Genomic DNA, 144,179 nt, shown 5'->3' with positions numbered 1-144,179 from the left:
AAGTGTCGCCAGTGATTGATGCCCGTGGCCTCTCCCGGACCCCACTCTGCCCTTGCACACCCTGGGATCCCACCCACCCAGTACCTCCGAGGCCCTGCAGGATCCGGGCAGCCATGGCACCCTCTGGTACAGTCCTTGTGTGACACACAAACACACACACACACACGCAGACATGCACAGACATGCAGACACAAAGACATGTGGACACATGCACACAGACATGCAGATACAGAATTACAGATATAGACACAGACAGACACACTGAGACAGGAACAACCACAAACACAGTCTTACAAAGACACAGGTGACTGTGCAGGCATACAGCATTCATGCAGACACACATAGGCATGCATGGGTACTCATGCAGACACAGATATGCATGCATGCAGACACACAGACACACATGCAGACATGCAGACACAGACAGACACACACACACACAGACATACAGTTATGCCAACATTACAGACACATACAAACACATGCAGACACACAGGCAGACATGCAGACATGCAGATGTGAGCTGAGCTCAGCTCCATGCTCCGAGCCGCATGGCTGCCGGGTCACTGTGGAGCCAGTACCTGAGGAGATCCTTCCTCCACCTGCCTGGACGGGCCCTTCTCTGGGGTGGATTTTGTCCTCTCCTTCCCAAGTGCTATATTCAAATATGCTCATGCTCTGCTTAACTGGAGAAGAGAAAGGGAAAGGGTAAGGGTCACTGTCAACATTGGCTGAGCCCAGTGTCCATCCAACTGGGTGTGGTCTGGTCTGGGGTGACAGGGCACCCCGCAGTGTCCTCTCCAGGGGCATCACCATTATGTCCTGAGGTGGCACCAGGACGTGCATGGCAGTGAGGCATGGCCTCCAGCCCCTCCTGGTGTCCGCTTCTGTGCTGCCCCCCCGGGACAGAGGACGCCCCCCGTGCAACTGGGGCACAAAGGTGAGGTGTCCCCTCCCACCACTCTAGCTCCTGCCCCACTTACCCATGGTGATGAAACTGTCCCGCTATGAGCTGTCCCACAGAGGCCCAGAGGGCAAGGGACAGTGGTCAGTTGGAAGGGGCAGTTGGCAGTTGGCAGTTAAACTGCTGCAGGCTGACGGAACTTTGCCTGCTCAGAAATCTAAAGAGCAGGCAGCAGTGCAGTCAGCAGAGCCCGTGGATGCAGAGAGGAGAGGAGGCAGCCAGAGGTCCAGGGGGCCCGGGAAGGACTCCACCCAAGGTCTGACCTCAGAGTGGGGGGCCACGTGGAAAGCAGAAGATGACTTCGGTCAGCCCTGCACGAGCTCAGGGGCGAATCAGCCTCTATCAGCAGCCTCGGGAAGGGATGCGGCCATGAGGACAGCACCATTTCTGCCTGGTGAGACCCTGCCCGGAAGCCCTGCTGAGCCAGCCGAGACCCTGACCCACAGAAACTGGGGGTGACAGGCAGGTGCTGTTCAAAGCCACTTTTCAACTCCAGAAGTTATACTTGGCTGTTTATTATAGTTGCTCTTCTGTACTGAAGTTACCCACCTGTTAAGCTATTATTATCAGACTTTCCTTTAATTCTTTGAGTGTAGTTTCTTTTATTCTTTATACATATTTACAGTGGCTGTTATTATCTAAATCCAATTTCTTTTTAACTGAGTATCGGTTAGAGTTTACTCCTTCTTTGCATCTTATAATTGGTTGGAAATTGGAAATTTTAGATAATGTATTGAATCAACTCTGGAATCTGACTTCTTTTTCTGAGAACTTCTGTTGTTGTTGTCATTTAGTAACTTGCCTGATTCTGTCTTCCCCACAACCTGTGACCATAGCTCAGCTCAGTTTTTTAAATCTTATTTTTAATTTCAGTCTGCCCAGAGGCTGCCCCTGTGTCTGCAGAGCATAGCAGTCAGCCAGTAGTTTGGGCAGAGGATGTGCTCAAACACATTCAGCACGTGTGAAGCATGGGAGCGGCCCAGTCCAAGGATGCTCGGTTTTCAAGTCTGCCTCCGCTTTCAGTGCTTAAACACTTGTTTGTTGTCAGCTTTTAGTTGAGTCCCAAAGCCCTGAAATGGTTGTTTTTCTTAGGTGAGTCCAGGTTCACATGTGTTTAAAAGGATCAGATTCAGCAATCTCATCATGCCACCATGATCAAAAGGCCTTCCCAGAAAATATAGTTTTAATACATAGATTAAAAATGTATGGCAAGGAGAATTCTGGTTAAGCTCCTCATTGGAAATTCAAAGTGTCAGGAAGGGTTAATGATGCCTTCTCAAACAGCCAGTGATCAACCTTCTTGTTTCTAATCAATTACTTCCTAATGCAACTAAAATGTTGACATAATGTACTAAACCCCCAAATTTTAGAAGTGATTATTTACATTATGCAAGGATGCGCATTCCTAAGGGAGTTATGGATGACTGTGCCTTGTCTGTTCACCAGCTCTGTGGTCTTGGGGCACTCACTTCTCATGCAAACACATGTATGACAGCTCCTTAGTATAGCTTACTTTAATGTGTCATTAAACCATTGTAGGTCACACGGTTCTGAAATGCTCCTCTTCTTCAGGGCTTTGGAGACTGAGCTGAATGTGACCAGGACTGGAAGGTCTGCTCCTTTGATGACATTAGGTCCGTCAGCCAGCAGATGCCCACAGCCTCCAGGACAACCGGGCCACTGGGCAGGTACTTTCTTCATAACCAAGCAGAATGAACTTGGGCACTTATCTGTACATACTTGAGGGGGACACCCCAAGAGCAGTAGGAACTGCAGGGAAATTCCTGAACCCTCTTCAGCAGTTCATTGCTTAATCTGGTGTTATGCACCCCGGCTTCTGCAGCTTGCATCCCTCATTTATCCTATGAAGGATCGAGATTTACAGTATAAGAGAATAGACGGTATCATTATAGAGTAAAAGTTGAGCTAAATAGGAATATTGCAGTGTTAAAATGAACTGCACACAGCAACGTGAAATCACAGCTTTCAAAGAAAAATTAAACCCCATGTATCTTCTCTCTCTGTCTATCAAGTGTTCTGGGAAACGCTGCACAGTGAACAATGCAGTGTAGCGAGCAGCCCACAGTCTCTACTTCCATTTTCCATTAAAAGGAACAAGGACCCCAGGGAGAGAAGGCTTGTCGCATGTCACAGGCAGGAGGGAATCATCTGTTACATCAGAAAGTGAGGTTTTCACAGATAACCGGGCTGCATCGGCAGCACCAACCACCAAACAGAGAGGCTGCGGGTGCCCTGTGGGTCTGAGGGGTTGACTGCAGTTGGCCCCAGTACCCTGACTCCAGCACAAGGCCCAGATCCATGAGAGGAGCAGGAAGGGATCCCCCCTTAGGTGCCACACTGGATATTTTACTTAATTCTTGCATTGAAGAACAAGGAAAAGATGAATATACGATGGATCTAATTAAGAGACATTTTCTACCTCAAGGTGGGAGGGGAGCAGTTGAACGCACAGCTCCACACATTGTGACCGCCAAGTCAGGCAGCACCATATGAGATGCAAATTAAATTAGTTCTCATTTTCAGTGTCTGCAGAGCCCTGAGAGTGGGAGGGATGGAAGGTTCCCTCTGACAGGGCCACCCTTAGTACTACATCAGGATCGAAGGCCTTGGTGGTGGGAGGAGGAAGGCATTTATGTATTGTAAGAAACCAAGTCCAATCACGATTTCTAGCTGAGTGGCAGCTTCAGCTTCTCTGCGCACATGAAAAGTGGGTGAATCATCTCCTTGGATCCCTGGGAGTTGGGCCCAGGCCTGCCATCTGTCTGGGAGCTTTGGGCCATGGGCAGCAGCTGTGAGCAGGGCTGACAGTGGAGACTCAGCTCCCATCAGACTCAATCTTTGGAAGAAAGAGAATTATAATCAATTAACAGGAAACCTAACACCTTCCTTTAGTGATGAAGCACATTTCAAGCTTGGAAGATTTCAAATTCAATACAGAAACGCTGAGAGCCAATTGTGTAACATTCCCATGTTTGCATTAGGAAGTCGTCTGTGTCTCTTTGGTATTTTATGTTCTTGAATGCAGAAGAGAGGGGTGGGGACCGCATGTGGCCCTGGGGGTCCCACAGCCCTGACGGTACTGCGGAGATGAGCCTGGCTTCCTGACCTGACCTCGGGGCACAGGACAGCCAGGTCGGGGGAACCCTGAGCAGGGAGACACGTGATCCTCCATGACCAGGGGCTGGTGGGGGCTGTCACTTGCTTAGGGCTGACTGGTCATGTTAGGGCAGGATGGTGATGAGGGCCATACAACTGCTCTGTAATACACTCTGCAGGTGGGCTCCACAGGTGGGCTCCACAGGTGTGCTCCACAGGTGTGCTCTGCAGCTGCTGAATGCTCCACAGGTGTGCCTGGGTGATGTGCTGGTTTGCTCCACAAGTGTGCAGGTGGGCTCTGCAGGGGTGACCTGCAGGTGGGCTCTGCAGGGATGCAGGTGTGATCCACAGGAATGCTCTGTAGCCACACATCATGAAGAGGATCTGAGCATGGTTCACTTGGACATAATTTTGCAAGAAAGCAGAGCTCATGGTCAACATTTTGCCACATTTGTTGTTTGCACCTAGAAGCTTTAGGTGATGCTTTGACAGGGACAAGTGTCTGGGGTGGAGACCCCAGTGGTTCCTGCCAGGAGCCAGCTCTGGAGGGTGAGGTGGGTGCCAGGATGCGGCGGCTGAGTGTTTACACTTGGGCTCAGCCCACCAAACCAGCCTCTGCAGTTTGCATCTCAGCCAGGCTAACTCTGGGTGACTCAGGGAAATCTTGTACCCCCTTCCAACCTGGGAACTCTCCCAGGAGCTTGTCCACTGTGGATATAAGGAGGTTGCTGAGAACATGTGGGAAAAGTCCGCCTGCCCAGATCCCGGTTTGGAGCACATTGAGGTGCAAGCACGAGTGTGCACCCTGTACATGAAAGACTTGCCGTGCTCATGGCTCACCATGGCCGATGTGAGGTCATGGCCCTTCCTGATTGTACCATGATTCCCTTAGGAATGCCAAGCCAAGCACTCTCCTGAGAAAGAGGGGTGTCTGCAGACACCTGCCCCCTTCTCTGCAGATGGTGTTAACAACTCAGGACTAGAAAAACCCACTAGTCACGTTTGCAAACCTTCCTTTCCTATTTGGGAGGCCCCATGGGAACCAGTGAGCAGCTGTCCGCAGGAAGAGGAGTCTTGCGAGCAGAGGTGGGGGTTCCGGGGTTCGTGGGTTACGTACCATCTCTGACATGAGAGGCTTTGATCGCTGATGTAAGTCATTTTCAGCCACAATTCCTTTCAAAGTTGAGCAGAATGGAACTGAAGGTGTCCTTTCCATGGCCTGGCCTGGAGCCCACGCAGTTTGGGGTAGGAATTCCATATGATGAGACCCTTGTTTTCTTCTGACTCAGACCAGGAAAATCAGGGAGGTTTTGGTTTCATACTTTATCACCCAAACCAAGGCACCTGAAGAATAAAGCGGCACTTGGTGCGGCCAGGACAGAAGGTCTCGACTGGGCCTGTCCCGGAAAATTGGAACACGGGTCACCAGCTTCAAAAGCCAGTGGGGAAAACCCATGGCTGCCTGCTCAGGGCTTGGGGTGAAGGGGAGGCGTTTGGTGGCTGAGGCTGGGGGCATGTGATGGAGACCGTGCACTCGGAGGGTCTGGAATGTTGAATAGACATGCGACTGGGGAGAGAGCCTGTGCTTTCAGTGTCCCAGGCACTAAAGTGGGGCCCTTCCCTGATGCCCACATGACGTGCAGCTCTCTCTCTCTCTGGGGCCCACAGGGACTGCGGGAGATGATGCCCCCACCCCAGAGGAAATGTGGTCACCTCCCACCTTCAGAAGTCGGCCCTGTCACAAACCCTGCTTAAAAAGAGCCAACCAGAAACCCACTGGCAGCTGCCCCCAGATGGCTGCAGATGTGGGGGTGCCTTGGAAGAGGAGTTCCTCCTAGCTCAGACCAATGCAGGACGGCACAGGATCACACCTGCTCCACACAGACACACACACAGACACCCGTGCAGACACACAGACACACAGGCAGACACAGACACAGGCACACATGAAGACAGACATGCAGACATACAGACACAACAGACACAAATGCAGACATGCAGACACAGACACGCAGACACACAGGCAGACACGCAGACATGCAGACACGCAGACACACACAGACATGCAGACACACAGGCAGACACGCAGACATGCAGATGTGAGCTGAGCTCAGCTCCATGCTCCGAGCCGCATGGCTGCTGGGTCACTGTGGAGCCAGTACCTGAGGAGATCCTTCCTCCACCTGCCTGGATGGGCCCTTCTCTTGGGTGGATTTTGTCCTCTCCTTCCCCCGAGTCATGTATTCATATGTGCTCATGCTCTGCTTAACTGGAGAAGAGAAAGAAGGGAAAGGGTCAGGGTCACTGTCGACGTTGGCTGAGCCCAGTGTCCATCCAACTGGGTGTGGTCCGGTCTGGGGTGACAGGGCACCCTGCAGTGTCCTCTCTGGGGCATCACCATTATGTCCTGAGGTGGCATCAGGAGGTGCCTGGCAGCGAGGCATGGCCTCCAGCCCCTCCTGGTGTGTAGGGTCTGGAGCAAGGGAGGTGGGGGCCTCACAGGCACCCCCTGGGCCAGGGGAGGTGGCCAGGGCCCAGCCTCATCCCCACAGCTGCTGTGTGCCCAGGAGGTGGGCTGGGGCCGGGTGCTGGCCAGGGCAGCTGGGAAGGCGGCAAAACCTCAGTGGTGCCTTGAGGAGATGCACGGTCCCTGTTTCCCTGGCTCACTGTTCGAGAAGCATCCACAGGGCTTCGTAATCGCCGGCTTCCTAAGGGGCACAGAGCACCTCGTGGCCATATGTGGATGGGCCAGAGTTCCTCAGGAAGCCCCTGGCAGGAGGGGCTGAGGGTGGCTCCAGCCCTGCATCCCAGCCCAGTCCCTGCTCGCTGCACGCAGCCCCAGACACCCTCCGGCCGGCCAGGACCCCGAGCTCCAACCTCAGGGCCGGTAGGTGGCTGGACGCTCACACGTCCTCACCCTTTTCTCCTGCTGCCTGGAGGTGAGGGCTGCGGACAGAGCCCTCGGAGGGAGGGTCATTCTGAGGACAGCAGTCGACAGGGAGCAGATGTGCCGGAATGCACTGCTGGGTTATTTTGTTATTGCTGCAAAAATACCATCCCCAAACCTGGCCACTTGAGAGCACCCTCCCGGAGGCTTCTTGGGCAGCAAGCAGCATGGGGCAGCCCTGGGTCCTGGCTACTGCCAGGCCCCTTCGGGGCTCTTGAGGCCCCAGCGCTGGCTGCCAGCTCAGACCACCATCCCTTGCCCTCTGGGCTTTCATGGGACAGCTCATAGCCGGACAGTTTCATCACTGTGGGTAAATGGGGTGGGAGCTGGAGTGGTGGGGGGGATGCCTCACCTTGGTGCCCCAATCACCCGTGGGGCGTCCTTCTCTGTCCCGGGGGGCAGCGCAGAGTGCACACCAGGAGGGGCTGGAGGCCATGCCTCGCTGCCATGCACGTCCTGGTGCCACCTCAGGAGATAATGGTGATGCCCCTGGAGAGGACACTGCGGGGTGCCCTGTCACCCCAGATTGGACCACACCCAGTTAGATGGACACCGGGCTCAGCCAACGTCGACAGTGACCCTGACCTTTTCCCTTCTTTCTCTTCTCCAGTTATTCACAGCACGAGCACATACGAGTATATGACTCGGGGGAAGGAGAGGACAAAATCCACCCAAGAGAAGGGCCCGTCCAGGCAGGTGGAGGAAGGATCTCCTCAGGTACTGGCTCCACAGTGACCCAGCAGCCATGCGGCTCAGAGCATGGAGCTGAGCTCAGCTCACATCTGCATGTCTGCGTGTCTGCCTGTGCGTCTCTAAGCCTATGAGTGGCCCCAAGCAGAAGCACCCACGGGAGCAGTGGGAGGCCCACCTTCAAAGTGAGGGGTCCGTGCGGAGCAGCTGCTTGTCAAGAATGTATTGGCCCACGATGTACAGGGCAACCACTGTCAGGCAGAAGAGCCCGGCCACAGCCGATGCCACAGAGGTGAAGAAGCACACGTGGGGAGCCCTGGGTCTGCATGCGCAGCTTGGGACCTCCGAGTCCTGCCATCCAAGAGGACTCTGAAGCACCTTCTTCTCTCCTCGCAGACTGCGCCACAGTCGCTCCCTGTGCTCCCCGACAGGGGCCTTCCAAGGGGCCTCTGGCAGGACAAGGACCTCCTTGGGCTGAGGGTCACTCTGGTTTCAGGGACGCCACCAGGTGAGGCAAGCCAGAAAGAGGCCCAGGGGATCAGGGAGCATCGGGCAGCAGTGTGCAGTCCCCTGAAAATGCACCCACACCTACCCGCACCCTCAGAGCCAGGGCACGCAGCGGACCCGGGAATATTGGGTCATAATGCAGACAGCACGGAGGTGGCGGTTCCCCAGCCTGACTCAGCGTGTCCGGGGGCCTCTGTCCGGATTGGCCCCAGACCCCAACCAAGGAGACCAAGGATGGGAGCACCCAGCTCCACTTGCTGGGAAGGGGCCCAACCCCTCAGGGGCTTTTTTCCCCCCAGACCCAACCCTGCCTGCAGCACCCGCCCCGCTGGACTCACTAGTAGTTCCTGCTGCCCACGCAGTTGTTGAGCCACTTGCAGTGGTGGTCAAATCCCGACACACATGTGTTGCAGGCCCTGCAGTGCTTGGCCTTCGGGCTCCTGGCAGAGGATTTGGGAGGCCCGGCCGTGAGCCAGGCATGTCTGGGGAGAGCGGCTCAAGTCCCGGGGCCCAAGAGCACAGGACTGTGCACGATGGAGACACAACCCCCGGTCCCATTCTGTTCCCCCACTGCCATGTGCCCCCTTCCCCTCATTCCCTACATTCCGTACTATTTCCCCCACTCCCATCCCACTTCCCCATCTATCCTTTTCCCCACCACCCCAGACCCCCATTCCTGTAGCTTGACCCGGTAGTCCCTGAGCCACTGAGCCCTGATAGTCCAGGGGAGGAAGGGACAGGATGGGAGACTCAGGGATGCCGGGCAGCCGGCCCTGACCCCAGAAGGGGAGTCCAGGGAGGAGGGGTCCAAGGCCTCCAGCAGGCCCAGGGAGGGCAGCGGGAAAGACCCTGTGCCTCAGTGGGTGGGTCCTTCCTTGGTCCCCTGAGAAGGAGGCAAAGCAACAGGGGTTCCAGGGACTGAGGTTGCATACTCCTCGGGACCCCCACAGCCTGAAGTCCCCGCCAAGCCCCTGAGGCTTCCCACCAACCCCCAGGGCATCTTCAGATCCGGGGACACTGACTGGGCCTGTGGGGACAGAGGCTTCTTTCCTGAACCCGCAAAGAAGAGGGCGTGTCCCTGGTTTTGAGCTCTAGGTTAGAGGAGGGGAGTTCCCTGCACCAGACCCATCAGGACAGAAGGACAACACCCAAGGGCCAGCTCTTCTCATCCCAAGGGAAAACGGCTCTCGGAACCACATGGAAAAGAGCCACAGACCCATGCCCAGTGCAGCCGCCCAGCTCCCCCCGACCCCCAGCTGCGCCCCTCTAACATGGGGAAGCAGCCGTCCCTGTGGGGTCTGAAGGCACTGAAGGTGCCGGCCACTGTAGCTGGGCCCACGGGCATCCCGTCGGCAGCACCCTGAGCCCCCATGGGGACTGCTGGGGACTCACACGGTGACCTTGCACAGAACGCAGTAGTTGTTGCTGATGACATGTCTGTGCTTGGAGCGGTCGAAGGCCGGCACTGGCTTATGGTACTTCCTGCAGCGGACGTTGTCGTCAGCTGGGTCAGTGGAGGTGGTGGTGATGGTAACAACCGAGTGGAGGAGGAACAGCCCACCAGCCACCTGTGGGACGTCAAGGAAGCACGAGGGGACCTGGCCCGCGAGAGGGGAGGCAGTGCCGGAAGCCCGGGGGTGCGGGGCAGGCTGACGGGGCAGGTGCAGGCTGAGGGTGAGCGGGCACGCGTGCAGGGCAGGGGGCTTATGAGTGCCAGGCTCACGGCGGGGTGTTGGTTGCAGCTGGGCCTTTAAAAACAAATACAACAAAATAGGGCTTCCCAGGTCAAGAGATTTAAAACAGAGCCAGGAGTCGTTCTGCAGGTTTCCCTCAAGCAGGTCTCACCAGAGCTCACAACCTGCCCCCATGGGCAAAACCTCTAGTGACACATTCCTCAAACCCCAAGACCATAAAGCAAACCCCGAGATAAAGAGCTCGGTTAGCCATCTAACCCGAAGGGCATTGGAGCGCCCCAAGTATCCGCCAAACACACTCAGCTTGTCTCATTGTCTTCTTTTCCTCTACAAGTCCTCCCCCGGAAATGCCAAGACAGGACACAATTTGGTGTGCGAGTTCAACCCGTGCTCCCCAGTTACGTTTTAAGGCCCTGAATAAATGCCCTTACTGCCTGGCAGCTCAGTGTGTTATTATTTGACAGAGGCAAATCTCCTTTGTGCCCAGGAGCAGCTCCTTGCTCCCCTCTCCCTCCCTCTCTATGTGGGGGACACTGGAGACAGCACCCATACACCCCGTCACCCCCACCTGAGGCCTGCCCTGTCCCCACACTGTTGTTGAACTGACAGGCTCTGTGGCTCCAGGACATGGTTTGGGGCCATTGTGGCCTCAGGGAGAGGAGGCCGTGGCCCCAGGTTTCCAAGCCCAGACTGCTGTCCGCCCTGGGGCCAGACCTGCAGGGACACCCCGGAAGCCTGGTGCGGCCCGGCCTGGGGCTGTGGTGCTCCTTTCAGGGCCAGCACGAGGGTCATCTTCTCTCCAGGGCCTGTCCCCGGGCTCTCCCTGGCCGGCTGCCCTGGGCCGTGGGAGCCAGCGCAGACCCTGCCACCTCCTGCTCACTTGGTCGCAGCTCGTGGCGTTGGGGGGACCCGGGACCGTCCTGGCGCACTGACCCCGGCAGGCTGCGGCGGGTGCAGACATGAGGGGCTGCAGGCTCACACCGTCTGCGCGGTGACCGGGACAGCGAGACAGCCCGGGGGGCCAGGACTCGGTGACGGCGGGGACAGTGAGACAGGTGGCCTCCACCGCGCGCAGGAAGACGCCTTGGGGCCCGGCTGGTAGGAGCCACATGCCACGGCGTCCCTGCACAGCCTCCCGCAGCCTCGCCCGGCTCTCGCTTCTGGCGCCAAGCGCCCGGCCGCACCGGCCGGACGTGATACATTCATTACTGTCCTCATCACCTTCTTGTAAACTGACTGACTTTCCCGTATACTACCCATTGCCTGGAATTACCACGTTTGTCTTTCCATATCCAGAAAAAATATCCTGCAAGATGAAAGGCTAAGTCATTTTCATGAAAAGAAAATTTGCTGCCAAAAGATCTGCACAACAAAATTGCTCAATGAAGTCCTTTAGGCTACAGGAAGGAACAAAGAAGATCAAGTGATAAATAAACCAGAACATTCTTTCACGGGGAAATGGGTCAAAAAAAGAGGACCCTGTGGACCGCCCGAGATGGACTGAAGTCCCGGGCCCGGTGGCCTCAGGACATCGATCTTGACGAGCCCCGGGTGACCCTGGACGTGGAGGGAAAGATCACTAACTATAATTGACACGGAGCCACCGGTTGTGCCTTAACCACTCCCTCCAGCCCTCTCTCCTGGAAAACTCGCCCCTGTGGGAGAGACGGGGGTGTCGGGCTGGAGCTTCACCCCCTCCCCTGCCGAACGGCTAATGCTCTGTGGAGCCGCCAGTCTTCAGAAATACCAGAGCGTCCAGCCCACTTCTAGGAAGAGGTCTGCTGCGAGCATCAGGGGCTCACACCCAACTGTGAGGTTGTCTGCCAGAGCAGGAACCTGAGCGCCCCAAGGAATAGTGTAGCCTTGAGTCTGGTGCTTGAGAGAGCTCTAGAATCTCTCCCCTCAGAAACGTCAAATCAAGTGGACCCCAAAGTCTGGGAAACAGACCTGCTGGGGAAAGCAGTTCACGTCCCTCCTACTGTAATACGGCACAGGAGAGACCTGACTTTCCCAAGGAGGACACGGTACCCCCTAGGCAGGAGGACCTTAAAGTTATTCAACCTCTTGTCCAAAAATTTCCAAAAGCAGGAATCCTTACTTCCTGCCACTCCCCTTGTAAGACCCCATCCTGCCTGTTAGAAAGTCAAATGCGACTGACCGGCTAGTGCAGGATCTTAGGGCCATAATCCAGTTTTCATTCCCCTCCACCCCACAGTCCCCAACCCTCACACCCTCTTCAATAACACCCCGAGCTCCATCAGGCGGTGCTCAGTTCTGGATCTAAAGGATGCCTTCCTCTGCAGACGTCTACACCCAGATTCCCAGTGTCTATTTGCCCTTGAGGGCAAGGGCCGGGTATGCAGCGCCCACCCAGCTCACCTGGACAGTCCCGCCTCCAGGGCTCAGGGAGGGTTCTCATCTATTTGGGATGCACTAGCCCGAGGTCTGGCCCTCCTGCATCTGGAGCCCGGCTCTCTCCTTCAGTATGTGAATGATTTGCTAATTTGCAGTCCTACTGGGGAAGCCTCCCTTAGGGACACGCTTACCACTCTACATTGCCTACCTGACCATGGGTATCCAGTCACCTTCAAAGGCTCAAATTACCTTGCAGAATGTTCTTTATCTTGGGTTTATTCTTACCCCGGGGAAGAATTCGAGCTATCGAGCTATGCTCTCCCTCCTGACCCCTGAGACCAGGAAACAATGAAGAGCCTTCCTAAGAGCCTTCCTAGGGGTGGCAGGCAATGGAATCTAGATTTTGTGTTCCAGGAGATTTCCTGGCCTTTAGAGGAAGCAGTGGGGGGCGGGTGAGGGGAAGCTGGATATTGACCCCTTAGAGTGCGGAGCAGAGCAGGCTTCTGCCTTCACTATCCTCAAAGGCGCTCTCACCAGCCTGCCTGCCCTAGGCCTGCCAAACTTAGATAAGCCCTTTTCCTGTATGGGACTGAAAAGAAAGGAGTAGCCCTGGCAGTCTTGGTGCAAGAGCTTGGCAGCATTCCTCAACCTGTGGCTTAGATGCCACAGCTCAGGGCTGGCCACACTCTCAGAGCAGCAGGAGCCACTGTGTCACTTATAGCACAAGCCACCAAGTTCAGGTGGGACAAACTCTAACAGTATACACACCCCACCAAGTCAGGAACATTCTAGGAGCAAAAGGACATCAGTGGCTTTCAAAAAGAAGGTTCCTGAAGTACCAGTTCCAGCTCTTAGACACACTGGAGGTCCAAATCCAAGTCTGTTCCACCCTGAACCCGGCCACTCTGCTGCCAGTAAGCCCGCACCAAGAGAGGCACCCCCTTGAGCCCTCATGCACAGAGACTCTGGCTCTGGAATATTCTACAGGCCAGACCCAGAAGACCAACCCTTAGGGACCCCTGAGCTAGAGTGGTTCACAGATGGGAGCAGCTTAGTAAAAGAGGGAGTCAGAAGAGCAGGATATGCTATTGTCTCCCTGCAGGAAGTCATAGAAACAAAGCCTTTTCCCCCCTGGGACTTCAGCCCAAAAGGCAGAACTCACAGCCCTCACTAGGGGGTTCCTGCTAGCAGCTGGGAAAAGGATTGACCTCTACTGGACCCTAACTAGGCTTTCGTCGTCATCGTGCTGCATGCTCGCTCTGCTATCTGGAGGGAAAGAGGGTTGCTCGCTAATGATGTCTGTCAAACATAGAGAAGAAATTCTTCACCTGTTAGAAGCTGTGCTGCTTGCCGAGGAAGCTGCAGTGAGCAACTGCCCAAGGCCCCAGAACGCTGACTCTCTGGCAGCCAAAGAGAATAACAGAGCAGAGAAAGCTGATAACGCAGCTGCCCAAGACCCAATCTCTGTGCTAGCGTGAGTCCCTGACCCCTCTCTTCCCCTGGCCACTCCTGTTTACACCCAGGAAGAAGAAAAACTAGCTAAGGAAACAGGGCATATGAATGAAACAAATGGATGTCTTGTCAAAGAAAGGAAAATTTTCCTGCCCAGTGAGGGGCAGTGAAAGGTGATTCAAGGCCTCCCCCAGCCACCCACCTGGGCAGGGATGTTCTTACCACTTTAGCATGGAAAATAACTGAAGGAAAGAATTTAGCCAAAACCATTAAGAAAGTTACCTGGAGTTGCACTATGCGTGCCATTAACAACCCAAATTCCAGCACCTCGCCCAGCCACCAGCCCTCACACCCCCAGTGCAGAGACGGAAAACTCACCCAGGAGAGGCCTAGCAGGTCGGCTTCACCCGTGTGTCACCTCGCCAAGGACTGAAGTACCCACTAGTCTTTGTAGATACTTTTACACGGTGGATGGAATTTCCCACTTGAACAGAAACTGCTCATACTGTCTCTAACCTCCTCCTTTTAGAAATTATTGCTAGATTTGGGTCACCTGTTTCCATCCAAAGTGCTAGTGGGCCAGCCTTCGTTAGCCAGATCACCCAAGGGGGGCTGCAGCCCTTGGCACAGAATATCACCTGCACTGTGCTCAGAGGCCTCAATCCCAAGAAAGTAGAAAGAGCCAACAAAACCTTAAAAGAAACATTGGCAGGGCTAAGCCAGGAAACCCATCCACCCACCGTGGGGACCCTTAGCCACGAAAAGTGCTAAGGAAAGAGCAGTCTCAACAGCAGCCACAGGAAAGGCAAATGCCCAGGACGGAGAAAGCAGTTCACCACGTCACGGAACAGGAAGAGTAGGGCAGAGTGGGTGGGTTGGGCAAGACAAAATTTTAGATTTTATTCACAGAATCTCTATATGGAAAGTGAGCAGGGGAATAATATAATGGGGTGGGAGCAGGGCAGAGCCAGCAGGATGGGCCTGGCTGGAAAGGGCAGCTGTGGCAGGAATAGCAGATGGCTTTTCTTTCCTTTTGGGGCCCTTGCAGTTCCCATACATGTGTGTACACAGCCTCAGGATCAGCTAGGAGCTTGTGATGACCTGGGCCCTCCCTGACCCCCACTGCCCTTGCATGCATCCTCAGGGGGGCGTGTGCTTGCCCCACAACACATCCCAAAGCTAGCAGAGTCCTTCCCTCCTCAGCTTCCTATCTCTGAGACAGTCACTTCCACTGATATGCTGTTAGGAATTGATATGCATACCACTCCGTATTTAATGAGCTTTCTTCCACTGTGGGTGAGGTGCTGGTGGTCATATTGGCCTGCCCTGCCCTGGCAGAAACTCCCCATTGACCAAGCTGGGGTGGGAAGGAGAATGCGAGCAAACCCAGATCAGATGCCACAGACTCCCACTCTTCTGAGGGACATAAACATGATGACGATTGTTGTAAGCCTTTGATCTCTTCTCAGAGTGCTGAAATGGTTGCTTTGGTATATATTGTCCAGTTCATGGTCATATTTCACAGACAGATTTCCTGATCTTACTTGACCACAGCCTCAAGTCCTTGATGGTAGACCTTTTAGTTAACAATGAGTAAGTCCATTAAAGAAGAGTGCATGAGGTGGTTCAGGAAATAAGGGGTAAAAACCTGAATAGCGGCACAAGGTCAGAAGCTGGGGGGCTGGAGAAAAGTTACTCACAGCCCATCCTGGCTTGTCAGCCACTTCTGACTGCTTATGTCATGGAATTTCAATAGATTCCTAAATCAGCAGAAGGTATGATTTGGACCAGAATGAATATCACTGGAACTTTTCCTGAAATGAGAAGAACCAAAAACGACAGGGAGAAAAAGCTGAGGGTAAGACACCACTTAGGACCTTTCATTTAAAGAGAGTAATTTCTCCTTTTTTACCCATTCTTTCTTTTGTTCTTTCATTTTCTGTTTTGTCATCCTTGAGGTTGCTGATTCACTATTTGATGTCCTCTAGTCTTTTACTATGAGTATCCAGAATCTTTTTAATTTGGTCAACAGTTTCTTCTATATCCATAAGATCATCCGTTTTTTTAATTTACTCTTGCAATTTCTTCTTTATGCTCTTCTAGGGTCTTCTTCATGTCCCTTATATCCTGTGCCATGCTCTCAGTGTTTCTCTTTAGTTCTTTGATTAACTGCTGCAAGTTCTGTGTCTCCTCTGATCTTTGCATCTGGGTGTTTGGGTGTGGGTTATATATATCATCTGTTTTTTTTTTCATATGCTTTAAAATTATCTGTTGCTTTTGGCCTCTTGGCATTTGCTTAACTTGATAGGATTTTTTAGGATATACAGACTGATTCAAACACTTATCTCTAATTTCTCAGATCTACAGCTTGATGGAGTACACTTTCTCTAACCAGCAGTTGGCATCCACAATACACCTATTCCCCCCAAGCCAGTTCTCCACAACTTTCTCTCTGTGGTGAGTGGGGGTCTGAGTCTTGTGGGGGTCCAATTGGTGCACCACTTCCACATGTAGTTGGTGCTGCCCACTCTGAATGTGGGGCATGTGTCTGTATGGTTAGGGAGGGATGGCGGCTTTAATAATCAAATCTTCCAGGTGTTCCTGGAGATTTAAAGCTGTTGCAAGAGTCTAAACCTTCAGTTCACTCTCACCACAGTTTATCCCTGCCACTGACCCACAAGTCCTTGATATTGTCATATGGTCCCTGGGACTTCCCAGTGAGTCCCTCTTCCAAGCCGTGCCCTCTTAGGGCCTCTGCTGAGGGAATGCTGCTATGTCACAAGTTAGTGCCATCCCCCAAGGGAAGCTCTGGGCTGCAGGGCTGTGTAGGGGCATTCCCAGCCTACTGAAAGGATGGCTTTATTGGGCATCCTAATTTCCCCCTTTTCACACAGCTCTGCCTTCCCAGCTCCAGGACAATTAGCTGCAGGTGCACGAAAGGGTATTGTTCATGCCAGATATTGTGGCATGGATGTGTGTTTCTGGAAGCACTTCTGGTTGCACTCGGTTGCTTGGCACAGCTCTGGGTCCACCATATGATCTATTCTGGAGAAATTTCCATGAGCACTAGAGGAGGATGTGTGTCCTGGTGATTTGGGGTATAATGTTCTATGTATGTCTGTTAAGTCAGATTCTTTTATGACATTTTATTTAGGTTTTCAATTTCATTACTGGTGCTCCATCTGGTTGATTTATCTACAGGAGAGAGTGATGTATTGAAGTCTCCCACAATTATTGTGAAACATCTATTGCTTCCTTCAGTTGTGCCAATGTTTTCCTCATGTACTTTGTGGCGCCCTGACTGGGTGCACACATATTTATGATGCTAATTTCTTCTTGTTGAATTGTCCCTTTTATTAGTATATAGTGTTATTCTCTCTCTCTTATGACATCCTTGAATTTCAAGTCTATTTTATCTGAGATTAATATTGCAACCACTGCTTTCTTTTGGCTGTAGCTTGCATGGAATATATTTTTTCATCTTTTCACTTTCAACTTCTTCATGTGTCTGGGTCTAAGATGAGTCTCTTGTAAGCAACATATTGATGGTTCATATTTTTTAATCCATTCTGCCAATCTGTATCTTTTAATTGTGGAGTTTAACCATTCACATTCAATGTTGTTATTGTGAAGGCAGTTCTTGAATCAGCCATCCTGTCATTTGGTTTTTATTTGTCAGATGTATTTTTTCCTCTCTCTCTATTTCCTTTAACATACCCTTACTAAAACTCCTTAGTTCTGTGCCCTTCTCCAGACCTCTTTCCTTTTTTTCCTCAGCAAGTAGGATGCCCTTTAGCATGAACAAATGACCATCCAAATAAATGCTGAAAAAGAGTTTGACAGATTCCAGCATCCTTTTTTAATAAAAACACTTTAAAAGGTAGGAACTGAAGGAAACTTCCTCAGTATAGGAAAGGACATAGATGACAAACACAGAGCCAGCATAGTACTCAATGGCAAGACACCGAAAGCCTTCCCTTTAAGATCAAGAACAAGACAAGGATGCCCACTGTCACCACTGTTATTCAACATTGCTCTAGAAGTGCTACCCAAAGCAATCCAGCAAGAAAAAGAAATAAAAGGCATAGAAATTGGAAAGGAAGAAATAAAGCTGTTATTATTCACAGATGATGTGATCTTATATTCGGAACACCCTGAGAAATCAACAACACAGCTACTTGAGCTAATAGGCAAATTTAGCAAAAGTAGCAGGATATAGAGTTCCTTCTGTTTCTCAGGTCATTTATATGGCTCCACTGATCCAGGCCCACCCTGAATGGGTGGGGTCATGCCTCCATGGAAATATCTCAACAGAGTTATCACCTACAGTTGGGTGGAGTGCATTTCCATGCAAATCTAATCAGCACCAAAACATCTGCCACACAAGACTGCATCAAAGAATATGGCTTTTTCTGGGGGACATAATACATTCAAACCAGCACACTGGCCTAGAAAGGCAACACCACTGTCCACCTCTCCCAGGCCATTTCAAAGAGAGGTAACCTCACAGAATATTGGATTTGTCACCATAAACTCTGACCCATGCACAAAGCAGGGAACTCCATTAAGCTACAAATAAAAAATTTATTTCTGGTGCCAAATGGTTCAGTCTCTCTGGATCAAAATGCACCATATTTTTCATATCAAACTCAAATAGCAGACCCAAGGTCCTCTTTACCCCATTTTAATCTTTCTTGGACCTATAACTTCACTATAGACACAAGCACTCTATGAAATTGTAGAGATATCATAGAAGAGCTTGGAGACCTTAGTGATTGTGCACATACCTCCACAAACTACAAGTTTCATTAAAAACGCGTGTCCACTTTCAGGTTTAAGACCCTTGCTATGCCAAAGAGTCACAAGACAAATTTTCACCAACTCCTTACTTGCACTGCCAATATGATAGACCCTTGGTTAATAAGGACAAATGATAATATTCATAGTAATGGTCCTATAAAAAGCATCACCTTGGTCAGAGTTACACTGTTCTCTTGGGCTATCTCACTATTTGAGGAGGCTTTGATAAGGTATTTGCCTGCGCATTAAATTACATTAATAGCTGGTAAATGTCTGGGCAATGTGCACTTGGTATCCTCACTGCCCCCTTAGGAGTCTACATTCAATCTACATTCTACTCACCAAATGTGGATTTCCCAGGGAGTTCAGGATTGTGGGTTTGCCTCTCTTGGAAAACTGTTACTACCTCGGCTTGGATAATCATGAAAACACGCTTAGAAATCCATCACTCACAACAGGGGAACTTGCTGAGTATGCTGCCAGAGCCACAGCTACAGGGCAACAATCCTTAGATTCATTAGGTAAACTTCTTTTACACAGCAGCACTGCTGTCCTTCATTACTTACTATCTGAATAAAGAGGCATTTTTACCATTCCAAAACACATGTTCTACTTGAATAAACACCTCTGGGGAAGTTGAGACACAACTCCATGAAATAACTGAACAAGTCACATGGCTTAAACAGGTAAGGTCTTCCTCAGGGACATTTTTTTCATCACTTTTATTTCAACTGGTTTAAATCATGGGACCTGAGCTTAGAAGTGTACTAAGTGATGGGCACTGGGCATTTTATTATGCATAGAACTCATTATTGTCTCCCTGGTGCACTCTTTACTCTCAAGAGTATTAAATGGGAGTACCCAGCTGCTTGTGAACCAGGAAGTGCTTTCTTTATGCCTAGAATGACAAAAAGTGATGAACAAGCCAAAATTGACAACATCATGACCACCTATGAGCCCAACATCAATACAACCTGCAATTACTACACCAAGACCTTGGGCAGTAACTGAAATTGGTTCTCAACACCAAACATCTAGATCACATGTCGCAATGGCTGAGACAGATCAAAATGGGAGGAAATTCTTACATTAATAAAGTGAGTATGAGATGGTGTCCCTCATGCTAAGCCCTATGTCACCAAACTGGAACTTAACTGACTTCCTTTCTCTTGTTATTGCTTGATCGCCAAGAAGCTGAAATATGAGAACAACCTATCGTAAGTACCAGCTCGCTTTCTCTCTGTAGCTTAGTTCACCTAACTGAAGCCTAAGTCAAGGAGAATGTTCCTCTATCAACCAGTAAGATTATGTTCTTTAAGATTTCCCTTTTTCTGCCTGTTTAACCTTAATCTTGCTCTTCAGACCTCCTGTCCATTTATGACTGGATGATACCCAATTGATGAATCAATTAATAAAGCTCTGAGAGCCAAACAATTTCCTGTGGATTTTCTTTCTTTTATTTTTTTTGGACCGTTTACACAGAAAGCAGAAATTAGTTACTTGTTTGGATCATTCCGGACTCCCAGATCTCTCTATGGAAAGGTCAGCTTCTTATGTAGACAAGATAACATCCAAAACATAAAACAGAAGGAATTGGAGATGGGTTTCAAGACAACGACTGAACATGTTCACAGTGAGGTGAAAGAAAACAGTTTCCCTCTTTCCTTTCAGAGTAAGTTACATATGTTTATAAAGGCATGAGGCTCATTTAGGGGAAAAATGTTTCTGTATATCAAAATCTTAATTTCCAAAGATTGCAAAGTGGTGAGGTGTGGAATTTAATTACTCCTCCATGGCTGCTAGAAAATAGCCAGGGACTACATGGAACAGCGGGTTCAGGGACTTGTGTGATGAGTCACGCATCACACACCAATGTGGAATGGGTAGAACAGCTGAGATCACAGCAAAAAACTGTAATTTTCCACAGCCAGGGGAGTGGTGCCCCACCCCCACCCCAGGCAAGGTAGACTGTCTTGGCACTGGTTCCCCTAGGAGCAAAGAAACAATCAGTGCTGGGAGCAAGGAGGGGGGCTCAACCTGGCACTAACTGGGGAACTAATTAACAAATTTGGACTGCTGAATAAAAGCTCCAGGCACAGATAAACCAGCAGAAGGCACCAAAGGAGCTAGGAGGAATCTATCAACAAAAAGGAGGCAGAGCTGAAAACAACAACAAAAAACAGAGACTTTTGGAGTCTGAGGTGTTACAAATACTGGAAAAAGGCTGGGATCCAAGCAAAAGGGACCCATAGGGACAGTTTGCAAATGGGGCTTTCCCTCTAAGATCAGGAACAAGACAGGGATGCCCACTGTCACCACTGTTATTCAACATCGTGCTGGAAGTTCTAGCTAGACCAATTAGCAAGAAAAAGAAATAAAAGGCATCCAAATTGGTGAGGAAGAAGTAAAACTTTCACTGTTTGCAGATGAGATGATGCTATATGTAGAAAATCCAGAAAAATCTGGAGCTAATCAATGAATTCCACAAAGTGGCAGGCTATAAGATCAACACACAAAAATCTGTAGTGTGCTTATACACAAGTAATGTGCAAAAAGGAGTAAAAAAATTCCAATTACAATAGCAACCAAATAATCAATTATTTAGGAATAAACCTAACAAGGACCACAAAAGACTTATACAAAGAAAACTACAAGAAACTGCTAGAAGAAATCGAACAGGACCTAATAAAATGGAAAAACATACTGTATTCATGGATTGGAAGACTAAATATAATTAAGATGTCAACTCTACCTAAACTGATTTATAGATTCATTGCAATACAAATTAAAATCCCAAGAACTTACTTTACAGACACAGAAAAACCAATAATCAAATTTATTTGCAGGGCAACGTGCTCCGAATAGCCAAAAACATCTTGAGAAAGAAGAACTAAGTGGGAGGTCTCACATAACCTGAGTTTGAAGCATATTACTAAGCAACAGTTCTCAAAACCGCATGGTACTGGCCTAAGGACAGAGATACCGACCAATGGAATTGAATTGGGTGTTCATATATAGACTCTGGCATCTACAGACCGTTGATCTTTGCTAAGGCAGTCAAGCCAAAGCAACTGGGACAGAGCAGCCTCTTCAATAAATGGTGCTTGGAGAACTGGATACCCATTTCCAAAAGAATGAAAGAGGACTCCTACCTCACACCTTAAACAAAAATTAACACCAAGTGGATCAAAGACCTAAACATAAGCACTAAGACCATAAGACTCTACGAAGAAAACATAGGGCAACATCTTAAAGATCTTGTGAAAGGAGGGGGTTTCCTAGACCTTACACCCAAAGCGTGAGCAAGCAAAGAACATATAGACAAATAGGATCTCAAAATCAAACCCTTTTGTACATCAAAGGACTTTGTTAAAAAAGGAAAAAGCCTACACAATGGGAGACAATATTTGGAAACCACATATCAGATAAGGGTTTAATATCCCAAATATATAAAGCAATCCTACAACTCAACAACAGAAAGACAAACAGTCCAGTTAAAAAATGGACAAAAGACATGGACAGACACTTTTCTGAAGAGGAAATAACCCTTCTGCCCGCGGGGGTTGCTCTGAGGCATCTCTCAAATAAAACTTGTCTTTAATACCTGCCCATCTGGCTTCGTTGCCCATCTTTTGAACCAAACTACCTTACAGGTGTATCAGTGCTCATGGTAAAATTCTTTCAGTATTTCTGTATGGTTGAAATTTTTAATAATAATATGCTGGGGAAGGAAAGGCTTATGACTATCTAGAATCAAGCCTAAGGAACTAGTCAAGAGATATGATAAAGAAAATTTATATTCCAGGATGTCTGTGGGGGTTACCAACGGCCTCCACTTTCTCTGGACAGTGTCCTCCTACGGTCACAAGGGTTGGTCCCTGCGACGTGACCCCATCCCACTGGGCCAATGTGATGCAACTGGGCATATAACTTAAACCAATCAGAATTATTTCCCCAGAAATTTGGAATTTGACTTAAAGATTTGCATTCATTCTGGCTGGTCCTTAAATGAGAAGAGTGTAAAAACTTAAGAGCCATGCTATACAATTGATTGTACACTTTGGATGACTGTATGGTATGTGACTATATCTCAATAAAATTGCAAGGAAAAAACATCATTTGAAATCTTAAAAAAAAAAAGAGCAGTGCTACGGCCATCTTCCACCACGTGGACTAAATAGAAAAATGATGCACCAAGAGATGGTGAGCTAGCATCACAATGCTGATGACTTTTCACATCCTGGTTTCAATCCCTCCCGGAAAATGGCTTTTTCCCTGCCCTTGGGCTCTGTGAGAAAGCTCCTATTCTTAAAACACAGTCCCCTTATTCTATTAAAGCTTGAGTTTGAAGTTGCTTAGAACCAAACAGTAATAATGAGCACCACAGTCATTATTATAAGGCCTTATAATTGCGACATAAAACTGGAAATAAACAAGACGTTCAACAATAGATGGGTAGTTAAATTATGGTTCATTCATAAGAAAGACCACTAAGCAGGCCATCAAAAATGACATTATTGAAATATATTTAATGATGGCCAAAAAAACCCACAATATTATGTTATGTTATAACAAACACACAGGACCATATACGAAACGTGGTGCCAATTAAAGCACGTCTGCCATTGTCGGTCACGCGGGGCCGAGCGGAAGAGTTTTGCTTTTTCGCGCGCGCCTTCGAAAGCTGCGCCCGCAGCTGGCTGAGGCCCGCCCGGGAGCCTCCCCTTCCTCCGCCCGCGGCCCCGCGCAGAGCTCCCCGGCCCGAGCCAGCGTGGCCAGGTGGGAAGCGCGCTCGACCTGCGCCCCGCGTCCGGAGCCGCCTCCCGAGTGCCCATGGCCACGCGGGTGCTGACCATGCGCGCCCGCCTGGGACCCGCACCCCAGCCGCCGGCACCTCAGGGCGAGCCGGTGTTCGCGCAGCTCAGGCCGGTGCTGGGCGCCGCGAACCCGGCCCGCCACGCGGCGCTCTTCCCCAGGGAGGAACCGAAGCCCCCGCACCACCGCCCGCAGGCGCAGCCCGCGACCCGCAGCCCCCGGAGGAGCTGGTCCAGACAAGATGTGCAATGGACAAGTATCTGGCACCTCAGCTTCCTCCAGTTCCTGCAATCCCGGAGCATAAAAACTGTAGACGAGACAGTGCCTCAGTCATAGACCAGTTGTTCACTGACAGGCTTACAGCAGCAGGTCAGGAACGTCTTCCTCCCTGACGTCACTCACCTGAGAACCGGCCTCTGCGAATCCCAGAGGCCCCGCGTAACGCACATCCAGACAGAACCTGTTTCCGTTCTCAGGCACCAGAGTGACCCGCTGCCCCTCCTCCGGCCCAGACCCAGGCCCTTCCCGAGTTCACCAGCACATTCGGCCGGCACCAGCCCGCAGCTCCACAGGTGAACAATATTTTCGTCAAACAAAAACTTCCTACACCAGATCGTCATCTTTCTGTCCCTTCCCAGCAGGGCCACTTGTACCAGCTACTGAATACAGCGGATCTAGATATGCCCAGTTCTGCAAACCAGACAACAGTAATGGACACTCTCAATGTTTCCACGTCAGCCGCCATGGCAGGCCTTACCACACGCACCTCTGCTGTACCGCAGACTGCAATGAAACCATTTCAGGGCATGCCCCCCTGCACACACACAATGCCAACCAGTTTCTTCCACAGCAGGCCACTTCCTTTCCCCCATTACCACCAAGCTCAGAGCCTGGAAGTCCAGATAGACGAGCAGAGATACTCCAGAATGTAACCCCACCTCCATCCTATGATCGCTTCTAAACTGGCAATGCGCAATCCACATTTACCTGCCACCCAGCCAGTTAACTCGCAGAACATCCAAACTGTTAGGTACAATAGAAGGAGTAACCCTGATTTGGAGAAGAGACGCATCCACTACTGCGCTTACCCTGGCTGCACAAAAGTTTATACAAAGTCTTCTCATTTAAAAGCTCACCTGAGGACTCATACTGGTGAGAAGCCGTACAAGCACACCTGGGAAGGCTGCGACTGGAGGAGGATCGCGCGCTCGGACGAGCTGACCCGCCACTACCGGAAGCACACGGGCACCGAGCCTTTCCGGTGTGCCGGGTGCAGCCACAGCTTTTCCCGCTCCGGGCCCCTGGCCCTGCACGTGACGAGGCACCAGAACTGAGATCCGCTGCCCGCGGGGCTTTCTGTGCCTATGCAATTCAAACTGACGTTTATGCAGTTTATGCAGTTAATTAGGCAAAATTTTAACTACAAACCTGACTATATATATATTAAAAAAACAGAAAGAAAATGAAAAACTGGAAATGTATATTTTGTATATTTGAGAAAACAGGGAATACATTATATTAATACCAAAGTGTTAGGTCATTTTAAGAATCTGGAATGCTTGCTGTAATGTACATGGCTTTCCTCAAGCAGATTTCACCTCATGACAGGCAGCCACATCTCACAGTGGGTGGGGGCGGGTGGGTGGAGAGGGTGTTTGCAGTGTTTTTACCTAAGCACCATCTTTTAATGTGACAGTGTTTAGTAAACAAATCAATTGGCAGGCACAGGAAGAAGGATGAATTGTACGTCGAGATTTTGCTTGACATCCAGTGGTTTTTTACAATGTTATCAGATAATTCTTTGGGAGAGATCTACGGTGTATGTGGCAATTCACAAACAGCCATTGAACAAAGGTGTTTTTTTTTTTATATGAGTTGAGTACATTTGCTCTTCGAAATTTTGTAAATATGCAAATCAGCTTTATAGGTTATTACAATTTTTCTAGGATTCTCTTGGGGAAAGTAATAAATAATTCATTTGAAAATAACCATGAAGACACTTACACTTAGAATTTATGGTAAGATACCTCTCAAAGTGTTACCAAATTAATTTCTGTAGGGGGAAGAATCATTCAAATGAATGTCAGCAAATTTCATGCACTGATTAAAATACATTGTTTATTTTAAATACAATACACCTTTTATATGAATTGTGAACTCAAGAGCTTAAGAAAGGTAGTTACAAGATGCAAAAGTTAAATCTTATGATAAGCTACACACTCACAGTACCAATTTTAAAAACAAGGACTTATGATGTAGTGGGAATGTTGAATTTATGATGCAGTTTTCATATACGGAAATGTTGAATTTATGATGCAGTTTTCATATACTGAGGTGTTTGCTTGTGCAGTACTATTTGTTAAAAGCCAGTTTCTGTGGATTTTGCATGTAATATACAGTGAGACAGTAATTTTACCTAAATTACAGTGTAGTTTAATCTACTGTTAATACTGACTCAGTGTCTGCCTTTAAGTATAAATGACATGTTGAACACATAAGGAAGCAAGTGCTACATTTATGCAATATAAAATAGTAATGTGATGCTGATGCTGTTAACCAAAGGGCAGAATAAATAAGCAAAATGCCAAAAGCGGTCCTAATTCAAAATGAAAATGAAAATTTTGTTTTTAAAATATTGTTTATCTTTATTTATTTTGTGGTAATATAGCAAGATTTTTTAGAAAACAATTTTCATAACTTGATAAATTATAGTTTTGTTTGTTAGAAAAGTTGCTTTTAAAACATGTAAATAGTTGACAAATGATGTAAATAATTTTGTAAGAGGCTTCAAATGTTAATACGTGGAAACACACAAAAAAGCATAAATCGGTTGGTTTTGCTTCTTTTTCCCTATTATTTTTCTATTGTGATCATTTCCTATGCAAATAATGGAGCAAACAGCTGTATAGTTGTAGAATTTTTTGACAGAATGAGATGTTTATATATTAATGGCAGTTTTTTTTGGAAAATAAAAAGTGCCTAAAAGATTAAAAAAAAGCACGTCCGCACACACATGAAAGAAGGACGTGCTTCAAAAACAGTTGTCTCTAGGAGGTGAGCTTATGGGTGATGTTTATTTATTTTCTTTTTTATATGTTCCTCCCATGACAATAATAACTTCTGGAATCAGGATGAAAAAGAGATTTTATAGGATTAAAGAAGATAGGGGCTAAAATTTGCGACATACCAAACATTGTTCTAAGATTCAGGGACAGAAGGGAAAGGAGAATGAGGCCCTCACCTCCAGCACAAAACTTACAGGGGCACCAAAAAACTCAATAACCAAGGTAAATAATACTTAAATGCAATGCTTTTTAAAAATAGAAATTAACAACAAAATCCACAATAAACAAAATATCAAAAATTTAAATAAAGATAGGATCAGTATTACTGATTTTTTCCTTTTGCTTGCAAAAATTCTTGCCCTGCTAAGAGTTTTATATGCATTAATTCCTTAAAGCTTTTCAACAACATTGTGAGATAGGTACTATTATTATGTCCATTTGACAGATCTGGAAACTGAGGCCCAGAGAGGCTAGTTGTCCAAGGTCAAACAGACAATAAGTGACTGAATCAGGATTTGAACCCAGATAATCTAGCGTCCCAGACACTTAGCTATTTCCCTCTGCTACCTCAGGTTAGAACTTAATCATTTCCAAAAAGATTGGATGAAGCACCCATCAGTTTCTCCTGGTTCCTGGGCCCGGAAGGCAGGTCCTTATTACCCGCAAAGGGTTGACTGTCGGCTCTGGAATCCAGGGCCCAGTAAGAGTGAAGAAATCCAGGGCCAGTCAACTCCCTACTGTCCCCAGAGCCAGAATGGAAGGAAACCATGGGCACATAGAAAAGAAGACTCCCAGGGAAGTCTGATGCACCTGCACCCCCTTCCGGGGGCATCCCTTGTGGTGCAGGGTTGTTGTTTGTCCTTGCAGACTCAGCAAGGGGGAGGGAAGTCCCCAGAGAGGACTAGCCTCAGAGACCTGATAAGGTCCCCCGAAGTCACAGAGCAACCAGTAAACCCCATGCCAGTTCTCTGATTTCAACAGAGAGGATGCTTTTCCCGAGACAGGAATTCTCAGCTCTGATACCCCAGAAGCTATCGCCTATTACATTACAGAAATTACAGTGCGAGTTTTTTAAAAATTTCCCTTTGGTCCTAAAAGTCATTCTTTTCCTCTCCTTCTGTATAAATTGAATTGCTCTCACCCTGGGAGGGCCACCTCATTTCCCTCCTCTCCAGGTTGGAGGTCAGTGTCTTACTTCACCCCCATGGGCCACCTACAGGCATCACAGCCTCCACAGTGCACCCCCGATGGAGTTTATAAGAATTCAAGGGACAGAATGCAAGCTGACTCCAGGCTGTCCAGGCCTGATGTGGTAGGTCCACGATCCTGCCCAGCATGGTCCCCTCAAAGCAAAGGGGGCCAAAACTTCTCAGGGTTTCCATGACCTGTGTGTCTCTCGAAGAAAAAAGAAAAATCCTGACTCCCTGCTAAATACAGCAGAGCAATGCTGAACTCCTGAGTTGCTGAACAAACCTGCAGCAGCTCCCCACAAAGGGTGCACACCCTCGTGAAGCACACTCTACACGCACAGGCTTCCGAAAAGCACATCGGGACATGTGTCCTTCATTCATTTCTTTTGTCATTAAACCAAAATGCATATTAATAACCTAATTATGCCAGGTAAGCACAGCCACCAGCCTCAGGACGTTCCCAGCCAGCAGAGAGGACAGAGAAGAAAAGAGCCAATTACCCTGCAGTACACTTGGTAATCTGATCAAGGGAATCCCTCAGTACAATAGGAACCCAGAAAAATAACTTCTGAGCTGCATTTGGAAGAATATGTAGAACTAGCCAAGGAGAAAATGGGGAGAGAAAGATGGCCCCTGGAGAGCCAGCAGCTTATCAAAGACAGGAAGGTGTAGGAGAGGGTGGCTGGATCTGGGAACTGGGAGAAGAGCGGAGAGGCAGAGAGAAAGTTAGGGTGCAAGGAAGAAACCAGATAGGGGGAGCCTGGAGGCCACACTGGGTGGTTAAACCTTTCCTGAAAGCAGCAGGGAGCCCCAGGAGCTTAGCATGGAGGCCCAGGGGCAGACAGGCTTGGGGAGGTATCCCCTACTCCCCTTATTGGCTGTGTGTATTTCAGCAAGCTACTCAACCTCTCTAAGCTTTAGTCTCCTGGCTTATCAACAGGAAGACTATTGCTCCTTCACCATAGGATCGCTGCCAAGTTTTCAGGAATCAATTCATGTAAAACACTGCACACAGCAGCTAACCCAGAGTGCAGGCCCCCAGAATGTTAGCCCTTATTATCCAGGGGTATTAACCAGGGAGTGGGTGTGAAGGTACGGTGTACACCATGGGAAGCTCCTTGGCTGTGGTGTGTAGGATGGAGTGAAGTGGAGCAAGAACGGAAGCAAGGAGACCAGTTTGGAGGTTGGTCTTTATGATCCAGCCAAGAGAGATGGAGATGTGACCCAGGGCAGAGGTGGACTGAACAGGAAGAGGAGATGGATTCTAGAGGCATTCTGGGGACAGAATAATCGATCAGCCTGGTGACTGGCTGACTGTGGGAATGGGGAGCAGGGGCACCTTGCTGGTGGTTGTCACCCCTCCCTCCCTCACCCCTGGGCCTCGTAATGAAATACTGAGGGGTTCCTTTTGTGAGCGCAAGTTCCAAAGGAGGGAGGGGGTGGTCAAGCACCTCAAATCTGAAAAAGGGAAGAGAGGAGCAACTCCTTTGCCACAGAGTGAAGAAAGAGGCCCCCAGAGAAGCAGAGGAAGCAAGGGGGGCTTGAGCCTTGCTCCGAAAGTGTGGTCCCAGGATCAGCAGCATCACCATCTCCCTGCAGAACCTCAGGCCCCAAACAGAGCTACAGAGTCAGAATCTGCATTTTCACAAGCTCCCCAGGTGATTCATGCAAGCACTAAAGTTTGAGACGCACTGACATAGAGGGCCATTTTAGTTCCCTGGGCTGCTCCAAGCAAATACCATGAAATGAGTTGACTAAACTCATTTATTAGCTTACAGTTTTGAAGCCATGAGAATGTCCGCATCAGGGCATCATCCAGGCAATGGTTTCCTCCCAAAGACCAGCTGCTGATGATCCTGGGCTCCTCTGCCACATGGCAAGGCACATGGCGGTGTCTGCTGGTCTCTCCCTTCTCTTCTGGGTTTTGTTAATTTCAGCTTCTTGCCTCTGTGGCTTTTTCTCTCTTTCTCTGTATTCATTCTGTTTATAAAGGATTCCATTAATAGGATTAAGACCCATCCTGAGTGAGGTGGGTCATACCTTAACTGAAGTAACCTCATCAAAAGTTCCTATTTACAATGGGTTTACACTCACTGGAATGGATTAACTTTAAGAATGTACTTTTCTGGTGTACATACAGCTCCAAACCACCACAGGGACAGTCTTGCCACATTCCCTCACCTAGAATGAGCTTAGGCTAGAACATCGGGGCACTGAACAGGGCTCCTTGTCTCAGCAAAGAAATTGATTTTTAGAGTCCAGCAATTATCTTTCTATTGCTAACAAGATTATGTAAAAGCTGATGTGGAATAAAGGAGGAAAAAAATAAAAACACCACCAAAGGTATCACAAGAAAGAAAGAAAAATAAAAAGGGAGTTCAGAGTGTCTTGCAGTGACACTGACTGTGTCATTTATAGATTTGTCTGGACCTTAGCCACTTTGGGGCTGGGGGAAGAGGTGGCTTTGGGTGTTCTAACAGGAAGGCATTATTTTCTTACACTCCCTAATTATAATAAAAAAAAAAAGGACAATACAAGCCCTCGATCTTGGGACTTGCCCTTATGAAGTTTGTTATTGCAAAGGAGAGGGTAAGACTACTTATAATTGTGCCTAAGGGTCAACCCAAGAGAACCTCTTTTGTTGCTCATGTGGCCTCTTTCTTTCAGCCAATGCTTCAAATAACTTATTACTCTCCCCACTATGTAGGATATGACTCCAGGAGTGTAATTCTCCCTAGCAACAAGGGACAGAACTCCCGGGGATGATCAAAAGGGGGAAAAGAAATGAAATAAAATAAAGTTTCAATGGCTAAGAGACTTCAAATAAAGTTGAGAGGTCATTTTGGAGGTTATACTTATGCATTATGTAGTTATTCCTTTTTAGTTTCTAATGTATTAGAATAACTAGAAGGAAATGCCTGAATTGGTTGAAAGGTAATCCAGTAGATTTGATTCTTGATGACAATTGTATAACTGTAGCTTTTATCGCGTGACCATGTAATAGTGAAAACCTGGTGACTGATACTTCCTTTAACATGTATGGGCAGATGAATAATAAAACTATGACAAAATATATATATATATATATAAATAATAGGGGGTGTTTCACTTTGCTAATGCTGCCCTTTAGCAAAATACCAGAAATGGATTGGCTTTTGTAAAGGGGATTTATTTGGTTACAAAGTTACCATCTGAAGGCCATAAAATGTCCAAGGTAAGGCATCAACAATTGGGTACCTTCACTGAAGGATGGCCAATGGTGTCCAGAAAACCTCTGTTAGCTTGGAAGGCATGTGGCTGGTGTCTGCTTGCTCCCAGGTGGTGTTTCAAAATGGTGTTCTCCAAAATGTTGCTCTTGGGGTGTTTTGTCCTCTCTTAGCAGCAGCTGCTCCTCAAAATGTCACTCTCAGTTGCTCTGCAAAATGTCACTCACAGCTGCTCTGAGGTCCTTCTGTTTGTGAATTCCTTTACACTAATCCAGTGATCCAATTAACACCCACCCTGAATGGGCAGGGTAAAACCTCCATGGAAATTATCCAATCAAATGTTTCACTCACAGTTGATGGAGTCATGTCTCCATGGAAATACTCAAAGAATTCCAATCTAATCAATGCCAATAACATCTGCCCGCACAAGATTGCATCAAAGAACATGTCATTTGGGGGGACATAATACATCCAAACCAGCACAGGAGGGATAAAGGGTATAGGATGGTTTGGGTGTTTTTTAATCTCATTTTAATTTTTTTAATTTTTTCATATTTTTTTCTTTATTCTGGAGTAATGAAAATGCTCAAAAATTGATTGTGGAGATGAATGCACAATTATATGATGATACTGTGTGTCATTGATTGTATAATTGGGATGAATTATATGGTGTGTGAGTATATCTCAATAAAATTTCATTTAAACTTAAAAAAAAAAAGAAAAGAAAGGACAATAGAAAAATTATTTTCCTGTTAATGACCCTCAGGTCACAAAAAGATCATCAGGATTCAGCTTGTGGTGACCATTTTAAAGAACTCTTAGGAGAAAGCCATGTATTACTGTGCCTGCCAGTTTTTCTATTTTGTTTATCACAGATATCTAGGCATCTCTGTTTTCCTCCTTTTACCATAACTCGAGCCTCAGGGGGTCAGGTGCTTGCATAATAGCTGAGCAGTTGTCTTCATTCTTTCCCTTGACTTATGAGAGGGATATTATCATAATAATAAAATAACAATTGCACATTCATTTGAAGAAGACTTACTGAGCAGAACAATGTGTCAGCCACTATGCCAGTTTGAATATATTGTGTCCCCCAAACACCATTATCTTTGATGCAGTCTTGTGGAGCAGACGTTTTGGTGCTGATTAGATTTGCTTGGAATGTGCCCCACCCAGCTGTGGGTGGTGACTCTGGTGGGATACTCCCATGGAGGCATGACCCCACCCATTCAGGGTGGGCCTTGATCAGTGGAGCCATATAAATGAGCTGACTAGGGGGGAGGAAAGAGAGTGCAGCTGGGAGTGATGTTTTGAAGAGGAGCAAGCTTGCTAGAGAGGAACGTCCTGGGAGAAAGCCATTCTGAAACCAGAACTTTGGAGCAGACGCCAGCCACGTGCCTTCCCAGCTAACAGAGGTTTTCCAGATGCCATTTGCCATCCTCCAGTGAAGGTACCCGATTACTGATGTGTTACCTTGGACACTTTACGGCCTTAAGACTGTAACTGTGTAACCAAATAAACCCCCTTTTTATAAAAGCCAATCCATCTCTGGTGTTTTGCATTCCGCAGCATTAGCAAACTAGAACAGCCACTGTTTAGGAAATATGGAGGATACAGAGATGAACACACCCAGGCTTTTTCTCAGTGAGTTCACAACCCATTGCAGGAGATCCCTGAGCAAGGAAGCAGACCCTGCATTGGACTTTGGAGTCAGAGAAGTTGAGTTAGAATCACTGGTAGATTATTTTGTGTCAAATATCTCTTCCCACAATGTATACCACTATGGGAGAATGATAAATTCTCACTAGGTGAATTCATGTGTCTTCTCTGGTTCAATAAATGCATAGAAGTGAGGGGTGTCCCTTCCAAGCAGAGGATGTAAGAGCCTGTGCATGGTTGTGCTATGGGCTCCCTTCCCCTCTGCCATGAAAGCAGCAAATTCCCTGACAGAGGCTGTTCCATTACCTGCATCTGTGCCAGTATGAATGTATTATGTCCCCGAAAACACCATTATCTTTGAGGCAGTCTTGTGTGGGCAGACGTATTAGTGTTGATTAGATTGGAATTCTTTGAGTGTTTCCATGGAGATGTGACCCACCCAACTGTAGGTGATACTCTGATTAGATAATTTCCATGGAGGTGTGGCCCCATCCATTCAGCGTGGGCCTTGATTAGTTCACCAGAGCCCTATAAAAGCTCAGACAGAAGGAGCGAGCTTGCTACAGCCAAGAGGGACACTTTGAAGAACACACAGGAGCTGAGAGAGGAGCTGTAGATCAGAGACAGTTTGAAGATGGCCGTTGGAAGCAGACTCTTGCTCTGGAGAAGCTAAGAGAGGATAAATGCCCCAAGAACAACTGAGAGTGACATTTTGAAGAGGAGGTTCGGCCTAGAGTGGAATGTGCTGAGAGAAAGCCATTTTGAAACCAAAACTTGGAGCAGACACTAGCCATGTGCCTTCCCAGCTAACAGAGGTTTCCCGGACGCCATTGGCCATCCTCAGTGAAGGTACCCGATTGTTGATGACTTACCTTGGACCTTTATGGCTGTAAGACTGTAACTTTGTGACCAAATAAACTCCCTTTATAAAATCCAATCCATTTCTGGTGTTCTGCATTCCAGTAGCATTAGCAAACCGGAACACCATCCCAGAGGGAAGATGATGTACAGACAAGCCGTAGCCATCCATGAGAAACACAGAGCAGGAGTGGAAAATAAACCTTTAGTGTAAGCCACTGAGATGTCAGAGTCATTTGTTACCACAGTAAAACCTAGTCCATCCTGATTGTTATAGAATCTAGGATGCATGGCTCTATGATTTGGGGTAAGTTTTTTTCACCTCTCTGAGCCTCAGTTTTCTTATATGTAAAATGAATGTGACAGTAACTAGTAAACTAACCTCACACCTGGAGGCACTAGAAAAAGAAGAGTAAATTAAACCCAAAGTGAGCAAAAGGAAGAAAATAGTACAGATTAGAGTGGCTATAAATGAAATAGCAAATAGAAAAACAATAAACAGAATCAACAAACCAAAAGTTGATTCCTTGAAAAATATCAAGAAAATAGACAAAGATTTAGCTAAACTGACCCACAGTGAGAGAGAGAGAGAAAGAGAGAGAGAGGGCACAAATAAAATCAGATATGAATGGGAGCCATGACTACTGTCCTTACAGATATAAAAAGAATGGTAAGAAGATACTATGAAAGCACCAACAAGTTAGATAACCGAGATGAAATGGACAGATTCCTAGAAGCATACAAACTACTTACACCGACTAAGGAAGAAATAGGTGTTCTCAACAGACCAATAATAAGTAAAGAGATTGAACTGATAATCAAAAACCTGCCAACAAAGTAAAGTCCAAGAGAAAATGACTTCACTGGTCAAACATTCTAAGAAGAAATAGCACCAATCCTACCAAAAAACTGAAGCGGTGGGAACATTTACTAACTCATTCTATGAAGCCAGCGTCACCCTACTACCAAAGCCAGAAAGAAAAAAAAATCACAAGATAAGAAAATTACAGACCAACATCCCTTATGAATATACAGGCACAAATCCTTTAAAAATACTAGCAAACTGAATTCAATAGTTCATTAAAATCCAAGTGGGATTTATCCCAGAAATGCAAGGGTCATCCTAACCTAGGGAGCAAAGGGATTTGACAAAATCCAGCACCCTTTTTTATAAAAACACCTTTGTAAAAACACTTAGAAAACTAGGGATAGAAGGGAATTTCTTCAGCATGATAAAGAGCATCTATGAAAAGCCCACAGCTAACATCTTACTCAATGGAGAAAGACTGAAAGCTTTCCCTGTGAGATCAGGAACAAGACAAGGATGCCCACTGTCACCCCTATTACCTAATATTACACTGGAAGTTCTAGCCAGAGCAATTAGGCAAGAAGAAGAAATAAAAGGCATCCAAATTGGAAAGGAAGAAATAAAATTTTCCTTATTCACAAGTGACATGATCCTACTTATAGAAATCCCAAAGAACCTACAAGAAAGCTACTGGAGCCAATAAATGAATGCAGCAAAGGAGCAGGTACAAGATCAAAATGCAAAAAACAGTGGTGTTTCTGTACACCACAAATGAACAATCTGAAAAGGAGATCAAGAAAACTCCATCTACAATAGATAGCAACTAAAAGAACAAAACATTTAGAAAAAATTTAGCCAAGGACATAAAGAACTTGTACATGAATAACTACAAAATATTGCTGAAAGAAACTGAAGATCTAAATAAAAGGAAAGAAATCCTGTGTTCATAGATTGGAAGACTTAATGCTGTTAAGATGCTAATATTATCTAAAGCAATTTACAGATTCAACACAATCCCAATCAAAATTCCAGCAGCTTCTGTGCAGACATGGAAATGCCAATTATCAAATTCATATGGAAGGGTAAGAAGCTCCAAGGAGCCAAAATCATCTTGAAAAAGAAAAACAATATTGGAAGACTCACATTTCTTGATTTCAAAACTTATTACTTATTACAAAACTGAGTAATCAAAAAGTGTGGTAATGGCACAAAGACAGACATACAAATAAATGGAATAGAATTGAGATTTCAGAAATAAACTCACACATGTATGGTCAATTGACTTTTTTTCAATCCAGTTTTATTGAGATATATTCACGTACCCTAAAATCATCCACAGGGTACAATCAATTGTTCATAGTACCATCATATAGCTGTGCATTCATCACCAAAATCACTTTTTGAACATTTTCATTACTTCAAAAAATAAATAAAAACAAGAATAAAAATACAAGAACACCCAAAACATCCCATCCCCCCCATTATTCATTTAATTTTTGTTCCCATTTTGAATATTTTCATTACTCCAAAAAAATTAAATTAAAAAAATAAAAATATGTGACTTACATCATATTTCTATTGGACAGCACTATTCTAGAACATGTTTCTCAGTCTTTTTTTCATTATCGCTCCCCTAAGGAGCCTTTTTAGACATTTCTTTTCCTAATTGCCCTCCCATTCCTGAAACTTTAACACCACAGTTTATCAACTGTTTATCTCTTTATGTACTGCGGCCCTGTAATATCTACGATTTTTTTTCATCCTCCTCCACCCAAGAACCAATTTTTCCCCCTTTGGAGGCAATACCTCCTGTGTTGAAAGTGCACGTTTTAGAACATGTGGCTGTTACATACCCCAGAAAAGAATCATGTTCTTTTAATGCATTCCCATGGGTGCAGACCTATTGTGTTCAGGATCTTTTGATTAGGTTGTTTCAGCTGAGATGTGACCCAGTCCATTCAAGGTGGGTCTTAATCCTTTTACTTGGAGACCATTATAAGACGATAAAGGACACACAGAAAAAGCACAGAGAGCTTAGAGAAACCCCGAGAAGCTGAGAGAAAAGGACATACCCATAGAAGCTGAGAGAGGAAGCCATTGAAGCCAGAAGCTAAAAGCAATGAAACCCAGGAGAGAAGGACCAGCAGACGCCGGCCATGTGCCTTCCCATGTGTCAGAGGTGTCTCAGGTGCCAGCAGTCTTCAGAAAAGCTGTAGCAAACCAAACAGTGGCACTACAAGATAAGAGGAGCCAGAGTCCCTGAATCACCACATGGAAGGCTGCTACCCAATGTAAGTAAGCAACAAACCTTTATTGTATAAACCAGTGAGATCTCAGGGTTGTCTGACTACCCAGCATTGATTACCGTGACAAACCAAAGTCTAGATCTTACAATAGCATCATTATACCCAAAGAGATCTTATAGAATAAAAATTAGGGATCCACATCGCCCAGCCTACATTTGATGTGTCTCTCACTACGCCACACATCTGCTGTCAGCTTCATCTCCCCATGTCTTGCCTCACACCTATGTTCCAGTCATGGCAAATTTACCATTTCACCCGCTGTACCTTCATCCCTTCCTTTGCTCCCTGCAGCTGGAAGAACTGGAATGACCTTGATGGTGGTTTGAACCTGTTATGTACCCCAGAAAAGGCCACGTGCTTTTAATCCATTCCTGTGGGTGGGACCTTTTGGTTAGGTTGTTTCGATTGAGATGTGACCCATCAAGATAGGTCTTAATCCTTTTACTGGAGTCCTCTTTGAAGAGAAAAAAGGACAGAAATAAGCCAAGGGAGCTCAGAGAGAAACACCCAGAAAGTTCAGAGAGAAGCACCCAGAGAGCTTGGACAGAAATAAGTCCCTGGGGGAGCTGAGAAAGCCACCGAAGCCAGGAGCTGAAAACAACAGAATCCAGAACCCGGAGTGAAGGACCAGCAGACGCCGGCCATGTGCCTTGCTATCCGACAGAGGAACCCTGGATGCCAGCAGCCTTTCTTCAGAGGTTATTATCCTGCCAATGCCTTGATTTGGACATTTTCACACCCTAAGAACTGTAAATTGTAATTTAATAAACTCCCATTGTAAAAGCATTTCCGGTATATTGCATTCTGGCAGCTTTAGCAAACTGAAACAACCTTCCCCTTTTCATTTGCTTAACAAATCTTTCACGCTCAGTTTTAGTGCCACTTCCTCAGGAAGACCTACCATCCACCACCACTCTTGGACTGCACGGTACCCCATAAATGCTTTGGCCATTAATGCATTAATGCTTTGATGCATTAAGCACTACAGAGTATGTACTAATACAACAACAAAACACCTAGGTCCACACCAAACATAGGAGGAAACTTCAAAGTGGAAAGATAAAATGTTCTTGACCTGTTGTGCTTAAAATACTTTACTTTTGCATATTTTACAAAACCTGTGACCACGTGAAAACAACGCTAGGGCCCCTCCCAGGGAGAAAAAAGGAGCCCTAAAGTTTTCAGCTTATGCCCCATGGGGTCCAACAGAGAATGAAGTCTTATTTGTAAAAGGCTTTGCAGACTGAATGAGCCCTGGACGCAGGAACTCGTACAGGAATTCAACAAATTTTAAATTACTTGTTGAATTATGTTGCAGATAGTATGTGCTTAGCAACGGTTTTTTGACTGCATACCTGTCCCGGCACAAGAGAAATTAACATGCCATTCAATAAGGTCGTAAATATACACTGAGGACCCAAGCAAAGTTATTCTCCCTCAGAGGATTTGGAAGGCAGGGGCAAGGGGGCGGGGCGGGGAGAGACCAGGGAAGAATTAAAATTAGGCAGGGCTTGAACGGAGCACGCAAGATAAAAAGAATGAAGCACTTAAAGACAGGGGAACCAGTTACTGGACTTTAAAGTGGGGCAGGGGGGGTATAAACCCAGCACGAAAAGCCCAGCAGAAATTGTAGGACCTGGACAGGGTCCCGGGAACGGGAGGATGGCCAGTCCCGCCCCCAGCCAGGTCCCTACTTCCGCCGCACCCACCGCCCCCACGAAGGAAAAAAAAAAAAAAAAAATCCCAAACCGGTAACCTCTACCCGGCCACCTCCCATTGGCTACGCCAACGAGCGAAGCTTACCTGGACCAATGGGCTGCGGCCACGGCTTGGCGAGCTCCTTCCGGCCCGCCCCCGGCCGCGGGCCCGCTCCGCTGCCTCCCAGGCCGGGCCGGGGGCGGGGCCTCGGGGTCGCGGCGCGCAGCAAAGCTGAGGCGGCGGCGGCAGGACGAGGAGGCACCGCGGCTCGGGGCGCTCGGCATGGCTCGCCTGGTGCTCGGTAGGCGCGCGGCCCTGGGCGGCGATGGACCGACTTTGGGGGCCTCCTGGTCTCCGGGGGGATGGCGGCCCGGGGAAGCCGGGCGAGGAGCGGGGGCCCAGCGCGCGCGGGTGCGGCAAGCCCGAGGGGCCTAAGGACGCGCCCTGGGCCGTCCCCGGGGACCCAGGAGCGCGGGGCTGCGCCTCCCGGGCCGGTCCCGAGGGCGGGCGCCTTGCGGGGGCGGCCCAGTCCGCGCGGGAGGGACCTGGGCTTTGTGTCCCGGTGGGGATGGGGGTGCGGGGGTGGCGGCCTCTGACCCCAGGGCCCCGCGCGAGGCTCTCCTGGAGGCAGGTGCGGCCCGGAGCCGGGGCGAGCGCGCCAGGCGTCCCGGGGCGGAAGGGGCCGCGGCCCGGCGGGCCCTGAGCGCGCGTGTCGGGGGCGGAGAGCCCATTGTGCCCCGCACCCCGGGGCGCCGAGGACCCGCCGGGCCGCTTTCCCGAAGCCGGCTGGCAGTTTGAGGCCCGCGGGGCGATGCGGGCGGGCAGGGGCGACTCCCTGGAGAAAGGTTTCCGCGGACGAGGGGCGAGTGCCGGGCGCTGACCTCCTGGTCCAGCGGCGAGCACTTTTCGTGTTTGGTGGGTGCGGGGAATGCAGCGAGGTCAAGGGGCTGCGTTTGAGCCGCGAAGACCCGCTGATGGCTTGCTTCGGTGCCGCCTCTCCGCGGGTGTTTGGAGGCAAACTGAAAGGGGGGTCTGGTTCTGGGCCCGTTCTCCTCCGACTCTGAGTGTGTGCAGGATAGGAGTGGGCTCTGCCCACTCCAGTTTGTTTCTATCACCTGTTTTATGTCGTCTCTACTTGGAAGAGAAGCAGAAATATTAGAATCCGGTCTTGAAGTAAGAAAGGGACACACTGCCTTCCAAAAGCTGGTCTTAAGATGCAGGAGCTCTTTTAAAGAAACTAAATTAAACCCGGACTTTCATGAATCATGGCAATATCGGTTTTAGAGACTACATTGAGGGAGGGGTCCCTCTGTGGCCTTGCTGGGGCCACATCCAGGCACCCTAACAGTCATTGGGCCCACGCTCTTGATCCAGACCGCCTGGGTTTGAATTCTAACGCAGCCCCCACTCCACTCTTCCCACTCCCAGCCCTTATTAACTGTGTTACCTGAGGCAAGTTACCTAACCCTCTGTGCCAATGTTTTTTTCATCAGTAAAATGGGTTTGTAATGGTGCTGTAGGGTTGTTCTGAGGATTAATGAGGTCATACATGTGCGGACGTGCTCGCCAGATAGTGAACAAGTTATAACTGCTGCTATTGCTGTAGAGAGAGTAGGAGAGGGGAATAGATTTTGGGCTCTGTTTAGTTTCCCCTGAGTGAATCCAGACTAGGTTCTTAAAGTATCTGTGATTCTGTTAATTAACTCGTTATTTTAATAAATGAAGTCAGCCTCTGGGTTTCTAGATGAGTGCTTTGGGACCAGATGCACATGCTAGCAGGTGTGGGACAGAGATACTACTGATGTGGATTTATAACATCTTTAAATACTAGGGAGAAGTACCAATGGGAAGCCGCAGATGGCAAAACCATGTGCTCACATAAATTCTAGGCACTCTGATATTCCAATTTCTCATCCATGTGCATTATCAGTGAGGGGAATGGCCAGGTGAATTTTGGAAACAGAACATTATTGGTCAGCATTGACTTGCCTTGTCATCTTAAATGAGCCCAAAGTTTTTGTTTTCTTGAGGCTTTGGGGGAGAGAGGTTTATGCTGTTGGGATTTATACGTCTTTTATTCTTTCTGAGCAGTATGCTTAATCTCATTCTGGCTGGACTAGATTTTATTACCTTTTCAGGAATATAGATCTCAAACCCTTATCATCAAGACAGTTTCATGGTAGCCATTTATAAGGAGGGATGGCTCTTGAGTGCCAGGCGGAGTAAAGACAAGTTAACAAAAATCCGTCACTATTACTAGAAGAAATAGCCCAAAGTCGTTTTCTACTGAATGTCAGTGGTCATAACCTTCTTTCTATGGAAAGAAAAGCACATTCTTGAGGCTAAAAAAAAAGCATGGCCCATCTGTTAGAGGCTCCATCAGAGAAGGGAAAAACCCTAATTCCCTTGCCGCAAGCTACCTAATTTCCCTCCGGGAGATGATAATGCATGCTCCAGTTTATTAAGTAGAAATGTACATTGTGTAGCTGTTTTATGACTTTCTCATTTAACTTGGAGCAAGTCACCCTATGCTTCAATTCTTGCCTGTAAAATGGGCATGGTGATACCAGGTACGGTTCTTAAATGAGTTAATATTATATAAAATACCTAGGACAGTGCCTGGTACCTAGTGTCATGTAAGCATTAGCTACGATTATTATTGTTTTTCCTCAAAAAAAAAATGTAAAGAAGCCACTTTCTGAGGGGTAGTAGGATATATGTAAATGTTAACCGTACCTCCTGATTCCCTCTTGTAAGAATTTCCATTAAGGAAATAGTCATGTTCATTTGGGGGTGGGGGGTGAGCATTGGGCTGTTAATAATAATGAAAAATTGTAAACAATCAAAATATCCATCAGTAGTAGATTGGCAACATTTTGCCATTAAAAATGGCCTGTAATTACTTATATGGAAAGTGTCTGTAACTCATGGAGTGATAAAAACTTACAGAGGGGTATGTGTAGTAAGAGCCCATTTCTATGAATATATTAAAAGTTTTAGATTTCAGTATGTACATAGAGAGCTGACAGTAAGAATAATCGTTTTAACATTTATCAATATAAAAAATATTAGAGAGATTTTACTTTTTTTCTATTCCCTATTCTAATTTCAAGTCTTTGAAATTCAATGTGCATTTTACACTCATGGCACATCTCAAGCTGGGATAGCCGTGTGGCTGCCATGTTGGAAGCACAATTAGAGCAAGTGGCCCCACTTTGGTTACTCCAACCACACTTCTCGTTCTTAGCTCTTGAAATGGAAGAGAAGGTTATTCCGGTTTGCTAAAGCTGCCATTATGCAAAATACCAGAAATAGATTGGCTTTTATAAAGGGAATTTATTAGCTCACATATTTACAGTTGTAAGGCCATAAAAATGTCCAAACTAAGGCATTAACAGGAGGATACCTTCAGTGAAGAAAGGCCGATGGCATCCAGAACACCTTTGTCGGTTGGAAAGGCACATGGCTGGTGTCTGCCAGTCCTTTGCTCCCAGGTTTTGGTTTCAAAATGACTTTCTCCAAAATGTCTCTGGGTTTCTGTCTCTCTTAGCTTCTCTGTCTCAGCTCCTGTGCATCCTTGCTTGTTCATCCAGGGCATTTCTCTCTAACCATCTAAGGGTCCTCTCTTAGCTTCTCTGGGGTAAACTCTGGGCTTCATCTCTTAGCTTAGCATCTCCAAATGTCTTTCTGTCTGCATCTCCAAGCGTCTTTTTTGTGTTGGCTCCTGAGCTCTCTTAAGTACTCCAGTAAATTAATCAAGACGCACCTTTGAATGGGCAGGGTCACACCTCCATGGAAATAATCTAATCAAAAGGTCTCGACTACATTTAGGTGGGTCACATCTCCATGGAAACAACCTGATCGAAAGATCCCACCCATAATAAGTCTTCCCCCATAAGACTGCGTTGAAGAACATAGTCTTTCCTGGGGTACATAACAGTTTCAAATCGATACAGTTATCCTTTTGTTCCAGTTTGCTAATGTTGCCTTTTCGCAAAACACCAGAAGTAGATCAGCTTTTATAAAGGGGGTTTATTTGGTTACAGAGTTACAGTCTTAAGGCCATAAAATGTCCAAGGTAAGTCATTAACAATCAGGAACCTTCACTGGAGGATGGCCAATGGCATCCGGAAAACCTCTGTTAGCTGGGAAGGCACATGGCTGGCGTCTGTTCCAGAGTTCCAGTTTCAAAAATGGCTTTCTCCCGGGACGTTCCTCTCTCAACTACTATGCATTCTTTGGAGTGTCCCTCTTTGATGTAGCAAGCTTGTTCCTTCTGTCTGAGCTTTTATACTGCTCCAGTGAACTAATCAAGGCCCATAATGAATGGGCGGGGCCATGCCTCCATGGAAATTATCTAATCAGAGTTTTCACCTACAGTTGGGTAGGTCACATCTCCATGGAAACACTCAAAGAATTACAATCTAATCAACACTAATATGTCTGCCCACACAAGATTGCATTGAAGATAATGGCGTTTGGGGGGACATAATACATCCAAACCAGCACACCTTTCAAAGGCTGCTCCTTCACTGGCTCTGGGTTCCCTCCCCTCCTCCAGTCCCTGTACTGTAGCCTCTCTTCATGCTCAGGTCACTCCTGCTTGAAAAAGAAACCTTCCTTGTGCTCCGTTCCTCCTCCTCTCTTCAATGGACTGCACGCTGGCTGCTGCTTGTTTTCACTACTACACAACTGCCAGGGTCATTGATGACCATTTTTCATTAAATCCAATAGACAGTTTTCAGTCTTTCGTATGTTTGCTAAGCTACCGAAATGCAATATACCAGAAATGTGTTGGTTTTTACACTGGGAATTTATTAGTTTATAAATTTATAGTTCTGAGGCCGTGCAGATGTCCGAATTCAGGCATCAACAGGACAATACCTTCCCTGAAGAAAGGCCGATGGCATCTGGGGTTCCTCTGTCAGATAGGAAGGCACATGGCTGGAGTCTGCTGGTCCTTCTCTCCCGAGTTTCATTGCTGTCAGCTTCTGGCTTCAGTGGCTTCCTCTCTCAGCTCCTCCAGGGGCTTTTTCTCTGTATGTCATCTCTTGGCTTCTTCTGTGTGTCCTTCATCCACTTATTAAGGACTCCAGCAAGGGGATGAAGACCCACCTTGAATGGGCTGAGTCACATCTCAACTGAAATAGCCTAACCAAGAGGTCCCCACAATAGGTCCGCACCCACAGGAATGGGTTAAAAGAACACGGCGTTTTCTGGGGTGCATAACAGCTTCAAACCACCACACCCACTTTACCTTCCCATAGCATTTGTGACCTTTTTCTGTTCCCTCCTTCATTTAGTTTGTGATACCACTCTTCTAATTTTTCAGTTTTAATTCCCCCAATATTTATGTTGCAGCCAGAGTAGTCTTTCTCGAAAGCAAATCTGAACATAACAACTACATGATAACCCTTTAGTAGCTTCACATCACTCTTAGTAAAGTCCAGTTTTATTTCACATGTTCCTAGAATATTAACCATATCAATTCAAGTGCAATATTCCCTCAAATAATGTAATTGTTTATACATACCCTTGCCATACTGAACCATTTTATCTTGAACACTGAAAAGACAAGGTGGTTTAACATGAAAAGCTTGAGTCAGAAAGCTGGTCTACCACCGACATGTGTGGCCATAGACATGTAGACAGACCACTTGATCTCTTCCTGCCTTTGTGTTCTTATTTGCAAAATGAAGATGATTGCTGCTTTCTAGTTAGTAATGCTATGAGAAATTGAGTGATCTAATGTACTTGAAAGTGATTTGAAAATGGAAAGTGGTATATAAGGTGGAGGTTTTAGCAATAGAACGAGCACATTGGTGTACACTTCTACTAGAAAAAAAATTGACCATTTGGATTATTCAGAAAAGTTCCATTTGAAATCTTCCAAATTCTAGTTATGAAGGGTGCAAATGAAAATCCAGATGGCACATTCACAACCTTAGAACACAGGCCAGTCTCACAATTTACCATATCAAGAGATTAAAAGAAAGGAATTTATATGATCATCTCCATGGACACTGAAAAGGCAGGAATAGATAGGAACTTCTTTAACATGATAAAGTACATCTGTTTCAACCCAAAAGCTAACATCGTGTTAATAGGAAAATATTCCTGTTGAAGTCAAGAACAGGTCAAGAGTATTCCATTATTTAGCATTGTTCTGGAGTTGTTAGACAATGCAATTAGAAAATAGTTCAGAATTTGTTTTCCTATATAATAATTAAAACTGCATTTAAGTTCCCAGGGTAGCCAACAAAAATACACTTGATCCATAAACTGCTGTTAATAATGTGGCGGGCTCTGTACCCTCCCTTTATAATGCTGCTCACACGAAAATTCTTTCCAAGTTCTTCTAAAAACATTGTGAGTGCCTGATAATGTGCCATGCATAGTGTTAGTAGAAATAAAAATATTCATAAAAAACAACCACTGCCCTTGAGAGAGTCCCAGTCTAGAAGAGGAAACAGATCATTATTTTTCCCTTCAAAAAATAGTTATAATAAAGGTAGCGTGCTTATATTGCAACTGAATAACACCAGGAATAAATACTGTGGATCGTCCAAGAATGCCCCTAGATGTAACCTCAGTTTTCAGCATCCTCATCCGTTAAGTGACAATAATAGTACCTACCTCAAAGGTTTGTGATAGATGATGATACAGGTAAAGCATTTAAGGGCGGTGCTTAAATCTCTTTCCCAAGCAGCTCTGGAAATAAGAGTGGGGCTGTCTGTTCAGTTCTTGCTTAGTCCTACTGTATGTACCAGGGGGAGTGAAGCTCCACGGACTCAAGTAACAGCAGGGAGGGGTGGGGACCCTGGGCTTAGGAGGAAGCTGGCCCAGGTGGTTCTTTGTGAAGGGCCGTGGCCTCTAAAGAGGACCCTGTGGTTGCCCAGGGTTTCTTGAAGCCTGAACCCGGCTGCTGATGGTGTGGTTTTTGTTGTTGTTCCAGGTCTGCTGAGCTGTACCTTCTTCCTAGCAGTAAATGGTCTGTATTCCTCTAGCGATGATGTAATTGAATTAACGCCATCAAATTTCAACCGAGAAGTTATTCAAAGTGATAGTTTGTGGCTTGTAGAATTCTATGCTCCATGGTAAGTATTACAAAATAGTTGTAGATTATTTATGTACTTCATAAAATTAGGGAAAACGCTATGTAGAAATGTGGTTTTATTCAGTTAGCTCGTTTATCTGTCTTACTGCTTGTGTACAAGGAGTAGAACAGAGGGAAATGGGTAACTCCAGAAAGTGTCAAGTCTATTATATTAATAGAGATCATGGAGATTGAATCAGTAAAAAATAATGAATGGTAAAAGCAGCTGATTGTTGCAAGGAAAAAGAAAGGGAAAAAGCTTTTAATTTTAAGAAGTTTACTTAAATTGAGCTAAGTAGGATGGGGATACAAGGGAAACTAATTTTATGAAGAAATAATCTTGGACAAAGGAACTAAAAGAACCAGTGATTGATTCCATTCTGTTTCTTGAAGAGGACTGTCTCCTTAAATATGTAATTAGGAAATATTTGGTTTAATTTTCAAATTCTCTTGCCTTACAAGAATAATTCATTGCTGGAAAAAACTTCTGTGAGGTGAAAATAACTACCATTGAAAATAATGCACACTTGTATATAGATAATCAAATTACAGTGATGTGTAATTAAACATTTAAGACAAAAAAAAATAATAATAACATGGACTAGTAAAACAATGGAAATACGGAAAACGTGCATGAGATCACTGATATAAACTAGCAAGTTACAGGTACCCTGTGAGGAGAGCTTAACACCAGCCACCTGTATCTGTAAAAATGGAAGCACATGATCTGAAATCCAGAGTAGTCCCTTTGAATGTGAACTATGTCTTGTAAACTGAAGTAGGGATATGAACTGTTCTTGTAATCAAATTCTCGTAACCTCAATGGGTGTATTTTAGGGTATGCCAGATGCAGGTTCTTCCTTTATTGCTTTAATTTTTTCTTTGGAAGACAGTGAAACTGAGTTTTGCAAAACTCCTCATGGGATATTTTGCTTAATGTTCAGTGTAGCAAAAAGTTTCAAGAGCCAAATGCAGAGACTTATGATTCACACAGGAAAAAAATCCTGTGGTAAAAACCCTCTACTTTAAAGTTTGTGTTGTCATAGTGTCAAAACTGTTCATCTTGATACCTTTACTATTTTTAAAAGTTCCTGTTTGTTTTTGTTTATAATCCAAATGAAAATTTTGTTTGGGTTAGCTCATTTGTATTAGTAGATGTACAAATAGTGATCATACAAACTGTTAGTAAGTCTTGCATGCCTTCATATGCAACTTTTATAGGTTTGACCATTTTTATCATTTATGGTGTGAATAATTTGCCTTGTTTCTAACAGCTAGAATATAAGAAAATGTACCTCATTATAAAATTATACTAGACAGCATAATTGAGAAGGCAGGATCTGGATCAATACTTATCATTGATATCTATTATTATTATTATTGCGTGTTAATAAAGTGGTTAATGTAAAAAATAAAACCCTGGGCCTTATTATTGCTGATTATTATTACTTACTATTACTGTGGTAGAGTTTTACTACATGGTGTTCTAGGTAAGAGAATATCTATCTAGAGCAGGAGCTTTTAACCTCTTTTTTGTGTCTTGGACTTTGACAGCGTGGTGAAGGCTTTGAATCCCTTCTTGGAATAAAGGTTTTATATGCATAAAGTAAAACATGAGATCACAAAGGAAACCTAAAATACTGACATGGTTTTCAAAAATATTAAAATATATCTTGACATGGTATTTACAGTACCTCTATACTAGGACAGCAAATACCGAGCTCCAGCAGCAGGTCTGACAAACATCAAAACATTAATGAGCATAAACAGTGTTTAAAGGTATCTGCAACAACTCTAGTGGCAAGATGAAAATAGCTGTGATTTTAATTTGTGACCAAGTATGGTATGGTTACATTCATAATTGAAGGAACGCCTACATTTCAGTTATGGGTTAGTGAAAACAGATAATTTTTTCCACCCAAGTTCATGGACTTCCTTAATTTTTACCTTCCAATCCGTTGGGGAATCGGGGTTTGTGGGCTCCGGGTGAAGAACTCCTGGGTGAGCAGATATGCTGTATTTGTGTTTATGTGGTATTTTGACCTATCTGCACGTTGCCCAACATTCAGATTGAGGGGTATATACTCTGATAGTCTCTGATTGTAGTCCTTTTATAGAATAAACTGAAAATAAAGAGGTACAAAGCCCTCTAAAAATTTGACTCCTGTATTTCTAAGTGTCTCATCTAAGTAATAGAACATACTGTATATAACGTAGAAGCAGCATTTTAGGATATTTTCCCGAAATATCCTGACTGTTAAAATATTGGAATTGAGCTTGGGCCCATGGATGGTAATAGTACAGAGTGGGTAAGAATGTGGGGTCTGGAATCAGAGAAACCTGTCAGCTCTCACTGGATGGTCATGTGGCATTGGGTAAGTTTCTTAACTCGCAGCCTCTGTTTCATTGTCTGTAAAATGAAAATAACAGCATCTACGTTTAGGTAGATGTGGATAAATTATGGTATATTCGTACAATGGATATTACACAACAATGGAGATGAATATATAGCTACCAACAACCTCAATGAATCTTAGAAACTTTACAAGTTTGTGTGTGTGTGTAATGTTTTAAAGTGCTTTTCTGTGAAGTTGTATATCACAATTTTAAGAAAAATTCTAATACCTTAAAGATTAAGGTGGTTCTGTTTCTCTCATTTTTTATCACCATCTTATGGTAGCATATGCTTTCAACTTACTAGGGGAAGGAGACGTAGGCTCTGAATACAGATGCCTCTTCTATGAAGTGAAGCGGTCATACTAACCCAGGGATTATCACTCGTAGATGTCATTAAAGTGCAGATTCCTAAGACCCCTTCTCTGGGACCTCTGGTGTTGTGGACTCCAAGAATCTGCCTTTTGTCTAGCCTCACAACCTGGACCACACCTTGGGGCACACTGGGCCAGCCAAACTCCGTAGGGCCTGTTCGTAGAGTTATGAATGATAGATGTTATTTACGCTCTTTAGATGACAGTGTAATTGAGCAGTCATTTGGAAGCGTTACAATGATATGAAAAATGATTGTTATGAGTCATAGGGTGATGAGTTTCTTCTTGCTTGTATTTCTGCAAGCGTCCATCCCAGTTCATCTCACGTAATACATCAGTGGTTGCTTCTGAATTCGGGAAAGGCTTTAACTATTGTCTTATTTGTGTTTTTGTCCCCCAAAAGGTGTGGCCACTGCCAAAGATTAACACCAGAGTGGAAGAAAGTAGCAACTGCATTCAAAGTAAGTTTCTAAGATGTGGAAATTTACCTGTGTATTTGTAAATAATTATATAAACGGTTTTATGTACAATAGGAAGTTAATTTGCTTATTGCTGCTCAGAACCTTGTTCAGATGCTAAAGTCATACAGGAAGCAAGGGAATAATACCTGTTTTGATTTTTATGTTGTCTGTTTTTGTTAATTATGTTTTTCAAGTGTATGACACAATTACTCTTAGTTTTACTAATTTTTGCATTTCACCCATCATTCCATTTTAAGATTCTCTTTTTATGATTTCCCAGGCTAAAACCCTTATCAGCCCGGCAACTTAACCCTATCCTTTAGCATCTTGTCTCCGAGTCTACGTGAATCAGGTGGTGGGATCTGCTGTAGTTGAATGAGGAGCAGCTAATTTTTCTCTTTCCACAGGGTGTTGTAAAAGTCGGTGCAGTTGATGCAGATAAACATCAGTCCCTAGGAGGGCAGTATGGTGTTCAGGGATTTCCTACCATCAAGATTTTTGGATCCAACAAAAACAGACCAGAAGACTATCAAGGTAAGGGCTGTTCTCAACTCCTGCATTCCCCTGGTTGGAATTTTAATTCAAGTAGCTAAGTGAAAAAGAGGGGGGAACCTAAGAGCATAACTTGTTAGCCCTGCTGCCTGCAAGCTTCTCTTTGTGCCTAAATTCCTTATCTGTAAAATGGTATCGTGTGATTCCTACCCCCTCCAAGTATTTTATTGTTCTGAGCTCTCTTGCCTTTACTGTAGAAGGGACTAGCACATCAACAAAGAAAAAAGAAGGAACTCTGATTTGAAAGTCAATTTAAACTGGTGATTGAGATTGCTATAGAACATTTTGCCCTTGGATCATTATGCCTTGTAAACACATAGCACTTGAATGTTAAAGCTGTTCCTCTCCTGAACTATTAATAATAAATTGGTACCACAAATTCTCCCTGTTGTGTATAGGTAAGTAAATTGTGAATATCTCCTATGAGTTACTGAAATAACTAAAAATAGAATTCTGGCTCCAGGCTCCCAAGACTAAGTGTTGCTTCAGTCAGACTGTTCTTTTAAAGAAGAGTTCTTTATTTAATTTAAGGGATCTTGAACAGAACATGGCTATTGGAGATAATTAGCATTGCTAGTTTGGGCCAGATCCGTGGTCCTAATAAAAGTATTGGACATAATGTATTGGCTAATTTAATAGTCTTTTAAAAGATTTTGTTCCATGGGACCCATAAGTGGCTGAAAGAGTCTATCATGTTTTTGCCTTGAAAAGTACAGTTTGGGTGGGTAGAGAATCTGCATCACGGACAAAGAGTTACTGTATAATCTGTACTTAGTGTCTTGCATTGTATCCAGCTGATAGAGAAAAAAACATTCTCAGAACCAAAAAAGAAAAAAAACCCAAGGGAGTGCAAAGTCTATGGAGTGTGAACTTTGAAGATAGCCCAGCCTGGGTTTAACTGCTAAGCTTTACCACACTCTATCTTCGTAACTAAAAAAAAAATAATCTCTCTGAACCTGTTTTTTCACGTCCTCATTTTACAGGTGAGAAACGGATTCAGAGAGAAATATTACACATTAGGTATGTGACAAATGCTTGGTAATTGTAGACTCCCCAACTTTAAATTTCTGCGAAATGATCAATTTCATTTTTCTGAGTAAACATCTTTTCTGCTTTGGAATAGTAGTTTGTTGGCATTTTGCTAACTTTTAAAAATCAAATGATCAGCATTTGGCCTGCTGCCTGTTTTTATAAATAAGGTTTTTTGGAATACGGCCATGCCTGCTTGTTACCTGTGGTTGTCGTCGTGTACAGGAGCAGAATTGAACAGTTTGAATAGACAGTTTAGCCATGAGGCTGAAAATATTTACTAATATGATCCTTTATGGAAAGAGTTGGCTGATCCCTTCTCTAGAGTGAGAAAATCCTATCTTTTTTCCTTAGTATATTTCTTGTTTGGGTATACATCCACATAAAAATTGGGGGATGGGGCACTGATTCAGAAGGTCCTGAAGAAGGGGCTAATGTGGGTAAGGAGCAGAAGGTTGTCTGTTGCAGTCTTGCCCTGCTGTGCTGTGGAAGTGATGTGTGTAATAATCTTTCATTGCCTCCCTGGTTGATCCCGTCTGAACATAGTCTGAGTGCTGCAGTACTATGTGTTTTTATAATGTCAGTTCTGAAGTATTCTCAAAAGTTTTTATTTTTTTCTGGGCAGTTTGACTAGAAAACTTTAGAAAAGAAAGATGAAGCTTTCTAACGAGGTCCTATTCGAGTTCTGCATTTGAATTCTGAAGAGTGCCTCTTGATAAAAGTTATGGGTTGAATTGTGTCCCCCAAAGGACAGGTTCAGGTCCTCACCCCTGGTCTCATGACAGTTGGACCTGTTTGGAAAATGGGGTCTTTGAAGGTGCAACAGGCCAAGATGAGGCCAAACTGGATTTAGGGTGTTCCCTAATCTGTTAATGCCTGGCATTTCTTAAAAAAGGAGAGAGAGATTTGAGCAAAGGGACATAAAGACACAAGAGAGAAGACCACGTGAAAAGATTAGGGGGGGAAGCATCTAGAAATCAAGGAACACCAGGGATTGCCAGCAACACCAGAAGCTAGGAAGAGGCAGGGAAAAAGTTTCCCATATGGGTTGCTGAGGGAGCTCGGCCCTGCTGCCACCTTCATTTCAGACTTCCAGCCTCCAGAACTGAGACAGTACATTTCTGTTGTTTTAATTTGTTACAGCAGTGCTAGGAAACTAAGACAGTCTGTATTATCCCTTACACATTTGTGTCAGTTAATCTCGCCAACTTTTTCTTGAGCATGTAGTTTTTGGTAAACTTCCAAAGGCTGTTGCCATCTTGTCTCATCGAATTTTAAAACAGGATTTGTTACCTCCTACATCATGATTAAGTTCAGCTACAGAAACTAAAAGCCCAAAATAACAGCGTTTTAAACGAGGTTGAAGTTGATTTCTCTCTCCCTTTCGGCAAGTGTTGAGCCAGAGCTGGCACGAGGGACCCAGACGCTTACCTTGTTGCACAGGCGTGTGGGCCTTCCGTTTCCAGGGTCATCTCGTGGTCAGGATGGACGCCGGAGCTACAGCCATTGTGTCCTATTTTAGCCACTGAGAAGAGAGAAGTGAAGGAGGATGCTTCTCCAAAGTTGCTTTCACCCTTCTGCTTACATCCCCTTATTCAGAACTTAGTCACGTGTTCACTGTTGGGTGCAAAGAAGGCTGGGAAATGTAGAATTTATTCTGATGATCTTGGGTCCAGCTAAAGGGAAGTTGTCTTGCTTTGGAAGGAGCAGGAAGCAGCTTAAGGAAGGACGGCAAGCAGTGCCTGCTCCATCGCTTTGTGGATGGAGCTTTAGGTGCTTGGCCATGCATACCTTGTATAACGTGTCCAGAGATTTCATTATTGTGCTCTTCCGTGCTTTGTTTTCTCTTATTTGCCTAGTCCATAAGGAAGGACTTCACTTACTCTCCCTTGAATATTTTACGACTAATAAATCCTACAGTATGTCTGTTTGATTTTTTTTTCTCCATGTCTTTCTCAAGACTTCCTCTTTTTTTGTTGGTGTCTGCCATTCATCTTCTGTTTGAAGATGAATAGTTGTTTTGTTTTTTGTTTTTTTCCATTTTTTTTTTATTGTGCTACCATCATAGCCTTTTTTTTTTTTTTTTTTTTTTCTATTTTTATTGAGATTTTTCAGATACCATACAATTATCCAAAGATCCGAAGTGTACAATCACTTGCCCCTGGGTACCCTCATACAGCTGTGCATCCATCACACTTAATTTTTGTTCAATTTTTAGAAACTTTTCATTACTCCAGACAAGAAATAAAGTGAAAGATGAAAAAAGAAAAAAAGAAAAGGAAACTCTAAACCTCCCCTATCCCTAACCAACCCCCCTCAATTGTTGACTCCTAGTATTGATATAGTACGTTTGTTACTGTTTATGAAAAAATGTTGAAATACTACTAACTGTAGTATATAGTTTGTAATAGGTATATAGTTCTTCCCTATATGCCCCTCTGTTATTAACTTCTAATTGTATTGTCGTACATTTGTTCTGGTTCATGAAGTGATTTCTAGTATTTGTACAGTTGATCATGGACATTGCCCACCATAGGATTCAGTTTTATACATTTCCATCTTTTGACCTCCAACTTTCCTTCTGGTGACACACATGACTCTGAGCTTCCCCTTTCCACCTCATTCACACACCATTCGGCGCTGTTAGTTATTCTCACATCTTGCTACCAACACCCCTGTTCATTTCCAAACATTTAAGTTCATCCTAATTGAACATTCTGCTCATACTAAGCAAGAGCATCTACATTTCTTCCACAAGGCAGGAGGGAGAGTCAAAGAAGGTAGAGAGGCAAAAGAAAGAGGAAACAAAAAAAATGACAGCTAGGAAGCAGCAAAAGGAAAAATAATCTTAAAGTAGAATAAAGAATCAGACAGTACCACCAATGTCAAGTGTCTAACATGCCTCCCCTATCCCCCCTCTTATCTGCATTCACCTTGGTATATCACCTTTGTTACATTAAAGGAAGCATAATACAGTGATTCTCTTAGTTACAGTCTCTAGTTTATGCTGATTGCATCCCTCCCCCAATGCCTCCCCATTTTTAACACCTTGCAAGGTTGACATTTGCTTGCTCTCCCTCGTAAAAGAACATATTTGTACATTTTATCACAATTGTTGAATACTCTAGATTTCACCAAGTTACACAGTCCCAGTCTCTATCTTTCCTCCTTTCTTGTGGTGTCTCACATGCTCCCCATCTTTCTCTCTCAACCGTATTCATAGTTACCTTTGTTCAGTGTACTTACATTGTTGTGCTACCATCTCCCAAACTTGTGTTCCAAACCACACACTTCTGTCTTCTATCACCCTGTAGTGCTCCCTTTAGTATTTCCTGTAAGGCAGGTGTCTTGTTCACAAAGTCTCTCATTGTCTGTCAGAAAATATTTTGAGCTCTCCCTCATATTTGAAGGACAGCTTTGCTGGATACAGGATTCTTGGTTGGTGGTTTTTCTCTTTCAGTATCTTAAATATATCACACCACTTCCTTCTTGCCTCCATGGTTTCTGCTGAGAGATCCGCACATAGTCTTATTAAGCTTCCTTTGTATGTAATGGATTGCTTTTCTCTTGCTGCTTTCAGGATTCTCTCTTTGTCTTTGACATTTGATAATCTGATTATTAAGTGTCTTGGCGTAGGCCTATTCAAATCTCTTCTGTTTGGAGTACGCTGCGCTTCTTGGATCTGTAATTTTATGTCTTTCATAAGAGATGGGAAATTTTCATTAATTATTTCCTCTATTATTGCTTCTGCCCCCTTTCCCTTCTCTTCTCCTTCTGGGACATGAATGATACGTACATTATTGTACTTTGTTTCATCCTTGAGTTCCTGGAGACGTTGCTCATATTTTTTCATTTTCTCCATCTGCTCCTTTGCGTGTAGGCTTTCAGGTGTTTTGTTCTCTAGTTCCTGAGTGTTTTCTTCTGCCTGTTGAGATCTGCTGTTGTATGTTTCCATTGTGTCTTTCATCTCTTGTGTTGTGCCTTTCATTTCCATAGATTCTACTAGTAGGTTTTTTGAACTTTTGATTTCTGCCGTATACATGTCCAGTGCTTCCTTTACAGCCTCTATCTCTTTTGCAATATCTTCTCTAACCTTTTTGAATTGATTTAGCATTAGTAGTTTAAATTCCTGTATCTCAGTTGAAGTGTACGTTTGTTCCTTTGACTGGGCCATAACTTTGTTTTTCTTAGTGTAGGTTGTAATTTTCTGTTGTCTCTAGGCATGGTTTCCTTGGTTATCCAAATCAGGTTTTCTCAGACCAGAACAGGCTCAGGTCCCAGAGGGAAGAAATGTTCAGTAGCTGGTTTCCCTGCAGGTGTGTCTTAGAAGATTGCTCCACCCTTTGATTCCTCGGGTCACTGTGCTTTTCTGCCCAGCAGGTGACGCCTGTTAGCCTATAATTCTTGACTGGTGTGAGGAGGTATGGCCATGTTCCCCCAGGCTCTGGGGTCTGGTTCTGAATGGAAAGGGCCCCACCCCTTTCCTCCTAGAGAAGACAGACCCCTCAGGTGGAGATCATTAGCGTTTCAATGGTCTCGCTCTCTGCTTGTGCTGTCTCCACCCTTCCCAGAGTCACAGACCTGGAAACTGAAAATGACTGGGGCTTTCTCCACTGAGCCAAAAAAGAAACAGATAGTCCCCTTCAGACCCAGTCCAAGGCAACCCTCCGGCTCTCCCAGGTGAGTCATCACCCAAAGCCTCAGTCTGTTTTTTGGGGCTGCGTACCTGTAGTGAGCAGTTCACACTCGCTACTTAAAACCCCAGTTGGAGCTCAGCTGAGCTGTATTCACTTGCTGGGAGAGAGCTTCTCTGTGGCACCACGCGGCTCCGCAGCTCGGGCTATGGGGGAGGGGGTCTCCCGACCTGGTTCCTCAGGTTTTACTTACAGATTTTATGCTGTGTTCTCGGGCATTCCTCCCAATGCAGGTTGGTGTATGATAAATGGATGGTCTCATTTGTCCCCCTGCAGTTATTCTGGATTATTTACTAGTTGTTTCTGGTTTTTTGTAGTTGTTCCAGGGGGACTACTTAGCTTCCACTTCTCTCTATGCCGCCATCTTGCCCGACTCAGATGAATAGTTTTTTAATTAGAATTCAGTATTTTTTTCTTCTAGGTGAATAGTTTGATAAACTTAGTGGAAAATTTTGAAGTTTTTTGTGAATATTTTTGAGTAGAATATTTCCTTTTGCCCTGGTTTTTAGGGCAGTAGATTGTCATTGAAAGGTTTTTTAATTGAGTTGCTTAGAAGATTTGATTATTTTAAAAGTACAGCTGGGAAATTCTTGCAATGGTGCAAATCTTTAACAGCAGAACTGAAAAAGACTCTAAATTTAGAATCTTGAAGGTAATTCTTAATCATTCAGGCAATCCACAGATACTTGAGTGCTTGAAATGTGGGTAGTGGCCCTGGGAAGGCAAAAATGAATGACTGGCTGATTCAGCAGAAATGAATCTTGTTAAAAGGAATTGGATCACTCAGATTCTTTGGGAGGGCTGGAGAACCTGGATCAAGAATCAAAACAGTATTTTAGGACTGTCTGGATGACATCACCAGTGCCACTCCGGCTCTCCAGCGAGCACTGCACGAGACTGCAGCTTCTGTGGGAAGGCGGGCCCTGCACAGAGCCTCCTTCCCAGGTTGCCTGTTTCTGGGTCAGTGTCTGGCACAGTATGTGAGAATGAGAAGCCTAGGTCGGGTCACACACATCCTACCTAGGTGCACGGATGCAGGGAATTTATTTTACGGAAAAGAAGTATTTGAGATATTCAAGGAAATCTCAAGTATCACAAGAGTGTTCAGAACAATTGGCATCCAGAAAACATGATCGATTGTTCGGTACAAATGAGGGGCTTATTTTTCTATTGTAACATATATGTAACAAAATTTGCCATTTTAACCATTTTAAAGTATACGATTCAGTATGATTATGTGCATGTACAATGTGCTGTCATCACTACCATGCATTACCAAAGCTTTTTCATTACCCCAAACAACTACCCATTAAGCATTAACTCCTCATTCTTCCTACCCCTAGACCCTGTTAACTGGAGTCCACTTTCTGTCTACAAATTTGCTTATTTTAGATAGTTCATATAACTGGAGTCATACAATATTTGTCCTTTTGTATCTGGCTTATTTCACTTGACACAGTATCTTCACAGTTCATCCGTGTTTTGCCGTGTATCAGAACTTCATTCCTTTTTACGACAGTAATATTCCATTATATGAATATACCAAGTTTTGTTTATCCATTGAACATTTGGTTTGCATTGTGAGTAATGCTGCTATTCACATTGATAAACAAGTATCTGTTTGAGTCCCTACTTTCATTTTTGGAATGTACTGTACCTAGAAGTAGAATTGCCAGGTCACTTTTGAAGAACCATGAAACTCTTTTCCACAGCAGCTGCATGGGGCTTAATTTTTAATTTATAGTGAGGATGGGGAAACAGGCAGGCTCTTGGTTGCTAATGTAAATTATTAGTACAATGTCTGCAGGGCACTTTTGTGATGTCGATTGAAAGCTGTTGAAATTAAAAGGGCACATATCCTTTGTCTTAGTTCTCTTCATGTCTAGTAGGAATATTTTAGATAGACTTCTGGCTGGCAAAGAGACGCACATTCAAGGATCTTCATTGCAATCACGCTAGTAATACAAATATTGGAAACAATACAGTCATTTAGGGGCCTGTTTGAATAAATTATGATGTATTCATGTGGTAGAATACCATGTAACCAGTTTTCTTTGTTTTTTTAATGAGGCAGTTTTATATGTAGTACATGGAGACCTCTAAGGTAGATTCTTTGGGGAATATAGGAAGGGAGCAGAGAGGTGTGTATAGCATTTTATCATTTGTGCAAAAAGAAAATAAAATACACCACACATATGTGTAGCTGAAAGAGTACGTGAAAAGATGGATTTGGTGGCTGGCGATCCAAGGAGGGAAGGAGAAAGATGTTATACTCTAAACCCCTTTGTACTTCTAAAATGTTGTACCATGTGCACATATAAAATATGTGCACATATTTTTAAATAGTCAAACCTTGATGTTAGAAAAGAGAAATTATGTGCCAGTCACTGGAAATTATATTACTGGGTGATAACTGTTTTGTATATATTATGGTGAAATTTTTAAGTATAGATAAGTATTTTAATAAATATAATTTTGTCATAGAAATGGTAGGCATTTGGTTGGTTTTCAATATTTTGCTATTTAGACATGATATGGGATGTTCTATAATGAACCAGAGGATGTTTGGTATAAAAATATATTCATTTGTTCAGTAACTTGGGCAAACCATATTTCCTCAGAATAATTTACAAAATGAAACGTTCTTAATTTTGTTTAGATGTCCTCATTTTCAGTAATCCATTCTAATCATCCTTCTACAATCTTCCTATATCTGTTGAAATTCAAGCTCTTATTCTGTTATCCTCAAGGCCTCTTACACAGTAGCCTAAGATGTTTCCTTTGAGAGATTCTCCTCTAGTCCATCCCATACAGAGTTGCTTTACAAAATGCTGCATTCCGTTATGTCACTCCCTCGTTCCGAAATCTTACGTGGCTCCACGTATCCTGTGGGTTACAGCCAAGCTCCTTTGCTGACCCCCAGCCGCTATCTGTCTGCTCTCCAATGTGACTCCTAGCCCTTCTGAAGAAAGAGGCTGGGGTTGCCTTTGGCTTATGAAAGATACTCCAGAGGCATCTCATATCCTACTTTTTCTAGTCTTTTCTGCCCACTGTCGCATGGAAGTAGTTCCTTCTGTTTTCCTCATTTGGTACCCTGCATGTAGAAATTTCCTGTCTTCCTAATCAGATAATCAGCTTCTTATTCATCTGTGTATATGTTACATGTTCAGTAAACATTTGGTGAATTATCCTCAATAGAAGGTGCCATTTACAGGTGAACAGCAAGTTCTTGTTAACACCGATAACTGAAGAGGATTGGTTTTCCAAGTGTAAAGCCTAGTGCAAAAGGCATTCTGAGGAGAAAGTGTGCTCTATCCTAAATATATTTGGGTTGTCAGATGCATTTGAGCATCAGTTGACGCTGACAAATAAGTAAGTAGAGGTCCAGCATCTTTAGATGTGCCCAGCAGGCACACTTGCCAAGGCTGGGGAGAGCACGCGGGCCGCCGGCATCGGTTCAGCTGACAGTCCTCGTTGTCCTGTAGGTGGCAGAACGGGGGAAGCCATCGTGGACGCCGCGCTGACTGCTGTACGGCAGCTTGTGAAGGATCGCCTCGGGGGGAGGAACGGTGGCTACAGTTCTGGAAAACAAGTAAGGCTGCATAATTTCAATTCTTAATGGGTGTGATACCTTTGAAGTCTGAGTGTGGAGTCCTGGTAGTAGATGGATTTTTTTTTTAAATTTAAAAAAAACAGTAGGGGCTTTGATCCCAGAAGGAGTCGGCGGCCCAGCTGCTCGTTTGGCCTCAGACTCACCGCTGCCAGAGCCAGTCAGTCCCAGGGCATCTTGCCGCAGTTGCAGACCAAGGACCACCCCTGGGTCGGTTTCCTCAGCCCGGGGGCAAAGTAGATGAGGAGGGAGAAGGAGCTTCAGGCCAAGAGCCAGATTCAAGGGGTGGGCCAGTCCTCCAGGGGGACTCGGGGTAGACCAGGGGTGGACAGGCAGCCTGGAGTTCCAAAGCTGTTACATAAATGAGTGGTGCAGAAGAGGAAAAGAAAGACGTTCCTGTTTCATGGGTTGGTATTTTAAATGCCCTTTTATGAAATGTGAGTTTTAACCCTGTTACAGTCTCGTGAACAGCATAAATTTTTTCGGTAATTAACGTGTGTATGTATGTATGTATTTTATACATGTAATATATACATATACAAGACCACTTTACTCTTTTAGGAAACTGGTCATACTAGCTTCTTTAGACAAACTTACACAAATATATCTTGTTCTTCCTTTTATTCCGAACTTGGCAAACTTGAGCATTTAATGAGCTGTCTTTTTTCTTTTCTTTTCTTTTCTTTTACCCCTGTGGCCTTTAGCCCAGGCAAAAGAAAATCACGTAGCAATAATGACTGCTTTATTTATTAATGAAGAAATTTGAGAAAAGAGAGGATTAAATGTTAGATTTTTAGCTTTTTTGAATGTTAGGTAGTTTACCTGTGAAATTATAGTACTGTAGTTATGTATAACATCCTAGGATGAAGCAGCAGTAACTGTGCTTGGGTCTGAATTAGAGCAGTGTTATTAAGGTGGTTCTTTGAGCCACAGTAAGGGTTCTCGTCATAAAAAAATCACAGGTGATAGAATTCAGGTATGTGTTATATATTGTACTTAATGTTTTGGTATTTGTTGGAAAGTAAAAATTGTTTACTATGCAAAAGTAATAATTAAAGAATGCCCCCAATTTGAATAAAGTAGTTTTCACTTGAAGAAAAACACTAAAATTTTTTAAAATGTTAGAGCACGTTATTATTTTAAATCCCTTAGAATGGGAATAGCGTTCTTTTTGGTCAAGCTGTAAATTAATGTTTTGCTTATACTTAAATGACAGAGCAGAAGTGAAAGTTCAAGTAAGAAAGATGTGATTGAACTGACAGATGACAGTTTTGATCAAAATGTCCTTGATAGTGAAGATGTTTGGATGGTTGAATTTTATGCTCCTTGGTGTGGACACTGCAAAAAGTAAGTGCTTTTTACCAAGATGTCTTTTAAGTCACAGTATTTTTAGTTCATTTATCTAGCTCATTTCAGAAGAGCTGAATTAGATAATAGATAATATCTCCAAAATCTCCAGTAAAACTCTTGATTCTAAATGAATGTTTAGCACTAGTGCCCAGAATTCTTTCTGTCATGCTTTCAGAAATTAACAAGGGGGTAACATCCAGGATGTGATGCAGGATTGGAAAACGAATGTGAAGATACTACATCTTTTGTAAAGCTAGATGCAAAATGTTTTCCAGGTGTGACTTATCTGGGTTGAGCAGAAAGTCCCTCAGAGCTTTGTACTTTTATTTGCCAGATAGTTAAAAATACACTTTTAAAATATAAATTTTTTTTGTAGCTTAGAGCCAGAATGGGCAGCTGCAGCTACAGAGGTAAAAGAGCAAACTAAAGGAAAAGTGAAACTAGCAGCTGTAGATGCTACAGTTAATCAGGCTCTAGCCAGCCGATACGAGGTGAGTATATTTTTCTAAAGAGGCTCATTTCTTTGTGAAATTCACAATATTTTCAACTGTTACCTCATCTGATACTCCAGGCCTCCCTGTGAGGTCGGAGAGGAGATGTTTAATTATTTTATGATTAGAAGAGAAGAGTTTAGCTAAAGCACTTTACTGTCAAAACTTAAAAAATCCTAGAATACCAATTTTTTTTAATACTACTTCGACTGTGTACGTAATGTGAGGTTTCAGTTTGCCCACACTTTTACAATTTTTCATATGGCTTTTGAAAGTTGGTCCCTTTGTTCTAGAACAGACATACTGTATTAATTTTAAACCTAGGGTTTGAATAAGATACAGCTAAACCAATAAAGATGTTATTTTTATCCAATGATAATTTGATTTTGTACTCTGATCTTTTTTCTTCTTTTTTTTAAATAGATTAGGGGATTTCCTACAATCAAGATTTTCCAGAAAGGCGAGTCTCCTGTGGATTATGATGGTGGGCGGACGAGATCCGACATAGTTTCTCGGGCCTTAGATTTGTTTTCTGACAATGCCCCACCTCCTGAGCTGCTTGAGGTAAACCCCTTAAACCACGTGTAGTAAGGAAAGCCTTCCCGCCTGATCATGATACTCTCTTTTTGTCTTTTTAAATTTGCCTTTTCCTTTCTTTTTAAAAACAGTTTGAACTGTTTAATTTGTTCAAATGGGCAAAACATGTCAGTCTTCCCTTTATCATTCTCAAAATAATAGCTAACATTTATTGAGCTCTTAGTCAGTAACAGTGCTATTCTGGTGCTTTTACATAGATTTTTCTTATTTCATTCTCACGGGGATACTCAGAGGTAGATTCTGTTTCTACCCCCAGTTTACATATGAGGAAACCGCAGCACAGAGAGCTTCCTCAGGCTCCTTTAAACAGCACCCAAGAGGCAGCCAGGTATGAACCCAGGCGCTCTCATTTCAGAGGCTGCGTATGTACAGATGCCTCATTGCCACCACAGATGGAATTCTTGGGAGTATAGGACAGAATCTTCAAGGGAAGACTGGCATTTTTAGTGAAATTGCCACAGTGATCTAAACATCTTTTACATAGCATTATTGTTTGTGTTTCTGTCATGCATACAGTTGAGTATTGTTTGGTAGAAATCTGTGGCTTGAATTGTTGGATTATTCGTGAACATGACGGTGTCAGGTCTGCTTATTTTCAAGCTTACTTTTGGGCGTCATGTCAGGCAGCCTAAAGCAGTACCTTGTCTTCTGGGTATCCACAGATAATCAACGAGGACATTGCCAAGAAGACTTGTGAGGACCATCAGCTCTGCATTGTGGCTGTATTGCCCCATATTCTTGATACTGGTAAGATGAACAGAAACTTGCTTTCCACTAGTTGTTCTATGGCCACGAGCTCTGAGAACATTTTCTATGTGGATTGAGTTTATGGACTCCTTTATTTTTACCTTTAAGAAATTTTGTCCATTTAAATCAGGAGCTGCAGGCAGAAATTCTTATTTGGAAGTTCTTCTGAAGTTGGCAGACAAATACAAAAAGAAAATGTGGGGGTAAGTTATTCAACTTTTTATTCTCAGTATTACTTGAATAGGAGAGTATTAGTGCTTTTTTATTTTTATTTTTTTAATTTTTTTATTGTAGAATATAATATATATACATAAAAGTGATAACTTTCCAAGTGCAATTTAACAAGTTGGAGAGCAAATTTCAAAGAATATTATAGGTTACAATTTCACAGTTTCAGTTATTTCCTTATGAAATATAACGTATATACAAAAAGGTAATACCTTTCGAAGTATGATTTAACAAGTAGATGTATTGGAAATTTCCAAATTGTTATGAGTTATAGTACCATAGTTTCAGTAATTTCCTTATTGTGAAATCTGACGTATATACAAAAAGGTATAGCTTTCAAATTACATTTAACAGGTAGCTATGGAACAAATGTCAAAGGATGCTGTAGGTTACAGTTCCACCATTTCAGTTCTTTCCTTCTAACTATTCTAATACCCTAGCAGCTAAGAAAAAGAAAATTGTATAAAGCTTCAGTATTCGTAATCCTTTGTTAAATTCCATCCTGTCTGTTGCTACCCCTTCCTCTAGTTCAGTCCCACTTTCCTGATCTTCAGGGATGTCTAGGCATTGACCACCCTAAACTGTTCATGTTGAAAAGGGGTGTCGACTTTATGAGCAAAGGGGACACATCTAGTTGATGTTCTTGAAGAGGCTGTTGCCTCTGGGTTTAGGGACTTAGCTGGCATAGAGGCTTTCTGAAAGATTTAAGTTTCTGAAGAATAAACTCAGACTTTTATAGAGTCTCAAATAGGGATCTGAGTATTCTTCAAGGTTTTCAGACTACTGTTGACTTGGGCTTATCATATTACGGTCATTTGGCATATCCAGGTGAAGCTTGCATAGGAGTAACTTCCAGGGCAGCCTCTTGAATCTATTTGAATTCTCTTATTTTGTTGCCTTTCTTTTCCCCCTTTTGGTCAAAAAGACATTCTCAATTCCTCAAATCCATGTCCCATGTTACCAGGAAGGCTCATTCATATTCTCATGTATTTTTATTTAAGATATAAAAATAATTATCACCTAAGGGGAAAAAATGTAGTGCAAGTCTACACACCAAAACCTTTGAATAACTGCTCAACAGTTGTATCAAAGTTGAGTTCTCTCATACTCAGCAGATACATGGAGGATTGTAGAACTGTTCTGTAGCCACAAATAACAGAAAAGGCCTGGATTCTTAAAACATTTGATGTAGAGTAGCTGCTACAGTGCAAGTATCTTTACTTTTAAATAACCAGAAAAGTTGCTTTTAAATTCCAGGTATATTCCAGGTATCATATATAGATGACTAGATGACATTGTCACATACAGCTTTATTTCTATAGCTTTTAATGGTTAGAGTCTTAAAGGTTATTTATAAGATGCTTACTTGCCCCAAAGCATATGTTTTTCTCATAGAAATCATATTTTAAGTGGTGGTTGGGGTTGCAGACTATAAAGTTAAATCTTCTGCTTTTGCTTCTCAGTATCCAAAAGTTGCTTTTCCCCGGGATCTGGTGCCCCCTGCTGTCCTTCTCACAGTGACCTTGCTCCTTCATTAGTTCAACGGATACGTACTAAACACCTACAAAATGCTGTGTTCTAAAGTATTGGTTCTTCAGGGTTTCAGAAGTTGAGTAAAGAAATTTGTTTGAACATTTTTATATGCTATGGTTAATGCCATATCCGTCAGTTTTTAAAAATAATTTGTTGTAACAGTTTTTAAAGAGTTATAACACTAATAACCCAGATGATATTGCTGGGGTTTCAGCCAACAAGGGAAAATTTATGTATCTTAGTGGACAATTTTTGGGGGGCTAGGGAAAAACTGTCTTAAAGACAGATAAATTCCTTCTGGAGACTTCTGGAGTTAGGGTTTAGGAAACATAATGAGGGTCTATAGTTACTTAAGAGCACATCTAGAGTACATGATTTTAAAAACCCTGTTATTCTTGATTTTATACCCATTTCATTCCATAAAATAGTTGCAGTATATTCTTTTGTTCTTTAACTAAGATCTTATTGGATTCTAACAGATTTGAAGAAGACCTTTGCTCTAAATCAGTCTGCTTTTCTAGGTGGTTGTGGACGGAAGCTGGAGCCCAGTATGAACTTGAAAATGCACTGGGTATTGGGGGGTTTGGCTACCCCGCCATGGCAGCCATTAATGCACGTAAGATGAAATTTGCTCTTCTGAAAGGGTCTTTCAGCGAGCAAGGCATCAACGAATTTCTCAGGTAATCTCTTGTTTTCTTGAGTTGTGTTTTATTTTGTTTGGTTCTCTTGGGTGGGCAGGAGAGTTTTTTGTTTTCATCTGTTAAGTTCTGTTGTGGCTTTTGATTTGACACTAGGTTTATATAGACCAGGCAAGTAATGTAATTATTTTGCATTTCAAATTCTAGAAGACTAAATACTTTTGAATTAGAGGTTTTAAATCATCCTTCCATACTTTGTTCTCTTTTCTGAGGAAGTAACTCCACGTAGTGGACTTCCCTGTTCTCAGGCTACTGTGCTTGCTCTGCTGTGCACCTGCCATTGGGCTCCTTTTTCTAATTCTCATAAACGTCTCGTATGTACCCGAGGGCAGCCCTCCTGGACCCATTCCCACCCTTAGCATTCTCTGTACTCCTGACCAGGTAGTATGATTTCCATTTCTGGATGCTTGACTTTGGAATGTAGTTATTTGAAAATGGATATGCTTACATCAGTGACTCTTGAGAATGTGCAAACGACATGTTAACTTCTCACACTCAAGAACCTATTTATATAGCCTCTCTATCATGATTGTCCTGCTATTCAGCTCATCCTAGAAACTGACTCAGTCATCTTTTAGGCAAATACAAGACATTGACCTAAAGAGATTTCTTTCTTGTTCACTTTTCAGTTGCTGTGAGAAATATATTCACGATGAAAAAAGGTAGCTTAAACGGTTACAATGAATAATGGCTAGTTAGAATAACTTTGCAAGTCTGAACTATCTCTGCTGCCAACTTTACTAGATTGTACTAGCAGAAGAATGTTTGGGGACAACACTATATGGAATGAAGAGTATGGGCTTCGGAGTCACCTCCCAAGGGTCACATCTCAGTGCTGCTACCTGCATGCTGGCCTTGGTGAGGTAGACGGTGTGGAGGAGTGGTTGGGAGGGCATGTCTCTGCCTTGGTGCAACTCTGGGTGCTCTCACTTACCAGCCGGGCAAATTATGTAACTTTCCTACATCTCAGTTTCTGTACGGTTGTTGGAAAAATGAAAGAGAGAAATCATCAGGAAGAGCTTGATGTATTGCCTGGAAAGAGTAAACATCTAAAATGTTAGCTGCTGTTGCTTTTTAGGCAATATAGGTTTTTCCTGTACCTTCAGTGTTGATGCTGCCAAGGAGTCCACTTCATCGGGGCTCAGTCCCTGGCATTGAGTATCTGAATACAATCTCAGTGATTTAGCCGGAAGGCTGGGAGAAGGTGCACTAAACAGAGAGAGCCAGAAACTTCCTGCCCTGTGTACCCACAGGCTCAAAGCACCCCCTTCTGCAGCCTCAGACCTCCCCAGAAGGATCCCTAGTACCCACTGGGGAGGGCACCTTTGGCTCTGGGACAAGCCAGACGATGTCCGTAGATTTGAGGTCTGCAAATCAGATGTGCTTTCCCAATTTATGCAAGGAGAAGAACTGTGGAGAGAAGGAATAGGATTTCTCCAAAACCAGAGCTTAGGTCAGGAAAGCAGTCTTAAAAAAAAAAACAAAAACAAGAAATGATAACCCTACAAAATATCTGCAGGGAGGATGCATCTAACATGTTATCAATCTGGAAATTTCACTTGTGGTCGGGGAGATTGTCCTGGTTTTGTGTGGAGATGTGATGTGACCTTGGACTTCCCACTTTGAATGAGGACTCGATGGTGTGGCTGTAGAAGGCTGTGGGGTCTGGAACCACAGTGGCAGTGGCTCCCTCAGCCAGCCAGTTCGGTTATGTGTTTCTGAATCTGTACGTAAGAGTGAAGCCTACAACACTTGTAGGTTGACTGATTATTTGATTGAAGCAGTGGTTATGAATTGCACACACCAAATATGCTGAAAGCAATAGTGGAATGGCACGGTGTGAGTGTTCAAGGAATGGAAGTGCATGGCACAGCTTGGTTGTCCAATTGGGTGAAAGAACGTTGGCTCAGAGAGCATGCAGAAATTGGAAGTTTAATGGTTTGTAATGGGTGTGCAAAGCTTAAGTTGAATAGCACAGTGTGTGGTATGCAAAAACAATAGGTGAATGGAACAGCTGAATGTCAAGGAGTTGTATTTGGATTATGCAGATTGGGTGTTCAAGGAGGTGCTGTTGCAAACAGTGGCTGTGCAAGAATAATAATCGAATGGCAGAGAGTAGGTTTGTAATGAGTAAGTAGAATTGAGGAAACAGCATGGTTATGCAGCCAGTGTGAATGAATAGCATAGAGTTGAGCTATGCATAGAGGGTTGCAAGGAGTGGAAGTAGAATGGCACAGAATGGGTATGCAAATCATGTCTTTTTATGGTGCGGAATGAGTATGAAGAAGTGAAATTTCATAGCACACTTCAGTGTGCAAGGAGTGATAGAGGAATGGCACAGAGAGGGTGTGTACCCATTTGTGAAATAACACAGCAAGTGTGCATGGAGTGATAGTAGAATGTCACAATGTGGATGTGCAAAGAACGAAGGGAATAGCATAGCTTTACTGTGTAGTGAGTGTAAGCAGGATTGCCAACTAGAATTAGTGTGGAGAATTTAAGCTGATAAATGGGTTGCAAGGAATGAGGATTGAACAGCACTGAGTGGGTGCACAGAAGTGGAGGTGGATGGCATAGCCTAGTTGTTATACAATGTGTGTGGTGATTTTAAGACAGATGGTTTGTAGAGAATGTGTAATAAATTTGAGTAGCACATAAATGGGTATGCCATGAGTGAGGGTGAAATAGTTCATGGTGCACTTGAAGGAGTGATTGTTGAATGTCAGAGATAGTTAAGAGTGGACATTGGACAGTGCTTGTATGCAAGTATGCAAGGAGTGCTTGTTGAATCACAGTGAGTGTGAGAGGAGTTATAATTCAATGAGACAGGCTGGGTGTTCAAGCAGTGCAAATGGATGGCACAACCTGGTTGTGCAACGGTTGTGGTTTGAATAGCTGAGTGATAGTGTACAGTGACTGGAAGTTTAACAGTTCACAAAGGATGTACAAGGTGTCTTCAATTATGTAGTGTGCATGTAAGTTTGACAGCTGAATAGAGCAGCTGGATGTGCACAAAGTCATATTTAGATGATGTATAATGTGTGTTCAAGGAGACACTGATTTGCAAAAGGTGCCCATAGGAGGAGTTAATTGTTGAGTGGCACAGCACTGAAGTGCTTAGCGTGGACATTGAAGTAACAGTATGGCTGTGCAACAGATTAAGTTGAATAGCACAGAAAGGAGTACATGAAGCAAAAGTTGAATGGAGCACAATAAGTATACAGCAGTTGTAAGTTCAGTAGAACACAGTGGGTTTGCAGGGAATGATGGTCAAATAGCACATGGTGGATGTGCAAGAAGTGAAGTTTGAATGGCTGGCAGAGTGCAAGAGTGAAGGTTGGATGTTGCAGAATGGGTGAGCAAGCTAGGGTGTTGACTTGCAGAGGGGGAGAGTGGATGGAGTGATAGTTGTGTGGCACAGAGTGGGTGTGCATGGAGTGGAAGGGAATGGCGTTGACTTCTATCAGTGTTTAAATGGATAGCACACGTGTACGAGTGAGTGTTGCACTCACAATGTGCATTTAAACTCACGCATTACAACCCATTGTGCATATCTACCATTGCTCTTTTCACACACAGTTCGTGGCCCCATTTTAAAGCAGGATGGACCCTGTCGCAGCCCATGAGGGCCATGCCAGTCCAAAGGCCAAAGAAGACAACAAGCATTTTCTGATACATGAACTTCTATTCAGGGCTTACTTACAGGGTGAGAAGTCATGGAGAGATCATGACGGCTCTCTCAGGCCGGGCAGGCATCGTGTTCACGGGGAAAACAACAGAGCGATGCAAAAAGGGCAGAAAGCCTTTTGGAAGGGTTTAAGGCAGACAAAGGCCTTCCTAAGGGTGGGGGGAGCATAGATGCAGGAACAGGTTACTTTGACCTGGGGGGTGGTGCAGGAAGGACTAGAATAGCACTTGAACAATTACATTTTGCTCTTTTTGTCAGACTAAGAGCCTCTCACTTCCTGCCTGTTTGCATACAGTTACATTTTAAGGTCAATTTACCCTTTTTGTCTTTACTGGCTTAGAAAAGTCATGCAGACTGCTGTGCACCAAAGATCTGCAGGCCTGTTTTGCTCAGGCCAGGGGTTGCCACAGACCCCTATACAAACTTTGTTTCGGATAATGAAATGGATGATACCACAAACACACCAGGAGGGTTTGAACACGTTTGTTACTCATGTAATGAGGCTTTCTGGGGAGAGCAGGGCCGAGTTTCCAAGCAAGTCTCAAAATGACTTGAAAGGGTAAGGAAATGCTTGGGTCTTTTGTGATTGTGTTTAGGGGTTTGGGATGAGTATGTAGTCAGGGGATTGCATGATTTGAACCTCCTTCTGGCACTAAAGAAGGGAGCAACAAGGCATTCTTAGAAACTTGCCTAGATGTAGGGCAGGAGGAGGAAGATAGAGTGGTGAAACTTAAAAGATGTCAACAGTCGAACATCCAGAAATGAAGTCAAGAGACTTTAATACAACACAGTCTTAGTGTTCGATTACTAAGATATACCATGTTTAATTTAATTGAACTGAAGTAAGCTGTGAGGGCACTCTATGAAACCTGCAAACCAAAGCCTATAAGGAAGGTGACAATTCTGTGAAAGCCTTCTTCAAGAACCTAGAAATGCATTTTCTGAGACATGAAATGGGTGCCTTGGTCAGTATTGACAATGTATGAAACTACCAAGTGGTAAAGGAGTATCCTGGCGAGGCCTTCTATTGTGGCTTTACTTTGGGTAGAGATATATGTGACCTTGATTTATACTTTCAGTATCTACGAGGCAAAGTATTCCTAGAGTCCTTGAACTCAAAGAGGGCAGCCTTGGATAGTAAATTGTTCTTCTGTCATTGGCCGGACTAGACAGCCAGACCATCGACAGAGGCCCTTGAGTCTAAAAACACACAGATGAGGTTTATTGTTAGCTAAGGAATCCAGTACTACGATGACTGCCAGAAGGTTAGCCAATCTTCAGGGTCGTATTGACCCTTGGATCCCATCCTTTCAGCAGCTTTCCAGTAACTTCCATGGTATGTGATGGTGGTAATTCCATCTGTAAGGTGTGTGACTCCCTTCACTCTTCATTTGATTCCAAGGGGCTTTCCAGATAGCCAAGGGGTCTGGGTAAGGGCTGACTTCCTCTGGCACCATGGCATCTCGCAAGGGACTGAGGAAAGGGAAAGCATCTTGTCTTGCAGGTGGGATATGCTTGAGGGCCCAGGTTTTGCTCCACACTACAGCAAGGAAGCCTCGGTAGCTCTGTTGAGATTACGGGGTGCTGTTTCCATGACTCAGGGCATATTGGACATTTGGATTTGGATTCAAAGGGCCATGGGCCCAGGGTCCGTGAGAGCCTCTGTTTCTGGGAGAGTCCAGCATGCAGCCAGCTGCTGCCACTCTAATGGTGAGCAGCATGGGGCCCAGGAGGACGGTTTCTTGCGTCAGAAGGTCACGAGCACCTTATGGCCATCAGGGTTGTCCAGAATCTCCAGGAATCATGAGAAGAGGTTGGTGAAGCCTCATCAGGGAAGGAGACTCTTCAGAGCACTGGGGGAGTCCGTTTTATTCCAACTTGTAGACTCCAGAGCCTTTTGAGGGAGGAGGCCCCAATCATGTATTATGGCATAGCTAGGCTTAAGTAAAATTTTTGAAGGAGGAATACGTTGTTTCCAGAACCCAAAAAGGCTGAAAGATGTTGGACTTGTTTTAACATGTGGGTGCTAAGAGGGTCAATAGGTGTTTTTGATTGTGTTGGGGATGGAACAGGCTTTGGCTTGCCTAGTGATTTTCAGGAGTTTGAGGTGGTGGGGCCTTGCCTTCTCTGTGGGACAGTTACCCCTTTTGTTAGCTCCCCTGTGAGTATACAACACAGTCTTGGTGATTGATCACTAAAATCTACCATGTTTAATTTAATTGAATTTGCACTTAAGTATGAGGGCACTCTATGAAACGTGCAAATGAAGTTGGCAGACCTAAGTTTCGCAAACCTTGCACATTCCAAGGAAAGATGTGGCCTTTAACCACTTCTGGGAGATAACTTCTGAGCCCTAGGAATATCCTGCATATGAAGGGTATTTCTGTATGCCTGAGGCCTTGGGCTAGGCCAGATAGTTTGTGCTGAAACTGACTTATGTAAACACCTATTGTTGAGTGCTTGAGGTTTGGGCCATGCTGCATCAGTTTGACCCCTAGGGGAGTGGAGACTGGGTACCTAACATCAGTCACGTAGGTGCACCAGGTTATGTAACTGACCCCAAGTTAAAACCCTTTACACCAAGGATCCAATGAGCCCGCTGTGGCAACACTGCTCGTGTATTTGCACATCTTTGCTGAGAGCTAAGTGCTGTTCATACAGATCAGCTGGAGACCCCTGGAAGCTTGTGCCTGGTCTTTCCTGGACCTACCCCATGTCCCTGTACCCGTTGCTGATTTTAATCTGTATCCTTTTCTCTGTAATAAAACAACTGTGAGTATTAAAAGATAGGTAGGTAGTTAGGTGGGTGGATGGATGGATGGATGGATGGTGAAGTTGTACAATGCTTTAATGATTTGGGGGGAGGGAATTACATTTCTAAAAGTGCACATCTGTTGTGAATCATCTTGATTGGAGAACGTCAAAAGGATATATAAATGTTAAGACTATAAAATATGGCGTTAAAGTCAAAGTTTTATAGTATCTTTTTTAGCATGCATTTCCCCCAAGAATTGTAATAAATGGATCCCAAAGTAATGACATTTATTTTTTTCTTTTTAAAAGATTATTATTAATTAATAATTAAAGTTACGGAAAATTTCTTAGCATGTACAAAAGTGGGAGACAAGCTAGCATAAAGGACCTTTGTATGCATTATTTTCGACTTCAGCAGTTACCAATCCGTGGTTAACCTTATTTCATCTACCACTTCCCATGCCAGTATTTTGAAACAAATCCCATTTCATTTCATCTATAAAACCTTCAAAATGTAACTTTAAAAGAGAACTGTTAAAAAACGTAACCACAGTATTGCTATTGCACCTAAAACATGAAATGATTAAATGTTCAGATTTCCTCAGTCATCTCATGTTTTTATGGCTTGTTTAGTTTATTTGATTCATTTCCCGAACGGGTCTTACATACATTGCAGTCGGTTAATGTGTTTAATGAGGTGTTTTTATAAAAAAGTATGGGAAATGCCTAAGTTTTTAATTGTTATAGGGTAAGAATTTCTGTAATTTAAATGCAGATAAATCTCATGTAATGATTTTCTAATGGATTTGCTTATAGGAAAACTAAAAACTCATTTTTCTGTAGTCTCGAATGTAAGTTCCTGTTGGGTGATAATTCCTGGAGGCCAGCAGTAACTAGAATGGACTAGGGTTGAAGGACTTAGACTGGATTCACCTCTCTGGGTACAGATAGGTTGTCATTACTTCCCGTTGCTGTGGAGGGAAACTGACAAACCTGGGGTTGCTTAATGAGAGCAGAGCCCTAGAAGCAGACCCAAATGTTGGCTCCCGGGGGCCTGGGAAACGACTCCTGTCACACCTTTAAAGAATGAGTTAGTTTGTGATAAATAAGAAACTTTCCTACTAGGTAAAATTATTCTGTTTGTGGAGAACTGATTTATATATGCATACTATTTAGGAACCTCTCTCTTACCTAGGTTTTAGTCTCTGTGCCTTGCTATCTTCTACCAGTCTTCTCTGCATTTTATTTCTTCTGCCAAGAAGGAGAAAGACTCGCCTTTCCCGTACCCGTCCCAGATGTACCAGTCACTGTGCTGCTGCCTGCCCTTCCTTAGCCACCCCCACCCCCAGCAGACGCGATCCCCCTGTGTTTTGTGTGTGTAGTTATTTGATTAGTGATTGTTCCCCACATCTGTGAGTCCACAAAGGTGAATCTGTTCTATGCAAAACTTTCTCTCTAGTTACTAAAATATAGCCTGGGAGTAAGCAGTCAATAAATAATTTTATGAATGACTGGTTGAGCTCTTGTCACTGGGGATCATTTCAGTAGATTAGAGATCCCTGCCCTTGGGGAGCTTACTGTCTTACATTTTACTTATAGAATGTCCTTTGTCCTTTTCCAACAATTTGAATTCCAATGTTCAAAATCTTTGGTAACTTATGGGAATAAATAAGTAACAATGAGACTGAACCCGTGGACTCATTGGAAATTACAGGATCTAACCCGAGTTTTAATTTTATTCACATTTATTTTCAACTTCTTTTCTAGCTTCTCTTGTTTAAATACTACACGGAAGGGAAATGCTTCAAGGAGAACATACAGGAACAAGAGTGTGTCATAAACTTGAGACTGCTGCTCTTGTGCTTGATCACATAGGCTTGCTCACATAGGCTGCTCCTGTACTTGATCACATAGGCTAGTCACGATCACATAGGCTCCTGTGCTTGATCACATAGGCTCGATCACTTAGGCTGCTCCTGTACTTGATCACATAGGCTAGTCTTGATCACATAGGCTAGTGGTTCTCAAATTTAGAACCACAAGACCTCAGAGCCCACCCAGGTACCAGTGGAGAGAAGTGTGAGGTGATGAATGGGAAGGAAACAGCATACATTACAGTGTACTTGTTTCTAGCTATATATCAGTTTTCTGTTCTCTTAAGAAACAGTATATTTATTTGTACATGGAAAAATGCCACATACTATCTTAATCTGGCTATTGGAAAACCAAAACTAAAAATACTATTCCTGCAAATATGTGGAGTTGATCAAACAGCCCTTAGAAATTTTAAGTAACAGTGAGGCTAAACTTAACAGTTTGTAAACAGTGGCAGCAATTGAAAACTAATATCAACCCAAGACAATATGAGTCAGTCCTTTGTCCTCCTGAAAAACGTCAACACTGTGCCCCTCTTGAATTAGCAGTCAGACTTCCTGAGAACTTAATGACATACTGTACCTTGGGGTAGCATGGTAACAGTAGTTTATTAACACCAAACTTTGGGAATGTTATAATGACTCACAAATTCACTAATATAAATCTTAGCATGAAGTTGGATATTATGCACCAGGAATTGAACAAAGAACTTGAATTTCAGTCAGTTTGTGGCTCTTCAGTTTGTTTGAAGGCAAGGGCTGTTTCTCCCCAGTGTCTTAGACATATCTGTTAGTATTTAGCCCTAAAAAGAAATCAGGGGAAGAGGAGAGAAGCGTAATTAAAGAGAGCTGTTGAAAAACTGTTCCTCTAAAGGGGGATTTGGCATCTTTCCATCAAGGTTTCTGTTTGCACTTGTTGCTGACATGAAGTAGAGAGCTCGTATTGTATTATTTTCATGGGTGTGTGAGTTTGGATTTTCCTGTGCCCCTTAATGGTAAGTTGGGGTATTCTGGCATAGATTTCAGGCAGGACTGTGGGAGACGCTGTGTGTTTTAGCACAGGTCTGAATTACTTTATTGAATACCTCGATTTTTGCCCATATATCAGTGTGTTAGCCAGGATCCTGTCCTACACTAATATTAACAGTTCCATAAATGGTGGTAAAGCATGTTTTGACGGCATGTCTATGATCCTTTGTTTCTGAACGTAATTGATAAATATGCATAAGGGTTTCCCAACCTCAGCACTGCTGACGTTTGGGCCAGATCATTCTTCATTGCAGGAAGCTGTTCTGTGCCTTGTAGAATGTTTAGCAGCATCCCTGTCTCCTGGTGGCTGCGGTAGCACCCCCACTACCACGGTTGTGCCTGTCAAAAATGTCTCCAGACATTGCCAGGTATCCCCTCGGGCACAACACCTCCATTTGAGAGCCATTGATGCACGCTGTAAAGAATGGAAAGTAGCAAAAAGGAAAGGATAAAATTGCAAAATGGCTTTTGTTAAACACATTGAAATGTGATATTCCTGGTTTTTCCCTCTGTTAACAAGAGTCTAAGTGCCCTTCACCGGAGAACATTGGGAGGCTCCTTTTAAAAGCAGCCTTTGCTCACACATCGGTTGTCTCCGTGTCTTTCCAGTGAAATACTATTAATAGCTGCCAAAATTTAGACTTGTCTCTGCCGTTGCCTGCTGTAGCTCTTCCCACACTAACGCCCGAGTGTGGGGATTGCCGCCGTCTGCTTACTACTAGAAATCTGAGGAAAGGAATTCAATCTTGATCTTCAAAGACCAGTCATCTTTCCCAAAGCCTCTCTGGGTCTTGAGTTAGTTGAGAATTTTGTTAAACAAATGTGTCAGTGTTGGTTTTATCCATGTTCTACATCAACTTTGACAGATTTTTTTGTACTTAATTTGTGTTTTAGAAAAATGCTTTTGCAATTTTTAAAAATTGTTGGTGGCAGCTATGGCTTTGCCTGATGCCAGGCCTTACTCAGGAATGCCTGTCATGCCGTATGGTTGTTGCTGTCTGAAATGGTGGTGCTGTTGATAAGGGGTCGTGGGATACAGTGCGGTGAGGCCTGAGAAATACCTGTACATTGTTTATTCGTCTGCATCAGCAGAAAATTGTAAACTTACGTATTTGCTTTGGTAATTTTTCCTCTAAGGGAGCTCTCTTTTGGGCGTGGATCTACAGCACCTGTAGGTGGTGGGGCTTTCCCTAAAATAAGTACGACAGAGCCTTGGGATGGCAAGGATGGTGAGGTAAGTCACTAGGATCTGATTCTGTGGACAAGACTCATTTATTTTTTAACTTTCCAAATCCCTGTGCATTTTTGCTACTTGAAAATGAGTTCCTTTCCATCAAACCCTATAGTCTCAGTGTGGCTGAATATTATCATAACCTCATGGGTCTTTTATGAAGTTTTCTCTCATGCCCCTTTGCTCTGATCTTCTCTATGAGGAAGTGCTTTGTAGGCTCTTCTTCCGTGGCCTTCTCCAGCCTCCTGCTGAGAGCCTGGGCCAGCTGGAGCTCAGGGTCAAAGCTTTGCAAGAAGCAGCACCTGTGGTTGAGCAAGAGAAAGAAATCCTCTTGGAGATGATCCACAGTTTCCAAAATAGCCAGGACATGAGGCAGATCGGCGATGGAGAAAGAGAATTAAGCCTAACTGCAAATCATTTGATGGGATGAACTCGTACCGTTAAAGCTTCAGTAGGAACAATTAGAAACTCCCAGCAGCAGCAATCTCTAAAGCTTGCCACTGGATTATCAGTGAGGTGGTCAGTACATTTCTGGGTGATCCAGGAAATCCCTCAAGTCTTTTAATGTCACTGTACAGTGCCCGTTCATCTGAGGTACCACCTGGGCCTGTTGGCCAGAAATTTCAGTCCATAGTAATTGGATGTGCTCCTGAAGAGCAGAAGAAAGCTAAGAGATTAGAGTCTCTACTTAGAAATACTGAAAACTCTGACAAGGTCATCAAGCTGTTAGAGCATTCTAAAAGAGCTGGTCCCAACACTGCAACAAAATGCTGAAAGCAGATTTAATTAGTTTTCAACCCTAATTGAAAGGCTCACCCTCATGCACAACTAGACTCTCTGGGTCCCAGAGGCCTTTAGGGGGCCCCTCTGCATTCCCCTGGCATCCAGGCTTTTAGCTGAGCCCCTCCCTCCAGCCAAGAGGCATCTTTTTTCTTCTCTTTTTCTTATGCAGTTTTATTGAGATATATTCACATAACATACAATCATCCAAAGTGTACAATCAGTTGTTCACAGTATCATCATACAGTTGTGTATTCATCACCACAATCTTTGAACATTTTCATTACTCCAAAAAATGAAATAAAAAAGTAACATCCAAAACATCCCATTCCCCTCCCCCCATTGTTCATTTACCTTTTTAAATACAGTTTAACTGAGATATAGTCACACACCCTATAGTCATCCACAGTGTACAATCAGTTATTCATAGCACCATCATACAGTTGTGTGTTCATCACCAGAATCAATTTTTGAACCTTTTCCTTACTCCAAAAAAATAAAAATAATAGCAAAAAAGAATTTCCACCCCCTCCATCCCACCCTATTCATCTCATTTTTGTCCCCATTTTTCCACTCATCTGTCCATATACACTGGATAAAGGGAGTGGGAGCCACAAGGTTTTCACAATCACACGGTCACATTGGACAAGCTACAGTTATGCAATCGTCTTTCAAGAATCAGGGTCACTGGGTTGCAGTTTTGATAGTGTCAGGTATTTCCCTCTAGCCATTTCAGCACACTAAAGAGTAAAAGGTGATATCTATATAGTGCGTAAAAATACCCTCCAAAGTGAGCTTGACTCCACCTGAAATCTCTCAGTGACCTTGACTCCATCTGAAATCTCTCAGCCACTGAAACCTTATTTTGTTACATCTCTCTTCCACCTTTTGGTCAAGAAGATTTTTTCAATCCCAGGATGCTGGGTCTAGGCTCATCCCCAAGAGTCATTTCCCACATTGCCAGGGGGATTCACACCCCTGGGAGTCATGTCCCATGTAGGGGGTACTGGCAGTGAGTTCACCTGCCGAATGGGCTGGGGTCGCGGAGGGGCACATCTGAGCAACAAAGAGGTTCTCTGGGGGAGAATCCTAGGCACAATTATACATAGGCTTAGCCTTTCCTTTGCAGCAACAAGAGGAGACATCTTTTTAACCAGCTACCTTGCCATCCTCTAACAAGCCCTGAACCAAGTGTAAACAGTAGTTTTTTTGCATTAAAAAAATATGTAAAAATGGCAAAATACTATTTTAAGTGATAACCAGTTCTTTATGTTAGGCATAACCATTCATTTGATAAGGAAAGTTGTTTCCGATGAGGAAAATATTCCAGGGTCATGAGCTTTGTGAAAAACACAATTTAAAACTAGAGAAATTTTAATTATCTGCAGTTCTTATTTTTAGATTGAATCTTGCCTTGTACAAATATCTAGCACCTTATATAGATACACACACACACACGTATTCACTATTGTGTGGGTGAATACATGGTTTGTGGGGGGTAATGAGTGCTCCCTTAGGAGAAGGCTTCACTGCTCCTCCCTCTGCTTTGCCTGACATGGAAACAAATGGGCACGTGGGGTGTTTAGTTTACTAGGAATTCTTCACCTTACTCAGCACACACTGAATGTACTGTTAGCAAAGCACTGCGTTTAGGGGGATGAAAGGAACTGCAGAACAAGATACTTTAGATATGTCTGTCATTCAGCAAAAAATTCAGGGGCCTCTATATGAAATTTTTTTGAACTTAAAAGATATATGTGTCTCATAATATGAATGTTATCTTTTGATACATGAAAACATAACAAAATGTGAGGAAAAACCACCTATAATTGTACCAATGTGAACAGCTATACATTCACTTTTTTCAAATGCAGTATTTCTATAAAATTTTAAGAATTACAAAAAAAAAGTGCTTCATGGTATTTGATATTCTTGAGACACTCAAGATAAATTTCAGTAATTAGGTTGCTTACCTAATTATTACCCCTAAGGTGAAAATTAAACCTGGAATCATTGACTCTGTATTAGAGAAATGTGAAATTGTAGCTTTGAAATTAGCATTTATTCCTGTACAGTTCTGCCCCACCCCCCCTTAAAAGGACAAGCTAAATGACTTAGTTTTAAACAGGTAGTGTGGTGATGGTGTTAAAATATGTTAAAGTTAAGTTTTCATCTGAGTTCTCAGTTTTTCCATCTATACAGATAGGCAAAGTTAAAAATAGGAGCTGGTTTGAGGAGAAACTGGTTTTGTGATCTGGAGTACCTCTAGTTGAACTTTGAGGGGGTGCCCCCAGCCCCCGGCTCTGCAGTGCATGATATTGGTTTTCTGTTTTACAGCTTCCTGTGGAAGATGATATTGATCTCAGTGATGTGGAGCTGGATGACTTAGAAAAAGATGAGTTGTGAGATATGCAGCACAGACTTCAAACAGTTTTCTTTTCTTGGGAGCAGATTTTTTCAGCAGTAAAGAAGGAACGTTCTTTACAATCAGATGGATCTACCAGTGGCCTTTTTAACCAAGAAGTAGCACTTGATTGGTCATTTGAAAACACTGCAACAGTGAACTTTTGCTTCTCAAGAAAACATTGAAAAATTCTATGAATTGTTGGAGCCAGCGAATTGGATTGTCTTCTGTCAAATAATATTTTGAAGAAAACTGATGTTCTGTTGAAACATTTTTCCATCCCTCTAAACTGCTGCTTGATTGTTCTTTGAGGCTGTTTCTTATATGTTTTTAATGTGATTTCTTCATTTGAGTATTAATGGCTTTTTTCCATTAAATAATAAAATATTTTGGACAATGCCATTAAATGTATGAAATTAGTGTCCACATCATAAATTCAGTCTGATGTTTAGCCAGTAAGTTCGTATTACGAGGTGATGTTCCTGGTGTCTTTCCTCCTTATAAACTTTTAAAGGGAAAAAAAGGCCCTTTTGAGTCAAAGTCATCTGGGTGTCTACCACAGTATAGATTTTACATGTGGTCTAGGATTTGAAATTCTACTTAATAAATGTAAAATGGAAGTCAAGTTTATATGTAAGTGTGAAGAACAATGGATTGTCAGTGGAGACCTGCATTTCTTACTTTGTCTTTGGGCACATCGCCAGTGACTGATTATTAGGGAATGTTGCTGGTTATACAGGGTTTTTATGTTTTATTATTAAACTCTTACAAAATATCCATTAATACTTGAAATGCAGCAGCAGGTTACTAATTCATAGGTAGTCCACATTTATGTATAACTTCCAGAAAAATGAAGTTACATAATAAGCTCTGAGTTACATTAGAGACAATTCAAAGGACTGAGAGTATTTCTTTATTGTAACTTAAAAAAAATAAATACAACTATAACTAATTTTTGTGAGCTATTTTCTGAAAAGTCCAAATTATGTAGGGCATAACTCCACCTAACTCTTCTCCGGCTAAGAGAAAGCAGCATCCGTAGCGGTTTGCATGTATATGAAAGCTTCATGCAGCTGGCCTTTCTAGTCAAGAAGACTAAGATCAATGTGGAAGTAGACATAAGGGAAGTAATCCTGGTTATTAAGTTGTAATCCAGGGATCTCCACAGATGCCTGTAAAAGAAGACATGGTAGTTTTTTTAAGTACATGAACTATAGCTTCCCGTTAAATTTTTGAGGAAGCTTTCCAGCTATCTGTTTTCTGTACTGCACACCCCCACCCCTTTCCTTGCTATGCTTCAAGATGTGTGATGTGTAGGTTTACGTAACAGGCCGACAAGTACCTTTTCTAAAAGAATAATCTCCCATATGTAGTGACTGATCTAACTGTAGAAATGCAGCTATTTCTGGAATATATACCTACATCCAATATACTTGCAGCAGCTACTTCATCCAAATGTTTGAAAACGGAGTTTAGAACCTCTCTCAGTCGTTTGGTGGATGACTTCTTATGAGGCTGTAGGAGCACTGCCTGAAAATTCACGGGTAGTCCGTACCTTTTTAGATAGATAAAATGTGCAGACGGGTTATTCCAAATGTAAATAAGGACAAAAGGACCTGACCAGATATAAAGAGCAAATTCTTTCGAGAATGAAAAATGTCAACCAAAGTAGTTTCAGAAAGGAACACACTGGAGCAAAATATCTAGGGGCAGAAGTAACACTAATTACTAGATCTTTTTAGGTAGAAAACTCTAGAACCTGCTTACCAACCTCTGACAGTGATGGTTTCTGACTACAGAGCCCTGAGAGTCTGCGCCCTGGCCAGGAGTGACCATGATGTGATGCGTGCGCAAGGCGAATGGAATGGAGACGACTGAGTGTTCTAACGCAAAAGGATTTGTCTAAAACTGAGCTTGCCTGTCTTGTTTTTCCTCCATGAAAGGGGGGCAGGAAAAAAACCTGGTTTATCCAGATCATGTTGGTTCCTTTCGCTGAAGCTTTGGTTGGATAGAAAGGATTTTTAAATGTACTTGGTTGCATGCTTGAGTACATTTAAAATCACTTGTTGGAACGAGTTATTCCTGTGGTGTTATCCCAAAACAATCAAAATATTTATACTGAGTACAGTATTTGTAAACAGTAAACATGTATTTTGTATTTTGTGATTCAGTTTTTTAAAAATCTGAGCAAATGCTTTTATGTTTGACAGACCATCTGGTTCCTACTACTCAGACCATGTATATATACACGTAGTCCTCAAGTAAAGTATGTCCTTTATTTTCTGTTACTCTGCTGTTTTTCTAGCCCCAGGCCTACCAGGTAATCCCAGTGGCAGGGTCTGTTAGTATTTACTAGGTTTTTATTTCACAGTCAATGTCCATAAGTTATCCTGACTCTCAAACGTTCCCAGTCGCCTCTGGCTGTGAGTGGTGCAAAGTATTCACTTTAGGACAGGTCTAATAAGTCTGCAGAAAGCTCTAGTGAACACAAGTAGATGAAAGAGCCATTTGTAACTCCAGGTACTAGTGCTTTTATCACCAAGACCAACCCAGTCATGTCCTTATTGGGCAAGCACGATGAAATGAACAGAAGAGGTCTGCAGGGTGCCATGTGTGACCCCATCTAAAGCTTGTATTTCGAAGAGGCAGTTGCCACGGCCCAGCAGGTGCCAACAGGGGATGACACTCGGTGGCACATGGGCTACATCATGGGTGGGAGGAAGGCCCCAGTTGATCAGCCTCATTTCTTTTGTTTCCATCTTTGGCCATTAAAGCTCTGGCATTACCCAGGAGAAAACAGGCAGAGATTGGCACCTACAGCAGAGCCCACGTTGCCTGAGTGACCAGCTGTCCTTGTCTCGCCATCCTCCTTCTGAACCTAACTCAGAATGCTCTCTGGAAACCCATTAACCCATTCCCCTGTAAACAGACACTAGAACACTAGCCCAACAGCATGCAGCTAAGGGATTGGCATTCTAGCTCCCAGATGCTGCTGCTACCTGCACACAAAAACCTTCCTCTGAAAGGCTCCCACTGTCAGGCTCTGTCCCCCACCTCCATCCTCCAACCTGGTTATTCCACCAGGAGTCAGTCCCAAGTTGCCCGGGAGCTGGCTTATCCTCCTGGAAGAAGGACCCGTCTTCAAAGCTTTCCTCCCTTTAGCGCTCACCTCCTTGAATGCACAGGCTTGCCTCCCTGATGAGTAATAGATTTGTTCAATTCACTCAATAAATACTTGTTAAATGCCAACTGACTGACTGCTGTCCTCTCACCAAGCTTCCAAGAGGCCCCTGATCCCTTAGCCCACTCCCCTCGGCGTCACGGCTTCCTCCACCCGCTTCCGGGATCCTCCCAGTCATACGCAGCCTTACCCCTTCTTGTGGAACCCGTCCTGCTAACTCTCCCTCTGGATCAACTCAAATAAATGCCTTCTCCATTCTGCTCAGAACACGACTTGCAGGAAACGGCTGGTCAGCTATCCCCACTCCTCATTCTCCTTGAGCCCCTGCCCCATCCTACTCCCTCCTAGACTGCTTAATAGAGGACCCTGCCTCTGACTTCCTGCTGATGGGGAGACCATCTGCTGGGGAGGCCCTGACCCTGCACCCTCCAAACTGAGCACACCAACACGTCACTCTGCCGCGCTGTCGTCCCCTCCCCATGACATCAACGTGCTCAAATCGTGCCCTGTTTAAAGTAGAAAACGTCAACTCTGTAGAGCTCTCACGCTGTTTCTCTTCCTCTGGGGCCAAATGTGAGAGCATCTAAGGCCCTGTCTCACGCATGCTTTCCCCCCCCCCCCCACTCCACAGAACGTGCTCAGACGGAGGTGCCCGCACCCTCCCCACGGCCACCTTCCCCCACGGCTCCTCCCGAGGCTGCCCGCTCAGCCCTCCTGCCTCCAACTGCCTCATGGGCTCCTCTGCCTCCACTCGCTCCTCAAATGTTGGGGTTCCCCCCTACATGCCTCCCCCTGGGGATCTCATCCACACCATGGCTTTGCTGCCCACCTAACCCTAATACCTGCTCCCCACTAAGACCGCTCCCCAAACCCAGCCCCCTGGTAGGCATCACCCGGATGAAACAGCAAACTCGGCACAGCCCGGGGCCTATTTCCATTTTCTCCTCGGATAATTTAAACACCTGATGCACTTCATCCGTGAGGATGAACCAGCACCTCAGATGAGGCCCTTGCCCACTTCACGTTGATTTTATTCAGTTGACAAGAACTTAGCATCTGCTGTTTGTCCAGCGCCGGACTAGGGGAGAAGGCAGATGAGTGAGACTCAGTCCTGCCCTGAAGCATCCAGTGTAGGGGGCAAAGACAGACAATTTTGAGACAGGGAAGGCAGAGCAACAAGTGACAAACAAGGGAACGTGGACCAATGGGGGGGATGCAGAGAAACAGGGAAACAGGCAAATCCTCCATCCTCCTTCCCTGTCTGTTTGCTCTACTGAACTTAGTATTTCAACATGTTTTCTTAGATGATGGAATATGAAAAAGCCATCAAGTTGCTCTACACAGGCTGATATGAGAGTGCAAAACAAAGAAAATGGAAAAAGCGGGTTGTAGAACATTAAGTATCCTCTCACTGGGGGATAAGAAAAGTCTCAAAAATACCCCTATGAACCAGGATTTATCTATGGGCAGTAGGATTGTGAGGGACTTTTACTTTCCACGGTATATATTTCTGAACTTGATTTTTCTTACAGTTCATCTATAACAGTTGTATTCAGGAAAAAAACAAAGACATAGTAAAAAAAAATGTGCATCAAGAGTTTTGAAAAGAATTATTTTTGCGTATACTTTTAGGGGAAAATACTGAGTTTTATCAGGCTTAAACAAGATACTAAGGATGTCTCTCTCTACTTCTCCCTTCAGCCAATGGGCACGTAAGACACGGACAGGCTACACTGTCCTGGGCCTTGAGTCCCGCTGATTTCCACGGCAAGCCAAGCCGGGTTTACCTGGGGCCCGTCTACACCACAAAGGCTGGATAGAACACTCCTAGTGGTTTTGAGTGCACCCTTCAACCCAGGGCTGAAACCCTCGCCATTACGGGCCTTTGAGATGGGCTGGGGTCAGGAACCACGGTCCCATCTCAACTTGGACAAAACCACACATCAGCAACCAAGTGGAGGATGAACTGGAGGCTGGAACCAAGCAAGGGCCTTGTGGCCACAGCCAGACAAGACACACGGAAGACAGAGAGCAAATGCTGGACAGACGAGGCTTATCAAGGCGTGCAGCGGCAAGGTGGCGGGGAGGCGGACGGGTGCAAACTGACCCTGACGGGGAGGCCCTTGGCAGAAACAGGGAGCCCAGAGGAAGGGGTTTGGGAGGGAAGCTGAGCCGGCTATCCAGGGAAAGCCCCCGGCAGGCAACTGGGAGGACGTGAGATCCTGGAGACACAGGCAGGAGAGGAAAACCAGGGCCAGGGAACGGTTGGCACTGCCAGGGGATCCTGAGGCGACATTCAGTGCAGGCAGGGAAGGGAGCCAGCGGAGAACTATACAGAGGGTCTGAGGGGCTGGAGAAGCGCCAGGAGGCGGCAGGGCAGCCCAAGGCGAGGGAACGTTCCAGAAGGGTAGTCAGCAGTGTGAGATGCTGCAGAGATCTCAGAATATTTAATGACACAGGAAATGTTTAAGGCAGAAACACAAGCTTCAAAAAAACATTTCCTATCTGATTCTATTTTAGTAAAAATTATGTCCATAAATTCAAAAAAAATCTAAAGGAGTGCACACCAGAATAGTAAGTGTTTTCTCTTGAGGTTAAAAAACAAAAGTAAAGTAAAATAAAATTGCAAGAGATTTATATTGATTCTTTTCATAATTTCCAAATTTTCTACAGGGAACCTAGTTTGCTTTTGTTGAAAAAAAATTTTAAAGCCTAGGTAAGTGTGTTGTTTCATTTTGTTTTTGTTTTCCTTTTAGTGCTGCAAGGGGCCTCGGAGGCTAGGATGGAGCAAATCCTGGCTTGTGGAGGAGTCACTGGGGGCCCCCGGAGACAGCTTGGACGGGCGGGGAGAGGGCAGAGCCAGTGGGACCCGAGACAGGATGGAGAGTGGAGAAGGCACTCTCATCACAAGAAAAGGAAGGCGCCTGGGACAGCAGAGGGGAGGCCGGGCTCGCAGACGGTGTCCTGGGGCCTGGGAATCTCCAGCAGGTGGCCGAGAGCCAGGAGGGAGAGGGCAGGAAGGATGGAGGCAGGAGGAGCCAGGAAGCGGGCACAGGTGAGGCACAGATTGGGGGGGCATCTTCTGCACACACCTGAGCACGGACTCCACGAACACTCTCAGGGCTTTTATGTGGATCCAGGCTATAAAGGCTTCGCTGAAGTTCACCTTGAGCCAGCGCAGCAGGGGGCCCTGCGGAGACAGGAGAGCCCGGTGACAACTCACCGCCCCGCCGGGCGCCCAGGCAGAGAAAGAGCCAGCCCCGCTCTGAGAAGAGATGCCCGGGAGCCAGCAGAAGCAGCGAGGAGAGAGCCCATCGAGTCCGGGGCAGGCTCAGGACCGCGACATCCAGGGCACCCGATGCAGGGGAAGCTCAGCGGCCCAGTCACCCAGCACATGCGTGGTGCCACCACTAACGGGGGTGGGGGAGAGCTGCGCGGCCCCCTGACCTCACTTTAAGTGGGCAGCCAGCAGGCTTCTGTGTGACACTGCCCGGTCCAGGAGCCTGGCTCATGGAAGTCTCGCACAGAGCCAGGGCCCGGCCGTCCCCAGGGTCCCTAGCGTCGTCCAACTAGCCACCTGCTCCCAGCCCCACCTCATGTGTGCACAGCCCCCCCACTCAGGGCCACAGCAGCCGCCACTACTGTTGGTGTGGCAGGTCCCGGGGCTCTGAGTCTTTGAGCAAGAGCTCCGTGTGCCCCACCTGTCACCTCCAAATGTCCCCAAAGGTCAGGGGTGAGGGTCCGGCCAAGGCGGCCAAGGGCGGGGAGCCGAGCTGCCCGACCACCCACCCCCACCCCCTCCGCCCTCGCCAGCAGGGGCCCTGCTCCATCACCAGCTCCAGCCACCCCGGCCATGGCAGAGGCACCCTGGCCGACAAGCACCACTCAGCACCGGGAGAGGAGGAGGCAGCTCCAGAAGACGCCCTGCTGCAGATTAGGAGAAATCGTGATTCTGGACTCCTTTTAATTTAAGACCTCAAAAGCCACCTGAGACAACAGAAAATGCAAGGCTTTGTTCTCTCAGAAGTCACAGACGCCTGAGCTGGGGGAGATGCGAGCCAGGGAACCCCAGGCTCCCGGGGGGGTTGCTTACCTCCCCGTCGCCCTCACTCTCTCTCTCTCTGTCGGTGTGCCCTGCAGCGGGCCTATCGGGGTTCCCTAGCAGGGTTACCTTAACCATGCGGTCCGGGAAGGTAGATGATCCCTTTTTAAGAGCAACACAGGAAGTTTGCTAAAGGCACAGAAATGATTTATTAATCTTTCGGCAAACATGCATCACAAACAAACAGAAATAATTCTCATCACCTGAAAAGCATGTGAAAGCAAGCTCAGGAACTGCAGCCGGCCCTGGGGACTCGGCCCGGTGGCTGGGCTAGAGACCACTCAGGGGCCATCAGGCCAGGGGGATGTTAGTCTTTGGGTTCCATGTTTCAGAGACTGAGCCAATCACTTGCAGAGTTATGGGGTCAGTCACACCTCGCCGCTTTCTGCTGGGCCTTGGTCAGAACCCCCCGATTGGCAGACAACAAGAGCTTCAAGAGCTGGTCAGTGAGAATGGCCCTGTCTGGGCTTGGTCTGGAAGTTTCTAGCCATGCCCTACCCATAGAAGCCCCCTTGGCATCCGCCACTGCACTTCAGCAGGTGGAAAATGCATCAGTTGTCCTTGTGGGACATTCTCATCCTTTATCATCGTACCTTGGCAAACAGGTGAAAAACCCAGGCAGAGCCCACCCTGTGCTGTCAAAGCAAATGGAAACCCCAAGACCTACAGCTCATCCCTTCTGGTTGACAAGGAACAAAAAGGATGCAAGATGCCCAGTTGGGTCAGCTTCCAAACAGGCTAGAAGAGGAAAGAGATTCTCAAAAAGCCTGGGTGGGGGGGGACTGACCCTGCCCAAGGCTCTGCTCCCTGGGATACAGTAAGGGACTTCCAGGGAACTAAATGTTTCAGAGTTAGTGACTCCTTCTGTGCTCCATTTCCCATCACAGATGGACCCTGGGAGGTACAGAATCTGCTCCATGCTAAAAAAAAAAAAAAAACCCTGACAGCCTGAGACTTGGGAGGCAGTGGCGAGGCTCTGATGAATCACCCCAATCAATCAACCAATCCACAGGGGGTCTGGCAGGGCTGTGCCAACACTGCGGTATGTGCCAGGGGCCCCACTGTGCCTCCCATCCTCGGGCAGAGCTCCCGGGCTGGACCGTCGTGAGACTGGCTCCCACTCTCTGGTCCCCAGTCCAGACTCCACGTGGTGATCTCTTAGAGTCAGGACTAAAGCAACTGGGGGGAAGGCTCAATGAAAGAGAATGTTGACAGTTCAGAGGTGATGAGGGTTGCAGGTTCACTAAGGTTAAGGAAGAAAACCCTTTGGATTCAGCTCTTGTGAAAACACTTCTACATCGGCTTGGGTCTGAGGGGTCTGTGGGCACCTGCCGAGGACAGGGCTCAGGCCACAGGCCCCAGCTCGTCCTTTCTCCTTGGGAAGGGGCTACCCTCCCCAGCACCTCAGCTGGAGCCAGAAAGATTTTGGAGTGTGTGTGCACTGGGTCTTCATGCTACGTGTGCGTGTGTACGTGTGCTCGTGTTTGGAGAGGAAGGCTAAAAGTCTCTGACAGGAGTTTTATATTCAGTCGTCTTTTCTCCTCAAAGGGGGCCATCCAGTGGGGCTCTGGGAGAACCCCGCTTGGGGGGGCTCTGTGGCTGTCACTCACCCATGAGGGGGAAGCTACTTGTCTGGAGTCCCTGGGGAAAGGGTTGTTGACTGAGTGGTCAGGCTGGACGTGCAGAATCTGCCGGACCATCCAGCCAGAGCTTAGAGGAGGCTCCAGGCAAACACTCAGTCACATAAGAAGCCCTCTGCCCTGCGTCTGCTGCCATTGCTCTTTACCTCCAGCACCTACTTAGAGCTCTGTATTTATACATCAACTTTCCTCCAAGTGACCTAAAGAACATTCTATTCATTCTTCCCTTCCTCTCCATAGCTAAAGACTAGGCTGGTGAGGGTGGGCGAGAAGGGGCCCAAAACTTTCCACGTGGACAGGCTCCTCTGGAGTCCACTGCCTTGCACTAGTCGTGTCTCCAATGTCCCCATTTTACAGAGCAGTGCAGGGACTTTCCCAAGGCTACACGGCTCACATTTCAGAAACGAGAGACGGATGTGTATCCCGCTTGCGCTCTGCTGCCCTCATACATCCCAAGTTTCTGGGTGGCTGCTGTGGGAAAGCCCCAGGTAAGTGCCCGCTGTCTGCAAAGAACCTAGGGGAGGTAGCCAGGTGCTGGGGAATGTCACATCGCTCAGTGCCACTCTCCAGAAACAGCACCACCAAGGGTGTGAGCGAGGAGCCTCCTTCCCCAAGGCAGGGACAACTGCCAGCTCTCAGGAACAAGGCCAGCAAGGGCGACGGGTAGGCTCCTCTCTCCAGGGGAAATACTCACGAATTCACCTCTGGGAGCCTCGATTTCCTTAGCTGCAAAATGCAGTTTGTGGGGCTCAGTTCACACGGGGTACACTGTCTAGAGCACCCCGAGGCTCACAGGCCACGCTCAGCCTCAACAGTTATTTTTGCAACATCACCCTTCCCCGGCCGTGCCCTGGGAGCCCCATGACAACAGACGGGCCTGGGTGGCGTGAGCCAGAGCGAGTGGGGACAGTGGGGGCCGAGAGCAGGGGGCAAGGAAGGGGAGGGGGCAGCTTGACACCCAGCGGGGAACTCCAGCCAGCCTCCAGTGCATACTCACATACTGTTGCTTCTTATCCGACAGCAGTCTGGTCATCTCTTCCCGTTCCCTTTTAATTTCTTTTTCGTCATAGGAAAATTCACGGACCGTGAACCTGAAAACAAGCAAAAAGGAGGTTTTCATTAAGACATCTCCAGTCGGAACAGAGACCCCCATTCCCCACCCAGCCAACCGGTGGAGACAAACCGAACCCAGAGCCGCCTGCCAAGGCCAGACCCTCACTTGTTTTCTTTGGCTTTGGTTTTGAAATCATCAATCACTTTTCGAAACAGAGTCACTGTGAAGAGGCCACCCTCGTTGTCCTCAGCAATCAGTCTGTTGGAGAGAAACACTTGTTGACTGGATGCAGAAGAGGCCCCATGCTTGGAGCGGGACTCGGCAGCCACCATCAGCCTGGTGGCCTCGGCTCAGAACTGAGCCTGCCCCACATTATTTCCTAATCCCTGGGCTCTGCAGTCTTTACTCCATGCTGTTGTCCATTTTTTCCTGCCCCTTCCACTCACCCCTTAAGCTAAAGTCATCAGGGGCCTCCAGATGATCTAAACATGGGGAGGTAGAGGCTGGAGACGGGGAGTGCCGAGACCTGGTTTTAGCTCCAGCTCACCAAATGCCTGCAAGATCCCAGGCACTCTACCCCAGGCCTCGGTCGTCCAGCCTGTGTCATGGGGTGTCCCTGTGTCATGGGGTGTCCCCGGCTCTGGCATGCAGTGGTTATAATGGAGCAGAGCAGATTTCCAGTGGTGGCAGCCATTCCATCATTCCATTTCACTTTCAAGGCGACAGCAGTCTAATTAGACGGAGCCTCCCTGGCACCCCTCAACACAGATCCACCACGGTGGGTGGAGACATTGTCCCTGCAGCACAAGGTGGGTGGTTGGGGCCAGAAGTCTAAGGCCAAGACCTTGGGTGTGGGCAGGGTCTCCTGGCCAGGCTCCCCGAGGGCTCGGCGACGGAAAGGCGGCGTTTCAGGACAGCTCCTGCTCCTGCTCAGCAGGCTCGCCTTCCCCTGCAGACGTGGCGGCCCCGGCTCCCTCCCCCAGCCTCCCTCTCATGACCTCAGGCTGTGACTGTCCTGTTCCCTGCACCCCTCAATTTAGCTCCTGATGGCTATCTCCTGTGAGGCCGTGACCCTGAGAAAGCAAGCCCTGTGAGCAGGGGCCCCAGGGCAGAGCCTTCAGGGATGGAATGGGAGTGAGTGAGTGAGTGAGTGAGTGTGTGTGTGTGTGTGTGTGTGTGTGTGTGTGTCCTGAGGCAGATGGAGGCTCACAGACTGCCCCGAGGCTCATTTACAAAAATGCTTTCAATTACAAACTATTTCAGACATGCAGAAATGTACCCGTAGGTATCAGCCGCCCCAGCTTAAGGTACAAAACAGTGTTCACACAGCTGAAACCCACAGGGACCCCTCCCCACCCACAGTCCCTTCTCTGCCCCAGAGACACCACTGTCCCCAGGGTGGAGACTCATTTCCACGTCCAACCCTATAACTCCCCCGGACCCCCACGTCACATAGAGTCGAGTTCTGTAGGATGTCAGACGTTAATAAGTGGCTTTGAGCCATAGGGAGTCCTCTGCAGCTGGCTTGCTTTCACTCAGCCTTAAATACTGAGAGTCACCCCTGTTGATGCGTGTGACGCTAAATCATGCATTTTCCCAGCAGTGTGGTGTATCCCTTCTGTGCCTGTCATTTTCAGCACCCCACTGGCTGCACCTGCTCTGACCCTAACAGGCCCCCCACACCCATCCACAGGGCAGCCAGTCTGGGACCCTGGGGGGGTGGGTGAGAACCAGTCACCAGGCTGAGAATGCAGCGATATGCGCCGCAAGAGCAGGGAGCACAGGGGCCATGGAGCACAGAGGGGGCCCTCGCCAGCCTGCAGAGTCAGGGAGGGCTCCCCAGGAAGGCAGAGACCCTAAAAGATGAGGGGAGTTGGGAGTGTGGGGGGCTGCATGACAGCCAATGAATTCCAGACAGAAGGACGTGAGCAGGCAAAGAAATGGAGGGTGAGCAGGCCACAGCTCCAGGGGATGTTTGGTGATTGGGTGTCTCATAGTCCCCAGAGCCCCCAAAGCCCCCACCCCACACCCCCTGAGGGGAGCCGAGGCCAACGCTGAGTCTCACTTACTTGGTGGATCGAGGCACCACCATGTCCGAGAGGGATTCGTAGGTTTTCTGCCATTGCGCGTAGTTTGGCCTGCGAGAATACAGAACCAGCCCATGATTTTCACAGAAGAGGCTCACAGGTGTCCTGAGCATTTAGGAAGCTGCACACCCCTCTACCCGGCCTGGCAGTGGGGTTCCAGGGCACCCACAGACGGGTCCCTGCAGACGGCCTGGGTGAAGAGCTGAGGTGAAGGCACTGTTGGGAGGCCTCAGCACTCATGAGCCGCCTAATCCTGGCCCAGGTTAGCTGATCTCCCACCCGCAGGACGGCAGAAAGGAGCACACCTCATGGACTGTCGTGAGAATGAAATGAGAGCCGCCTGTAACGCATCCAGCACATAGTAGGTGCTCAGGAAACAGGTTTTTTTTTATCGTCACTGCTATGTCTGCTGATACCGACACGGAGGTATTCAGGGCCCAGGGCAGGGCCGCCTGCTTCCCCGGGACCGGGGTGCGGGATACTCCTTCCCAACCTTGCTCTCCACCAAGCCGGGACAGTTTCCTTTCGTGACCACCCGACACAGGCCCAGACACCAAACACCCCCCTCTTCCTGGCTCACTTACTTGGGAACGATGACCAAGAGTGTGATGAGATATTCAGAATCCAACACAAAGTCTTCTTTGCTCACAATATTGCTCAGTGTCCGAGTGAAGAGGTTTCCCCTGAAATCCACGTGAAACAAAGGGGGGCGAAGAGCAGAATGGCAAACTTAGCCCCCAGAGGCACAGCCCAGGTGCACCCTCACCCCACAGGCAGGGCGACAGAAAGTGGGAGCACCTCAGGAAGCTGCCCTGGGGAGGGACAGCTGGAGCCCAGGAGAATGAGATGATGGAGGGTGGTGACTTGGAGCTACGGACCCCAGAAAAACATGTTCTTAAACTTACAATCCATTCCTGTGGGTGTGAGCCTTTGTAAACCTGTGGGTGTGAGCCTTCAGATGAGGTTGCTCCACCTCAGGTGTGGCCCAGGTTGGGTCTTAAGCCTATTACTGAAGGCCTTACAGGGAAGGTCACAGAGAGAGAGCTGCCAGAAGCTGAAATTCAAGGGAACTGGGAAGAGAAGGGAGAGGCCAGGCGAGGCCTCCACATGCGTCGCCGTGTGACAGAGCAGCCCAGGACCAAGGATCACCAGCAGTCAGCCCCAGAACGCGTCTTTGGGAAGAAGCATTGTGATGACACCTTGATTTGCACTTCTCCTGGCCTCAAAACCGTGAGTCAATAAATCCCCACTGTTTAAGCCAACCCATTGCATGGTATTTGCTTTAGCAAAGAGGAAACTAAAACAGGGGGCTGGGACACACTCCTGTTCTTCCCTGGCCCCTGGGCTGAGCGGGCTCCCCTTGTCTCCCTCGATCCCCGGTTCTGGCCGGCCAGAGGTGCTGCCTCCTCCCTTCCAGGGACGGGCGGTCTGGCAGGGCCTCGGGTATTATCACCCATCACCCAAGGGGCTGCCGAATCCAACACCCCAGTGACCCGCTCTGTCCTCTGTAAAGCCACCGGCTGCTGGAAGGGGACAGCAGGTAGAAGGCAGCTTAAGTTACTCTAGTATCAACACGGCGGCTGGCTCGTGAAGTCACCCGGCCCGTCACTGGCAGAGATGATCCCAGATACAGCTACGTTTCACTTTACAGGCCTTTCAGGTCCAGCGGCCAGGGGGACATTCACCTGAAATAGCTTTTCTAAATGCCCAGTGGAAGTCTGCTCTGCACAGACGTCGCGGTGGTACTTGTCTACGGATCTGGCCTGCAGCTTGGCAAATGGGCCAATGGATAACTACCAAGACTGCAGTTAGCATTAGCACATCGACCATGATCTTGGGAAACAGGCTGTGGTACTAGCACGCAACGCTTCTCTAGTAAATAGCTCTCACACACTTGGCCAAAGTCAAAGTTTTAAAGGCAATGGGGAAATGCCGTCCTACAAAGACTCTCCAACCTGCAGAGGGAACCTGCACTTTTTCTTTCCTCTCCCTGGTTCACACCATCACTGATCAGCTGTGAGGAAATCCCTTAGGATCTCTCACCATAGGCACATGGACAGACGCCTCCCTGTCATGGCACTTAACACATTATCTTCACTCTATCAGACCTTGGCTATCTGGTTCATCTCTGCATCGCCAGGCTTCGGCACAAAGCAGACTTTCAATAAGCATTTGCTGAATGAATAATTGTGAGTTCTGCAAGAGCAGAAATTATATTGTATTCTGTTTTGTATCTTTAGGCCTGAGGATGTAGGAAGTATTTAATAAAAGTTTATCAAAAGAAAAGAAATAGAAGAGGGAGACAGAGGCTGTTTTACCCCTCTTTGTATTCCCCCTCCTTCCCTCCACGCAGGTGCTCAATAAATTGACCAGTATTACTCTGAAAAACAGAATGAACTTCTGGACTAGGGGACTCAAGAGGTTCGATAAGACGTTTGCCTAAATCTCAACCAATTCTTAAGAAGTCTGATTTGATGGTAAGATGAGTGAAGGCCCAGTCGGCAAATGGTCCCATGGCCCCCTAATTCAATGCCTTGATGGATCTAAGCCAAGGTCACCATTTAGAGCTCTCTGCCACTGACCCCCTGCCTCCTCCCCACAAGGGGGTAGGGTCAAGGAGGAGGTGAAACCAAGCTTAGGTCCATTTAATTCTGATCAAAGACAGCCAAGCAACGACAGTTTCTAGAATCAATGGGTTTTAGGTTTCCACTAATGTTTTAGTTTTATATGAGAGAGTCATCCCAGTGACCCCCCAAAGTGGGAGGTCCCTCCCAGGTGACTGTCTCCTTTGCTGAAAGTAGTGCACCCAACAGAGGCGACTGTGAGAGACGGTTGTGAGCTCCCCTTTGCCCGTTCCCTTCTCTGGAGAATCCTGACCTCCATAGTCTGGGGAGACAGAGAGAATTACACAGGCCACCCCTTCCCAGCCTCCCTGGCAGGGGCTCATCTGGCTTGTTCTCCCACACCCCAATGACAGAGCGCTTACTACCTCACAGGACAATCTCCACCAGCATGGCACTGAACTCATGCTTGTCTTCCAGTACTTACCATAAATCCCTGTGTTTTAAGCCAACCCATTGGAAGGGACTTGCGTTAGCCACTCCCAAGCAGTCCACTCCCTCTTCCAGGTGGTGGATGAAGATGCCACCAAAGCCCCAAGGCTGCTCTGCTCTGGGCTGCAGATCCCACTGTCTGCAGCTGCCCCTCCCAGAGGGTCGGGGTCTGCAGTCCACAGCCTCCCAGGGCCCTGCACTGGTCCCTCTGCAAAGCCTTGTGCAGCCACACCCTTCTCCAGCCTTTCCTCCCCAGCTCCTCCTCTCCCAGCAGGCGGCTCTTGGAGAGGCAGGAGTGACTCCGTCTGTCTCTCTCATACAGACACAGACCTCTGATCACCAAGTGATTTTCAGGGCAAGTGTGGAAGCCCCCACCAGGACCGGGCCAGTGGTCTGACTCGGAGGCCCCTAGGCAGTGAGGTAACTCGGGTACTCACATCGATTTCTTCTCCAGGTTCTCCAGGTTTGTTTTCAGAGTGTTGTAGGCAGCCGTTCGGGATTTCAGGTCAGTCTCGATTTGTGCCAATTGCTATTGGTGAAAGCAAAAGATCCTGGTGACCTTGTGTATTTAAGGAGTTGGGAGAACTTTTCGAAACAGCCACAGATTGCTCGTGGTTCTTTAAAGAAAAAGGGCAAATCCTGCCTATTTGCCCAGGGATGACTTCCATGTCTCTCCTCCGCTCCCACAGATACTCTGACAAGTGACCCTGCCAGGGGTCCAGGCAGGGGGGCGAACGAGACCCCCACTTTACTTATACAGAGGCTCCGAGTCATCAGTGGCATTTCTAGGGTCACCCACTGAACCAAAGTCTTCTGACCAGCCCACCCTGTCCTGCCAGAGCAGTCCCACAGCCCCCCAGACCCACCCTCCCAGGCTCTCCTGGAGGTTGGCTCAGGCAGCACCCGAGCCCTGGTTTCTGTGGGAACCACCCTGGCTCAGACCTCACAGGTGCCCGCTCCGGGGGCCTGTGCCCGCGGCAGCCCCTTCCTGGGCTACGGAGGTAGGAAGGCTCCTTTCAGCTGGCAGGGGGTCGCCACCCTGTTCTAGAGCCCCAGGGTTTAGGGAGCAAGTCTCAGATCTCTGTCCCATGGGTAGACAGAGGTAGACAGTGTCATGGAAAGAGCAGGGAATAAGGCAAGCCTGGCCTCTCAGCCCAGCTCTTCTGCCCCCTGGTTCATCGGTCTCAGATCCCCCATCTGCCAAACAGGGCTGATAACTCCCTCCCCAAGGAGCTGCAGGGAGGGTTAGCAAAAGTGAAAAATGCTTATCATTTGGGAAGCCCTCAAATAGCTGTTAAGACAACGAGTTCCATGAGGTCAGTGAAACCAGCAATTTGATGCTACCAAGGATCAATGAGGCCCTGTTACAGGTTGAGATCTGCTGGTAATTAAAGAAAAAACCACCAGGCCCTGCCCTTAGGAGCTCACACCTTACCAGCAGAACCTGTTCATAAGGAACTGGCAGAACAAAGTGTGATCCCATCTTACGGAAAATTCTGCAGCCATGAAAACAAGCGAGGTAGACTTCTATAGGCTGATACACAGTGGCGGGCAGGAGAGCTGATTGTTTACTTTTCTTCTAACTCTCTCCTCAACCTGTCCTTCAGTGACACCTCATTGGTAGCTTGAACTCAGCCATGAGTATTTACACCACAGAAATCAAATTGGAGCCTTTTTCTTTTTTTTTTTTTTTTTCAGAGAACTGCTCTACCAGCACACCCTGCTGATATGGGACTAGCTAAAGAAGGAAGAGCTTGAACATCTATTTATATACATATATAGGAAGGATCCACCTGAAACTTTTAAACATTGGTTATTTCTAGGCAGAATAAAGGAGGGGAAGTGGGGTGTAGATCATAGGAGCCTTTAACATTTTTATCTTCACATTTTCATATGCTTGATTTTTAAATAAGATTTACAATATTTAAAAATTTTTGTTAACTTTTTCCTTTGAAATGGTTATGAAGCCACAGGTACTTGCAAAAATAGTACACAGAGATCCCATGTACCTTTCTTCCAGTTTCCTCCACTGGTAACATCTTGTACACTGTACCTAATGATGGTGCAAACTCATAACCAGGAAATTGACATGGGAACCATCCACAGACCTTAACTTCTAAAAAAAAGATTTATGTGTGTGTGTTTTTTTTTTTTAAAAAAAGGGAAAACAATAACAACAAAAAGCACTGCATGGTCCTTATTTTTCTGATTCCACCACACCAGCGAAAAACTGCAGAAGGGTATTTGGAAACCAGTGAAATATTAGAAGGAGCTAGGGCTTTGGAATCAGTTGGGCCCAAGTTTAAATGCTAGTCCCAACTCATAACAGGCTGTGTGTCCTGGTGTAACTTCCTTAACCTCTCTGAGCTCTCAGTCCCATATAATTACTCTGAGATGCAAGGAAGCACAGGAGACACAGCAGCTAATGCAACATGCTCATCCTTTCCCCACTAGACTGAGCTCCTCAAGGGCAGGGATTGTCTCCCTCAACTCTAATTCCCAGCAGAGGGCCCAGCACACAGGCAGAGCTTGGAAAGCCCTCATTTAACAGAACCGATCTCTGACAAGAGGCAGATGCCACCATCGCTGGATTCGGGCACCGAACACCAGCTTGGGGGTGCCTGGAGTAAGCATGGCCCCGACTCTCTCCATTCAACCCCCAAATTCAACAGCCCTTCTGAGTGCTGCGGTACTCGTCAGAGCTAGTCACCCAACATTTCCAGTCCTACCCCTCCGAGGTGCGAGGCAGGCTTGCACTTCCCCACCCCCTGAAGACAGGTGTGCCAGGCGGACACCTCGGAGAGCCCATGTGCTCTCTTCCGCTCCCCTGGCAACCATAGAGGCAGTTTGGGATGGTGGGAACCCCACTGGGAGGGGGCCCCAATGGAGGGCGACGGGGTGCAGGCCCCACCAAGCCCTGGTGGGTGACAGTGTGACTGAGACAGAAACCCTGCGCCGGGGCAGCCGGTGAGATGGCTTTTTCGAGCCTGCAGCACAGCCTCACCCCCTCGCGTTGTGCTGACTCAGACGACGGGACGGGTACTTGACTGGGTGACGAGTTGTGCCCCATCCGCACAAACCCCGGCCTCACCCCTCCTCACCCAGGGTGCCAGCTGGGGCTCCGTTCCCAGCCCTGCTCAGCCACCTCAGGCCGCCAGCTCCTCCTTTCCCAGTGGGAAATGATCCCAGCCCAGCCTCCTCTTCTGGGTTGTTCTGGGGACCCGAGGACTGAAATCTTGAATATGCTTTGCACACTGTAAACTTTGTATAAACATGGCAGCCGTCCCAGGCTTTAGGGGCCTGCAGAGACCCCCAGAAGAGGCTACTCAGAGCCCGTGGCACGGCGACACCTGCCTCCCCACCCCCTCCAACTGAAGGGGGCTCCTTTCTCAGAGCGTTGACTAGGACATCTCTGTGGTTAACAAGACTTAGACCTCCCACTGGGGGTGCAGGGCCTGAGCCCAGGGCTGGGGGTCTCACACGGGGGTCCCTGGTGTGGGAAGGAGTGAGGCAGCTAATGACCCCCGGAGCCTCTGCCCACCGGGGTGGAGCCAGCCCAGGGCTTCCGGAGGCAGCAGGGCCACACACACGGCACAGCACTTGGGCTTTTGTCCCCAAAGACCTGTGTTCCAGTCCCAGTTATACTACATCAAAAGCTGTGTGTCTTGGAGCATGTCACTTAACCTCTCTGAGCCTGCTTCCTCATCCGAAAGTGATCTCTACCTCCCAGGTTTGATGGGAGACTTAAAGGAAGTATAAGGGTCCGGCATGGTTCCAGGTATGGGGTGGGTGCTACTAGAACTAGTGCCTTCCTCCCGCTCTCTGCTTTTGTTACAAACCATCCCCCCCTCCCCGGGATACAGTGGACTGGAGAGGACCCAGGTGCTCCTCCCTGGTCTTTCCTCTCCTTCTCTGCTCCCTCACACTCAGCCAATGCCCTGACTCTCACCTCTGGGGTCGGGCACCCCCGGACACCCCACTGCTGAGTGCTTTCCTTCCTGGGTGGACCCAGAATCCCACTAGCACCCTTGACTGGGCTAGGCCAAGCCGGGCAGGTACATACGGGGTGGGGAATCGCCAACCCTGCAAATGACCACCTGCTTCTAGTTAAGCAGTGGAGGCGCACACCCCCCTTCCTAGAAGCCACACCAGGCCAGGAGCTCTGGGCACCCCCTCCTGGAAGGGCCTTCCAGAACCACGGCCTGCCTACCCCGGGAGGAGTGCGGTCCCCTGTGATGTAAGCCGTGCCCCGAGGAGCCGCACCCAGATTCCCACAGCCTTCCAGCTCCACCCTCGTTCCCAAAGGGACAAGCTGGACACCTGCTGGTTCTCGGGAGACAAACAGAAGCTGGCCCAGGGACGGGTTGCAGAGGCCCACCTCCTTCCCGCTGACCCACCCAGCCACCCTCGGGTGCCTCTACTTCTTGGATGCTGAGTAGAGCCCTGGCGCAGGCGGAGGCTCTGTCCCTTCGACGGGGGTCCCCAGACTCCAGGAGGGCCCAGGCTGCCCACCAGAGGGGCTCGGGGAGTTGTGGATGGGCAAGAGAGTCACAGGCGGTCAACCTCAGCTTCAGAGTCTCCAGAGCCCACCCTCAGTGGAGACAAACAGGCGTCAGTCTGGCTGCCACGGGTCTTACTTCATGAAGGAAAGGCTGTAAGCCACCGCTCATCAATACAGCAGAATCATTGGGGCATCACCTGCTGCCCTGATTTGGGCTCCCAAACCATCACCCTCTTCAGAGCGCCAGAAGAGGCTCCCCGCCAAGCTCTCTACTGAAGCCAATAGCTTTTCTCACATAAATAATTACCACGGAAGGGGGCTGGGGTTCTTACAAGTAGATTAGGGGTGAGGCCCAGCTTTTCTATCAGTGAACTGTCAAATGAAAGAGGCAGCCTGGAGGGAAGTGAGTGGGCACTAAGAGCCCGGGTTCAGAACACCTGCAGCTCCAAGAGCCTTGGAGTGTATCCTGCAAAACTGCAGCTGCCACTTGCGGATCAACAGGGAAAGAAAGAAAAGGTGTGTGGGAGGGTCGGGAATTGCTATATAGTTCCCAGGGCTGCACTTGAAGCTCCAAGTAGAGGAGGTTCCCAAACAAGACCTTCTGCAGGGCAGGGGAGGAGGCCACACCTCAGAAATCCAGAAGTCCCCATCAGGATTGGCCGGGGATGGAGCACAAGTGGCCAGAGATAAGGAGCTGATTCCAAGCGCCCAGCGCTCTCTGCTTTCCCAGAGTCCAAAAGCCATCTCAATCCTTCTCTGATGGTCACATAGGCCGAGTCACCACAGTTTAACCTTCCTTTACCTTTGTCAGCGTGTCCACCACGGTCACCAGCGGCTGCTTTGCAGGGTATTTGGCCATGTCCCATTCAAAGTGGGTCACGAAGGATGTTAAGTCAACTGGAAGGACACAAACACACGTCATCAAATCAGCAGAACTCTCCAAGCCTCCTAAGACCAGTGCCGCTGAACTGCAAGCCCAAGGCCACCACTTACACCAAGGAAGCAATTAATAGAAAACTGGCAGACAGACTCTGAGGGCTCCGGGAAAGCAAACACCCCTGCTGGGAGCCCAGAGTGCTGAGCAAACCGGCTGGCTGTCAGCCAGGACTGTCAGTGACACCCTAAAACCCTTCTGAAAAATACAACACCCGTGGGAGGGACACTGCAAAGATGTACTTCTGTGCCCAAAACTTTCACGTAGACGGCTGCCACCCTAGAGACCGGCTATTATTTGGAAGATGCTGCCTTCCCAAGAGATGGAAGCCAAACTAGAGGCTCTCCCAAGAGTGTACCAGCTAGCGTTTCCCATCGCTTTGGCCATTATTCTGTTTCCTGGCCCTCCAAAGGCACAGCAGACAGGATGAAAGCAACCCCACAGTGGTGTACGGATTTTCGCGACCCACCAGGGCGCCACCTGGTTCCTCTCTTCTTCCTGAGCCCAAGCAGTGGACAGAAGGCAATTTCAACGCACACAGTATGTTAGAGTAGGCATTTCAATCATTACGAAATAATGCAGCTTGGGAATGCGGTTTCCACTATTGGGTATAGATGTTCATTTTCAGTGTATGTTCTTTATATGAAAGTATATAAGCAAATAGAATAAATCGTTGTCTTCACAGCAAAGTTCCTTTCTTCCTTTACTCTCGCTTTCTCAAAAACAAACACACCGCAGAGTGTTTCTAGTTCAATCTAGCCAGCTATGGGGTGGAAGAGGGGCCCGGAGTTGAGCTCAGGCAGACGGGAAACGGAAAGCCCCTCAAGCGGCCTCACAGTTTCTGGGCCTTGAGCAAGGTGGAAGCTAAATCTCTGGAGCTGTTTCTTCCCCTGAGAAATGGGGAACACAAGCACAGACGGACGCATGCCGCAAGGCCCGGCTCTCTTCAGATTCGCTCTGCAAACATTTTAAGAGCGGTAACTGCAGGTCAGCCACGGGCGACCCCACTGGTATGTTCTCCCTCTGCAGTAAGTCTGCTCTTGAGGTCAAGGAGGAGACCTGGAGTATGTCCAGGGCCCCCACACCCCGAGAACTCCTTCAGCCCAAGCAAGATCAACCTTCCTATGCTCCATGTCTCATCCCAGGTGGTTTGTTCACCTGTACTTCCCAGTACATCCTAAAGCCTAGGGAAAAAAGATTGCTCTCAACATTCAGAAACCTTTTCCAAATGTGTGCTTTCTACCCTGCTGGGGATACAAAGATACAAAGAAAAGCAGACCACACACACACACACATACACACACACACACACACCATCCTCCCCAGCTAATTTCCAGGCACTCACTATTTCTGGGGGAGACAATCAGACACACCACATACGGCAATGAGCTGTACAACAGAAAAGGAGGCTACAGGAAGATGAGAGAGAGCACTTAAGTCCACTTCAGTGAAGCCTTGTGCAGCCGCGTGATGGTACACAGGATTTGCAAAGTGAGCCGTGGAAAGCGGGTCTCAGAAAGGTGTAGGCGAGGAGAACTGGTCGACATGGTATGGTCAGGGCACAATACATCCCTGGGCATGGCTGGGGGACAGCAGGGAGTGTGGACGGAGGCTGAGCAGGGAACCCAAGGGCAGGGTCCTGCAGGGCCACGTATGACCCAGAGGAATCTGGACTTCGTCTTGTAGCAGCAACAAGCTCCCCTTCCCGAGCCCCTGTTCTGTGCCAAGCTTTGGGCATACACCACCTCCAACTCTGACAGCAGTGATGACAGGTGTCACCAAACGGGTCAGGAGCCCCAAGCCTCCCAGAGGCTGAGGAACCACCCGAGGAGGAGCACAACAGGGACACTGGTGTATGGGAGATCTCCCCATTGGCAGGTGAGAAGGATGGTTTGAGGGAGAGAAGCCACTTGAGAGGATGTCGTTGGACTTCAGGAGAGAGCGGGTAAAGCTGGGCGAAGCCGTGGGAGCAGAGAGGAGAGGACAGCCTCGACAGGACGGAGGAGTAATTATGCGTGGGACGAAGGAGTCTGGGCGACACCCGGATTCCCAGGTTGGGTGACTGGGCGGAGGGAGGGGCATCCGGAAGCCAGGCGGCCACAGGAGGTGGTGGCCTGGGATGGGGACGAAGAGTCAAGAGATGAGTTCAGTCTGGGACAAGGTTGAGCCTGACAAGTGGACAGACAAGATGGGGTGCAGAGGAGGGACCTGGCCTGGGGGCAGAGTTGTCAGGAAGGCAGGAAGTGCCCTGAAATGATGACGATGGTGATCATTAGAGCAGCTGAGCTCTGTTGATTCCCTACCTCGGGCCATTTATTCCAAACACTTTATAGGAATCGTTTCATTGAATTTACTCTTCAACCTACTAAACACTATTCTGGTCCCCATTTGACAGATGAGGCTGCACAGAGCGGTCCCGCGGCCACTCCGAGAGGAGCTGACACGTCTGTGCACCCGGCACACGGCAGAGGACCGCCCTGCCTTTCCTGGCACGTCCGCAACTAGGGCACAGCTGCACCGCAGGGTGAAAAGGGACGTCACTCCTCGGTCTTCCCCTTCGCGAGAACCGTATTCAGACACCTTCGAGGTTGCTTGAACTTAGCAGAGGTCCCTGGGAGAACTGGTTTAGCACATTTGTAACATCTGGAATGAACATATCAAGTCCCGGCCTGTGACAAGGGTGCCTCTGAGTGCCAGGTGGAGGGATGGCGTGCTAGGAAGGGGTCAGGCCTGGGGAGAGGGCTCAACTGGTACGGCTGGACGGCAGCAGGCAACGTGATCAGCGTGGAAACCACCTGCAGGGGAGCTGGGACTCCCTCCCGTGGCCCCACTGTGGACCGGGCACTGGGCCAACGTTGCCCCCCATTGGGATCACGAGCTAAAAGGGAGCTGTCATCACCATCTGCCTCACAGGTCAGCAAACCACCCCGGCGAGGAGCCGTCGGGCCACATGTGAACTTCAGGATTTCTGCCACTGCATCCCTGTCACCGCCAGCACCCAGGGGCAGCCCCGCAGCCCTGCCACACCATCCTCAACTCCTCACTCTCTCCACACTCTGTTTTGTCCTTCAACACTCAGGACAGGGACCGTCCCAGCCCCTGCCACCCTGAGCTCACCGGCACTTGTTGCCACCATTGAACCAAGTGCTCCGTAACGATCACCACGGACTCCCTGGCTCTTCTCTCAACTATTTCCAGGCTCCTCGAGGTCAGGGGCTAGGACCGACTGCTATGTGTCCCCGGAGCCTGGCACAGGGCGAGAGGTCCATGCACGGGCTCAAAGCATTAACAGAAATCTGAATAACCATGCTCATCGCATGAACCTGGGTGATCGAGGTGGCTCAGGAGGGAGAAATTTCAGGCCATGCTCTTGTCTAAATGTATTTTTCAAACCCCGAGGCATGTATGGTGCTCGGAAAAAGGAGAATGAAGACATCCTTAGCCCTTGAAGATCTCCTGGGATTCCTGCAAGGCTCGGCCCCCCTCGTGGGCTGCCAGGTGCTCCCAAGCACTGTCTGTACGTCCAGCACGGCAGGGAGCACCCCTGAGTCAGTCCCCCTCTGGGTTGGGAGCTCCTTGGGGGCAAAGGCAGTGTGTCAATCATCCCCGTATCCTCAGCACCCAGCCCGGTACTTGGTACTCGGCAGATGCCCGAAGCGTTTGATAACTAAGTGAACGGAGGGGTGAGGGATAAGGGCTGCCCTGCAGCAGCTAACCTCTGGGTTTGTAACTGATCTCCCCCTCCCTGAACTCAAACTCCAGACACGGACCCTCACCCCAAGTCAGGTGCCCTACGGCGGCCTTTCCTCATTCGGTCACATTGCCTTGGGTGAGAACGTTGTTTGGGGACAGTCCTCTGCCTTAGGAAACTGTGCCCCCCACCCCACCCCAAGGCCTGCCTGACAGCTGTCACTCTGTCTGCCCAGGAGGGAGCAGCTCTTTCCTCCTCTCCCCTGGCGCACAGCCAGCCTGCGCAGCCAGCCCATGATCTGGGCACGCTCGTGGGAACACGCCGTGCACAGGCTGGGGTGCCCCGAGCAACAGTGGTCCCTGAGAACCCAAACAAGGCCTTCCTGCTGGGCAGACAAAGGACATGCGAGGGGAACGGGCAGGGCCTGCATGCCAGGTGGCCAGATGGGGCTTTGGGGGTGTTTACATCCTCTGGGGACCTTCCAAGGCCTGGGCCAGGCCATCCCGAGTCTGCTAGGATTTGCTGTGATTGGAGGTGACCGTCTGTCCACGCTCAAAGCTCAGCTAGAGGCTGGAGAGCAAACAAAGACAGAGGTGCCCAGTCCAGCCAAGGGAGAGCCTGAATAGCACCCACCATCAACTCCAGAGAGGACACTTGACAAGGCCACACAGCGCCTGAAGCAGCAGCACCGGGACAAGGCCCTCGGTTTGAGGGGCTCCCAGGCTGGAGCCCCCGGCTCTCCATGGCCACGCGGCCCTCCTGCCTGATGTATAGGGCAGAACGGACTCAGAGGCTTTACAGTGCTAGCGGGCATGACAAAGGCTCACGAGTCCACCACCCCCTGTCCTGGACCACGGCACAGGGCTGGTTTACAGAACATGCTTTGGAATCTCTGGCCTTGGAAGCCATCGGGACCCAACTCACAGGAGGACTGGAGATAACGAAAGCTGTTACCCACATAAAGCTGGATATCCTCCTCCATCTCTCAGAGTTGGACTAAGCAGCAGATACAACACAAAGCTAACATCCAACCGTAGGTAACATTCATTTTTCGAAGGGTGTAAGGATTCTGATCACTATTTTAACATAAACCTGAATTCTCCCGCAAGACCAGTTTGTCTGTGTAACAGAAGCTCTCAGCCCCGGGTTGAACCTTCACTCCAGGGCCCTAGGACTTCCTGCTGGGAGATAAGATCAGCTGATCAATTCAACAAAATGGTCTTTTATTAGCATCAGAGTGAAATCTCAATGTGACACACGGATTGCATTTTGATCACTTCACTTTTAAAGATCTGCATTCACCCTAAAACGATTTGCCACCTTTAATTCCACCGGTTTGAGAAGGTTGGAGAAATCCAAAGCAAATATTTCCCTCTGGCAATTAAAACCAGGAATGGCCGTTTGAGCACAGGGACTCCGCCTGGAGACACGGAAGAAGTCTCCGTGCGCGAGTGACCCTCACAAACGCCATGCAATGCTCAGAAGTCCTGGCGTGTGAGCTGCCTGCGGCCACAAAACCTTCAGCCCCCAAGAGCAGGCGGGCAGAGCGCACAGAAGGGATAAAGGCGAGGGGGGCACCGCAAGCAAAAAGGCGCACAGAGGTTCACTTGCGCTCTGCAGAGTCCAAGAGCTCCCACTTCCAGACAACATGCAGTGCTTGCCCAGGGGAGGCAGGGAGACGCGAGCAGTAAGAGGAAAGGAATAAAACAGCTGCTAGCTGAGTCATATGGATATCGTGACCAAGCTACGAGGCTGTTACTTGAGAATCCGTCGTAACCTGATCACTGTACCCCTACGACCAGACCGAGATTCCACCATCCCGGGGGCATGCAAGCATCACACTGAGCACAAGCAGAGCAAACAGCGCGTAACCTACTCTTTAAACATTTCATTTTTTCCTTCAGACCTGCAATATAATAAGGCGGAGTTATTAAATCACATGCACACACAAAGCAAAGAGTTGGGGGGAGTAGGGACATTCCCGTTTGTCAATTTAAACAAGCGCATAAAAAGCCTTTTCATGTTTTCAGGAAAATGAATGTCTGTGTAACAACTGATAGAAATGTTAAATATATAATATACATAGGCTCATTTTCAATATATACATATGCATATAGTCACAAGTTTAATTATTTCTACAAATATTTAAACACCTAATTCTAAAGTCTCAGCAAAGTTTTTGTCTTGCACATTGTTCAAGTGTACTCAGATTGTACATATAGGATTAATGGAATTAAAAGCACTATAAAAGCACGGGGAGATCAATCTCAAACATGAATATGGCTACACAAAGAATTTCTGGTCTAGCCGTCTGCCTCCTATTTATTGGACAGAAATTTAAGACTCATTTGAGGTAGCGTTCAGCATGTGAAAGCTCTCTTTGCATCTCGTTTTGGGAAAAGGATAAATCTGCCTCAGTGCATCTCCCATCAGATTGGGGGATGGAATTTTTCATGAAGGGAAGAGTAGAGGCTGATAGAGGACAGGAGGCCAAACAGAGGCTGGCTTGGACCCCACTGGACCCACTTTCATTTCAAATTTCACTGAGGAGTCTAGCTACAGGGTAGGAAAAGCCAGTTGCCTTAGCAATGGCCCTGGAGGGCTATAAAACAGTAAATGGGGTGTCTTCCACCGAAAGCAGTGATGTTGAGCTAAAAACAGGGTGTGAGGCCTCCGAGAGGCCCGCAACCGTCCCATGACTCCTACGTGGCTACAGCAAGGCCTACAGATGGTCCAAAATGAGCTAGGAAGGCACTTAAAATAAGCACCCTCCATTCACCTACCTCCGCTGGCCAGAAGGTTCTCTTGAACCTTTCCCTTGGCGTCTTCCATTACTTCCACCACGCTCTGAGCCATCCTCTTTATTAGGCTTTGGTGAAAGAAGAAAAACAGCTGGTTAAGAGTCGAAAAACACCGTTAAGAACACTCTCATCCACTACCGGTAAGAAAACGAACAGGTGCAATGCTTTAGGGGAATAATTTGGCAATATGTATGAAGAGACTTTTAAAATGTTAACAGCCTTTGAACCAGTAATTCCACTTCTGGGAAACTATCTTAAGGAAACAGTACAAACAGAAAACACTTTCTGAATGAAAAGATGTTCTTTGCAGCACTGTTGCTAACAGGGAAAAACCAGAAACAACTGGAAAGTCCAACAAAAGGGAATTGTTTAAGCAAAGGGTGGTATATCCAGCTGAGGGGTTATTAAACAGCCACTGGAAATGAGGTTTCCAAAGAATTTCTAATACCACGTAACAAGGCATGTATTATAACGCTACATGGAAAAACCCAAGAAGCAAAATTATCATACAGTATGGCTGCAACTTTTGTAAAAATGTTCTTGCTACTTGACATATTTTCTATTATAATCCATTATTGCTTTTATAATTAGAAAATAAAGGCTTTTTAAGTCCCCAGAAAACACACTGAAGGCTGCGGAAAGTATGAGAAAGGAAGGTACGGGATTTGGAGACAGAAAGTTCAAACGCCGCACGGCTCTGCCAATCATCAAATGTATGACTGTGGCCAAATTTATTTCATCTCTTTGAGCTTCAAAATGAGAATTATACCCAGTTTGCAGGGTTACTACGATTGTTAATATAGCTAAACAGGCCCCAGGTGTCTGGTAACAAAGAGTCTGCTCTTGGAGGCTGAAATCCAGTTTGAAAAGATACTTAACAAGGAGCAAAGAGCCAATGTGTTGATGGCCCAAATCTCTGGCCGGGGCCCTGTCTCCACAGCCTCCCAGGCTCCCTGAGGGGGAAGGTGGTGTTTGTGGGTGGGTGGACTCAGGTCATTTAATTCCAGTGTAGCACGTGGTCTTTTGTCCACGGTGGGAACCTAGCACTGGCTGTGTCGGCCCTGAGAGCATGGAGCCCAGGGCACTAGGGCCTGACAGGAAACTGAGGCAGGAGAGAAGACCGGAAGTCCCTTGAGAAAAGGAAGGACGGGAGGGAGGGGAGCGACTCATTCTCCTGACCATCCAAGTAATGTGTGCTCATGGTTGAAAACTGAAGGCTACAGTAGTTAACACAGAATGTTCAACCTCCCTATCCCACCCAAGATGAAACACCTTCTTGGCATTTGGGCTTATTTCCAAAAGGTTAACACTTCTCCGTTTACGTGAGCTGAAGTCTTCTTTAGACAGCAACTAAAATTTGGTGGAGTCTTCCAAGCACCAAGCACTCTATAATTACTGTCTCATTTAATCCTCATGGGAATTCCTGAAAGGTGGTTTCAACCCATTTTACAGCTGGGGCAACTGAGGCCCAGAGAAGTACTATGTCTCCAACAACCCAGTTTGTATGTGGACTCCAAAGCCTGGGAGACAGACTATGGCCTGTCCTGCATCAAAGTTTCTACAAAGGTGTCAGCATTTCTCAGAATAGCAGTTCTGCCTCATACTAATTACAACCTATGGCAAATTACCTAACTGGTCTCAATCTCAGTTTCCTGGGCTGTAAAATGGGGATTATGTCACTTATCTCACAGGGTCATTTGCGCAGTTTAGTGGAATGCATGTAAGACTCCGGGTCCTTGGAAGGACGTGGGAGACACCCTCAGCTGGCCTCTCTCGGCCCTGGGAGGCCGCCCACTGTGGACCACCCTCGGGATTCCAGGTGGATTCAGCTGGAGGTGGGAGCAAGGAAGGATTCCAGCAGCCTCGCATCCTCTCATTGCTTCCAGCCCAGAGCGTGTGACAACTTCTCTGCCACCAGCCCTGGGTTCCTAAACTCTCCCTTGGAGTTCCCCTACAACCCACACTCAACTTTCTGTCTCTTTATAAACAGACCCTCCTCCAATTATCCTAATTTCAGTGCTTTCTGTTAATTGTGGGACCCTGACTAGATAAATTCATTTAGTGAACTCCTTATATCCACTATATATAAGCGAACATACATGCACCAAGCACTCCATTCTAGATATTATGAGCAAGACAAAGGCCCTGCTGTCATGGAGCTTCTATGCCAATGCTGTCAGTGCTTCTACTTTTGGCATCATTATTGTGCTGCAGCCAGCTGTCTCATATTGCCGTATGCTCTGTAACACCTGTTTACATGAAGGTGCTGTTAACTCCAGCCCCTACCACAATGCCTGATCCTCAGCAGCTGCTTCAGGAGTGTTTGCTGAGTGAATGCATCGATCCTGGCACCCCTATAACACCTACCATAACACACGCGCTTCCTTTCTAATTGATCTAAAAGCAGAACTCATCATTTGGTTAATGCCTCTTTGCTGCTCCTGATTTAGCCTCTCTGAAAGCTTTAACTCTAACAAGTGTGTGCCCTTAGGCAGGTACACTGCCACAGGAACATCTCAGAATAACACGGCCCGATGGAACTTAACTGCTGGAAAAAAAAACACTTGTCAATGGCTGACTTAGCCGTGATCATTAACTAACGTCATCCACAAATTGTGGTATTGCTGTATCACAGAATTTTTCTCTGTGAGCCTATATGCTATTTTTAAGTTGCCTTTTTTTTTTGCTTTACAGTTTACTGTGACCACCTTTTCACGTAAAGGTAGAACCATCTCAATGTTACCAACAGGGGACCCATGTGAGACTTGCTTTTGCTATAAAAGAAACTTTTGAGACAATTGGAGATACTCAAGTAAAGTCCGTAGATTAACAGCATTGTATTCTCGGTTTTAATAATTGCATTAAGGTTTCATAAGAGAATGTTCTTGTTTTTAGGAAATGCACAGTAAAATACTTAAAGGGACATCACAAATACAACTTACTGTCAAAGAGTTCAGAAAAAAATAGAGGATAAAACAGATGTGATGTTAACATTTAGAGAAAGTGACTGAAGGTATATGGGCATTCTTTCAATATTTGTTCAGCTTTTCTGGAGGTCTGAAATTATATCAAAATAAAAAGTTTAAAAAATAAGCATGTAGGGACCCCGGAGTCTGGTGGCTGCGGAAGGCATGTGTGGTTCTCAAATATAGGCATTCTGATGGGAGTCTGTGTATTAAAGTCACAGATGATTTAGTTTGTTTGGTGTATAGAACAGACCAAGCTCAAGATGTAAAGAAGATTGAGAAATTCCACAGTCAACTAATGCGACTTACGGTAGCCAAGGAATCCCGCAGTGTGGCCATGGAAACTGACTGAATGGTTTGAAATGAAGACTCATCATGTGCTTAGGAAGTAAAGCGATATCTTTTGAATTTGAGGAATCGTTGGGACAGAAAATACTTTATGTAACTAAGTGGGATATTCAAAGGCCGAGAGATCATTTTTTAATGTTTACTCTAGAGAGCTAGGAATGTAAATACTTTCAGTTAGAAAGCCTCTTTATTTTTGGAAATTAAACATGAAATACATCTATCTTAGAAACTTTGTGCAGATAATTTGATGTTAGGCAAAATATATAATTATTTCTTTGGTAAATTTGTATCAGTAATTTGAAAAAGAAGTTAAGAGAAGCCAATCTTCCTTAATTTACTTCATCTGTCTTTAAAAGAAAATTAAATGTAGCCATTTTACTGGATCGATAATTCTTTTGGAGCATAAAAATTTGTGCTGTTGATGACCAGTAAATAGATAATACAGTAACTGGGATTAACTATGCATAGTAATACACCTAATTAAGTATGGTAGTGTAGTCTCAATTATATCTAAAGGAATTTATGAATTACAAGTATTCCTTTACCTTACACTTTCCAGATTTAAACTGTATTTTTGAATGAAAGGTATTTGTAGTATCCTTAGCACACTGCACTGTAATTTATTTGAAACCAGTTTTCAGTGATCAGAAATAACTGCAATTACTTTGAACGCATGAACTGAATGACAGTCACTAATGACTGAAATCATCATATTACAGAAATATTTACTACGAATATCCTGTCTATAATTTCTCAGACGGACTAAGGATTATTTGAACTGTTAAATCTTTGCATACCTGTGTAACACCCCTGCTCATTTTCTTTTTATTTAACCAAGGTTAAGCATAACTCAAAACTGTTATGATATTAGTTGATATTTATCTTGTATTTGTACCTTGAGTTTTGCCACTAAATGTAATTTTCACATGTCGATTACTCAAGAGTAAAATGAAGGCTCTATACATCAAAATATTTTTTATTAGGAATTTGTCATGTTGAGCAATATTTTAGCATGTACAGTTCCATTGGCCATTATGAATTTTGCAATGTTTCAAAGAGGTCAGCAAATAAAAAATTATATGAATATAAAAAAAAATAAGCATGTAAGGTATATAATCCCACTAAATATATATATATATATATATATATCCATCTATACCTAGAAAAAAAAATCCTGCAAGGACAGTAAACTGAACACTGGTTTTGTCTGTGAGTAAAATAACTCACAGACTTTCACTTTCTATGTATTTCTATAAAGTTAAGTTTGAGTTAGCTAGTAAAAAAAAGCAAAAAGCATATTACTTTTGCAAACAGGAAGTTAAAGGGAATAAATAACCAGCCAATTGAGCATAGCAGCCATTATTGTAAAGCTGAGACCTGCTCATCTATTTCAAGGTATATTCAGAACAAACGTTGGATGCTAAAATTTCCCCCACAATTCAAACATCTGCAGCATGAAAGGTGAGGGGCCTACAAATCTATAGGTTCACAGAAGATCAAAGGAATGGCCCATAAATAGCCATTAACATTAGGGAAAAAGTTCAACCTCACTTGCTCTGAAATATCACTTTTCACCTATCAGATTGGCATATTAACAAGATTCATAATTTCCAACATTGGCAAGGAATACGGATATACTGCCTGTACAGGACATCAACTGGTACAGACTTACTGGAGAGCATTTTCAGAATATCCATCAAATGTTTCCAACACATAGAGATTTCAACCCAGCAACTCCAATTCTAGGAATTTGTCCTTCTGATCTACACATCCATGCACCCAGAGACTAAACCTACAAATACAAGGATGTTTGCTGCAGCAAAACTCTTAATTGCAAAAGTGAGGCCATTTCAGGGTTGATCAACGGGGGACCCATCGGATTTAGAGAGTCACCAAGAAGCCTCTCTCTAAAAACGAATGAGAAAGGTCTCATGTATCGCCATGAAAGGCTGTCCATCATAGAGTAACGGGAAAAAAGCAAGTAACGAACATTATCTAGAGTTATGATCTAGAACAAAACTCATTCAAATGCACACGTGTATATGCATGGAAAAGTCTGGAAAGATCAGCACTAAATTGTTGAAATGGTGTCCTTTGGGGAATGGGATTGCAGAAGTAGAATTTGGATTTTTTCTAAAAATAACCAGCATATATGAATAATAAAAAGCTAAGAATGATTTTTCAAATAAACAAGGCAATAAGTAAACCAACAGAAAAGACAAGAGTGTGCTATCTCGGTAAGGCCTGAGAGCGCTTGCAAGTAAACCGCTGTCACCTGGGCGGTCATCTGTGGCGCCCCCAAGAGGAGAAAACAGGTGAGATGGGGGTGGGAGGAGTGGGGCTATACTACCCAGGTGTGAGGAGAGGGCAGGTGAGGGGTGGAGAAAGTGAGGAGGCCCTCAGGAGCCGGGCAGGCAGCATCAGCACACCTGAAACCTGGCGGGCAGGTAGTCAGGTGTGTTATGAAAATGCTCTTTTCTTTCTTTCTACAAACACTGTAGGGGCACCTCACAGCCCTGCTGATTTCTGGGCCCTGGGCTCCCTTGGGTCCAGGATGGCTCAGGTGCTGAGAGCATGGCAGGAAGGTACACCAGAAGCCTCTCTGTCTACCTCTTCTCCTCCTGGAATTACTGACCTGACCCTGCCAGGAGGGCACCCCCAGACCTGGGTGTGTGGCAGGTAAGAGAAGGTCTCTTTCAGAGGGCAGCTGGGGCTGGTTGACTCCAAGCTTCCCAGCCCCAGCAGGAAGGCTGCACTGGCTTAGAAGAATCCAGAAACGAGGCTGATCTCTTCATTCACCTATCCCAGGACACAAACCTAGAGGACAGTCTTCTTAAATGGCAGTTACAGTATCCCCACAGGGTTCTCCACTGCAAAACGTGTACAGCAAAGCTTCATGGGTTTATTAATTCCATAGATATTTTTGAGCACCCCTTTGGCCAAGCTACTATCACCTCACTTCCACCTCAGCCAGGAAGTATGGCATCCACTACCCACCCCCATGCTTTGTGGGCAGAAGGGTAGGTCTCCTGCATCCACTTCTATTTGAGAAGGGAGGGTAGATAGAAGATTCCTGAGGGAACCTTCAGGATTGAGAGCATGTCAACGTGACACGAAAGAGAAAGCTTCTCATTTTCTGGATAATGCAGGCAAGAGCAGGATGGGGTTGTTTGGGTTTTCAGAAGTTACCCTGCATACCTACAAGGAGAGGGCAGACAGGTTATAGGAGAGTGGAATCAGGGAGTTTCCATGGGGATTTGAAGTTAGAATAAAATAGCTTCCATCTACGGAGCCCTTTCCACAGAAAGGCACTTGGCATAACTCTATCTAGAATCCTCACAAAATGGCTGAGCAAACTGAGGCTCAGAGAGGGCCCAAGAAACTTGCCCAAGCTCACGGAGCTGGCAGGGGGCAGAGCCAGCTGGCACCAGCAGCCCCCCGCACCCCTGCCCCTAAAGCCAGTCTTGCCCACAACACCAGTTGCTCTCAGCACCCCAAGGAGCCAAAGTGCCTTCTTCTGGATAACAAATATCCCCAACCCCGTCCCTCAGTGCCTTAGTGTTTCTGGGTTGGAGGAGCCACAGAAAGCCCAGCCTCTCCCCTGTGGCCACACATGAACCCTGGAAACCAAAGAAGAGCAGTTCAAAAGCTTCTAACAAAGACCTGGGGAACCTGTCGCCTCCCGGCTGCCCAGGGTGACTCACCGAGCCCTGAGCACCTCCACCAACTCCTTTGCTTCCTCCTCAGCCAAGAGACAATGGAATCCACATGCCCCGCAGCAAAGTCATCAGGAAAATGTGACTTCCCAGAGCAATTAAGTGACTTAAAACAAAACAAACAAAGATCCAATGACGCTTCTGGGTGGGTCAGCACCTGGTGGGCTTGAGCTGCTTTGGATTTCAGCCCACCTTCTCCCGAAACTGGAAGGCTAACTAAAGTAACGTTCTTACTCAAATGCAGTTGATTCCAACATTTTGGGATTCCCCTCTGCACGCTGCCCGCAGAGCCACCCAGCAAAATTACCCTTGTCACACAAAACAGAATTTCCTTTGGCCATGTTGACATTATACAGCTTGATTCAGCCATTTTTGGCCTGCCCAGCAGAGTAAGATTTGGTTCTCTTCAGAAAGCCAATCTACCCTCAGTCAAAGAGTCTGCCCTTGTGTTACGAATGGACGAGGAAATGCCTCGTTCTGAGCTCAGCTCCTAGAGAAGCTCTGCTGAACTGCTCTGGAGTTCCAACTGGGCAGAAAGGAACAACACACATTCGTTTAAGCTCTCTCGAGTCTGCAAAAATGTCAGCCCACCAAACTCAAAAGGGATCACAGCCCTAAATGAAAATGCAAAACTATAAAACTTGTGGAAGATAACATAGGAGAAAAGCTAGGTGACCCTTGCTTGGGTTTGGAGATGACTTTTTAGATACAATACCTAAGAGCACCATCCATGCAAAAAAAAAAAAATTGGTAAGTCTGACTTCATTAAAATTAAACATTTATGCTCTGCAAAGGACACAGTTAAGAGAATGGAAAAGACAAGCCACAGACTTGGAGAAAATATTTGCAAAATACATATCTTATAAAGGACTTGTATCCAAAATATATAAAGAACTCTTAAAACTCAACAATAAGAAAACAAACCACCAAATTGCCAAATGGACAAAAGATCCGATCAGACCCCTCATCAAAGAAGGTTATACAGATGGCAGCTGAACACTAGAAAAGATGCTCAACATCATATGTCATTAGGCAACTGCAAATTAAAACATGAGACACCACCGCACACTTGTTAGAATGGCTAAAATCTAAAACACTGGCAACACCAAATGCTGGTGAAGATGTGAAGCAACAGCAATTCTCAGTCGTTGGTGGTGGAAATGCAAAGTGGCACAGACCCTTTGGAAGACTGGCAGCTTCTTACAAAGCTGAACACAGGCTTACCATGTGATCCAGCAGTCGCTCCCCTAGATATTTACTCAAAGGAGTTGAAAACATATACCCATACAAAAACCTGTGCACAGATGTTTATAGCAGCTTTACTCATAGTTGCCAAAAACTGAAGGCAACAAACATGCCTTTCCATAGATAAATGAATAAACAAACTGTGGTATGTTCTTACAAAGGAGTTTCATTCAACAACGAATAAATCAGCTATCAAGATACAAGAAGACATGGAGGAAACTTAAATGCACATTGCTGTGTGAAAGAAGGCAGTTTGAAAAAAATGGTGTGATGAATGCACAACTATGTGATGATACTGTGAGCCACTGATTGTATACTTTGGATGGGTTGTATGGTGTGTGAATATATCTCAATAAAATTGCATCTAAAAAGGACTAAAAAAGCTACAGACTGTATGGAGTCCAAGTATATGACATTCTGGAAATGGCAAAATTCTACAGTGAAAAGGTATGCGGTGGCCACAGGTTTGGCGGGGGTGGGAGAGGGGGGTGATGAACAGGTGAAGCATTTTTAGGGCTTTTTAGGGCAGTGGAACTATTCTGTATGAAACCAGAACAGTGGATACATGGCAGGATTTCTTTGTTAAAACCCAGATGGCAGGATTTCTTTGTCAAAACCCAGAGTACTAGATGACACTTCAAAAAGAGAACTACAATGTGAACTGATTTTGGTTAACAATAATGTATCAATATTGGTTCATCAATTGGAACAAATGTAGCACAGGAGGGCAAGATGTTAATTATAGGGGAAAATGTGTGAGGGGCTAGGGGACGGGAGCATATGGGAACTCTGTACTTCCTGCGCAACTTTTCTGTAAATCTAACACTATTCTAAAAATAAAGTTCGTTGATTAAAAAAAAAAGTCACCCAAGAACTACAGTTAACAGTAATATCGTAAGATTGTTTCATCAACAGTAATAAATGTACCACACCAATACTATGGGTCAATTACAGGGGGCGATAAAAGTGTATGGGAGGATTTTGGTTTTCTTTTTTATTTTTATTTCTTTTCTGGAGTAATGGAAATGCTCTAAAATTGATCATGGTGATGTATGCATAACCATGTGATGATACTGTGAGCCAGTGATTATATAGTTCAAATGGTTTGTATGGTGTGTGAACATATCTCAACAGAATTGCATTAAAAAAAAAACTGGAAAAAAAAAAAGTCACCCAAGAAGCCCACCCACAGTGCCCACCTGCAGACCCCCAAGGAGCTGGGGGTTTGCACCCAGAGCCTGCCCCAGGCAAACGCCAGGGACAGGCAAATCATGAAAACGTTGCTACAAAAATGCGCTTAATCTCGCTGGTAATCAAACGAGTACACAGGAAAACAACCACATCATTTTCATTTTGCCAGGTAAATTAACAAATATTTTTAAAGGCACCTGATTGACAAGGGAAGCAGGAAACGGCCCATCCTTGCAACCCAATTGGAAAACAATTGTTGCAATATGTACAAACAGCTTTAAAAATGTCTACATCCTTTTGTGCCAGTCATTCCACTTCTGGGCATACAACTTTAGGAGATAAAAAATACAGACAAAGATTTATGCAAAGACATTCATTGGGGATGTCTTTATAATAGAATAAAGTATGTGTTTTATTACCATAAAAAGGAAAATGAAACATTAAAAAAAAAACCCTAATATTATACTTTGGAGTCACAACTAGCAGGATCAATTATGCAAAATGATTGCATAGGGTCACAGCAGGAAGGGCCTTTAGAGAGTAAGAAGTTGGAGCCCAGGAGTGGGAGAGGGACCCCCAAAATCACACAATTGCGCAAGGGCCCACAGATCCTTGGAGCAGGGCCAGGTCTACAATAAGGCCCCCATTGCCCAGCTCAAGGCTCCATGACTTGCTCAACTACATTTTTTTAGAGAAATAAGTTGGGTTTTAACAGCAGGATTTTTGTAAAAACTCCTCCTCTTTTAAATTCCTGCTTCTGTTTCCACCATAGGAGTTTTTTTGAAAATAGGCAAAGGTTTTTTCAACACTGCCAAGGGGGCTGGGGTTTCCCCAGAAGTCACCCTGTTAAAATGAGGGAGCCTCTCCATCCACACCCATGGCAGAGCGTCACACACCTTCTAGTGCCCCCATCAAGCCACATCTGATGGCAGATCTGCAGAGAATGGGTTTCTTTTCTTGGTTTATCTTCAAAAGCCCCGGCCCATCTCTTGCATGAAATGTCCAGGCAGCAAATCCACTGGAAAGATGGCTGCCAGTGGCTGAGGGATGTGGGAATTGGGCGTGACTGCTAATGGGTTTCTTTTTTGGGGGTGATGAAAATATTCAGGAATTAGATGGCAGTGCTGGTTGCACAACTTTGTAAATATACTGGAGACCAATGAATTGTACACATTATAGAGGTGACTATTACAGTATGTAAATTACATCTGGATTTTTAAACTGTCCTGGCCCTGCCCTCGGCTTTGACGGCGAGACAGTGAGCCTGGAGGGGAAATGTAAAGGCTGGGTTTGGCCCCAACAATAAAGTAATAAAAGCAGCCCGCATGCTGGGGGGCATCACCCTCTCTAAAGTTTCCTTGGCTCTGCTCCCCTTCTCTTCAGTCTCCACTGCACTTTATAGTTACCAAAAATCTGCCTGGTGTCACTGTCCTAGACAGGACACCACCATTTTTCTCTGGTATCATCCAGCAGCCACCTCACTGTCTTCCCTGCCCCTTAATCCGGCCCCTCTTGGCCCATCCCTCCTATGGCAACCTCCAAAAATATATTTGATCATGTCATTGTACTACTTCAACTATGCCCGTGGTTTCCCAAGAAACTCACATATTGACGTTCAAACTCCTCAGCAGAGTTCACAAGGGCTGCCCCTGCCTCTCCAGCCTCGTCTTCCTCCACTGCCCCACCCGTCCCCTTCCCGCGCAAGCCTTCCTGAGAAACTGGAACATGCTGAGCCACCTGGAGGCTGCCCATCCTTTAAAACTCAGTCCAAGCATCCTCTCCTCTAAGGACGCCCCCCTAATAAGGACAGAGTTAGATAACACCCCACCCCAGGACACAACACTTACTGCCTTCAACAAAAATGTACCGAGTGCCAAGGAGGTGCCAGAAGATGTTATGGCAATTCAATGGTGAACAAAACAGACAACAGGTCTGAATCACCCCTCCACCACAGTAGTCATCACAGTGTCAAAAGTGTTGGTTTCCTTTTCTGGGTACTCCACTAAACCAAGAACTCTCTGAAGATGTATTAATTGTCCATCACCAGCTCATACAAAAATACAGCAGCTCCTGGAGAACACACAGAAGCTCAGCAGATGCTGGCTGCTTCAGCAAATGGCTTTAAAATGTGAAGCAGGACATGGGTCAGATGCTTCCCCAGTGCCCACCGCGCCCAGTCATCCCTGCTTCCCAACACGTATTGCCCAGCACTGAGACTGTGTCCTCCCTCACCCTAGATAAGGAACCGCTCGGTGCTCCCCAAATCTAGGAAATACTAAGTACTCAATGCACCTGCCAAGCTCAGTCCACAGCAGGTCCCAACCCTGGGACCTCACACTTTTGGGGGATCCCAATCTGGTCCTCCTACAAGCATGTCCACCCCCATAGGGTGGGGAGCCCCAAGGTTTGAGGGGCCACAGGGATGTGTGAAGCCACACCTCAGTACCTAGCCGGCAGGTATTGACCCAAGAGAAATACAAAGACTTGTACACGAACGTTCACAACAGCTTTATCTGTGATTGTCAAGACCTGAAAACCAGCCAAACACCCCCCGACAGGTGGATGGATAACAAATGTGGTCTATCCATAAAATGGAATACTACTCAGCAATAAAAATTAACTATTAATATACATATGGATATTAATGTTTAAAGTGTACTTAGTCTATTATTCTATTTATATAGACATTCTAAAAAATAGAAATAATCCTACAGTGACAAAGCAGATCAGTGTTTGTAGGGGTACAGGGAGGAATGGATTATAAAGGGACATAAGAAACTTTGGGGAGTGATGGATATGTTCATTATCTTGACTGCAGTGATGGTTTCGTGGGTCTGTGTGTATATATATGCATGTATACATATATATGTCAAAACTCATCAATCAAATTGCACACTTTAAAATTTTGCCATTTATTGTATGTCATTTATGTCTCAATAAAGTTATTTAAAAAACTACATTGAGGTAACATTTCTTATGTATCAGGTTAAAAAAATTGACAACACTTGCTATTAGAATGGTTTATAGGGATATAGGTACTCTTCTTCATTGCTGGTATAAGTGCAAAAGAGTTAATGCACAAAGAAAGAAATGTGACATCTATCAAAAATACAAAGGCATTTGACTCTTGGGCGCAGCAATTTGCTTCTGAGAATTTATCCTGCAGAAACACCTGCTCACCTAAAAGTACATAATGATGTATGTGCAAAATTACATATTACAGCACTGTAATATATTGCACCCCATCGGGGGGACAGTGAATAAACTATGGTACCCCCTCTACACAGTGGAATAGCAGGTAAGTAAGAAGCAAGGGAGAGAGAAAGTTCTCTAGTTACTGATGGGAGAAATCTCCCATGATATACTGTTAAGTGAGAAAAAGCAAGCTGCAAAACAGCATATGAGGAATTCTACTTTTGTTTAAAAGGGAAAGAAATAAAAATATATTCTGCAATGTTCTTGTGTTTGCATAAAGAAACATTAGAAATTTGTCCAAGAAACTAATAAAAGTGTTTTCATAAGTGGGAGATGGGGGAGAGGGCTGGAGAGGGAGGGGAGATTGAGGGACACTTCTCGTTGCAGATGCTTTCATATGGTTTTCATTTTTGATGCCTGTGCATATTACATCTTCAAAAAAGTTATTAAAAACTTTTTAACATCTGCTTAGAACTCCTGGTCTCGGGATCAATTTCCTTGAAGCACTTTAGGTTTCAAAGGATAATGGCTGTGTAAGGTGCTTATTGAGCTACGGCAGTGTTCCTCAAAGGCTGGAAAATATCTACGTCAGAATCACGTGGAGCCCTAATTTAAAAGGCAGATTCCTATACCTCACCCCAGACCTACGAAATCAGAATCCCTGGAGGTGGTGCTCAAGGGCCTGCATTTAAAAAAAAATTCCCCACGAGACTTTATGGGTACTAAAATTGGAGGCCCCCTACTGTGAAATGATGGACACATATCCAGCAAATATTCATTCAGCACGTACTATGAGCCAGGCACTGCTCTAGGAGCTAGAGATACAAGTTGCTGACATTCTGCAAAGAGATAGACAAAAAACACGAAAGGATTAAATAGCGGCATGTGGAACGCAGAGATTTAAAACATGGTGACCTAGAGGGACTAGGATGGCTATTATTCTGGAGAAGGTCTCTTGGAGGAGGTGAAATTTAAACTGAGATCCAAAGGACAAGAAGGAACCAGCCATGCAAGGGTAGGGTTAGGGGATGAGGAGGCATTTCAAGCTAAGGGACCATGCTGTGCAAAGACCGAGGCAGAACAGAGCCAGCATGGCCAGAAGGAGGAAGCCTGAGGCCTCATCTTGTAGGGATTTGGGAGCCAGGGTAAAGAGTATGCATGATCATAAGGAAAAAACACTACCCACCAGAAGGGCTTTTATTAGAAATCAGAAGATTGCAAGTGTTGGAGAGGATACAGAGATATTGGAACATTTATATGTCATTAGTGGCACTTTAAAATGGTACAGCCACTGTGGAAATCAGTTTGGCCATTCCTCAGAAAGTTAAGTATAGAACTACCATATGACCCAGCAATTCCACTTCTAGGTATATACTCAAAAGAAATGAAAGCAGGGACTCAAACAGCTATCTGTACTCCAATGCTCATATCAGCATTACTCACAATAGCCAAAAGGTAAAAGCAACCCAAGAGTCCATCAACAGATGACGGGATAAACAAAATGTGGTATACCCATACAATGGAATATTATTCAGTCAGAAAAAATAATGAAGTTCTGATGCATGCTACCTCATGGATGAACTTTGAAGATATCATGTTGCATGAAATAAGCCAGACACAAAAGGATAGATATTGTATGACTCCACAAAAGGACAGATATTGTATGATTCCACTTATACGAAATAACTAGAATATGCAAATTATACAGACACAGAAAGAGTATAGGTTACTAGGGGAAAAGAGGGGAGAGGAAATGGGAAGTTAACATATAAAGATTGCCGGGTTTCTATTTGGGGTGATGGACAAGTTTTGGTAATGGACAATGGTGATGGTAGCACAACATTGTGAACATAATTTAACACCAACAAACTGCATGCTCAAAAGTGGTTACAATGAGAAATTTTATGTTGTATATACATTACCACAATACAAATTAAAAAAAAAAAAAAGAGTATGCATGTTGGCACTGGAAAGCCACAGGAGAATTTCAAGCAAAAAAGTCATGTGACACCATGTTTTTAAAAAGATACTTCTGGCTGCTCTGGGGGTGGGATTGGTTAGGAATGTGTGGCAATAATCCAGGAAAGAGATTAAGGTGGTTTGGATGAGGTTGTAGCACTGGCCATGTGGAGAATGGCTGGACAGGGGCAAGGTTTTGGAAGTGGGAGCCACAGCACTTCAACCCTTACTGGTTTTTGGTGTGGAGGGGTTGGCCAACCAAGTGGGCCCAGCCTACAAGAATACAAAGGACTCACATCAAGAAAGTCTTTTGTTAAGGTAGGAAAGACCTCATGAGTAAGGAGAATGTATAAATACCAGCTGTTCGTCAAGAGTGATATTAACTTAATCAGTGCCGAAAGAAAAAGAAAGAAAGAAAGAAGGAAAGAAGGAAGGAAGGAAGGAAGGAAAGAAAGAAAAGTCTAAAAATTAGGACCATTTAAAATCACCTCTTCAGCTCATGAAAACCAGGAAAGTCTAAATGGTTGCCGTTTACTTAACGTGTGAAGAGAGCCAGTACAGTGTCAAGTGAAAATGACAAGGCAGAGATCTAGAAAATAATGGAGTTGTGGGTCCCAGAAAGCCTGGACCAAGGTCCAAGATCAAACTGCCTTACACAAAATTTAACCTCCAAAGAATTTTGTGGATTTCACAATTTTGCCTCAGGCTGGGCCTGACTCCACACAGACTGTACAAAAAGCAGCCAGCCGACATTCCTTGCTTCCTGCTGGCTGGACTTCTGGTTTGGTGAGAGCTTCTGCGAGCTGGGGAAAGCCCCAGCGTCTCATGCAAATGCAGGCTACCCGAGCAGGACCTGACCCGAGGGATGGAGACAGGGAAGGAAAAGGAGACGCTAACCGCCACCTGCCGAAGAGCCTCTAACAGAGGAAGGGTGGAGAATAGAGTTGTCAGAGGTGAAGGCACAAGTAAGTCAAATCTTTGAACCTCAATATCCTCAACTATAAAATGTGGATATTAACTGATGTCAGGGGCAGTGGTAAGGATTCCACGGGAAGAGTAAAGCACCAAATAGAGGGCCTGGCACACATGGATGACCAATAAATGGCAGTTCCCAAAATAGGGAAGCGACATAAACAGCAGATGATGTGGAACTCAAGGCAGGGTATGATACAAATAGAGGCACAGAGAATGAGGAGGACATCCTCAATGAAGTTACAACTGTCATAGATCTTAATGTCTCCAATAAGAAGGGACAATGGGCATAAAGTATAAAAATATGGATATGGCAGATATGAAAACCATTGATAATGTCGCTCCAGTAAGCAAATACCAACTCTATTCAATGAAAACTCAATATGCTGAGTGCAAATACACTCATTATAGGTACCCATGGAGCACTGAGAAAAAACCATATATTAAGTCACAAAGAACACCTCAAATGCCCAAAGGTTAAAAATAGAGCCTACTTCATTTCCTAATAACAAGGCAATAGAATTAGGAACAAAAAAACAAAACAAATTTAAAAACTCCTCAACCTAAAAAAAGGGTTTAAAAAATTGCAGGATATCTAGGAAAAAATAATGAAAATACAAAACATATAAAAACTTAAGTTATATAATAGAAAAAAAATTCATTGCCTTAAGCATTACGGAATGGAACAAAAATGAAAATAACCGAACTAAGAACGCAACTTGGTACACTTTACAAAAGAGAGCAACAAAATAAACCCAAGTAAAGCAGCAGGAAGGAAATTAGGATAAATGTGGAAATTAAGGAAATAGAAATCACAAAAATGATAAATTGATAAATGCAGACAAAAGTTGCTTCCCTTAAACAAAGAGATAGATAAGCCACTACGTAGCCTAATCAAAGAAAATGCAAATACAAAAGAAAGAAATGGGCAGAACCAATGACAAAACTCACAGGAATATATGTTGACAGACCCAAAGCAATGAATTTGGAAAAGTTCATGAAATGGATTATTTTCCAGGGAAATATAACTTACCAAAATCGATATCCCTCCTCTGCGAAAAGGAAACCCACAGACCAATAACACCAAAAATTTGGTGAATGTTATCAAGGAACTACTAAAAACATACCAGTCCAGAGCTTCGCAATGACATATTTAAAACCCAAGGGACAGATCAATCCATTATCATTTAAAGCAGTGGTTTCCAAAGCATGGTGCCAGGAGCAGCAGCCTTTGCATCACCTGGGAGCATGTTAGAAATGCAAATTATCAGGCCCTGCCTCAGACTTCATCAGAAATTCTGGAGGTGGAGCCCAGTCATGTGTGTTTTAACAAACTCTCCAGGTTACTCTGAAGCACACTCCAAGTTTGAGAGCCACTTATTTCATGTGTTTAGCATTGCTGAGCCAAGTGATGTTTGCAAGCGAGCAGCAGCAGCCCTACCAGGTGCTGGGAAGAAAAGCAGGTTCTCAGGTTCTGGCCGAGACCCACAGAGCCAGAATCTGCCCTTCATCAAGATCTCCAGATAAAAAAAAAAAAAATTAATTTGAAATGGATCTCAGGGATATGATGGACAACATAGAGCACACAAATGTAAGAATCACTGGTATTCCAGAAGGGGAAGAGAAGGGTAAAGGACTAGGAAAAGTATTCAAAGACATTGTTGGAGAGAACTTCCCAACCCTTCTAAATGACATGAATACACAAATGACTGAAGCCCAATGAACTCCAAACAGAATAAATCCAAATAAACCCACTCCGAGACATATTCTGATCAGATTGTCAAATGATAAAGGAGCAAGCTCTGAAAGCAGCAAGAGAGAAGCAATTCACCACATACAAAGGAAACAACATAAGACTAAGTAGTGACTACTCAGCAGCCACCATGGAGGCAAGAAGGCAGTGTCATGACATATTTAAAATACTGAAAGAAAAAAATTGCCAACCATGAATTCTTTATCCAGCAAAGCTCTCCTTCAAACTTGAGGGAGAGTTTAAAATCTTCACAGACAAACAAATGCTGAGAGACTCTGCTAACAAGAGACCTGCCATACAAGAAATACTAAAGGGAGCCCTACCAGCAGAGAAACAAAGGAAAGAGAAGTATGGAGAAATTCATAACTAAAGAGTTTTAGTAAGGATACACTAAAGGAAATAAAGAGAGAGGGGATGGGAAATATATCTGACAAATAAAACCCAAAGGATATGATGGTGGATTCAAGAGCAGCCTTCACAGTAATAACATAGAATGTGAATGGATTAAACTCCCCAATTAGAAGATACAGACTGATAGAATGGATAAAGAATATGAACTGTCACTATGTTGCTTTTAAGAGACTCATTTTAGACCCAGAGAAACAAAGAAATTGAAAGTGAAAGGATGGAAAAAAATATTCCATGCAAGCTATAGCCAAAATAAAGCAGGGATAGCAATATTAATCTCAGATAAAATAGACTTTAAATGTAAGGAAGTTATGAGAGACAAATAAGGCCACTACATACTAATAAAAGGGGCAATTCAACAAGAAGAAATAACAATTGTAAATGTTTATGCACCCAATCATGGTGCCACAAAGTACATGAGACAAACACTGGCAAAACTGAAGGAAGCAACTGATGTTTCCACAATAACTGTGGGAGACTTCAACACATCACTCTCTCCTATAGATAGGTCAACCAGACAGAAGACCAATAAGGAAACTGAAAAACTAAACACCGCGGTAAATGATTTCTACTTAACAGACATACATAGAGCATTGCATCCCAAATTACCAGGATTTACATTCTTCTCTATTGCCCACGAAACTTTCTCCAGAACAAATCATATGCTGGTACACAAAACAAGCCTCAGTAAATTTAAAAAGACTGAAATTATTCAAAGTACATTTTCCGATCACAATGGAATACAATTAGAAGTCAATATCCATCAAAGATAAAGAAAATTCACAAGTACCTGGAGGTTAAACAACACACTCCTGAACAATCAGTGGGTTAAAAAAGAAAGAGCAGGAGAAATTGCTAAATACCTAGAGATGAATGAAAATGAAAGCACAACCTATCAAAACTTATGGGATGTAGAGAAGGTGGTATTAAGAGGGAAATTTATAGCTCTAAATGCATACATTAAAAAGGAAGAAAGAGCTAAATTCAAAGAACTAATGGAACAACTGAAGAAGCTCGAAAATGAACAGCAAACTAATCCTAAACCAAGTAGAAGAAAAGAAATAACAAGGATTAAAACAGAAATAAATGACATAGACAACAAAAAAAATAGAGAGAATAAATAAAACCAAAAGTTGGTTCTTCAAGAAGATCTACAAGATTGACAAGCCTTTAGCTACACTGACAAAATAAAAAAGAGAGAAGACCCAAATAAACAAAATAATAAATGAGAGGGGGGACATTACTGCAGATCCTGAAGAAATTTTAAAAAATCATAAGATTCAATGAACATCTGTTTGCCAACAAACAAGATAATGTAGAGGAAATGGACAATTTCTTGGAAACACATGAACAATGTAGATGGTCCAGACAAGAAACAGAAGACCTCAATAAAACAATCACAAGCAAAGAAATCCATTCAGTCATCAAAAACTTCCCACAATAAATGCCCAGGGCCAGAAGGCTTCATGGGGGAATTCTACCAAACTTTCCAAAAAGAACTGACACCAATCTTACTTAAACTCTTTCAAAACATTGAAGAAAATGGAACACTACCTAACTCATTTTCTGAAGCTAACATCAATTTAATACCAAAACCAGGTAAAAATGCTACCATAAAGGAAAACTACAGGCCAATCTCCCTCATGAATATAGACGCAAAAATTCTCAATAAAATGCTTGCAAATCGAATCCAAAGACACATTAAAAAAAATCATACACCATGACCAAGTGGGGTTCATTCCAGGCATACAAGGATGGTTCAACATAAGAAAATCAATCAATGTAATACAGTACATTAACAAATCAAAGCGGAAAAATCAAACGACCATCTCAATAGATGCTGAAAAGGCATTTGACAAAATCCAGCATCCTTTTTTGATAAAACACTTCAAAAGGTAGCAAGTGAAGGAAACTTCCTCAATATGATATAGGGCATATATGAAAAACCCACAGCCAGCATAGTACTCAATGGCGAGAAACTAAAAGCCTTCCCTATAAGATCAGGAACAAGACAAGGATGCCTGCTGTCACCACTGTTATTCAACATTGTGCTGGAAGTGCTAGCCAGAGCGAGCCAACAAAACAAAGAAATAAAAGGCATCCAAACTGGAAAGGAAGAAGTAAAACTGTCATTATTTGCAGATGATACGATCTTATACTTGGAAAACCCTGAGAAATCTACGACATGGCTACTTGAGCTAATAAACAAATATAGCACAGTAGAGGGATACAAAATTAATACATGTAAGTCAGTAATGTTCCTATACACTAGAAATGACCTAACTGAAGAGACACTCAAGAAAAAGATTCCATTCTCAATAGCAACTAAAAAAATCAAGTACCTAGGAATAAACTTAACCAAACATGTAAAGACCTATACATAGAAAATTACCTAACTTTACTAAAAGAAATAGAAGGGGATCTAAAAAGATGGAAAAATCTTCCGTGTTCATGGATAGGAAGGCTAAATGTCATTAAGATGTCAATTCTACCCAAACTCGTCTACAGATTCAATGCAATTCCAATCAAAATTCCAAAAACCTACTTCACAGACTTGGAAAAGCTAGTTATCAAATTTATTTGGAAGAGAAAGATGCCTTGAATTGCTAAAAGCATTCTAAAAAAGAAAAGCGAAGTGGGAAGACTTATACTTCCTGACTTGGAAGCTTACTGCAAAGCCACATTAGTCAGAACAGCATGATACTGGCAAAAAAACAGACATATTGATCAATGGAATCAAATTGAGAATTCAGAGATAGACCCCCAGATCTACAGTCAACTGATCTTTGATAAGGCCCCCAAAACCACTGATCTGGGACGTAACAGTCTCTTCAACAAACGGGGCTGGGAGAACTGGATTTCCATATCCAAAAGAATGAAAGAGGACCCCTACCTCACACCCCTTACAAAAATTAACTCAAAGTGAATTAAAGACCTCAATATAAGAGACAGCACCATAAAACTCCTAGAAGATAATGTAGGGAGTCATCTTCAAGACCTTGTTTTAGGAGGTCACTTCTTAGACCTTACACCCAAAGCACAAGCAACAAAAGAAAAAATAGATAAATGGGAACTCCTCAAAATTAAAAGCTTCTGTACCTCAAAGAAACTTGTCAAAAAAGTGGAGAGGCAGCCAAATCAATGGCTAAAAATATTTGGAAATCATGTATCTGACAAAAGACTGATATCTTGCACGTATAAAGAAATCCTACAACTCAATGACAATAGTACAGACAGCCCAATTATAAAATGGGCAAAAGATATGAAAAGACAGTTCTCTGAAGAAGAAATACAAACGGCTAAAAAACACATGAAAAAATGTTCATCTTCACTAGCTACTAGGGAGATGAAAATTAAGACCACAATGAGATATCATCTCACACAAATTAGATCAGCTGCCATTAAACAAACGGGAAACTACAAATGTTGGAGAGGATGTGGAGAAATTGGAAATCTTATTCAGTGCTGGTGGGACTGTATAATGGTACAGCCACTCTGGAAGACAGTCTGGCAGTTCCTTAGAAAACTAGATATAGAGTTACCCTTCGATCCAGCACTTTCACTTCTCAGTATATACCCAGAAGATTTGAAAGCAGTGACACGAACAAACATTTGCACACCAATGCTCATAGAAGCATTATTCATAATTGCCAAGAAATGGAAACAATCCAAATGCCCTTCAACAGATGAGTGGATAAACAAAATGTGGTATATACACACGATGGAATACTACGCGGTAGTAAGAAAGAACGAAGTCATGAAACATATGACAACATAGATGAAACTTGAAGACATAATGCTGAATGAAATAAGCCAGACACAAAAAGAGAGATATTGTATGTTACCACTAATGTGAACTCAGGAAAAGAGCAAAATAAATATTTTTTATTGTAGAATGTAGGGGACCTAGAGACATACAACAACTAGTGAAGGGGGAATGATAACCTAATAAGAACAGATAAGCTATTGAGGGTAATCTCAGTGTTATGGGAACGCTTAGGAATGCTTATGGTTGCAAACTTTCATGGATATGGTAGGATCATGTTGGAAGCAATGTAGTTATTTTAGGTTATATTCGTTTTTCTTATTCCTGTATTTTGTTAGGGTTTGTTAATTTTCTTGGGGTACAGTAGGGACATGTTGGAAGCAATACAGTTATTTTAGGTTATCTGTTTTTCTTAATCCCTTGTTTGGTTTTGTTTGAATTGTTTTTTTTCATTTGTTTGTTTTTTATGTTTTTTATAAAGTAAAAAAAAAAAGCTATTGCATTAAAAAATTAGTTTCAATGTAGTTATTTTAGGTTATTTGCTTTTTCTGATACCTTTGTTTGATTATGGTTTGTTCATTTTCTTGGGGTATGTTAGAAGCATGTTGGAAGTAATGTAGTCATTTTAGATAATTAGTTTTTCTTATTCTTTTGTTTGGATATGGTTTATTAATTTTCTTGGGGTATAGTAAGAACATGTTGGAAGCAAAGTAGTTACTTTAGATTATTTGTTTTTCTTATCCCTTCGCTTTGTTTTGTTTGAAATGTTGTGTTTTTTTGTTGCTGTTGTTTGCTTTAATTTTTTGATAAATAAAGTTAAAACAAAAAAAAAGTACTTACACAATATATCCACCCTGGAAGAGCACAATGCTACTAGATCCTGTTTTCACTGAGGATTTGTCAACATTCTTGTTACAATGATATTTCCCTCTAATGACCAATCTTCAAATAAACTGAAGCTCAGAACTAACTCAGTCTATCTGTCTATATCATATATATATATAATCAGAATATATGTAAAATCTCAACATAGTAATAAAAGTCCTTAAAAAAAACGTTATTAAAGCTCTTCAAGAGGAACAGGGAAAAATAATTAAATCAATGGAGAGATAAACCATGTTCATGGAAACACTAAACATTAAAAGGATGTTAAGCTTCCCTAATTTCAGTGCAAATGAAAGCAAATTATCAATAGGATATTTGCACAAATTATGTCCCAGGCTCTGAGCTAGATGCTTGGAATATATCCAAGAAAAGACTGGCTTCTGCTTAGTAGGTGTGCCAGTTCCAAGTATTATGTCCCCCCAGATGCCATTATCTTTGATGCAATCTTGTTGTGGGCAGATATATTAGTGTTGATTACATTGTAATTCTTTGAGTGTTTCCATGGAGATGCAACCCACCCAACTGTGGGTGATAACGCTGGATGATTTCCATGGAGATGTGGCCCCGCCCATTCAGCATGAGCCTTGATTAGTTTACTAGAGCACTATATAAGCTCAGACAGAAGGAGCGAGCTTGTTACAGCCAAGAGCAACACTTTGAAGAACGCACAGGAGCTGAGAGAGGAGCTGCAGATGAGAGACAGTTTGAAGACAGCCGTTGAAAGCAGACTTGCTCTGGAGAAGCTAAAGAGGACAAATGCCCCAAGAGCAACTAAGAGTGACATTTTTGAGGAGCTGAAGCCTAGAGAGGAACGTCTTGGGAGAAAGCCATTTTGAAACCAGAAGTCCAGAGAAGATGCCAGCCACGTGCCTTCCCAGCCAACAGAGGTTTTCCAGACACCGTTGGCCATCCTCCAGTGAAGGTACCCGATTGCTGATGTGTTACCTTGGACACTTTATGGCCTTAAGACTGTAACTGTGTAACCAAATAAACCCCCTTTTATAAAAGTCAATCCATTTCTGGTGTTTTGTATTCCAGCAGCATTAGCAAGCTAGAACAGTGGGGATCTCAAAAGGTCTTTAAGTTTTGTAAATATTTCAGCCAGATCATGAATATACGTGTTTGATTGTTTTCGTTTGTTTTGTTTTGACAACAGAAGGAAAAACACAAAACCCTAATAAAGGTTACCTACAGGACGGGGAACTGCGTGAGCCATGTGGGTAAAGAAAAAGCCACCAGCCATTCCATAAAACACCCCTCCCCCTTGCCCACCAGCTCTTTCTCAGAGCTGACTCTGTCCTGGGGGCTCAGAGCTGTTCCAAGTGCTTCCCCATTTGGATCACGCAGGGGCTGGATTAGCTCTCACAGAGCCTGCCCAGCACTAATATTCCAGGATTCTTTCTTCTACATATTCATTCCGTCTGTCATTAGGACCTATGATGCTGACCTATGGGGATCTAACTGGGAGCAAAGTCTGGCCTTGTGGAGTTTACAGTCTAGCTGGGGAGAGGGGATATCAAAGAAAATGTAAAAGTCACCACGGAGAAGTGGTAGCCAGGCTAGAAGAGGGCAGATTGGTAGATTGAAGGGCATGGGGGCAGGGAGAAGGTCAGGGAAGAGAGTCAGGGAGCTGTGTGGGAGGAGCAGGAGCCAACAGGGGTGAATTGAAGGATGGAGAGTGGAGAAGGTTTGCAATAGACATTGCAGGATGCGGGAGAGCGGTGGGCTGCCAAAGACACACAGTGGGCTGCCAGAGACACAGAGTAGGACTGCCAGGCAGTTTTGAGGAACCCAGAACAGTACAGAGCCTCAAGAGACATTCAATGGCTATTTGTTCAATGACTCAATGACATGCCATCCAAATAATCTTAATCTGATATTCCTGCACTAACAGAGAAGATAGGCTTGGGTAACTGTTTTTTTAAATGATATTTTGCTTCTCTTTAGAATGCCGAGAAGAATAGACTCACTTTCATCACTAAACAGTTGCCCACACCGAGACATGCGATCTTTGATCAGCCAACCGGTGGCCAACTTCAGGAGCCACGTGAGTAAAGAAAAAGCCACCAGCCGTTCCACAAAACAGGGAAAGCACTCAGGGGCAAGTGACAGTCACCATGTACTGTAGCCAAATGCCCAAGTGCCTGCAAAAATGCAGTATTTGGACCAGCACTGCAAAACAAGCTAAGGCACTGGGAAGGACTCAAACATTTAAATAAAAAAAAAAAAAAAAGGAGGGGGAGGACTTTTTTAAAGATGAAATTATTTGATTTCATATTACATGTAAAGAAAGAATAAATTAACAGAGGAAATAAATCAAAAATAAAGGGAAAGCTCCAGTAAGCAAAAGCTGCCTTCCAGCTACGTGGAAAAACACTCTAGAGCCCTGAGTAAATAAATAATAAAAGGATATGGAAACAATACACCTTGAAAACTCTTGTCCCGTCTCTGTTCTCCTGGCCAGAAGCAGTGCTGACAGGTTTCTGCTGCTGGGGTTACACACCCAGCTAGCATTTATTTATCTCACAACACTTGAGTTCTTTTCAAAGAAGCAGGTAGGACATTTCAAAGACCTGAAGTTGGTCTCCGTGTTTTAGTCATATATCCCATTATTTTACCCCAAGCTCCAGTATTAACTCCCAAGCCAGGGACATATTGGCCCCTAGAATAGACAAACACTAGAAATAAGAATTTTGGGGTCCTCAGAACACACCATTTTTGTTCTTCCCCCATAGGACAGCTCTTTAAAACATACTGATAAGGAAAAAGAAAACAATACAGTGATTTTTCATTCTTACCACACTCCAGCCCCTCCTGTTTTGTTTTTTTTTTTTAAATTAATTTATATAGGTCCTATCTGTTTCAAAATTATAGCCATAGCCTTGTTTGCTTACACATTTGCATATATTTTTTAAACACAGGCTTCAGCACCGTCACAAGCAACTTGGGTGACAAATAAGTACAGAAAAAAACATGAATGTTGATTGAAAAAAGCAAGAAGCAAACAAAAAAAGAAACCAAAGTAGAAACAACAATAGTCCAAGATCATAGATAGAATTTTAGAGCTAGAGAGGGGCTTTGGTGAACAAAAAAGAGATTAAAGGGAAGAGGTTAAAGGGCAGACCATAACTGATAGCAACAACAGTCTAGACAAAATGCTGCATAGCTGCTGTTTCTGCAGTGGGCATCAGAAGAATTCATGCTTCTAAGCCAGCATATCTTAAGAGGACAGTCTCACGCTCTGGTTTGTCGAGGCGCCCCGAGATGGGCAGCTTAGGGCAGCGGGGACCTCCGCGGCGCCTTGGGTCTCACCTCTGTGGTACAGAGCAGCCTACGAAAGGAGCTGACACCCTAGGTATCAAACTACCCGTAATTTCACCCTAGAAGGTGCTGACAACTTTTTCTTCGATGTTACTTTTTCATAGGACATATCCCGGGATTTAACGTTATTTTCCTCCCCTTAATTCTTCCCAGGAAGAGATGGTTGGTATCATCCCGTTTTACAGATCAGAAAACAAAAGGTTAGTTTTCTTTCTCAAAGACTGCAAGCTGCAAACTACATGCTGACTAGAGCTGCCTTTACGTGGTTAGTCCACCATCCCACATGTAGCAAAATGCTAGTAACAAAGGATTCTGGTTCTTCTTGGAAATCGGTAGGGGAATGGCAACAAGAACAGAGAGAACCCAACTTCCATCTAGCCCATAGTATCGACATGCAGATTAGAACTGCTAACTATGCATTTTCCACCAAAATTCATTAGAAAGGACAGTTGCGGCCATATATCACTGTTCCACTGGAAAGTGAAAAGAGCCAGTATCCACAGACTCTGCCCCTTTGGAACCCCCGAGGGAAGCAGTGCAAACAAGCAGTCCAAAGTCTGCGTCCTGGTGATGCAGTTGAGTCCCGGGGGCTCCCCAGATGTTTCCACGTCCACCACACTTCTATTTATTCCTTAATCTAGTGAAAATACTTGCTAAACAACAGTTTTTCATCTATAATTATTTTAAAACTACCTAATAGAAATAGAATGTGGGTTCTTAAAAGGTTATGTAACAGGTGACACTGCAGGGCTCCATCCCCCCTCAGAAGCCAAGAACTGGCAGTAACATCTTTCCCAAAGCTCCAGAAACAGTTAAACGATTGCAGTAACAGGATGAGTGTGGAATCAAGATAAAGCTACTTAGAAGAGGTAGGATTCTGTGGCACCCTGAACAGCCTGACCCCGTGCTCCCTGTGCAGATCCCAGTACAGGAGGTAGCACAGCAACCCTGGTGCATGTCCTGGGGGCAGTGTGTCTGGCCCAGTCGTCCGCTGGTGGCCTGAGGGCCTTGCTCTCCCAGAACCTGCCCTGCACGTAGAAGGCAAAGGCGGTTCACAGAGCTCTCCTCCAGAACGCCGTGGGAGAGAAGTGAAGTGGCCGCCTGGGGCAAGGGATTGCTGGCTGTAGGACACAGAGTGCAGTGCCAGGGACAGTAAGGAAATTGTTTCCTAAGGAAGAGGGGACATTCCTACCGTGTGTAAACAGAGGAATTCCGAGGCCCACACACACATGACCAAGACAAGCCACATGGGCTGAAAGGCGCAGGAAGGCCCCCATGCTTGGGCCTGGAGCTGGTCTTGAAACTAGATTAACCCTGAAAAGGTGCACCTGCACAGGTCAATCTTCAAAGACTAGGAAGGGTGTTTTCTTCCTTCCTTCTTTTTTTTTTTTTTATTAGGTCCCGTCATTCAAGGAAAGCTGTCATGACACTAGCCAGATACAAGCTTAAGAAACCAATGCCTCAGAATCTAAATTTCAGTGAAAAAACATTAAAATAGCAAAATGTCCAGGTTTCAGCAAAAGATTATAAAATACACAAAGATACCGGAAGCGATGGCCCAGGCAAAGGAGAAGACTACAGCATTAGAAACCATCAATGAGGAAGACCAAACCTGGGACACACCAGACAAAGACATTTTTAAAAATGGTCCTAAATATGCTCAAGTGGCTAAAGGAAAACACGGACAAAGAAAATGGAAATCGGGAAAATGACAGATGAACTCAAAGAGAATATCAATAAAGAGATAGAAATATGAAAAGGAACCAAACAGAGCTAATGGCCACAGTAACAGAAATTAAAAATTCCCTAGAAGGGTTCAACAGCAGACTGGAGCTGGCAGAAGAGTCAGTGAACTTCGAGATAAGACAATTGAAATTATCCAGTCGGAAGAGCAGAGACACGAACAGAGCCTAAGGAACCTGTGGGACACCATCAAACATACAAATATATTTCAGGAGTCTAGAAGAAGAAAGAAAGAGGCAGAGAGAATATTCAAAGAAATAATGTCTGGAAACTTCTCAAATTTAGTGCAAGACATGAATATATATCCAAGACACTCAAACTCCAAACAGAATAAACCCAAATATATCAAATCATGGCATATTATAATCAAACTGTCAAATGCCAAAGATGAAGAGAGAATTCTGAAAGCTGAAAGACAGACGTACAAGGGAGCCCCAATAGGACTAAATGCTGATTTCTCATTGGAAACCATGGAAGCAAGAAGGCAGGAGGATGACATATTTAAAGTGCTGAAAGCAAAAAATTGCCAACCAAGAATTCTGTCTCCAGCAAAACTGCTTTCAGAAATGAAGGAGAGATTAAGACATTCCCAGATGAACAAAAGCTGAGGGAGTTCATCACAAAAAAGAATTGAAGCCACATGAAGAAATAAAGATCTTCAGTGAGAGTAAAGAAATAGATAAATATAAATGCCAGTTCTACTGCATTTTTGGTCTGTAACTCCACTTTTTATTTCCAACAGGATCTAATAGGCAAATGCATAAAATGTAATGAGAAATCAGTGGTTTGGAACTCATAATGTATGAACATGTAATTTGTGACAAGAACTACATAAAGCTGCGGGGACAGAGGGGTATAGGAAGATAGTTTATATATATTATTGAAGTTAACCTGGTACCAAAGCAAAGGAGACTGTTATCAATTTAGGATGTTAAATTTAAGCCCCATGGTAACTACAAAGAAAATATTGGAGAATATGCAACCTTGTGGAGACCAAAATTAGAATACAGGTTATCAGGAGTAGGGACAGGGGGATGGGAAGTTAATGCTTAATGGGTCTAGGGTTTCTGTTTGGGAAGATGGAAAAGTTTAGTAATGGAAGGTGATGATGGATCCACAATGTTGTAAATATGATTAATCCCATTGAATGGAATGTTTGGGAGTGGTTGAGATGAGAACGTTTATGATGTATATGTGTTCCCACAAGTGAAAGAAAAAAAGAAAGAGCAACTAAAGAGACAATGACAATTAAATGCAATATATGATCCTGAATGGATCTAACAAGGGAGGAGAAAAGGCTTAAAGGGACATTATTAGGACATGTGAAAAATTTGGAATATGGACTGTAAACTTCGTATCAAGGTTAAACTTCCTGAACCTGATAACTACACTTAAAGTGGTTACGTAAGTGAATATCCTTTTTCTTAGGAAATGTACATGGCAGTAATAAGTGTTCAAGGAGCATGACATATACAACCTACACTCACTCAAGTGTTCAGTAAATGAATGGGGGTGTGGAGAGAAACTGATTCAACAAATGGGGCAAAATGTTAAAATTGGTGGATCTGGATATCTGAGGGGTTAGAGTTCTCTATACAGGGTGTGTATTATTTTTATAATTGTCTTGTAAGTTTGAAGGCAATTCCAAATAAAATGTTAAAAAAATAAACTGCCTAACAGATAAATTACGGCAAATCTGTACTACACTGGAATAGTTATTGGTAAGATGAAAAGTTCAAGATATGAAGGGAAAGCAAGTTCCAAAATAATACACATAATGTGATCTCATTTTTCTTAATATATGTATGCATAAATAATATTTACACATAAAAATATTGGATACAGAAATAGCAAAATCATAACAGCGGTAATCTCTGGCACAATTCTGGGTGATTTGTAGTTTCTTTTTCATGCTTTTCTATGTTATCCAAATGTTTTCCAATAACTATGTACCAGATTTGCAGTCATTTTTGAAGAAAATATAATGTAATTTCAAGATTCTAAAAAAATCCTTACACACTTTTGGTGGGAGTATAAATGGGAACAACTTCTTAGAGGGTTAATTTGTACAATTGGAAATGCAGGTAACTCTTTGACCCCACAATTCCACTCTTATTTATCTTTCTCCTACGGGTTTATAAAGAAGTATGAAAAAGGACAGTTATTACAGCACTGCTTATAACCACAAAAGTCTAGAGCAACTTAAATGTCCATCAATAGATACTTGGGATGGAATGTATGGTGAGTGAACAAAACCATATTAAAAAAAAATGGGTTGATTACAAAACCTCGAGGGCAATGTACTGAGTGGGGTGAGCCAGACACATTAGGACAGTTATTGCAGGGTCTCACTGATGGGAACTAGTTACAACATGTAAACTCATAGACATGAAATATAAGGTACCAAGATATAGGATGAGGCTTAAGAATGGGGAGTGGTTGCTTAGTATAGCAGAATGTTCAATTAGGATGAACTTAAATGTTTGGAAATGAACAGGGGTGTTGGTAGCAAGATGTGAGAATAACTAACAGCACCGAATGGTGTGTGAATGAGGTGGAAAGGGGAAGCTCAGAGTCATATATGTCACCAGAAGGAAAGCTGGAGGTCAAAAGATGGGAATGTATGAAACTGAATCCTATGGTGGGCAATGTCCATGATCAACTGTATTTGTACTAGAAATCGCTTCCATGAACCAGAACAAATGTATGACAATACAATTAGAAGTTAATAATAGAGGGGCATATAGGGAAGAACTATATACCTATTACAAACTATATACTACAGTTAGTAGTAGTTCAACATTTTTTCATAAACAGTAACAAATGTACTATATCAATACTACGAGTCAACAATTGAGGGGGTTGGTTAGGGATAGGGGAGGATTAGAGTTTCCTTTTCTTTTTTTCTTTTTTCATCTTTCACTTTATTTCTTGTCTGGAGTAATGAAAAGTTTCTAAAAATTGAACAAAAATTAAGTGTGATGGATGCACAGCTGTATGAGGGTACCCAGGGGCAAGTGATTGTACACTTTGGATCTTTGGATAATTGTATGGTATCTGAACAATCTCAATAAAAATGAAAAAAAAAAACAAAAAAAAATCTTATAGAGACCCCAAAATATAAAGCGGAAAAAATCTGCTTTTATTGAATAAATAAATTTGTATATTCAATTTTAATACTTGCTATGCCATAAGGTCTGGAAAAAAGAGCACAAATAAACTATGTTGGTTTAAAAAAGAAAAAAAAATGTCCATCAATAGAAACAAAGTTCAAATAAAGTATGTACATCTATTCAAAGTAATGCAGCCTGTAAAAAAGCATATGCAATTATGGATTGACGTGAAACCATCTCTACAATATATGATCAAGTGAAAAAAAACAAAGTACAGAACATCTGCTACCGTTGGTGTAAAATTATTTTTAAGAATAGTCATATTTACTTATATATGTTTAGGCTATGTCTAGAAGGCTCTAGAAACTGATAATAACATTGCCCCAAAAGGAGGGAAACGGGGGACCAGGAGGACAGGAAAGAGGTAGACAGGTGGGAGAAAAACAATTTTCACTGTACACATTTCCTTTCATGGTTTGAAGTTTTTACCATGTCATATATTACTAAAAGATAAAAAAAAAAAAATTTGTAAGCCTTGGAGGGAAAAAAACAAAACTAATTAAATTTTTCTAAGTTTTTCAGCACTTTCTTCTATTGTCGTCTTCATTTTGAAGGCAGCCACCTAAAAAATGCCGCCTCCAGCACACAAAACTCCCAAGCAGGTCCCTGCTGACCAGGCAGCCCCGGGCCTCTTCGAGCAGCTGATCAAGAGCCTACCCTGCCTCCTTCAGCTGACTCCTAGGACCGGGTTTAGACACGTTTGGGTTCGGCCATAGCAAGAACAGTGTTCTCTGACAACAACGTCAAGACTCACTTGTATGTAGTAAATAAGAAATATTTTACCTTTCAGCAAAAGTATCGAGTTTCCCCAACTCATCAGACAGACCAACGAGGGAATCCAGGGTTCCTACCTAGAAAGATCACAGGGCAGTTAGAAGGACACACACTTAGGGCTGAGAAGCCCCACTGCCATTCAAATAGTGGTGCAGGGAATTTGCAGCTTCCAGCTTGAGCTGGTTGCACTTGCTCGATGGCCAAACTGGAAACTGGAAAGATCTCTTAACAGAAACCAGTGGATTTTGGAGTGGGATCTTTCCCCCACCCAGGACAAACTGCCCTAGGAAGGAAGGGCTATTATGTCATGGCCTGATCTCAGCTCACTTTCTTCTTAGAATGGTGCTCTGCTATTTATGCGTTTAATCTCCACAGCTGAGAAAGAGACAGACCAGAAGGCAAGATGCAGAAGTTATCATTTCTAAAAGCCTTCTTTCTGCAAGGTACTCCACCAATCCCTTCCTCTGATGAACGGGAGAAGGCATTTCCTTCCCCTTCATCACTCATGGAGGTTCTTTTCAGATTAATTAGAATGATCTAGTTCTTAATGTGGAAATTACTACAATGTCAAATAGTATCCAAAGGTTTATTCCCAGAACCAGAAGGAAAAGGCTTGTGATCATGTGATCAACCACCAACCAGGCATTAAAAAATAATTGGGAAATCATGAGGCCTGGATGTCTCGAGTAAGTGAAGTTGCTTCTTTTCAAGCAACTTAACTGGATTTTAAGCCCCTTTGGGAAGGTGTCATGTCTTTTTTTCATCTTTGGATCCTCTGGAGACTAGCACAGTGGTAAGGGATAAATGATGAGTGGATTCTGAGTTTATCAATCTTGACACCATCTTTCACTAGACAAACAGGGGCAGGTCTGAAAGTCAGCAAGACCCAGGTCCAAACCCCAGTGCTCCCACTCACCATTTCTACCCCCCACTAGCAATCAAGGAACCTCCCTCAGCCTGCGTCCTGATCTATAACGTGGGAGCTGAGAAGATTCAAGATGAAGCATTTAAAGCGCTTGCTTGACAAATGCTAGCACTGTTTACTAGCACCACCACCCAACCAAGGAAGCTGACGGTACAGCTTTTCTGGCAAAGGTGCAAACTAAAGTTTGAAAGAGCATGGGGTGATAGGGCAAGCTGCTAGAAGAGACGTCTCTGGGTCACCAGCACCATCTCTCCAGCACCCACAGCGTACATCACAATGGAGCTAGCCAAAGAATGATTTACTTTCTTCTTCCCTGGGAAATCTACCATCTTTCTGCACTGCAAAATGTCTACTACTCTTTTTGGAGTTAAAAAAAATTTTTTTAAGTGTACATATTTTGCTCCTCTTTAAGATGTGTTTTATTTTAACTTTTTTCTCCACTACAAGAGCCCTCAGATTCTCCTGCATTACTCAAGCCTCTTTTGTGCCACCCACTCAATTATTCTCAAATCCCCTCCTTTCCCCTCTAGCAAAACCAAAAGGATCCTGGATTTCCTCCTCCCCCACCTCCAGATGAAGAGGACCCTGAAGGCTGAATCCTCCAAGCTTTCACATCTAAACTATAGTGTTGGTCTTCTGAGAAGTTGAAGACAAAACAGGAGGATCCCAAGGATGACTTAGGAGGATGCAAGTAGGTAAACACCTTTCCCACTTTGGGAAGCACTAGACACTGCTACCCACGACCTTCCCCCCTGCTCATTCTCCACGGTGGCTCCAAGTCTACCCGGACCACAATTAATTGGGGGCTATCGTGTGCAATCCCATCCAGTCCACAGACGCCTCTCCCCCACGCCCACTCTCCATCCTCAACCCCAGGCTAAGCCTCAGAGGTCCTGCCTTTGCCCTAATACCTTTTCCTTGTTTTCCCAGAGGACACTCCCTGAGACAGCAATTTCTGCTCCTTCCCCATCCCACCCCACTCCCACCTAACACCACCTTCCTCTTCCCAGGAATTTTACCTTGAAGTCGGGAATAGCAAATTTGGTATTATATGACAGGTTGGACTTGGAGGTTACTGTATTCATCCTCTCCAGAGCTTGCAGATTTTCCTTATCACCAGGAGCAGAGATTAACCAAAACTCTGACATGCTTCCAGTCTTCCTTTATCCAGTTACTGACAGAAGCAACACAAACATACACAAACATGAGAGGTGGGAAATAGCTCTACTTTTTCACCACCCCCTCATAAAGTAACCCACTCAAGGACCTGACACCTTTCCCATTCTTTGGCCTCTTTGCCCTTCCGGTTCAAGCTACAAGGACACCTTTTTGGGCAAAGCAAAGGGCGTGTCTACGATGGGCTTATCTCAATTTGGGACACCCTCAGGTCTTCATGAAGTGAAGGAGAGATTCCCAAGGATCCTCCATCCCCAGGGTGGTTCTGGCTGGTTTTAAGGAGGAGAAGGGGGGGAGGTGCGGGGCTCCTCTCCATTCCAGTGAAAGCCCCAAACCTGAGAGCATAAAATGGGGAATGATAAATTTTGAATCAATCTTTTCCTCTTTCCACAATGCATCTTCTGGGATGGTGGATGGGAGTGGAGAAAGGAAAGAGAAAAAGGAAGGGACTTTCACAACAGGCTGCAAAGGGCAAACTCCCGCTCTTAATTGACCAAACTTGAGATTGGTGCTAGCTTTAAAAAACAGACTTCAAAAGAAGGGATCGTTTTATTTCCCTTTTTTCTTTATTAAAGTCTTCCTTTCCACCGCACTGGGGACAACCACTTCGCAGTTACAGGGGCTGGCAAGCAGGTTCTGTTCAGCGCTTCTGATCCTCGAAGTCTAATCAGTTCTGCTCATTCAAACGTGTACGCTCCCACCCACACACCCTTCTCCCCTCAGCTTCTGCACATCCCTCCTTTCCACCGCCTCCCCAACGCGTCTCTGGATGGCGCGGGGGAAAAGCAGGCTAATAACCTCTTAAGAAAAAGAAATCCTTTATGGAAACTTTCCCTTTTCCACTCCCAATCTCACTCTAATCCAAAATAATCTTAGTTCCTCCTAACCCTGCGCGTACCAAACACAGTTCCTCTCGATCTTGACCGCTGATGGCCTCGGGACAGGCTGGCGCTTCTCAGAACCGGGGGAGATGCCGCCTATCCGGAGTCAGGTGGCGCACAGCCGAGGCGCAGGCTCTGCGCGCGCTGCCGGCGCCCCACGTCCCCAGCCCGGGAGTGGGGACAAGGAAGGCGCGTCTCGACGTGGAGGAGAAGCCGGGACGAAAAGGGATGCGGGTGGCGTCGCGCGGCCGCCCTCCCCCACCGTCTGGCGTCCTTACCCGGAGCGGCGGAGGCGCGGGCCGAGGTCGGCGCGGGGCACGACCCGGCTCCGGGCGCGGCGGGGCGCGGGGGCTTCCGCGGGCGGCGCGGGCGCGGCGGGGGGCGCTAGGCGGGCGCGCACGGCCGGCTCCCGGGAGGCGGCGGCTTCTGCGGCACCCGCACGCCCCGCCCGGTCACTTTATCCCGAGCCACCAAGGAGGCGGCCCGCCGGTCCCCGCCCGCGGGATATTTGCATATCGGGCCGCGCGGCCACCGCGCGCCTCCGGGCCTCGCGCCCGCCCCGGTCGGGGGACCGGGAGGCCGGGGGAGGCCGGGGCCAGGGGGCTGCGGCGCCTGGGATACCCGGGGATCCCGGGCTGGGGGCACCTGGCACGGAGCGAGCGGGAAAAGGTGGACGATTGCAGGGCAGGTTGGGGCAAAGGTGTCCTGGGCCCCTGCGAGCGTGGGCTGGGCCCTCCGCGGGGATTCTGGGGAGCACGGGACAGGGTCCCCAGGCCCACGATTTGGCAAAGCGGAACAAGACGTCAAGCCACCTAACTTGAGGCCAACCGAGAGGCAGGATTCCAGGCGTGGGACAACCCCGCCCACCACCCGTGCGTCCTCCTGCCCCTGCTCCGCGCCCGGGCCACCCCTACCCGCAGACGCTCGCTTTTTTAAACAGTGGCGGTGCACCGCATCTCGGGGGCATCACCGGTTTCCAGGTGTGCTCAAGTCTGGTGCGAAAAAGACAGGTCTAAACTATGGAGAGCAATGATCCAGGGTCCCATATGTTTTGGAACACACACCTGGGTAGAGGAACAAATCTTTTCTTGTGGATGTGGGGGTGAGCCTGCCCCAGGTTGCAACGGAAACCGTCGGCCGCCCTCCTCCTCCGTCTCACCCTAACCCCGACCCCCTTCCAAAATGTAGGAGACGTTCTGATCAGGGCTGAAAACGCACAATCGCCACGGGCGTTAAAGTTTATGGTACTAGTATCTTGATGTGACTTCGTGATCATTGTCGTTTGATATAAAGGGGGGGGGGCAGAAATTAACGCGTGAATGTTAAAAATGAAAGAAATCTTTGAGAATACGTTTTTCTGTAGAGAAAAGGAGGAAACTTCCGCATCCTTTTCTGTAAACAATGTTTGCAGTGGTTTCTGGGAAAGATTTTTTAAATCTCAGAATTATTCTTTGGGGGGTTTTGAAGAAGGTATTCGTTGTTTTCAGGAGAAAGGGCTTCCCCTGTTATATGAAACTAGCTATACTATCAACCTATTCTTGTACCTACCGTCTGATCTTTGGGAAAAGTGTTCAACATCATCCATAGGCTGTGTTGAGAAGCCCCAAATCCCTACTGTGGATTTGGAATTGACAGTTTGGAACTCCCAACACCTGCACTGTTTGCATCATTGTTATTGGGATACTTAAGTGCATTAGTCAGTCCTTGCGACATCTTCCTGAGGGAGGACACCTGAAACCCAGAGATGAAGAAACCCGGAAACCTGGTGCAGACAGGGAGGTGAAGTGGCTATTCCAGGGAAGAAGTGACCCGGTTGGACACTGAAACTGGGGTGGTCTCCAATCTTGGACTTCATCCAGTAATGCCATTTTTCTTAAAGCAGTTTTATTGAGGTATGTTCACATACCATAGAATCGATCCCAAAGTGTACAATCAATGGCTTTTAGCTATAATCACCGAGTTGTGCATTCATCACTGCAATCAATTTTAGAACATTTTCATTACACCAAAAAGAAAAACCCCATGCCCCTTAGCAGTCACCTCTCAATCCCTCTATCCTTCCCCAGCCTTACATAACCACTAATTTAATTCTGTCTCTATAGTTTTATTATATTTACTGGAATCATACACTATGTAGTACTTCGTGTCTGCTTTCTTTCACTGAGCATGGTGTTTTTTAATGATTATTATTTTTTTAGAGAAGTTGTAGGTTTACAGAAAAGTCATGTAAAAAATACAACATTCCCATATACACACACCCTCATTATTGGCACTTTGCATTAATGTGGGACACTTTTAACAACTGATGAAAGAATATTAAAATTTGCTGTTAGGTATAGTCCACAGTTTACATTAGGTGTTTTTTTCTCATATACCACCCTATTATTAACACTTTGTAATATTTTTGTGCATTTGTTATAATTCATGAAAGAATGTTCTTATATGTGTACTATTAACCACAGTCCATCATCTACAACAGGGTTCGCTGTGTTATGAAATCCCATGTTTTATCCTCTAACTTACCTTCTAGTAACATACAGCACCCAAAACTTCCCCTTTCAACCATATTCACATACATAATTCAGCGCTGTTAATTCACTTACAATAATGTGCTACCATCACCACCATCCATTTCCAAACATTTACAATCAACCTAAATAGAAATCCTGCACAAAGTAAGCATCTGCTCTCCATTCTCTACCCCCATTCTATTTCCTGGTAACCTATATTCTAGATTGTAACTCAATGAGTTTGCTTATTATAATTAGTTCCTATCATTGAGATGATCCAATATTTGTCCTTTGGAGTCTGGCTTATTTCACTCAACATAATGTCCTCCAGGTTCATCCATATTGTCACATGCATCAGGACTTCATTCCTTCTTCAACTGAATAATATTCCATCATTTGTATATAACACATTTTGCTTATCCATTCATCGGTTGATGGACCAGTATTGCCATTTTATCCAGCCAGAGAAAACACAATCGTGGAGCTGGGTGTAGAGCTCATTGTACCCACAAGTGTAGGGTGCCCACACAAGTTGTGTGAACTGCCCAGTGTCACACAACTGGTTAATAGCAGAGCTAGTTAGAACTAGGGCCTCAGATTACTAGTCCTGCCACCTTCCTGCCCACTGCTCCCAGCAAGCCTGCAGGACCAGATCAGAACTTGGCTTTCAATTCGTCTACTTTTTCCTAGCCTTCAAACTTCAGGACCTGGCTTCTCAGAGACTGGGCAACATAGTAGTGTCCTCGCCTTGCTTATGTCACGTTGCTTTCTATAATCATGCTTTCCTCCAACTTTTTTCATGAAATAAAAGAAGAATCAGAAATAAATTACTCCTGAACATCTGATTACGGAAACAATAAGTGTTCTTTGTCTGCGGTGTATCTTGTCTTCCTCAAAATCTCCCTATGAGAGATCTAAAATCTTTCTGATCTTTCACATCTTAAGTTTCTTGTTAAATATTTGGATTCATAATAGTTGATGACTGCTACAAGGGTAGCTTCACTTTTTCATTTACCTTTTCTTATGGCCTATAAAAGTAATATCATGCTTTTTTACAGATAATTAGGAAAATACAGATAAGTATAAAGTAGAAATCATCTGTAATTCCATGATCTGAAAACAATGACTGTTAACGTGCAAATACTCTGTCACTTTTTAATGCATAGGCATACATATGCATGGATATTTTGCACAGTTGAGATTGTATCATACATTAAGTTTTGCATTCTGCTGTTGATTGCTTTTTAGAGTTAAAAAATTATCAAGTATATCTTATCAGTAAAGGATAGTCCAATGTCATCAACAATTTACCACAGCTCAGAACCTGATTTCAAAGCCAAGCAAAGACCTTGTTGGACAACTTACACCTTGCAAAAAAGAGAGAGAGAGACATGGACAAAGAGAGAGAGACAAAAATAATACTACCTTGCCCGAGGGGTTTTAATTTGCAGTTCTCAAAGGCAACCACATGTGTCCTTATCAGTTTTGAACTGATCAATCTTTAACAATCTTTAATTGATCAATCTAAATTTAGCATAGATTAACAGGGTAAACCAAAAGTTGTAGTGCCAAATCCTTCTGTATTAGGTGAATATAAAACAACATCCCCACTTTATAATGAAAGCAGTTGCCTCTACACATCAGCCCAAAGCAGCCTTAAACAACCTGTTTCCAATGGCCACCACCATCACATATACCCAGTGGCTCCAAAATTTGCCCATCTGATACTAAATTATGGCCAGTTTATGTGCCTTGACCACTGTTTTTAAAATATTCCACAAGTTATGAAAAAGGCTTCATTTACACAACCCTGAAACAACCCAGTCATAAGGCACACAATCTTTTCCTGGGAATAAAGGTTAAGAAGGAAATGCCATGAGCCTTGAATCATTTCTAGCTTATTAAGAGTTTGGCTTTGGCTAGATATTCCAGAAGTGTCTCTGCACTTGGCACTAGTCATGCGTTGAGTCAAAGAAGTCTGCACCAGAGGTGACAGTCCTATCAGGTTTTGGAACCAGAAGGACTAGGTTGGCCTCAGCTGCTCCCTGGTGCATTGTTTGGATCCTTTAACTATTATTTCACAGAGGCAGCTATCAATGGGATCTCTTTCCAAATTAGCACCAACACACATTTGCACCGACAGCCGGCTCAGGTGGATTTTTCTAGGCTTTACTGAGAAGAAACTAGGGTAGTCTTTCTAGAGGGACAGCTCTAAAGTGGAGAAAAATGGAATCGTCCCTTGAGAATCAGTGCCTGTGGTAGGAACAGATTAGGCTTTAGAATCAGATAATCAGATAAGCAGCTTAATCTTGCTGAGCCTGAGGTTGCACACGTGAAAAAAGGGGGACAGTTAGGCCCACTTTTTAGGTTTGTTATGAGAGAGAATAGAATATGAAGCACCCAGCAACTCATGCTTGGTAAACTTTCCATGGTAGATTGAATCATGTCCCCTCAAAGTCCAAATGATGTGAGCTCATTTGCAA

General features: G+C 45.0%; 2 protein-coding genes and 2 pseudogenes across 5 annotated transcripts; 3 read left to right on the top strand and 1 right to left on the bottom strand.

The window, feature by feature from the left end:
- Window positions 1-23,359: 23,359 nt before the first annotated feature.
- LOC119516861 lies at window positions 23,360-24,675 on the top strand (annotated as a pseudogene).
- A 13,625-nt stretch (window positions 24,676-38,300) lies between these two features.
- Window positions 38,301-78,697, top strand: PDIA6 (protein disulfide isomerase family A member 6). Its single transcript, XM_037812579.1, has 13 exons — window positions 38,301-38,432; window positions 45,087-45,228; window positions 48,399-48,456; window positions 48,864-48,990; window positions 58,217-58,323; window positions 59,558-59,688; window positions 60,068-60,182; window positions 60,606-60,746; window positions 61,442-61,526; window positions 61,657-61,729; window positions 63,809-63,967; window positions 74,468-74,564; window positions 77,679-78,697. The coding sequence occupies exons 1-13, from the start codon at window positions 38,414-38,416 to the stop codon at window positions 77,745-77,747; spliced, it is 1,323 nt and encodes a 440-aa protein (XP_037668507.1). The 5' UTR covers window positions 38,301-38,413; the 3' UTR covers window positions 77,748-78,697.
- LOC119516307 lies at window positions 74,571-75,602 on the top strand (annotated as a pseudogene).
- On the bottom strand, window positions 76,440-139,833 carry ATP6V1C2 (ATPase H+ transporting V1 subunit C2). Of its 4 annotated transcripts, XM_037812580.1 has the most exons (15): window positions 139,204-139,833; window positions 138,149-138,303; window positions 136,214-136,281; window positions 104,772-104,857; window positions 103,865-103,894; window positions 98,166-98,260; window positions 93,300-93,391; window positions 90,394-90,492; window positions 89,792-89,860; window positions 87,888-87,980; window positions 87,666-87,759; window positions 85,020-85,157; window positions 84,019-84,116; window positions 79,168-79,300; window positions 76,440-78,917 (listed from the first exon to the last, which is right to left on the bottom strand). In XM_037812580.1, exons 2-15 carry the CDS (start codon window positions 138,275-138,277, stop codon window positions 78,828-78,830), a joined length of 1,314 nt encoding a protein of 437 aa, XP_037668508.1. In that variant the 5' UTR covers window positions 138,278-138,303; window positions 139,204-139,833; the 3' UTR covers window positions 76,440-78,827. The 4 variants fall into 4 exon arrangements, with proteins under 4 accessions (XP_037668508.1, XP_037668510.1, XP_037668509.1 ...); XM_037812582.1 differs by lacking the exon at window positions 85,020-85,157 and having other exon boundaries at window positions 139,204-139,699; XM_037812581.1 differs by lacking the exon at window positions 103,865-103,894 and having other exon boundaries at window positions 76,442-78,917; window positions 139,204-139,687.
- Window positions 139,834-144,179: the final 4,346 nt, after the last annotated feature.

The sequence above is a fragment of the Choloepus didactylus genome, chromosome 20 (genome assembly GCF_015220235.1).
Source record: "Choloepus didactylus isolate mChoDid1 chromosome 20, mChoDid1.pri, whole genome shotgun sequence".
In the NCBI taxonomy this organism is placed as follows: Eukaryota; Metazoa; Chordata; class Mammalia; order Pilosa; family Megalonychidae; genus Choloepus; species Choloepus didactylus.
This window is presented reverse-complemented; position numbering and strand designations above follow the sequence as displayed.

Coding starts and splice junctions, on each gene's coding strand:
- ATP6V1C2 (XM_037812580.1), bottom strand. CDS start 138,277: ATGTCAGAGTTTTGGTTAATCTCTGCTCCTGGTGATAAGGAAAATCTG. Junction 84,117..85,019: donor AGAGTGAGGGCGACGGGGAG/GTAAGCAACCCC, acceptor CTGTCTCCGCAG/GGCCCCCTGCTGCGCTGGCT. Junction 79,301..84,018: donor TTCGTGGAGTCCGTGCTCAG/GTGTGTGCAGAA, acceptor CTATCTAAAAAG/GTACGGACTACCCGTGAATT.
- PDIA6 (XM_037812579.1), top strand. Junction 60,747..61,441: donor CACCTCCTGAGCTGCTTGAG/GTAAACCCCTTA, acceptor GGGTATCCACAG/ATAATCAACGAGGACATTGC. Junction 61,527..61,656: donor GCCCCATATTCTTGATACTG/GTAAGATGAACA, acceptor CATTTAAATCAG/GAGCTGCAGGCAGAAATTCT.